A 144,179-nucleotide genomic window follows, 5' to 3' on the forward strand; every position below is an offset into this window, starting at 1 on the left:
TGGGTATACATTTACATGAACACACGTGTATCAGGACAGTGCAAAGCCTGTGTGAGCCTTTAGCCAGCACTGCTCAGTGAGATGAGAGCACAGATTTGGCAGGACTGTGCATAGCCAGTCCATCACCTGCTTTTTAAGCAAACCCAGGGCATTACTGCCCCAGCGTGGTGGATCGTGCTCTTGCAAGTGCCTTGAAAATTGCAGGTCTAGAATTCACTGAATTTTTTTCTCACTTTGATCCTTAAAGCTTTACCACATTGATACAAATTCAAACAGAGATTTGTTTTCATTTTCACTTCAGTTTCCCTGAACCTCAAATAATAGGGGTGCTATTAGACTAGGCAGCTCCAAAAGAGACATAACGTGCTTTTTGTTTAAGAAACCATACACAAAAAAATGCACTGCAAGTTAATATAATCACTTCAACACAGATTGTTTAGAACATTTGTTGGAAGTGGTGCATTCCTTGTGGTTTCCTTTGGTTTGGTCGACCAGCTTGCTCATGCCTGGAGAGACCTCATGGCCTCATGGGCGCATTAGCTCCACTCACAATGCATTTTCCCATATAATCCAAAGCAAGTTCACTGAGAGCCTCTGGCCATCATTGCTGCCCTTAGATGGCTGCAATTCTTGCACCTGTATAGCTGATAAGGCCTTACTGTATCTGATTTATAGGCTTTCAGAGCAATCTAACTGTCCTGAGTGAGCCATATGAAGTCAAATGACAGTACTGTTGGCACTACAACAGTGACCTCAGTCAGGTCCATATGCACTTTAGCTAGGAATAATCTTGAACCAATTTTGAAGGTATGGGCTCAGTCAGCCTCCATGTCTGGCTTTTTCTTAACACTTTCATCCAACCCATTTCAGGTGTCAGGTTTCAGCTGGCGTTAAGGCCTGGTGATCATGCTTGCCAGGCAGGTCACAGGCACAATGCCAGGGAGATGGAGCTCATGACTGCAGAAGTAGAGAGAGCCACCAGAGCATCAGGGGCTCACGAGTTTTATTTATTGTGATGCCCAGCCAGAATATCCATTGCATTCAACTACTATTACAGCCTGAGGGTGCAGGTAAAATATGAATGGGGATATAGGGTTGGAATTTTATAGGGCTGCAACCTGCTGAAGGGGATTTATCTATATTACAGTTGTTTACAGTCGTTTGTAGTGCTGAAGATAACTTCTCCCAGCAGAAACTGGGCTTTAAAGGTCTGTTTGTAATACTCAAATCCTTTTATAATGTAAACAAGAAATAAGAGTGAGAACAGTGGTTCTGACTTCCAGAATTTGGTTTGCTTAGACAAGTGCATTTCTTTTGTGTTTCTTCCTGGTTTTGTAGAAAGATTTCTGAAAACCTGATGCAGTAAATTCAATTATCCATACCTTAATAAATATACTGCACAAAGATAGGTAGTTTATATTGTAATCATTACTGAATCAATTCATCTATTTCCTAATTATTAATTCAAACCTCTGTCCACAGTATAGAGTTTATGTTTGCCAAGGCACTGCTCTGGGACAGTATAGTTTTCAAGCTCACTTGGAAGTATTACTAAGAAAAATATTAAGAAAAAAGGTGGAAGGGATGTGGAAATACTGTTGGAAAATAAAATGTTGTTAAAATATTTGCTTTATTGGAAAGAGGATGATACTTCACGTATTTACATTGCCAGTTAAGACATTTACAGGGGTGGACTTAGCAGACGGTAGAGTTTAATGGGACTACTGCAGACAGTGAGTGTGCAGCAAGAGGGAATGTAGTTCTCACAAACTGAAGAAAATGTTGTTGATATACTTCTGGGCTATAGCAAACCTTCTCTTTGATGCAGACAGTAGTTATATTTATTTTGCATAGCACTACCAAAAAAAAAAAAAAGTGTTCTTGCAACTCAACAAGAGTTGAAAGCTATGTTGAAAGTTGCCAGTGTTTTCTTTTCCTGTTGTCCACAGGGGGACACCCCCTACCAGTGGGCGGCTTTTTGTCAAGGAAGTAATTATGTGTTTAACTCTCCTGACATGTCTCGCAGACCATAAACCTCAGGAGTTGCTAGAAGCTGTTTTTCACACATCACTGCTACTTCAGTTCTATTGGAACTATTAGATTTTGGTTTACACTTTGTGGGCCTAGAAACTATCAATAGTCACTGAACTTTCTCATTAGAGATTCCAGGCTGGTTCTTGCTGGGCTCTGGGAGCCTACCCACAGTCCTGCAGGGACTTCACTGTAACTCAATCCCCATTGTTACAGCTCCCTCTTGTTCCCCCTTTTCTACCAAGTCACCTGAACTAAGAAACACCTGAGGTTTCATTTGAAGATTAACTTCTCCAGGCTGTTTTCACCTTTGCTATTAGACAGAATTTACTTTAGACAAGCAACTACAGGTCTGTATCACACAGAAAAGGGTGCACACTGATATTTTTCAGACCCATTATAAAGTTAATTAAAATTGTTTAGGTGTACAGCAAGGAAAATTCACTCTAAGTCACTGAAATGGATTAATTTGAGAGTCTGCAAGTCTGGAGTAACAGCTCTTCTACAATGTATCCTGTAAATGCAAACACAATTTACCTGTCAAAAATTCCAGGTTCTCTTTGCTATAGTCTATTAAGAAAGATGGATATCTAATACCATCTGTCATCTTCTGATCTGCATCCTGGGATCTGCAGGTACACAGACAGCTTTACCTTTTGCTGCATCAACTGATGGCATTCATTGTGCATAGAGGAATTCCAGGATGACAAACTCTTGGCTAGGAGCTATTGGCTATGCTAGAACACCACCATAAAGTTTATAGACATTGAAAATGATGACTTGAAATATATTTATTTTAGTTAAAGTTGAATTCCTGCCTAAACCAACTATGTAAACCAATAAACCTAAAAATAAATGGGTAACCATAATAATTTACTATTCAAAAGAAGTGTTAGATGAAAGGAAGGGATAAGTAAGCAGAAACACTTTATTGGGAGGCATGTATACATTGCAGTTCCTAAGACTGCTTCCAAATTTTTCAAGGTTTTTTTTTTTCCAGAAGAACTAGAATTATTTGTACCAGAGCTACTGTGGTACACTGACTGCTGTTCTGCAGCTCAGGTACTCATCTCTGCATAAACTCAACCAAAAGAAACACATGCATTTGAAGTAATTTTAAGCAAGCCTGACAACAGGAGCATCTGTTAAAACAAATTTCCATTCTTTTCAATTATGTGTAACTTTATTGGCCTATCAAGCTCCTAAGGTAACCCCTAAGGACCATGGCATGCCACCACCCTATGAGATTATGTTGAAGCAGAGAGGTGAGGATACCTCACTGGGATAATCAACATGGATCCTATTCCCAAAACAATCTCGTTCATATTAAATTTTGGCTGGTGATTAGAAAATTCACCTGCATTACATAAAAATATCTCAGTGTTTGCCTAATGCAACAATTGAATTTGAGGTTTAATGAATAATAATTCTGCAAGCTGTTAAATCTACTGGAACTACTGGGTTTTATAATCTAAAGACAAGTGTATGGGGGTTCATTTGTAATATTCACAATTATCTAAAATCTGAGTCTTACAAAAGTACTCTGTTTGAAGCTGTGAAAACTTCTGCAGAGAAGAGCACTTGGCATATTTTTATGTGCAATTGCCAGCAATTCTTGTTAGCTCACCACTCCATGGAGACCTCATTGCTGACACAATAAGGGATTTACATTTTCTCAAGATCTTGAACTACAATAGCTTGGGCCAAGGTTGTGCCTCCATTTAAAGCAAATATATGCCTCTGAAACAACATTCAGAGTTTTCAGAGACTAGGAGGGGAGCCTAGATGGCTTACTGTAATGTGTGCTGTGGATATTTAATCAGAAGGGACAAAATTTGCAGACATGTGGAACATTCATGAGTGAATACAGGCTAACTTGCAACATTAGAAGACCCATAGGCACTTTGGGAATGATTTTGTCTTTATTTCTTTCCAAACTGATACTGAGAAATATTTCTTGGTATTGCCAAAAAAATGGTTTTTAACGCTTTTGATGGTACTGGTCAGTGGCCTCATGTAAGGTAAGAGAGAAGCCTCTGCTGAAGGATTACAGCCACTGATATTGTTGTACCAGACAGTTTAGTTTCCTCAAATAAAGTGTCATGTCCACTTCAGAGGGAAGTAACTCACAGAATTCTAAAATTACGCTGACAGACTGAAGCACGAAGTCATTTCTAGAAGAAACATTTTCTTTTGAGAAACAGAATCAACATGTCAGGAGAGACCATATGTGCTCTAGCACAGCTACATAAAGTAGTCTTGAATCTTTTACTGCCAACATGATTTGATAGCAACCTGATATTGTACCTCATCTTCAGTTCACCAGAAAGATTTGCCCATGCTGTATGTATTTAAAAAAATTCACTGTGTCACTGATATTTCTCCATTCAAAAGTGAGGATGTTGTGACCCAGCTGCAGAGCCTCAGTTTACCATTAAGAGATGGGGGGGACTGAATAAATTGGGCTACAGACAGGACAGACTCAGTGAATGTCTCAACTAGAACTTTTAGAAAAGCAGTTCTAAAGAACAAACCCATAGCAGTGCCTTTTGCAGTGAAGACTCATGAAATCCCATGGGTTTTCTCTATTGAAGTTGATTACATCATTTGAGTTCAGGTAAAGTTACACAAAATCTTCATTGAAAACAATAAAATACTCTCTTTGAGAAAGAACTGAAGTTTTCTCTTCATTACTTCATCAAATTACTTATTTGAGCATGTTGACATCAATTAGTTTAATTTTCTCCTGGAATAAATGAAGAAGCTGAATAACTGAGACTTGAGCTGGTTTAACAAGGGCCATACAAAAATACATTTATTTATATTTGAGAGTAAGTAGGTTTTGCCTACTAACAAAAAGGTTTCTGACTGTTTGTCTATTTATGCCCTTCGTCCCTTGCAAACTTACTAAAATATGCTTGTTTATAAAGCAGAATTAAATATCAGAATAGTATAAAAGTGTTCATCTATAAAAGGGCATAAAAATATTGCTATTAACATTGATAATTATTTATCTGATGCATTTTACTTTGCATACAATATGAACTGATCTTCTTCAATTATTTTGATTGGAGTTCCATTGATTAAAGGAGCAAAGTGTAAATGTCAAGAAGCTAAATCACAGAGTATTCAAAAGCTTAAAACAAAACCAAATACTACTAAAATAGTAGCATTTTCTCCTTGGACAGAGAAAGCACTGAAAATTTGTACTTCTTCATCTCTACTGCACTGTCATATAGTGACAAGACGGTGACAAGAACAGAAAGAGGAACAGGAAACTTGGCTTCTTTGCAAAAATTGAAACAAGAGTGTAACTGAAATATTTTGAGGTACTCATGGTAACCAGGGAACAGGAGAACAAATGAAATATTTTGAGGTTACTCATAAACCAGGGAAGAACAGTGCATGGGTTTCCCTGGCCTTCTAAGAGCATGGAGCTTAAGGTACACACCTCAGCCTTGATTAACTTCTCTTTTGATATGAGCTTCTGAAGCACAAGTAGTTTTCCAAGCACAAACTTTGTGAATTCTATTTTCCACAAGCCAAATTAAAATTTAAGCAGGAACATAAGTACTTAGATAGATTATTCACACCAGGCAGTTTCTAACAAATTTTAAAAAGCATTAAATATTTACATGAAAAACTAGCAATTTACACTATAAGAACAATTTCTTCTGTTCTGCAAATAAGTACAGTTTCAGATTATGTGGTTTGTAATGTATTAATTATAATGTTCAGATAGAAATTTCAAGCCTGAGGGAAATCTCTAAGAAGCAAATGCAAGATTTTGTTGTACTAAACTGCATTTTGGGACACAGAAGTCATGAGAACATGTTCTTAGTAAATTACACGATACAGCTGCTATAGCTGAAGTACTGCCAGGATCAAGCTATGTATTTTAAGCTTTGAAAACATATTATTGAAAATATATGCTCACCCCAATGTACTAAAACATGAGATATAAACTTCTCTTTATCATAAAGGTCCTGGTTTCTCAACAAGAATTTAGTTGCCATGTGCTCTGTAACAGAGTTTTTCTCATGTTAGATTTGGTTAATGTGTAGTCTTGTTTATGCTGACCCACAGCAATACTAATGAAGAAGGAAAAATGAAATATTGGTGCAGAGTAAAGAAGAACCCTACTCATCCATCATCCCTGGGGGACGGGCTAGATTCTTGGAAGGCAAGTTAGATCCTGCCCCTCTCAGTGACTGTTCTCATCTGTTCAAGCCCTTCCAATGAGATGATCATTTGTGATGGCTCATGGCCTTGCAGTGTTCATGAGCTGCAGTGCTGATTTCTGACAAGCTGGGACCTCTCACATTTCAATGGAAATGTTGCTAACAGCTACAGTGGCTTCTTCAGAGTAACAGGAGATAAATGGTCACTTCTACTATATGACTCCTCTGGGATACTTGACTCTACCTTAAGATGGCACAAAATCATACCTTTGACCATTTCTATTCACTGAATACAAAGAAAGACTAGACAAGCTCAGTTGCATAAGTCTTCACGGCTGTCATCTAAAATCAGATTAATCTGTAGGTGCCACTTCTAAAACCAGTAGAATTCATTGGCTTGGCCTATCAGTGCTCTAAAATATGGTGTAATGCAGCAGATTTTACCTGGAATGTCAGAACTTTCATTTGAAATCCTGTAGCTTGTTCTCAGCATCTGTCACTGTAAATCTTGGGTACCTTAGGCTTGCATTGCATGATTGGTCTCTAATAAAATTTCCAGTCCTCCATGATGTATAAAGCTTTTTCTCAATATTTAAATGTGAATCTGTTCCATCCAGAACAGTGTGAGAAAACCTTGGATGGACATTGATTTGGGGCTTTTCTTACTTCATTATCTTGTCTTCAGAAGTTCTCAAGTCCTTCCATACCTTTTAGTGAAATACATTTGGGTGAACAGAAAGGAGATTCTCCAAGGCATGATGAAATCTACTGACAATATTTCATAATTCAAGTTTAAGAAATAGGGGGAAAAAACATATATAAAGGCAATACTTCATAGTAGGTCTGGTTTAGATGTGGAAGCTGCTACAGAATTGCTGAGCTCAAGTAATTAACAAGGTTTAAAGAAAAAATGAAGTAGGTAGCAAGACTATCTTGTTATCCTGATAATTCACAAAAAAATCTGGAAATGCTTTCTCATCAAATTACTGTTTTATTAGAAACCAAAAGGAGAACTACGTAAGGTGAAAATTATCTGTTACTGCAGATGTTCTGAAACATCTAGCATCAGACACAGTCACAGGAGACAAAATACTTGGCCTTGAGTCTAATTAAGTATGAAAAGACTTCTTTTAAATGCTTTTTTAATATTAGTGTTGTTAGGAAATGAAAGTTTTTTACCGTATCAGTCTTCCCAGCAAGAGCAGCCAAAGTTTTCCAGTGAACTACCAAAATATTCATACAATGGATCACAAAGGCACTTTTAGTCTGGTACATTTAATTTTTTTTTAATCAGGATAATATATTTGGTATTGTGCTCATTTTTAATACTACATTGCTTGTCACACTACATTTGGCAATAGACCTCTTCAAATATATTTAACAAATTGTTCCATGAGTAATAACTACATATAAAATAGCTTCAATGATTAAAAAAATCCGTATGTATTTTCTTCATGAAATACAATATATACATTACGATCTTATAGTTTTAAGGTACATCAAATTTTTGGGTTTAAACAAATTCACAGTGTACATTTTACCTCTGTAATAAAAATCTTCACTTTAAAAGTGCCTGGATCTCAAACTGTGTATATGTATTTCCTCTCTCTGGGTTTATGGAGAGTGAGGGTTAACCATCAACGAGCACTACAGCAGATCCAAATTATGTATTCCAATGACCAAAAATTAAGATTTCTGATTACTGAAAGTGAACACTGACTGTCCCTCTGATCCCGATCAACAGATTTTCTGAAGAGCTTCTCTCAGATGGAAGATGTGCTTTGAGCAGCATGGCCTCTAACATAGCCCTTCAGTGGAGCTGAATGAACTGCCCACTATTTCAGAAAACCAGGTCCAAAATACTCAGGTGGAACTTCAATTTAGAGGGCAGTCCTGGCCAAGTGAGATGGCCAGGAACCATCCAGGAGCCAAAACGCAGTGAAGTTACCATCATGCTGCCTTCCAGCCTAAGGTCACACCAGTTGCCTGTGCTCTACTACCTTTGAATCCTCACTTTCCTCCTTCTCCCTCAGAGGAAGAAGACTTAGGAGTTTCTAAACCCTGAGTTCATTACACCTGAGGCCCACAGGACACACATTGCTCCCCATACTCCATTTGTGGCTAAATTTCCGTGCCAAGCACTTCCTCCAAAGCATGACAAACGCTCACGGGGCAAGCTGACCTCAGTCCCCTACCTCCACCTGTCTCCAAGTGATTTCAAAACCCATTTAATATATGGGTTTTTTCCCCTGAAAATACACAGTGATTCCATCAACAATTTTAAAAAACGAACTATCAATAAATCCATCTGGAAACTAATCTAGACCAAATAAAATAATCTCCAGCCTAAAAGGGAAAGGCAGAAACATTCTAATACATTCCACAGTAAGTAAGTTTCACAAAGCTAATTTTAAAGCAATTACTGACAAGCCTTTTTAAGTCTTGTTTCATACAAGTCTTTTACAGGTGTGTCATACACCTTGATGCCATGTTATAATTTTTCACAGCCCTTTCACTAATCTCAAAAAAGCCTTAAAGAGAAGCAGAGATGCCCAATGTAATGTGTGTTTATAACACTTCCAGAATTAGTGACTGTCCAAAGAGAGAAACAAATTACTGTATTAAGCAAGGGAAAAATTACATGGAATTTTTCCTGTTTATATCTGGAAAGTCAGAAACCAGCTGACTGTCCTGCATGGACATTGTTACACAACAAACAGCCAGACAGAGCATGGGATAGCTCATCTGCAATTTAACAGAAAGAGACTTTTAACTATTGCAGTGGGCAGGGTGAAAGTGTTGTTGGAGCTTTCCTTACCACAAGGAGTGAAGATTCTTCATTAAAAGAGTTCTAAAGAATACAGCACAAGAGCTGAGCTGTGACCGGTGGAAAAAAGGACGAGGGATGCAAATCCACAGAAGATGAGATTTCACGATTTTTTGCACCCAGATTATTTTGTTTGCTATCCATACGTCTAAAGAATATTTAATCATTTAAACAGGTTTAACATAGAGAAACATGGTCTCCCATGTATGACATTCCCAGAATTCAAAGAGAGTTTTGCACCACATTTTAGTATCTTCCACCTCAGATAAAAATGTTGCATTCAAACCCCTAATCTGTAGTTTGAGAGGTTCAGTTCAAGACATAAAAGCTGGAGAACTTGGGAATCCTGAAACAGACTGGAACATTAAGGGTTAATTATTTTGGACTAAAGAAGGTTTTCTTCCAGCCTCATAAATAGCTTTTTGTAGGTGAAAAATATTTCTTTCTTAATGCACTGACTCCCATTGGAACCTAGGCATCTCGCAGGATAGTCCAGTGCTGACAGGGATCAGTACGGGAAAGTACAACAGAGTGCTCTGAGTGTCCTGATATCTACCTCTACATGGAAATGTTCATAAGTTTATTTTAATATCCTACACATTCTTAAGAAAGGCAGTTAGTTTTTTTTTCTTTTTTTTTTTTGCTAGTTGGGAATGCTGGAAAAATTAAATAGCTTTTGATATATGTATGTATATAAAAGCCTGGATTTTTCTCTTTTGCTTCACTAAAATATATGTAAGAATGCTTACAAAATGAAATTTGCAAAAAATAAACAGTTAATATAGGAAAGTTTAGATCTATGCTTTCAATCTTTTGTGACTGAACTTATCAAGATTCCACTGGAATTCTAGCCAGTAAATTGAGTACTTAAATTTTCTCAGATCAACTATCCTTCAGCAGGTAAAGAATAAATATCTTTACTGAAGTGACATGGCCTCCCTACTGTAGACCTAGAGGATTTGCCACTGTGTTTTTTCAATGAAGAATTGGAATGATTTAATTTCTGAATATTTTTAAGAAATGTGAGCTAGACTTGAGGAAAACAGAAATATGGCTATAAGTGAATTGTTAACATTCTGTTGCATATCTTATTTCGGTTATCTCTTGCTTTCTTCTTCCTTAGAGTCAAGTGACAGTTTTTCTCCAAGTTTCCTTATAAGTTCTGCCAGATCTTCAGAATTCTGAGATTTTTCTTCAAGGAGTTCATACCGGAGACTTGAGATGTCCTGTTTAATTTCCTTCAATTCACCTGTAACACATTTTAAAAGATCACAATATTAAGAAACAAAAGAAAAAAACAGCATATCCAAATATCTCACAATTATGGTTTTTTCCAGTATTTCTTTGTTGAAACAGAAAAAGTAGATATTCTGCTGCCCATTGGTGAATCATAGGATAGTCTGAGTTGGAAGGGACCCACAATGACCATTGAGTCCAGCTTTAAGTGAATGGCCCAGACAGGGATTAAACCCAAAACCTTAATGTTATTAGCATCATGCTCTGACCAGCTGACCTAACCTCAGTGGAATTGTGTCTTGGGGATAGGAATATGAAGATACAGTTCAGGAATCAAACAAATCTGAAGGCAAAAGTGTGAGAGACCATGAGTTCACAAAAGTCACATATCTATTTGATGGAAGATGCTGTTCTGCTGCAGGAGAGATCACTGAATCATTTGGGTTGGAAAAGACCTCTAAAATCACTGAATCCAATCATTAATCCAGCACTGCCCAGCCCACCAGATCTTTAAGGAACTAGATAATCTTTAAGGGCCCTTCCAAACCAAATGATTCAATGATTATATTATTACTAGATGTAGCAACACATTTTAATGCTTGTCAGATCAGTGATAGTTTCTGATGGGAGAGAAGACACAGAAATCCCATCTTTCAATAGTATGTTAATTTTACCTCTTGCACTTGTAAACATGTGAAGTGGATTAAGTATTTTGGAAATATAAAATGTTTGACGCTGGCGCAAACCAGGACAATAATCACTTTCTTTGATGAAACATACAATTTATCAACATACTCACCTTCATTGACTTCATCACTTTCCTTATCTATCTGAGCTTTCAACACATATCTTTTAATAAGACGCTTCATTATTTTCTGCAGAGAAAAAAGAAAGAAAGGAAAAAGGAGTTGGATTAGTATTGTTATGACATTTCAAAGTAAGAGCTCTTGTCCTGATTTCAGCTGGGACAGAGTTCATTTTCCTCTTCGTAGCTGGTACAGTGTGAGTTTTGGGTTTAGTATGAGAATAGTGTTGATAACACATTAGTGTTTTAGTTGTTGCTGAGCAGTGATTACCCAAAGGCAAGGACTTTTCAATGCCTCATGCTCTGCTGCTGAACAGGTGCATAGGAAGCTGGGAGGGAGAATGGTTGGGACAGCTAAACCAAGCTGGCCAGAGGAATATTTCATACCACAGAGTATCATGCTCAGTATAGAAACTGGGGGAGGCTTGGCCTAGAAGGGTGATCACTGCTCCTCTGTCTCTCCTTTTCATTACTACTGCTACTACTATTTTTTTTTTTTTTGCTTTATTTAAATTAATGAAGTATTATTATCTCAACTCACAAGTTTTACCTCCTATGATTCTCCTCCTCATCCCATGCTCTTGGAAAGGGCAGTGTGGGGGCAGTGAGTAAGCAACTGTGTGGTACTTAGTTGACAGATGGGGTTAAATTATGACAACTCTTTTACCTTCTGTTGCATTCAGATACTACAGTGTAGAACTTGACGGGTAAAAGAAATTGTATGTAAAAATCTCTGCTTTCATCTACAGGTGATATTTAACCTTTATGATTCTGCATATACTTTAAAGTTAGAGAACTAAACACAATCTTATGAATGGTATAATTCATAAGCCTTAACCTACTACTGGAGCCTGTAAGAACTATTAATACAGTTGCATCTTTGTCCTCCAAGTAGATGAAGCCATCTGGCCTTTATTGCTACCCAAAGATGATAATGATCCTGCTTAGCAGTACTAGTTGCTAAACCCTTTTGTTGTTAGTTTATTTGAACCTATTTTGATATATTTGCTAAGTTATGTTTTCCCAGTGTAGGGCTTGCTTAGAGAAAATGGGATCCAAAATTCTAAGTAATTTAAGTGTCTCAGCTGGGACTCATCTAACCAAAGACCGATATTTTCTAAGGTAAATATACATATCTGTCATCTTTATTTCCTTCTATGGATAAAATGAGCAAACCTGAGAGAACAGTTCATCTGAGACAACTAAAACTGATCAAATAGCTCATACCACGAGAATGACCAACCTCTCTGCTAATAATAAGGGGAATCTAGGCCAACAAATTCATTGTAAATTTTACCTTTCCAGGAGAAAATGAATTTTGGCCCTGATTCCCCAACAGTTCAAATTACTTAAAGAAGAACAAGGTATCCAAGTATGTTTTAGGATTTGTATTTCTTGCCTTTGGGTTTAATGTTTTCATAGGATATAGTTCATGACAACACAATACTTTTCCATTTTAAGATATAAAACATTCATAGATTTATATGTCTGCTTTTGTCTCCACAATAATAGAGCTGACCAGAGCTGGTTTTGAGGTGAGTCATCCCAGATTAGTGGTCCCAGGCCATCACTACAGTCACCCTTGAAGGTCAGCAGCTGTACTGTTTATTATAATAATCCAAGAATGTTTCAAATACAAAGCCACACTACATGTTTATGGGGTAGATTTTTAATCTTAGTACCTATCCCTGCATCATAATGAAATTGGCTGTGAAAAAGTGAGGGAGTTTCTGGAACAGAATCCTGTAGACACTGCATAACATAAAAGTGGAGTGGAGCTAGCCTGCCCAAGGGAAAATCTCTATTTCTGTCTTGTGGTCAATAAAGAATACTCATTTTCTGTACTCTTTTTAATTCAATTTATCTTTTTATATTGCCCAGGCAGATCTTGCTTCTTCCTTTCTACCCACTTTGTAGTATTACAAGAAGGAAAGAAGCAGTCTCTGGACTAGAACAGCACAAAGGCTCATTGCAGTTGTTTAGGAGGCAAAGGAAAAGCAGACTTCATTGATAGGATAAAGGCTGACAGATACTTGCAGTGCTTGAGGTATTTGTATGTAGAGGTGTGCCACAATAAGCTGATCTGCTTCAGCAAATGGAATGGGAAGATTTTGGGTTTATTTTTGGATTTCTCAATTCACATTGTGCAGTTGAGGACTCAACTCTAAAATTAAAAACATTTTTCTAAAGCACATAAATACATTGCACTATAAGGGTACCATTTAAGAAACAAAGAGGAGAGAAAAAAACCCTCAAAATTGTACTGCAAATACCTAAACCATTTCATTTTTTTCTGATATATACAAGGTCTGTGTATTTATTCTTGACTCATGTTGCTTAGTATAAATTCAAAACTGCCCTCATGCCATCAGTCTGCCAGTTCTACTTCTTGATTTTATTTAAAAATAAACTGTTTTTTACCTGATATTGTCTTGGAGGATTGTTTAAACTGTTTAAGTGGATTTCATCTGAGCTTCTTATACTTGATTGCTTCCTCTGACCAAGCTGAAACAGAAACATTATTATAGTACAAAATAAATAGAAGATCAATATGTATATCTCATGTATATATCTTGTGACAGAAAACCTAAGGTTTTCAGCACAAAATGGTGAACTGGGACTCAAGCTGAATGACTGGGCTGCAGTAAGTGAACAGAAACTGCAAAAACAAATGGTATTACTTTAGATAAAGAGCGGGGCCAGTTCAACAAGTAACAGTGCAAGAAATATAAATATTGATGGATGTGGATGACGAATAAGTGGGACTGTCACTAAAAATTCAGTTCTCTGAAATTATACCTGGTCTAACAAAAAAATACTGTTTCAAAGGACAGAACTATCAGTGAAGTGTATCAGATCCTGTGGGGTCGTTCTGTGTTTCCATTGAATTTCTCTATGTTGTGTCCAAATATATCGAGCACCTACTGCTAAGCAGACTGGGGCACTTCGAAGCCTGTTAAATACTCTGTGGGATATGCTGGGATATCATTTGTTGGGGGCAAAAAAGGGGCAGGATTCAATGCTTACACCGCTGTACACTGGGAATAATTTAAATACTATTAGATTTTGTTTAGGATTCCATAGAATCACAGAATGGTTTGTATTGGAAGGGACATCTAAAAACAGGTAGTGCAATGCCCCTGCCATAGGAAGGGACACCTTCTATTAGATCAGGCTTGTATTTTGATACAAAAATTTATTATATCCATTGGTAAAATATATTCATTAGCAATTAATATAAAGTGTACACTAAATTAGGGCATTGTTTTGTTCTTTAGAAAGATTCACAAATCTATTTGCCCATACTTTTAAAAAAAATATATTTGTCTATTCAGACTATGTTTATTTGACTAAGCAAAAGTAATCATAAAAGATAAATAGCATAAACATATAAAACAATATTTCTCTTATATATTAATCTACATGTGGATGTAAATTAACTATGTCTAAAAAGGGCAAGTCACTATTTTTTCGTGCTTGAATAAAGCCACTTCAGATAGTTTGAATATATATTAGAAAATATAATATTATCAAAATGTTTTAACTTAAACTAGGTATCTGATTTATAATAAAAAAATAATGGCTAGTGAGTTTACACAATCACTATGTAATCACTATGTTTTCCAGGATTTTAGAATTAGTTATACTCTATCTTGGGACTCATCTATAATACTGAGTTAAAAAAGGAAAACAATCTTCCTGCTATTTCAGCTCCTGGATTTCTCATGCACCATTTTTGGAAATAATATAGTAGAATAAGAGTAAGACCATGCTTCCTCTGCAGCAGCAGAGGGAAGTTGCCTTGGGTATTTACTATGTATTTTATTACATATTTTAAAAGGAATGTGTCATTCTGGTTACCAGTTTCAAACTTATGTTACATTGTTTCACCTCAAAAGTTAATCCGCTGCTCAATTACAGTTTGATTTTCACTTGAAATAGCAAAATTGGTAATATGTGGTGAGATGAGTTATGACACTGCAAACTTGTAAAACCAGGCTCACTGTAGTGCCTTTATCTTAATCTTCACCCTCTAGCACATTTTTTAAGATAATAATGTACTTTTAGTTAGCTACAGAGTGAACCTTGAAAGCTGCCAGGTAAATCATAAGTGTGTAACTTCATTAGATCTTCCTACGTGGAAGGACACAAGATCCACTGCAAATTGCTGAATGACCACTTGGTGGCAGAGACTGCCAAGATTTCATTATAACATCTAATAACATTTTTAAACTCTCTTTAAGATCTCTTTAAATTCTCTTTAAGCTTCCTGCCTATGGCTTTTTTCTTTCTCCAAAATTAGTACTAGAGTACACTCAGGCAGTCACATTGGTGACTGACCTAGAATCTGTATTTTTAAGCTAACATTTATTGAATATGGGTAACCAGAGGGGAAATGATGTAAACTAAATAAAACAAAGATATAAATCCCAACCAAAATAACTCTTCTTCTAGAGTGTGGGGTGAAATACGAAATATGGATCACTGCTCTTTGAAAACACTTTCATCTTTAAACTTGCCTCTCATTTCATTATTATCTTATATTACTTAAAATACAATGCAATCAGAATAGTAATTAAATGATTGTAGCTGTTTTCTTTAGCACTTTATTGATGTCTTAAATCAGAAGCTGCTGTCAACTTGCAATTCCAAAAAATTGTACTTGGGTCAAAAAGGAGGGTTTCCAGAAAGTGACTCAGTTTGCGCTCCTATAACCAGACGTCACTTGTGAAAATTTCAGAAATACTGTTTTACAATAGGAAAGTTAAAGTTAACATATTTTTCTTGTTTGAGTGAGGGCTTAAAGCTACTTCAATAAATAGTTGTCCCTTACTTCTTTTCTGAAGGGTCATGTTTAATGAACAAAATTAAAATATATTATCTCTCACTGCTGATTTTTAGCTCAGGAAGATGAACAAGTTCTGTGACACTTGAACAATAAATTTTCTCAATCCCAAGGCAATTTTAAAATTTAAAACAGTGGTCAAAGTAGTTTGTTTTTTTTTTTTAAACTCTCCTTTTCCTTCATTTCTTTAGTCCTTTTCATTGGTTTGAGTTTCTTACTCACTTGAAGTTTAAAATGCCAATTTTAGCCCGAAACAAGAAATCTATGGATTTTAATAAGCAGCCTGAAAAAAAACATCTTCACAGTATTTAGTATTGTATTTAGATATGTCTCAGGAAATTAATTTCTGGTGTACTATACTTTGAACACAGCTATATAAATTACTTGCTGTTTAGCACTGACAGCATCTGGCTTCGTTTTCTGCTAGCAATAATCAGGGCAGAGCTGGATCTAGGAGTAGTATTTCCTTCCTTCCCACCCTAATCCTTGTCTTCCCACACACTCTGAAGCTGCTGCTGTTTTTGCACTGAGAAGATGCAGGCTCTGCAGCAGAACAACCCACAGGCTGGGTCTGAATCAGTAAACTCCAGTGTGTGTTAACATTATTGGGCACTGCAATGCAATGTCCTCCATCAGTAAACTTTTACTGTCCTGCCAGGTAGGACTCACACCAGAACAACCTTCTATCTTCCTAGGCACAGTTTGGCAACTGGAATGGTTTGGAGACAAGAGGTTTCCTACTTTGTGAGATAAACTACCTGAATTGGCCTCAATACTCAGATAAGCTACCCATGTTATACTAGCACAAACACAGCCATCAAGTCTTAGGTGTGGTCTTGCCAAATCTTTCCTCATCTTTCCACAGCTCATTTTATTTATAGTAGCTCCCTGCACAGGTAGATCCTTGCTCAGCAGTCTTAGCAGCATCAACTTGCTCAGCACTAAGTGAATCAAAAGTCAAAATCCCAAAAGCCTGACAGTGCCTTTGAGAAGATGCTATGACAGCCACAACAATAATGAATTGTCAACACTGGACCAAAAGGTAACACAAAACCACTTTAGCTACTTCTTGGAAGTGCACAGGATGGCAATATCTAATAGATCCAGATAAATTCAGCATGTAGCAGCCCAAAAGGTAAGTAAAAATGTAATCATCTGCCAGTATCTGCTGCAAAACCTGAGAAATTAATAAATACGACTCAGACGCTTTATGTTTTTCAATGTAAAAGCTTTTTTTTCTTAATTTGATTAGCAGTTTTATAGCTGCTTTGGCTGGGGAGTAAGCACATTTCATTTAGGATTAGTTATACTAAAATCTTCACTGAGTGTAAAGCATTAATATTTGAAGACTTAAAATTAATTCAGGGTTAGGAAAAAATCTGATAAACAATGTTTGCATTCCTACAGCTCTCTTTCAGAGGGACTGCTGTAAAAGCTGACAAACCTGCTACTGCTTTATGTAGAACTGGTAATTATTACACTTTGCACCTTCCTAGAAACATGCTAGAAAATATGAATTGCTAGGTTTGAATGGAATGATAAAAATACATCTTCTTTCCTTAGTCTGTATAATTGAGACTTATAAGAGTACCTGTTTTATGGGAACATAAATTTCATGCTAAAATGTCATTAATACAAGCTTGTAACCTACTTACATGCTTTTCAAATTCACAGAGTGAGTGAATTAGGAAAAGAAACATTTGTTGTTTTCCACCACCACTCAATTTTAAGTTTATATGCATCTCCTCAAATGCTCAATATTTTAGTGATGGCTTTATTACTCACAGAGGTTTTAAAATCAGGTTGCATCAAGCAGCTTGAAGAAAAGTTTTGCAAATGTCAGATTCATTAAAAACCTGAGCAAATGCACTTGTCGTTTCTGTTAGGTCCTAAATATATTAGAATTAGATTTTCCAAATAAAATGAAGTGAGATCTGTGAAACACTAGAAAAATTACTGGTGATAGAGATGAGACACTTGAACTTAATAACAATTTTGACTTTGATGACAATGTTTGTAATACCTATATTTGTTTTCATAAACTGTATAAACTTACCCAGAGGCAGAGGATTTTTCCCTAAAGTCAATATTTTCCTTCTGGGATTGTAAGCATTTTTTCTCTTTTACTCTTCAACTATTAAGTGTGAAAAATGTGCTGGTCACACTGGTGACAGAGAACTGACAGATGCATGTAAATGCTTTACTGGTCCCCAGTCTAATGACTCTTGACTACAAATTCAAGAACTCTCAACCTTGAACAGGCCTCTGCTCACACCACAGCCCATATTAACAAAGATCCTTGCACACTTAAATTTCCATTGAAAAAAAATTTTTTAGCCACCATGACAAATCCTTTCCCTTTTTTTTTTTTTTCTGTATGTTAGCATATGCTCATTGGTCTACTCACTACATCTGATCAGCTGCCTTGCACAACTTTTCTTCCCTAACACGTTACAATAGTGCTAGAATAGTGCCAGTTTTTACATTTCCAATACCACCTAACATTCCATGTTTTTCTAAAGCAATTGAAATGATCTATACCAAGACAGTACAGGAAAAATATACTGACTACAAACTAAGCAAGTCCAATGAATCAACTCAAGTGCTTTTTACTAAAGCTGTGTAAGTAAAGCATGTAGCAAAATATTCTACAATAAAAGCAAGGGGCATTTTCAGTGGAAACAGAGACAGGCCACCAAGGGGGGACTTTGGAAACTGCCCAGGCATGTGAGGATGGTGTTAGGAAAGACAAAGCTTGCCTTAGATTGACATTTGCAAGGGCAATAAGAAAAATTGCTACAACAGCAATGTAAAGCAGAACAAGGAAAATGCAAGCCTATTGCTCAGTGGGGAAAGGGATTTAAGTGACAGTTGGATGAAGGTAAGAATGAGGGACTTGATGCTTTTTTGGCCTCGGGCTTCATCAACCATCTCTCAGGCCTCTGTGCTTAGTGAAGTAATTTGAGGAGACAAGAAGAACTTGACCCAGGCAAGTCCAGAGTACATCTCAGGGAGCAGATGCACCCCTTGTAAATATGCTATCATCTCTGAAAGACCACAGGTATTGGGAGAGTCCCCAAAAGCTGGGGAAAGGCAAATGTCAGATCCATCTTCAAAAAAAGTGAAAATTTTGATCCGAGCAACCCTGGGCCACTCAACCTCCCTTCAGTAACTGGCAAAATAATGGAATGAAAAATGAAACTTCTTGGAGCACATGCAAGAACAGATGGTGACTGGAAAAAGCAGGTGTGTATTTATGAAAAGTAAAATCTGTCTGACTATCTAGATGGCATTCTGAGATAAAATGACTTGCAGATAAGAGGAAAGCAGGAGATGTCATTTGACCTGAACTTCACCAGGGTTTTTGACTATTCTGTTCTATTCTATTCTATTCTATTCTATTCTATTCTATTCTATTCTATTCTATTCTATTCTATTCTATTCCATTCCATTCCATTCCATTCCATTCCATTCCATTCTCCCACATTAGTGACTGACTTCAGTATTAATTAAGTATGTTTGGAAATTAATGAATAAAGTTAAAAATTTGCTTTATCTTCTAAAATTATCAGTCAGTTTATACAAGAAAAAATTACCTTGTTCATCTCTGCATCTTCCTGAAAGCTTTTCTTTTGGCACAAAAATGGTTTAGAAATACATTTTTTAATTCTGATTAGGAGATAGAGCAAAGATTTTGGGCTTGGCACTAAATTGAAGGGTACTGGAAGAGTTCTCCCTTCTTCAAAGTAAGAAAACCAAAGTTTAGCCCTTGCAAATTTCCATTCTACATCAGCATCATCCTATAAAACAGAAACATAGTAGTTAAGACACTGTTAATACCACTTTGACTATTGAAGATGCTCTAGCTGAACTTTATGTGTGTTTTAAGTGTAATTGGATGAAGTAAATCACAAACAGATCAAGATGTATGAAAATCAAAATTTCAATGAATGGAACTGTTCTTATTAATCCATTTAAAATAATGCAATTGCAGAAGAACAGAATGGATTTAATTTAAATATTGTTTATTCCAGAGTGAGTGCTAATAGTCTGCAATACAGGATCACAATGACAGACTCTATTACTAGTCTATAGACTATTACTTTAAACATGGAGTTAAAAAAGATGAGGTGATTCTTACCTAATTCCTTCAATTTTCTGAAATATATGATTAAACCAGATATACGACCATCACCATGGTTTATGTTTATCATTTATGATCATCAAAACACTCACTTTATTTCCCCCTGTAAAGTTTAAGAGGGTTTTCTGCAGGAAGGACTGACATCAGGTCAAGGTCATGATTCAATATTGCTGTACCTCTTTTCAGAAGCTGTTTTGTCCAGTAACTGTATTTTTAATGCTCCAAACCTGATATATTTGCCCTGTGGCCTCCTGATCCAGAAGAATGTGAGCATTCCTAGAGAACGTGTTGCTCTTGCTCAAGGTTGACAAAGCCCCAGTCAGAGCCCAGAATGTGGGACCAAAGTGGAGTCAAACCTGAGTTTAATGCTTTGGCAAGAGCATCCCCATGGAAAGTCTGGGATGGCCCAGCTCCTGGAGATCTGCTTACTTTTTTCCTAAACAGTGATAATGATTTAACCTTCTCTTTTCCATGGAATGCAAAAGCTCATGTTGGATTTCAGTAGCCCTGCTGATTACTTGGCCAAGTAAAGTTTTGTTCACTGCAGAGGTCTAGAGCAACACTTGCTTCAATGAAAGAAGAACACAGGATGCTGGAGACCTGCCTGCAAGGTCAAGGCACAGGTAAGAGAACATCCTTGCAGCAAGAAGGACACTTCTCAAGTAATTACTTCTCAAGTAAATGAAGCAAATGAAAGATCACAAAGTCACACCATGCAGCCCATACTCTTCAGGAACATAACACAGTTCACCAGTAGTTTCTTATTCCAGTCTGGTTCTTACTATTGCAAGCACATGCAGACAAGTAATTGCCAGGTATCTTATAATAAAAATGAACAGTGTAATTAATATTTTCTTCTAAAATATTCCAAAAGCTTATGTGATACTTGTCTTAAATCAGATGTCAACAAGAAAATTTTCCAGGAGCCTGAGACAATTAGTTGAAACAGTAAATAGGGTGATATTTCATCATAAATGGACTTTTTACCTCAATTTCCTGGAATGAACTGTTGATCATTGCGATTAGCATGTTCAGTAAGACGATGACCATGGTAACATTATAGACTCCATAAAGAACATAACCAATATTTTCAATAAATTTGTGTTTATAATTGATAACAACAGATTTAACTTCTGAGAGTCCAAATATAGCCCAGAACAATGTTTTGAAACTTTCTTCAACACTAAAAGGAGAAATTGGACACATGCATATGTTACTGAAGAAAAGCTGTATATTCTTATTGTAGAAATTGCCAGTTATCATTTTTATACAGTGTACAAATTTTTCCATTATCATAATGTTGAACTCCACCTCAGTGCATAAAAGCAGACTGTCTAATTCCATGGGTACATGCTGTTTCCTAACACAAGATTCCTAACACTTAGGACTAACAATAAAATAATCTGATTCAGATCAGATGTTTTTAGGAATCATATATCCATCCTCAAAAGAATATTAAAATTATTCACTTGTTAAATAATTTAATCTACATGCTACAAGCTTGCTGTTAATATGAAAATAAATTTAAAAAGTAATTAACCTGTAAATACTTTATTTAAATTGCACCAATAGTTTACTTACTGGGAATTATTTCACCATTAATATGACAAATATTCCAAAACTATGAAGAAGACAGGATATCTGATGGCAAATCATCAATTTCCAAAAAAAATTACTCTTATGGACCATAATCTTCCAGCTGAGTTTTTACTATTCCACAATTCCAGGTAAAGTCACAGTGTGGAAATAGTGATTTTTTTTTTAGGTTAGTTAATCTAAATGCATGTTATTTCCCCTGATCAGTTTATAAATAAACATAAGTCCAAATCTCTGAGGCACTTTTTCCTATTTATCTCCATCTGTTTGAAGACTTGTTTTCTCTTGCTTTGATAAAGAGATCTCAGTTCCCCACATCCAAAAATATAGTAGCATTGCAAAGAACATTTAGTATTTTACAGAATTATTGCTAAGAAAAAAAAAGGTTACAATTTAATCAATTGTACTTACGTTGTGAATGCTTCATTTTGTTTTGCCCCCAGATAGTAGGAATAGAGATTAAACATGCCTATCATGAAAGCCACAAACACCATGATAAATATCACCATAAACTTGAAGATGTCTTTCACGGTTCTCCCAAGTGATATCTGCAGTGGTCCAAAGCTTTCATTAGCTGGTAAGATGTAGGCTATCCGTGAGAAACTTAACACCACTGCAATTGCATACAGCCCTTCAGAAATTATCTGAGGATCAGACGGATCCCAGTTTATTCTGGCTGGAAACAAAAGATGAGAATTCCTGTCAGTATAACATGTGCTTATGTATAGGAGGCCTTTTTGGACCACCTGCTGCCAGTACTCTGCCTAATGTAGCCCAGGATACCACTGGCCTTCTTTGCTGCACAAGCCCATTGCTGGCTCATGTTCAACCTGGTGTCCATCAAGTTACGTTTGCTAACCTATGAAAAAAACTGGCATTAAATACTCACTATTACTATCATCCATACACAGAAGCTCTTCAAGCAGACTTCAGTGTACCTGCATACATGAAAAAATGCCTTAACTAGTTGCTTTTAGGATTCACGTGAAATTCATAACTTTCCAGGCAAATTTATAAGACCACAACTTAGTGTGTTTCAGAATATATACATTTTAATTGCTATGCTTTTCTGCAGTCTCGATAATGCAGAAATGCAACCTTATCAGAAATAGTATCTGAAGCACAGAATAGAGATGGAAATTGATATAATTCAGTATCTAGAGAAAAATATCTAATAATGGTAAGAGAGATGTAGTGGTGTTGAGTGAACACAAGTCAACAGTGCTTTTCTTTTTTTTCTCGTTTGGGCAAAATACCTTCTAGGACTTCCCAAATATACCACACAAATTTCTTAACATTTTATCTCTTACTGGTAAAGAAAGTGGATTGGGAAATATTAAAGAAATATAATAGAGTCTCTGAGCAAATAATATATAAAGGATACATTGGCTTTGCTGGCAAAGTAGGTTTAAGAACTTCCTTCATCTCATTGCACAGTTCTCTCCCTGCAGTACAGTACATTCCATTCAAAGCTACACCACCACAAACTGGTTGCAGGACAGTATTGTGTAACTGAACAGACTAAAATTATCTATAAAAAGGGTGGGTGACAGTGAATTTATTTTGGTATTAGTTCATTTTGGTGCTGTCTAGAACAGTCTACAAAAAGATGTACAAACACAGCCAGGGGAACTATGATCCAATAGTGGAATTATAGAATCTGCTGAGTCAGAAGGGACCCTTGAGGATCATTGAGTCCAGCTCCTGGTCCTGCACAGCACTGTCCCCAGGAGTCACACCATGTGCCTGAGAGCATTGTCCAAATGCTTCTTGATCTCAGACAGGCTGGTGCTGTGACCACTTCCCTGGAGAGCCTGTTCCAGTGCCCAACCACCCTCTGGGTGAAGAACCTTTTCCTGATATCCAACCTAAACCTCCCCTGACACAACTTCAGCCCATTCCCTTCGGTCCTGTCACTGGTGACCACAGAGCAAAGATCAGTGCCTGCCCCTCTTCTTCCCCTCACAAGGAAGCTGTAACTGCAGTGAGGTCTCCCCCCCCAAGCTGAACAGAGCAAGTGACCTCAGCTGCTTCTCATATGAGTTCCCCTCAAGGCCCTTCACCATCCTCATTGCCCTCCTTTGGACACTCTCTAATACTTTGATGTCTTTTTTATATTGTGGCACCCAGAACTGCCCCCAGCACTGGAGGTGAGGCCGCCCCAGTGCAGAGCAGAGCAGGACAATCCCCTCCCTTGCCCGGCTGGCCATGCTGTGCCTGATGCCCCCCAGGACAGGCTTGGTCCTCTTGGCTGCCAAGGCACTGCTGGCTGATGTTCAACTTGCTGTAAGGATAAGAAAGAAGCAGTGGGAATTTCTTCAGTACTACATTGTGAAATTATGGTATTGGAGACTTATTAAAAGAAAATCAGTTTGTTTCGGCCCAATAAGTGTGCAATCAACTCACCCAAGGTGTAGTATTTTATGTTGGGCTCCAGTGTTGGACTTGTCAGATCTTTCATATTTGCATCAACGATGTTCTGAGCTCTGGATGCATGCCAAAATGCCATAAACCTTGCTATAAATGATGCTGCAAAAATTGCTAACATTCCAAAATCAAGCATATTCCATAACTCAAACAGGTATTCCTTTGGACCTTGAGACCAAATTTCTTTACATTCAGACCATATCATACCTGTGTAAGACAGAACAGAGAAAATAGTGTGTTGTTTATTCTTCATGCTCGTTTTATATTTTTATTATATATAGGACATGCTCTTGGTTTCAGTCAAACTCAAAACTATTTTGATCAGTGGGAGTTCAAAATTAAATCCTTGGACCTGCAAATTCATATACATTCTGAGACTTCTTTCTCATCTGAGTAATAATAACAATCTTTCAGACTGCTTTTTCCTGTAAAACTACAAAAGCTTTCCACGAGGAAATGGGGAAATGGGATATGAGTGTTACCATCTGTTACAGACACAGGACGAGACGAGAAGAGCAGAAATGCTCTGGCAAGAACATATAGTGGTGTTAGAGCTAAAGCATAACTCAAAATTTCTTACTTGCCATTACCCTGGGTACAGTCTCTCTTATATATGTGACAAATGATCATGAAAGTAAGTCTCAGACCTAATCCTTCTTCAATAGGACAAAGGTATCTTTTTGATTCCTAACTACTGTCCCTTAGTAATAAAATGAAAGTACATTATCAGCTTATGACAGCTTTTTTTATTGTGAAAATCCTTTTTTCTTTTCAAGGTAAAAATGATGTAATTATGAAGTACAATTTTAAAGAGTTAATAACTGAATGGAATAATGTCACTAATTTTTACACTTATCAAATTGAAAGCACTTTTCAGGTAAGGACAATAATAATGTCAATTACAGTAGCTAAATTCAATGTCACATCTGTATGCATGAATCAATTTTTCATAAACTGTCTTATGCATGACACTGATACAAAAATAAATTAAATTAGGAAAGTAGAACTTCAAATTGGGAATTTATTATTTACTTCTTTATTATCAGATGAAAATATTGATGTTTATAGACTTTGGAAATCTAAGGGCTATATTATTCCTAAAATACTAAATTATAATAATTTGTAAATAGTTTTACAATGTAATAAGTAAATACTGCCAAGGTCTTTTAAAGCTATAAGAATCAGTTGGTATACAAATTTCAATCACAGTCAGCTCTAAAAAGCAAAATACTTTATAGCGCATAAGCTCTTGAATTGAGAGCTTGAATTTAGCTTTCACTTTTTACTGACTTAACTAACAACCAGAACCCAGATGCTTAAAATATTTGGGCATCTAAACCCTACTGGACTCAAAGGAAGTAGACTTGTAAGTAAAAATCTGACCGCTAAAATATTTTGGAAGGTCTGCGCTCAAGTTCTGATGCTGAAGAGTTCTACATCACCAAGCTGAATGGGTCAGCTCAGAGTACTGCTCATAGCATTTCATTCCTGTTTTGGGATGGAAAAATCTACCACCAAATCTTCAGGGACCTATATTCTTCTCTTTTGTCACTAATATATTCAGCTAAGCACTATTAGTTCTGCAGGCATGCTTGCAAAATAAGAGAATAAGAGACAATTGGACAAAAAATATTGGCTCATCAGGTAAAAAATCTTTCCTCTTGGAAGCTCACACTGGGACTCATCCACCCCAAAAACTGGTAGACACTTTGCGCTGATATTTGTAAAACTGAATTAATTAATATTAAGTTAATATAGATTTCACCTAAGTACTTAGTCTGCATGTTTGTGATCAACACATGAATCCTGCTGCCATCCAATAAAAAACACAAGGCCCATGTGGGAAGGCAGACAGTTGAATAGACTCCCTTCGTTGCAATTTTTACACAAAATATTAAAAGGAAAGGATTCAGTTGGGTTCAGCTTCACTTGTAATTATAGCAAGACAAATTGAAGCAAAATTTTTTACCTACTACCCAAGAAATAATAAGCATCTCCATCCATGAGAAACAGGATGTTTTCATCCTAAAAAGCTGTTTTACATTGTCTGTTGTTTCATTAGGTCGGAGTTTGGTGCCGTCAAACCTGTCAGCTGCATTCATGACAAGCAGACCAAGAAAAATGGTGAAAGAGGCTGCATGGGCTACAAACTTCATAAATGGTCCACGCATTATCCTCCCCAGCTGCAACAGAGATTAACAAACACAAGGATATAGCACTGACTGATTCCAAATAAAATGTTTATAAAAAGAGTAGTAACACAGATAATCATATATTTCAATAATACAAAGAAACAAATATTTGAAAATGTTTGTATACTATGATGCCCTGTTCATAGTCATCTTTAGAAGTTTCTACTGATTTGTTATTTTCAGAGGAATAATCCTTCAGTTTCACTGTTAGGATATTGGCAATAGATTAACAGTGAAACTGAAATGAAAAAATATAAAATATACATTTTAACTCAGTGATTTGAAAGAATACTTTAATTATTTTGTGGCATCCATGTCTATTCTAGATAATCAAGAGAAAAATCTATTAAAGTTGTTGAATTTCTTAATACTAGCCAGCTTCACTCTGAGGCAAGACAGAAAATAAGATTTTGACACACTTACTAAAAGCATTATCACTATGAGTGAATTATGAAGAAAAAATCCCCTTTCCTGACTGATGTGATACTCAATTTAGCACAGTTTTCCCAACTTATTTTCTTTTTTTAAAAAAGTCGTGACATCTCAAAAGGGTATATTTGTAGTTCTGTAGAGTTTTAATTTCCTCCTAACTTGTACAAAGGAAAAGTTCTCAGCTTTGTAATGACTATGAACAACTTAAAAAATGGTTTAGTGCAACACTTTAAAACCTGAAAGTTCCATACAAACTCACATGAAGCTGAACTTTTAGCAATTCTTTATTTTTGAGAGTGCCTGTATTAATATTGAAAGTCTTAGCTTGTCCACCAAGTTGGCAGCAGCAGAAAAGTACTTTTTAATTTTAGACTGACTGCATTTGTATATGACAAATAAATCACTGAAAAAGGAAAATAACAAGTAGGTAAGTCACTGCTACAGCAGAAAATCAATCACTAAAATGTGTTGTTTCTCAAGGCGTTTTAAGAGAAAACTAATCATAAACCCCTAGTCATAAAACCAAAAAGTGAAAATAATGCAAGTATTTTTATTGTCTAGATTGAAAGACATGAAAAAAATATGGCAAAACATAAAAGGCTACAGAGTTCAACCTGCTAGAATTGTGGATCTCATACTGCAACATTTTGAACAATCCTTATAGGAGGCCATTTGTCCTTCTAACATACTTTCAAGGGAAATTTTCCATTGGTTCCACTCAACAGGGATACTGGCCAACTGAAACAGGGATTCAACACAAAGCTCAGTGAAGTCAGAAATTGCAACCCATCTTTATTGGAAAGGTTTTCCATACTACTTATAAACCAAACCGGATATATTGGCAGCACCTAATACCAGACAGAGCATTGCAAGTGAATGCAGGTTAGGTTGTGTAACTGCTTTGAAGACCTCACAAAACATGATGAATACTAGCACTGTCTTGACTTTTATAGAGTTATTTTTGATAATGAAAATTTCCTTTGAGGCAATTCAAAGGAATCAACCCACAGCTTGAGCTTAGTTTACTTCTGAATCAATGGAAAATGAGTATACTCTGCTAAGGCAAGAACAAAATGAAAAACTGTTTGACTGGTTTATAAAGCAGAATTTCCTCAAGGCAACACTTGCTCAACCATTGTAACTTAGTTTACTTCATATTGCAATTAACAGAACAAATTTACCTGTCTTAATTACGTATGCCTGAACATGCAACCTTGCAGCCATTCCATTATAACTTGGCTCTAAAAAAACATGTTTCTGAAGTAATATATAAGTGTGGCTTTGTCATACAGGAATTTATGTGCTGGAGGATTTATTAGGAGGCCCTGACAAGGCTTCCCAGGCTGACCTTACTGCAAGGAGCAATCCAATAGGCCATGGAGAGGAAGGGCAATCCGACCGCAACTGCGAGGACAACCAGAAACTTCACTGCCATCGTCTGCTGCCGCAAACCCGACAAATTCTCGTACCAAATAGAGAGGAGTTGCTGCTGGCAGTTTGGATGTGCTACAAACTAATAAAAAAGAAAGAGCACATAAACGATACTGCTATCAGAATAACTTTGTTAAAATACAGCTACAGGAAAAGCTGGAATATATAATAATATAAGAATGCTGGAATAGTGAAAATGCAGCTTAAATTCAAAGGAGCATTAACAGGGGCATAAGAAAAACTATTTTGATAAGCCAAATCTCCCAGTAAACAGGCATGTTGCCATCAGCAATAAATACTTCAACTTAGAAACTTGTTTATTAACACAAAGTTCCATCACAAACTATTAATTTAATCTCAGGCCCATTTATCTGGGCAAACTCTATATGTTTCTGACATTTATAATTTTAATTCTACTGCTTCAGAAATTCCAGTACTTTGAGTCTTTTGTTCTGCAACATAATCTTCATTTAGAAAAGAAAAATATATCCTATTTGCACATGTTAACACAGAAAATATCATTTTTTTCAGCTGGCTTGAGAAAACAGCGGTCACATTTGCAGAAAATCAGATGAGTATTATTTATAACTTGGTTCTGGAACCATTTGGACAAACTGCAAAACTGAGAAGTCTGTCCTATAAGAGTCTTTGTGTCCTCTGGACAGTATAAGAAGCATCTTACAAAGATAGATGTTTAAAAAGAGTAGATTATTGTGCACTGTACATTTTAAAATCCAAATCTATAAATAAAATAAAAATTTATTTGAATGTAGTATTTTTTTTCTAAATTCTTTCTCTATACCTAAAAGATGGCTGGCTGAAGGTATAAGAAATGTCTTTATTGAGATAAGAGAAAGTGTTGCAAGAAAGTTCACATTTGCAGAAGCAGTCAGACTCAAACAGTAAGAAGGACCTAAGCTCAATGTAACCTGTTCTTTTCAACAGCTGTTTCAGCTCTCTTTAGTGACTGTAGCTTGGCAAGTGTTTTGCAGGTTTGTGTTCATATACTGGTTCAGCCAAAATTTTTTTTTTTTCTTTTCTTCCCTTCATGAACACATAAATACACCTCATATATAAATTTTTTGTGTGTCCTCCAGGGATGTGAACTCAATTTCTGTAAAAATTTAGGGAAACGTGCTTTTGAAATATACTTTTTATCTGTGTCTTCTTGATCTTTGGTCATACAAACTTCACTACACAAATCCTTTGTCCCTGGTTGACACAAGTCACTTAGAATTTTACAACCTATCTTATCCAAGACAAGTTTCCTGGGAAATTCCAATGTTTATGCAGCTACAAACTCAGCTGGTTTCATTGAGCACTATTCAGAAGGAGAGCAGAGTATTAAACTGTCAGTAGAAATGAAAGCAAGCCAAAGAAGAGCCAATAATTCCTGTAGTTGGCACTGCCTAAAGATTGCTTTCTCCTGAACTAAGAACCACAGTACTGATATTCCTAGGTTGTGTCTCTGATCCTTCTGTACAGACACAAACACAGTTTCTGTGAGACATGCAATTTCTTCAGGTTTTCTCAAATTCCTGAGCAAGACACAACAGCCTGACAAAAATCTGTATCAATACTTACTATGTAGTGCACTGGGACTGAGGTAGTATTTTCTAGCTTTTATTAAATCTTACATTTTCCCAGGCTTCAAAAATAGTGCAAAATTTTCCCACCTTTTTTCTTTAAAAAACAGATTTAAAATAAAAATATGTATCAAAAACTTTTGCACATAGCTACACATTGGTTTAGAGTCATTTGCTCTCATGCTCGTTGTGACCTTAAATATCTGATTCTTGTTTATATTGCAAGGGAGGATTCTTTAGATTGTGAAACCACTGTGCCCAAAGGGCCCAAACATTCATTCCAGTGTCACAGGCTACCAAAACATAAAATTTAACAATAGCATAATTTTATACCACCATCATGACATGCTTACTTTTTTAACTTCATACTTGATGGCGAGTTTTAAGCGGCTGAGGCTGGGTCGACCGTGCTCTCCATTATTATGGCTCATCTCTACGTCACCATTCAGAATAGCTTCCACTTCTTCTGTATTTCTGCACAAATCAAGCAGTCCGACTACAAAATCTTTGCATTGCATAGACAGTTTCTTGTAATCATTCTAGAAAACAGAATCACGAAGAAAAAGTCTTGGTGTTTAGATACAACATGAGAGAAGCAATTCTGCATTCCAGCTACACCTCTGTGAATGTGAATAGCTTCTTTGCATCTGGTTGTGCTTTTTTAATGCTTTTTTTCATGCTTTTCCCCCGAATGTTCAAGGAATGGGATTCATCTCACCTTGGTCGTCTTCCAGATCTACATTATCAATTTTCACACCTGAGCCACTCCTCTAGACATGTTTTAGAGGAAATTTAAGATTAAAAAACAAAACCAAAACACTTTCAGAAACATTTTATGACACATTTTAATGACCAGTTCAAGTTGAGATGTATAGCACAGGGGAAATTTTTCTATTCACTGTTGCAGAAGTCTAGAAAAGACGTAGAAAATTGCACTGTGGAGATTTAAATTGGCCAAGATGAGCATCCTATGCAGAATACATCTAAAGAAATTCCCAACCTTCTTCAGAATTGCATAGATATACTGAAATTTATAAAGCCTAGAATTATTTTTGTAAACTTTGTCTTTTCCCTTTTCCAACATCTATTCTAGCTTGCAAACACAAGGTTTGATTGCTGTTCTCCAGCAACACTGCTAGCAGTGGCACAGCTTGTGTGGTGATACCACATCTCTGACTGCAGCTCTGCTCTAGCTCAAGGACTTCTCAAGAGACTTCATCACATGGGCCAAAATATTGCTCTGCAATATTCTCCAACCTTCAGTTGCTTATTGCTGTAACTAGCAAGTGTTCTCCTTGAGCGCTGTTTTCCAAAAGACATAAGTCAAAACAGAAAATGGTATTTTGATCATTGCAATCTGTAGTTCATTAACCACTCCTTACATGCGGCTGTGTTTGGGTCATAACAGTTGGATATAGCTGAGAATTAGGTATAGATGTGTATCTAAAGCTAAAAAAAATCTCACTAGAGATTTAGTCACATATGTGTCAACAACGTCTGCTATTTTTGTGTTTTCTGCTCATTTTAATGTCTTAAAAAGATGAAATTACTGTAGAATTTTTCCTAAACAAAAGAATGGAAGAAGCCTCCCACCACCTCACAGCGCACAGGACTGCTCATGTAGTCTCTGTGGCATGTTTAAAGTAATTTTCTACAAACACTTTTATTACACAGACACATTTTCCCCTCTTCCAGTCTGTTCTTCAGGGTACTTCCCCTTCTTCCACTCTTAGTCTTGAGTTAGCCCCTTCTCTTTAAATACTTCCTTCATGCTAACTGCCATTTAATGCATCCAATACTTCATCCTAGAAGAGAATGAGCACACAAGATACCCTAATTTCTTTGCTGAGGGTGTACTTCATGCATCTTTGTGCTTTATTACCCACAACACTACAATAACAGTTTATTACTTGGATATATTAAAGGATTGCATCCAAGTTTTACACTTCACTTTGCTTAGATGGATGCAAACATTCACAGACAAATATTTGCAGACATCTACCTAAAACTGCTAGTGATTTATTTTTTTAATACTATAACATAAACAAGGTAACTCAGATCTCTCATAAGAGTAAAAGGCACTTCAATGCCATTTATCTACAAAGACAACAGAAGCTAAATACTAAAACTAATATTTTCCTGTCATTCTGAATAATTTATTATTGCATTATTTGTTTTCTTTCCATTCAGATGAATAACAGGAGAGGTTAACCAAAATCCTGACTTCTGGCACTACAGAAAGACAGAAAAGAAAGACATTTTTTGAGAGTAATATTTCACCTTCTGTTTGGCTTTCATTTTTGTGCAGAAGCTAAGATTCACTATTCAGTATTTTTAACACATTAATTTTCTCTTCCAAATGAAAGGAAAATTAGCCATTTTAAATTCACAGACAAAGGAGAAACATAGAGGCAAGTACCCACCCTTGTATGATTGAGTACTAACTCTTCCAAACTGATATTTGACCCTTGAATACCAGTATAAAAACCTTTCAATAAACATAAAAACAATATAATTTGGCCTTCATAAGAACTTAGGAAGCATTGTAATATATTAGTATGCATATTTTTTCTGGTAGAAGACAGGTACATGCATCCACACTCTTCATCTGTATTTTCCAGCTCAAGCGACTGACACCTGACATGGAGTTTCAAAACACTGTATGAGGAGACCATTACTCTACAGGAGAATTATTCTTTCTGAATTTAGGTTTGTACACAGTACCACAGTATATATTAGCACCCCTTAAATTCATCCATAAAATCCATCAGTTTATTTTCTCATTTGCAAATACAATAGAACATTTCCCCTTTCCATGGAATACTGCCACAGCTGTGACCAGTGGTGGTAGCCGAGATGAAAAGTTCTCAGCAGTCAGGTTATGGCAAATGAGCTTTGGGAAATTGAGCATTTCCCATCACTTCCTCCACCTCAGCCATGGCACAGGTAAAGTCAGCTGAAGGCAGAACAAAACTGAAATGACAGCAAAAATGACCGATACACTCTTCAATGTTTCTCTGTCACACACACAAATAAAGTTCCCCCTCCCTGAGTCTCACATGTCTCCTACAATTTATATGAGTCAAGGGAATGGGGCAATTTGTTTAGCTTAACTTATTTTCAAAAATGGACAAAGGCATGGATAATGAGCTCTTCTTTACTGCATGTTGTAAACTTAGTGATTAAAAAAAAAAAACATTCCTGACAAACTGTAGATGGTAGTTAGAAATTAAATTACAGTTGGAGGCTTGTGACAACATTGGCTCAGGGCTCCTCAGCAGTTTAGGAAAAACAAATGGTGCCAAATTTCACAACACCAAGGATGAGGGAGCAGTACTAGCTGCTCCCGCCTGCAGAAGGGAGGTGATGATTTGGGGCAAGCACTGTGGGGGATGAGGAACTAAGGGAACAATGCTGGTGGCAGAGAGGTGAGAGTGGCAATTCTGAGAGGAGTCACCTGCCCTTAATGTGGCAGACTGTCTTGGGGTGCCAAGTAAAGGAGCAAGCAGGCTCTTGTCACTCTGAAAACCTCAGCTGACCATGCCCTGCTTTAACTCTGACCATGCACATGAGACCACAGCTAGGAGACCAGGAGAGCATCACTACAGCTGTATCTCCCAGAGCAAAGACTCTTTTATCACACAGTCCCCTGTGACCAGTCATAGGCTCCTGCTGCCACCCAGACTGTGCCTGAGATGAGAACGCTCTCAGGATGCAGGATGACACTGAACCCCATGGATGAGATGGAGCAGTGCTCCAGACAATGTCCTGGCTCTGCTCAGTGAACTGTAGAGGACAAGATCAGAAATATGGATACTGCTATACTAGAAATTAGGATTTCAAAGTGGGATGTAATGTTGAATTTAGGTGTCACAGTAGGTAGCTAAATACATTATTTCCCTCTCAAAGGTGGCCCTTACGCCTTCAGTGCTTCACTCCTTCTCTAACAAGTGATGTTACTTTTTCTTTAGGAAAGCTGACAACTGTGGTGGTTTGCTATTTTACAGTTGGTTCTTCTGTAGTAGGTTTTAATATTCCTTGTTATAAGTTTGTAGTGGTTCAGTCTCTGTACCCCATTTGGCTTCCCTAATGGTTGAGTCCTGAGATGTTTACCACAGTTTTCCTCACCAAAATGTATGTCAATCCACATGTCAGTCCACCTGTATATCCTCCCTTGTTCCTTGTCTCACCCTTGTCTGTCAAAGATAGCGCACTCCTTTGGTTCTAGAGTGTTCCCTGTCTTTCACCCCTTCCTCAGGGCAGAATTGGGTTGTGGGGCTTGCTCCCTCCCCATGTTGGCTTCTACTGGGGAGCTTTTACCCTGCACCCCTCCTCTAATACCCTCCTATTGGTCAAAGGTTGTGTCCTCCCCGTGTTCTCCCCATCTCTATAAAAGTAGCCCCTTCAGGTTCAGATTGGGTTCACTTGCTCTGCCCCACTTTGAGATTAAATCTTTGGAGGTTTAGACAAGTGCCCCTCCCATATTCCTTTGCCTCGGTTTCCTCGTGCCCTGTGCCTCTGCTGTGCTACTCACGCCGCAGCAATCACCGCCACCCGCAACAGTCTTGGCAGAGGCTCGGGGGCGGCTGCTCGCATGTCTGCCCTGTGGCCACAAGCGGGACAGCGAGCCGGCCACCTCCATCCCGTGACCACTGAGAGCCAGGCGCAGACAACAGCTGTAGTGAAGACTGGGGTTCCATTTCTGTAATGGTGGTTGTATAAATGAAAAAAAATAAACAAACAAAATAATCCCAGAAAATTAGATTTTGAGATAGTAAATTGAGTTTTACTTCTCATCAGAAAAGCAAATTCGGATGATCTTATTAGGGGGATTTCTTCATAGCAAACAGTAATATATCTATGTTTAACTTGAAAACACATTTTCCATTTCATCCCTTTAAACAACAAACCAGTCAGTTGCCATTATAGTTGCAGTGGACTTTATAATAAATGCTAATCTTATCCATTTTGAGCAGCACTGGACCACAACTGTCCTTCTCAACACTTCAGGCTGCATCTCTGCAGGACAACATTTGTCATATATCATTACATCTTTATGTATATAGTAAAGATATTAGCTCTTAGGTGGGTAAACCATTGAGATGAACACTATCTCCAAAAATAAAAATATTCTATATAATATCAAACTTTGTAAAGCTGCACACTAAGCCATGTCCTGCACATGCATTGAGGCAATCCCAAGTGCAAGCACGGGCTGGGCAGAGAATGGATCAAGAAAAACCATGGGAAGTAGGACTGGGAGTGTTGTGGATGAAAAACTCAACGCGAGCCAGTGATGTGAGACCGCAGCCTAAAGAGTCAGCTGTGTCCTGGGCTGCATCCAAAGCAGTGTAGGCAGCAGGGCCAGGGAGGGGATTCTGCCCCTCTGCTCTGCTCTGCTGAGACCCCATCTGCAGGGCTGTGTCTAGCTCTGGAGTCCCCAGGATAAGAAAGAGGTTGATTTGTTGGAGCAAGTCCAAAGTAGGCCAACAAAGACAATCAGAGGGCTGGAGCACCCCTCCCATGCAGACAGGCTTAGAGAGCTGAGGCTGTTCAGCCTAGAGAAGATGAGGCTCCAGCAAGACCTTATACAACCTTCCAGTACCTAAAGGGGCTCCAAGAGAGCTGAAAGGGACTTCAGAAAAAGGCCTGGTGGGACAGGACCAGAGCCAATGTCCTGAAGCTGAAGGAGCATAGGCTTAGACTATTTATTAGGAAAAAAATATTTACTTTAAGAGTGGTAAGTCACTGGAATAGGTTGTCCTTAGAGGACTATCCATCCCTGGAGATGTTCAAGACCAGGTTAGATGGGGGTCTGAGTAACCTGGTCCAATGGAAGGTTCCCTGCCCTGGCAGTAGGTTTGGAACTAAACGATCTTTAAGGTCACTTACAGCCTAAACCATTCTGCAGTTCTATGACACAAAACTAAATTAAATAGTCTTCAGAAAATCCTGAAGAATTACTTAGGAAGCTTGAATTAGCTAATTATTTGGTACAGAAATATTTCTACGCTGTGCTTTACACATCTGTCCAGTTATTCTTCCTTCAGAAGTAATCCACTTTTTTCTGATTTTACTCCTAATAAAGTATTTTTCTCCAAAACACTCTTAAATACTGCAACACTTTTAATACCTGCAACAAAATGCAAAAGGCATGTAATGCTGGATGACACTACTGCATAGTTTGTAGAAAGAAAGGGGTTTATTCCAGAGAATAATGGTTTCCCCTGACTGTGGCATTTCCTATTTTGTATGAATCACAGTTTCATGGCCAGTGTTCTTTCTAATATTAGAAGAGAGAAGCAATTTACAGGACAGTCATAAAACAACCAGCATCACAGTTTAGCACTGATCCTTCCTATTGCCTCTGAGGAAGACCTGGAAAATACCTGTGTCACTGGCTGCTGTAGGCAACCACTTGAAAGTTTCCCTGCTACAATACCCTATCAGCACTATAAAATAGGTGACCTAAAATGGTGTGTTACCAGAAAGCTCAGTTTTAATTTAGGTAAGATTTGAAATACTTTAAATGGCTCAGGCTAACCCTAGGTGGAGCTAAAGATTTGCCATGTCCAGCTAACCTATGCACTAAAAATATACTTGTTTTGATTACACTAACACATGTAAAGCATTTTTACCAAACCCACACTTTTATGCAGTGACCACATCCTCCAAATAATTGTAACAAACTCCTGAAATAAAGCCAGAGTAACAATTTTTTAGATTAATTGCTGCAAGCAGGGATATAAGCTTGCAGGAGTGAAAACAAGCCCAGACTCAGTAAAGCTGACAGCCTCTATTTCTTGTAACGTTTACACACTTGTACTGCCTCCACTGAACCTAAGGCAAGTATTTTGCAGTCAAGTCTCTGGCCTGTCTAGATATTGTAAATATCACTGCTTATCAATAGTGTAAATGTCAGCTCTCATAAATTCAGTTATAAATGTACTCCACAGTCTTTAATATTTATCCAGAACCACCACATGGTTTTAGTATCTATAAAAACATTCCCAAAAGACCTTATGTTGCCAGCTGCCCACTCTCCAAATTATTGGAGAGTTAAATTTCCACGTTGCCTTGTGCTTGTGCTGCTCAGTGCTCCTGTTCCACTCCACTCTATCCAAAGAGCATGCATATTCCCAGCAGAGCCTGGATGATAAATGCCCAGCAGTATGGAGCTGCTTTGTCTCTCATCTCCTGTTTCTGCTGAGGGACAGCATCCAAAATTCTGTTAAAATTCTCTGTACAACACTGCACTAGAAGTGAAGCTCTCATTTTACAGAGAACAACTGAGACAAAAGAAGAACTGGAAAAACAGAAATCACCAAAGAAGGACCTCCTCATGGCACTTCAGAGTTGGCTACAAAAGCATGTTCTGTGACCCAGTCTACTTAGGTTCTCACCTGTGTGCTCCATTCCCTGCCTGGTGGTGCCATGAACAGGTACTGTGCTCCCATTCATCTCACTGATTGTGTTCTGCAGCATACATTTGAAGGGCACCTCTTGCTGGCTGCTCCAGATGATGAGTTTATTTATCTTTATAATAATCTTAGCTTGTGCCACTCCAACTGTGGTGAAGGGATCTATACAGTTCCTACAAATCAGACATGCCGTTTATCTCAATATAGCTGTGAACTTAACAGGCTGCACTTTGGTTTATGAAAAACGGTTTAGCTCTGTTCTAAATTTACTCTGCTTTAAGTTAATCAAGTCCTTTTGTTGCTGTTGATCAGCAGCTGCTAAAGAGAAAGAAGTATGTGGTTTCAATACTCTTCACTGAGCTGTAGATGAAATCAGTGGATGAAATCTCAGTCAGTCCACTGAGGTCCTAAAGGTTTGTGCCAGGGCCTTCATGGGGCAGACATTCATTCTCTGCAATAATCTCAAATGGTCCTCCCAGTATTTTGGGTTTTTTCTTTCCTTCCCTCCAATTTCAGCAGTTCAGCTGCTGTTCTTAAGATCACCTTGTACATTTCTCTTTCTTATTTTCCCTCTCCTATAAATATTCCAGCTTCTTATAATAGACTGGTGCCACCTATGAGCACAAGTCCAGGGGAATTCATTCAGAACTACAGCACCTCAGCTCAGGTTGGCTGAGTAGAGACAGGTTCACAGTTTTGTGAACTGTACCACTGCTGAGATTATTGTTACATATTGATCATGATAATTTCAAACACTTGCTAACACAATGTTGGAAATTATTCTGTTAGAGCTTTGGAAGGATGTTGATCTCCTGCTAGTGAAGTCTATATATTGTCACAGGAACACCTGCTTTCAACAGGGTGTCATGAGGCAAACCCACACTAGGTGATTTTAGCTAACCCAGGTCATAAATAACATTGGCAATGTTTGCACAAGGCCTGACTTTGCATTTACTGACAGATAAAACCTTACATTCTTACTGCCTTAACTCATGCTTCAAGAGTCTATAGAGACTGGGTCTCAACTATTAATATTTTTTTTCAAAAACATGCATTTATGAAATACCAAAATTTCTATGTAACATTGAAAAAGCCTTTTAACTCTACACAGTTTACATATAACTAAGCACAAATAAGTAAGAGAGAGGAAGAAGTGATCAGAAATACCAGAAAAGCACATTAAAAAGGAGGACATTTATTTAGAATCCTCCTCATGAAGGAATGCAATACACTGTAAGTATGAAAGCTTCAAGTCCAAATACAAGAAACTAAAGAGAATGCATGAGGGTTTAATAGAATTATGCACCTTGTCTGTCAGAAGTGACTAAAATGTACTTTAGTCTCCTCTTTCCCCTGCCCTAAACCAGCTTCAGCCATGGGTTTGAAGGCCTCCTTCACTCTCCTGCCGGACAGGAAGTAAAAAATTAGTTCATTGGCACATTCTACATAAGCAGCATGAATTACAATTGGCACACGGCAATAAGATATTCACAAATATTTAAATCTTCCATTCATAATAAACTGTATCTTTTTCCACATTATTTTGCTGATTTATGAAGGATAAAGTTTGCAGTTCTGTGTCTGCCAGAATCAGTGTCCCTCTACTCACCTTGAACTCTTTTTCAATGTTTGCAAGCACAGCCAGCTCATTGCTGAGCTCTAAGGCCGTCATGACAGGGTCTTCACTGGACAAAGACAGGTAAGCAGGGCTGGCCAGACCTTTGTAGGCATTGATCCTGGACCTAGAATGGCTGAAAGAGTCATGCTTTTGTTTCTGATTGCACTCACTGCACTTGCAGAAGTAGTCGTGTGGCCTATCGATCCGAGCTCCTTTCCGCAGCAGGGTGTGCACGATCTCATACTCGTGGCAGTGAGCAGCCAGAATGATGGGTGTGACGTCGTGGGAAAACCGCGTGCCATCTTCGTCGTACGCGTAGAAGTCATCGTGCTGCAGCTCCGACTGGCTGGGACTCAGAGCCAGCCTCTTGCCTTCGGCAAACGCGGGATGGCTCAGGATGGCTTCCACTATCCGAACGTAGCCCTTGCTAATGGCCAAAAGCAAGGCATCCCCGACCCGGGCCAGGTTCTCCTTCTTCAGCAGCAGCTCTGTGATCTCCAGGTGCTCATTGGCCACTGCCAGCTGCAAGGCATTCTGTCCCATGTAGTCCACGCAGTTGACATTGAGCGAGGGACATTCTTCCAGCATTTTGCGAACCACCGGAATATTTCCATACTCGGCGGCATCCAGGAAGCGCTCCTCCTCCAGGGAAAGGCTCGTGGAGTGGTCATTGAACATGTAGGCGGGCCCCCGGCTGGCCTGCCTCCTGCCCTTCTCCCGCAGAATGGTCTGTCGCCGCAGGGCCAGTCTGTTCTCGTTGCCCCGGCTGTGTGCACACAGAGAAATTGTTAGTTCTTCCTTATGCAAGGGCATATCCATTTTGAGTAATAATTAATAAAAATATTCTAGTCCTTTATCTGGTGTGTATTTTGGATTCAGCAGGGACACCAGAAACCCTGCTCTCGATGCATTTTATAACCACTGTTACTACAGAACTCGAGAATTTGTAGCCAGCTACATTTTATTTCAACAAGAAGGAAAAGCTGTCATCAACCATCATCTAAAACTACACATTTTTTCTTTATTTTGTCCTCCCAGCTCAGAGTGAGAATAAGCCACACTGTGAAAGGAGTCAACAGTCATGGGATGAGAAATGAGAGATTGCTCAGGACCGTAGAGCACACAACGATGGAAACTCTCTAAACTCCCTTCTGCTTCACAAATGCAGTCAGGCTGACTTCACCTGCTCTTATTCTCTCTACTTCAGCCACCATCTAACTTATATTTTGGTTCTGGTTTCTCCTGACCACCCTGCTGATGTTTTTTTGACATCTATAACTGAATGTTCAGGCATTAACTGAATCTGGACAAGACAAAAGCACATCAAATATATTGTATGACATCTCTTACATCCCATCTCTGTCATTCGTTTCATTATTGCAGTTCATAATCTTGATATGCTATTTATTCCTTCACTTAGGGGCTTGCCAACAAATCCTGCTAATTCTTGATTCATGATAGCTCTGAAATGTTGTCCAGTTTGCTACTACTGAAATCCTCAGCCATTTCCAACCATAATTATTAAATACCTTATTAATAATTATTTAGTCATTATTAGAAAGTGAACATATCAAACTTATGTTTTCTGAGAAATGGTACAAAATATGCTACATTCTCTTTAAAAAGAAGAAAGTCTAATTCACTAATTCAATCTTATTTCAGCCAATTAAGATTCCAATCTTCAATAGAAATTAAATTGCAAATAATTTTCTCTTCTAGAATTACTCTGCTAAACTACTTAATATTCCTCAAAACTACATCTTTTTTCTTTATTGAATAGTAGCTTAATTATTCTTTACATACATATGCCCAAACACACTTCACTACAGTCAGTATTTCCCACAAAAAATAACCATGAGCAATATTTTATTCATTAAATACTAATGAATATGAATTTAAATGTCAGTAAAAAAAATCAGTTCTTTGTGATTCAAAATTTCTTCACAAAAAGTAACATTACAAGGTATTATTTATTCTAGGTAGTTTAGATTTAGCTTTAGTATAAATTTCCTTTCTACATCTTGCCTTCTCTTTTCTAGAGATACAGTATTCTGCAGCATTAGAAATACTTGAAATTGCCAAAGTCTTAAATATAAAAGGCCCATTTTTCTGCAAGATAATAATAGGTATGGAATGAGGAATATATCACAAATGACAACAGTAACTATTAATTATAATTATTAGTTTCATTATTTGATATTTTAATAAATAATTTTTCAGAATTGCTAGTAGGGAAGCACAAAATATTTAAATCAAGCAAAGAAATGTTTAGTTTTATGTTTAAATTCATTTCGAAAGCAAACTTTTTTCCTAGTGATAAAAGTGAATCCTATGAACTGTGAAATGTAGCTCTGAAAAAAAGCTATATGAGCTTTATTTTATATTTATCCTAGTTTTCCTGTGTATGTGTTGAATTTTGTAAGCTTGCTGTATTTTCACAGTTCAGTGACATCACATTTGTAGAAAGCCTGAAAAGCAGTGCAAAGTTTATATACATTTTCTATTAATTTGTTCTTTTGTACCAGAGAAGGTCCTTAGCAGTGTGAGGGCTTACCTACATTTAAGGTAGACTGACTTGGGCTTCAATTTAACCAACCAGACACAGAGTCCTGAGACCTGCCATCCAAGGGTGCAGAGGGAGAAATCATGGTACAGTTGCTCTCTACCATCTTTTAAGTGCACCAGGTTTTCCAACTTTCTTAGCTCCACATTGGCTTCTCAGTTTTGAGTAAACTGATTATTTAACTGCAGTAGTTCCCTATCTCATTTCCTAGCTATCTTGAACTGCTTCTTTCTTCTGTGCAGCAACCAATTACAGTTAAACATAATTTAAATAATTTATACTGAAGTTATTTCACAGAAGGACAGAATCATATAGGTTGGAATAGACCTCCTAGATCATCAAGTCCAACCTCTGACTGATCACTACCTTGTGAGCCTGACCAAAGCACTAAGTATCAAGCACCAAGTAGCTGCACCACCTCCCTGGGCAGTCCTTTCCGATGCTTAACAAGCCTTTCCATGAAGAAATTCTTCCTGATGTCCAACTTGAACCTCCTCTGAACAGATTATAAACAGATAATAAATTCAACGCACAAAAAATCGGAACATATTTTTTAAACTTTTTCCAAATAATAAAGATGTGTTCAGTGTAGATTCAAATCTTAGTTAAATTGTCAATAACAACATCATTGATATAAAATGTGTATCTTTATGTGTCCTGCAAAACCAACCTAGTATAAAATTATTTTGCTAGTATTTGATCCTTGAACAAGGAAACAAGCCCTTCAACAGAATCCTGGTCATCACTTTTTCCCAAGACACATCAGCTTCAGCAGTCTGGGGTGATTAACTGACCCAGAATATTGCTTATGGGGACAGATCTTACTGTTTAAAACTGAGGCAAAGGAAATATTGAGTACCTCAGCCTCACTTGGGTCCTTTGTCACTGGTCCACCAGCATAATCAGTCTGAGGTGGTGAACTGACACAGCACACAGTCAAAAACTGCTGTTCATTAAACACTTCCCCTTCCATTTTTCAAATAAGGGAAATAGATTCTATTTCTATTCTAACAATACATTCAATATGATTTATCAAAGCAAAGAGTAATCATTGCAGTGAAGAATATTTCGAATTAGCATCGTTGTATAGTACCACTTCCTCTTTCCTAGCCTGCATTTAGAAGAAAATCATTGCTTAAATGGGATATTAAATACATGCATTCCTTATACAGTAGCTCATCAACTGAATTAGAACATATTATAGAATGAAAAGGAATATATTTTTATTGTTTGCTGGCCTGTATCACATGTCTGATGCAGACCTCTAGAATCTCAATGTAATCAATTTTTTCCTACATCAATGCATTTCATATGTATGAAATGAATGTCCTGGTTTGTCCATTTGCAACTACAGTTAATTAAATTTAAGGATCTGTCATTAAAACTGGCTCTTGCAGCACAAGGCTACAAGTATGTTTAATTGCAACACAAGAAGCTGAATTTTCTGTTTTATTATTTCTGCTTAACTAGATAGAGAAGCAAACATTACTTCAGGAGTTTAGAAAAGTGTAAGACACTTGATTGCCTCCAAGCGCAGGGAAAGGTATTTGATGATCCAGAAGAGTATGTTCAGTCTTGTTTTATTCTGATGTTCTTACATTTATTTTACACTCACTAAGGTCCTTCCAGTTCATTTTTTTTTAAATAGATGCCCATGTCACAGTACTGGCCACATAAATCTTAAGGCCACTTGAAACCTCATCCTTCTCAGACTATAACTGTTGGTTGCAAGACACTGTCAATGTACTTTGGGGAGCTGCAGTCTAAAGTACCATACTCATTACTCCTTAGTACTGAAGAGCCAGTATCGTCAAGGCTGGAATATTGTCATCATTTTGGAAATCATATTACAGGAAGGAGTTCTACAAAATTAGAAATTAAATGCAAGAGAGCAACAAAGGTCACACAGCCTCTACCATATCTGCCACTAGAAGCATAGTAAGATTGAGTTTGTGAATTATACAGGATGGTACTCTACTCATCTCACTTCCACCCTAGGATCAGTAGAATTCTAGTATAAATTAGCCATTTTTATCTTCTCCGTAGATAAAGGAGAGAGATTTCTCCTACCTACTTTATAAGCGGAGAACCTATATTTTTCCACTGTTTCAAAGAGAATCCCAGCAGATTAGATGAGAGGCCTCCTTTAATGCATAGAATTTAACAGGAATATAGACCCAGGTGGATGATGGAGTAAAGTCCCTTACAAGTACAGATATCACCTCAAAAAATTCCCATTAAAATATCAGACTCTGTCTTGAAGGAAATTGCTGTCTTGCTGAAATTTTCTTGTCTGTCACTAATCACACAGAAAGACTAATCTTGAATTTGACTTTTCTAGTACTCAGAAACATTAACCTGATTTTCAGTCTAAATTTGAAAATCACCAATTGAGATCTTTTTTACTCAAACTAAGTAGCACTTTCCCCTGACAGCAGTTACCTGCAAAACACGAACTCATAGCAATCATTTCCCCTCTCAGCCTTCATCTTGCTGAGTGAAATTAAGCTCATTTTCTGCTACATCCATGCAGATATATCTGCCACAGATCTGCCACAGAACAAAACCCTTCTTGAGTACAGCTTCCTAAACTTAAAAATACAGCAATCCCTTGTGTCAGTGTTTGTAGTAAAATGATTAGACACCTTTTTTTGGTGCAGTACATCTTTGGCTATCTCTCAGATGCATTTACATCAAAAAAAAATCACTTAGGCACTATCGATTCTCCTGTGAGGCAGAATTCTGCCTTTGCTGACTTTCCTTAATCAGGTCTCAGACAACGAGTCTCAGATTTATGAACTGAAAGAACCGTGCTGAAAGATTTGATTTTGACCCTCAACCCCCTTTGAGGACATGAACTGTCATTACAAAGAGTTGTGATGCTGGGAAAGTTTGGGCATGGGAAACAACTGTGAGTATCCACAGCATTAGAATCCATAGTAAAATGTTTTGTAGGAGATTCTGCAATATCTGATAGAAGTTGAACAAGCTGATATAGTGACAGGTTAGAGTCCTCATCTTCCTTTACTCATTTAAAAGAGCTTATAATACTTTAACATCACATTATAAGAATAATCTGTTAATGCATTTAAACTTGAGGCTTGGCTTTCCTTCAAAATTTTTAACCTTTAGAAGAAGACTGACATCTCAAGAAATTGGAACATATAAACTCAAAAAATCCAACTTTGCTACTATCTTCAGGACCATGCTTTAGTAAAAGAGTACATTGAGGTCCCTGACCTGCATATATGAATATAAAACCAGACAAAAAGCATGCTGTTCTCATGAAAAGAAAATAAATGTGTACATATGTAAACTGCCAGCAATGCAAATCTACAGGCTGGAAATGGCAAGGAGAAAAGGAGGCTGACACTATTGGCAGCATGTTAAAGAAAAAAAATGTCATAGACACAAATGCTCGCGGAGCAAACTAAGTGGAGAAAGTTGTGCTGACATTTTGAAAATTGTCCAATCACTGTGACAACAGTATCCACAGTTTGTTCAAAGTCAAGTACACAGCTGAAACAAGGTTGAAACCATCAATAATCACTTCTGAACCAACTCTGTGGGGAAGCTTCCAGAAAACTTTGAACGCCATGAGCTTATTTTTACAAACAGAAGAAAAAAGCTAAACTAAATCAAGAATTTTCAAATTTAATTCTCTTATGCTATTGGTAAACTGTCAATAATAAATAATTAGCTAGGAGATCAGATAGGAAGTAATATCAAACAAGATCATCAGCGCCAAACACCCAATAATAAATTAGCTTGAAACTATCTAATTATTTGAATTTGGATGTTCTGTTCTTCCACTGCCCTTGATCATACTTCTATATAAAAAATAAAGCAACATATGTAGCATATAACATAATATTATCTATAATCTGCCAAACATTTTATAAAATTATATGTTGATATACATAAAATAATATCAGCATATATAAAATTAAATAATATAAACTCCATCTAACTAGAGATAGGATGGGAGCTTAGACAGACACGTGGTGTGAACCTCTATATGATACCATGCTAAGGGACAGAAAATGACAGGCTGTGGAAAGTAAGATTAAATTGAAATTCTAAATGTAATGACAGAAAACATCTTGAAACAAATATCAGAAATATCTGAAAAAGGATGGGTTCTCCATCCTTTGGCATGAAGATCCAAGATTCCTCCATAACCCTTAGAAGGTTATGGTAAAGGTGGTGAATTATAAATGAGCTGGGGCGGAAAAACACTGTACATAACAAGCCAAAATCATCTGTGGACATAAACAATAAAGATTACAAATAATCACTGACAGTAACTGTCTTAGAAGTAAGAAAACCCCATAATGAACAACCCTTAAATATTTCATTTTGTAGCAGATGAAAGGTACAAGTAAGAGTATTTTCACTCTTGTGGGGTTTTTATCAGAAGATGTACATCTAACACACAGTATGAAATATATAGTCTTCAAGACTTTTATTTGAAATTTTGGTGAAAACTGATTTGCCTTCTGAAACTGTCCCGGAGGTCTTTCTGAGACCTGGACTGTCAAAGCTTTCTTTACAGAATGCTGAGAAGTGTTTTCTTCAATCTGATTGATTATGTTGTGCAAATGCTTTTGCACAGAAGCAGTTAAACACAATTATGTTTTAGAGCGTGTTTCATCAGTCACAGTTGGTGAACCTGGAAGGGTAATAGTCTGACAAACACTTTCTTCACGAAATAACAAAAGGTTTTTCTCTCTCTCCTGAAAAGTAGTTTAGTGGCTATCTAATGGATGATGGAGAGAAAGCACCCAACATAAGGCAAACAACCATTTCCCAGGCTCCTTATTTCACTTGTCATTCATTAATTTTTACCATTAGCTGAGTAAAAAAAAACAGTGGCTTATTGATGAAGTAGTTTCCAACCACTGAAATGGGAATGACAAGTAAATAGAAGCATTTAGGAAAATGATTGGGAAAACAGTGTAAACTCTGTAAACAGAATAAAAAATGGCCTAAGGAGAAAAAGTAACCTGGCAAACTGTAACCGAGTCAGCTTGCAGATTTCTCAGGAACAACACACAAAAGGTTATAGCACTCAGACTGCTTGAAGCTTTTAAAGAGGGGTGTGAGATTTAAATTCTTTCCCAAGAGAAAAAGAGAGAAGAGAGTGCTTTACCAGCCCAGAGGCTTTTATACATCACAATTGCAAAGCAAAGCAAACAGATTCACTGAATATTCTGAATTGGAAGGAACCCACAAGGATTATCGAGTCCAGCTCTGATGTAAACAGCCCATATGAGGAATAAACCCACAACCTTGGTGTTACTGCACCATGCTCTGATCCCCCAACTGAGCTAACCTCAGGGTCAGCCTAGGATGGTAAGGCAAAGCAGATGACATGAAGAAATGGGTGGAGGCTGCTTAGTATGGAGTGTCAAAAATAGCATCCTTTTCTTTCAGGATTACTATCATTTTAAGCTTTAAAAAACTTCCATGGATCTGGATTTTGTAGGTCTGAAGATTGAGATGTACCCGAGCACATTCATAATTTCATTCTGGCTGCTGAAAACATTTGACAATAAACTTTAAATAAAAATTTTAAAGCCTAATTTTTAGGCTTTACTGAAAAACTGAATTCCAACTTTCCAGCAGTTGATCTTGCTCAGAATGGTGTCTAGCATTGTCTGCAAAACTAATTCCTCTCTATGTAACACCTGCTTAAACATTTTTCTTCAACTGTAAAAAAATGTTGAATGGATTCACCCTTTAAAATGCAGTTTAATTAAAGTGTAATTGCCTGTTTTCACAGCTTATTTGATCAATGTACAACCTCAACTCTGAGGTTGTAGATAGGAAATATTTGTTTTTCTGCACTGTTTCTTGCAGAATGTGGCAAAGAATACTGGTGTGTGCCCACCAGATGGAACATTTTATTAAGCTTGGCACTTGATAACACCACTGTTCTCCTCTACCAGCATCTAATAAAAAATATAAGATTCCACATTCCCTACATGTTTTCAGGAAGTTCCTCTTGGTGCCTACTATATAACTTAGTTACATCCTCTGCCCTTCTGGAGACAGACCATCCAAAGTTCACTTGTTTAAGAATAGTAAAACAAAGATCAAAGAGTCTTAATAATTCAAATTAAAGCTAGTATTTTATCTTCTGGACTGGGGATAAATAGGAAAATTAGAAGACATGAAATATAAAGTATGACTTTAGCATAGTTTTATCAGCTGGTTACTTTGCTAGTTTGTGGGTTCTATATGAATACCTGAAGTACATCACATTCTTCACTGTCACGTGTTTATAGAGGTATTCCACTTGCATATGCCAAGGGATATGTTAAATTCTGCATTCCTACAGTCTTACGCATCACCATTTTGAGATGAAGTAAATAATTCATTTCTAAGGTTTCTATATGGCTTTGTATTTGGGGCTCAAACAATTTATATAGGTCTATCTGAGCTTGCATGTTTTGTAAAATGTAATATCTTGTGCCTTGTTCACTTCCCAGTAACCTGGCAATGCCTAACTTTGTCACTGCTGCTGACGCTCCTTGTTGAGGTTCCTTCTCTTAGCCCTGAAACCACCTCCCCTTTCAGAAATTCAGTTTTCTGGTCAAGTGTTTTCTGCCCATTTCAAGCCATGCCTTTTGCAGAGCTGTCAGTACTGTACAGTGCAGCTCCCTGCCAGCAGGCTGCTGTGCCCAGCAGCTCTGGTGAGTTATGGCTTTCATTACTCACCTCGCTGCGAGATGACTGTCAGGAAGACCACTATAGACAGTGAGTGCCAGGTGCCTGCTTGCCTCAAGCAAGCTTCTCTTCTCCACTATCACTGGCCTTTCTGTCTTAATAAGCCATTAAAGTTAACAATTTAAGAATTCCAGGCCTGACTTTCTCTAAGATGGCAATTTAAGAACCATCTGTTTACCTAGATAGGAGCCCCCTGAAAAAGTACATCCAGTTCATATTAGAGTCACTGAAGTTTCCATAACTCTCTTCTCATTATTAGTATCATAAGACTACTCTCGATGACTTGTCGACTAAATCACTGAAGCTAACAGGCCATGGTTTTGTAAAATGAGGCTAAAACTTTGTTCAGTTAGAAGGATCACAATCGATATAGTGGCTGTAACACAAACACAGCTGTCTGCCTATGATAAACATGCCTCTATAAACAGAACATTATTACATTAGCAGTGAAATAGCAGACATCAACACCATAGCCCTTGTTACTTTCACAGAGTTCCTTAGGAATGAAGTGACAAGAAATCAAATAAAAGCAAAATCCACTTCTCTTATATCTCATGGAACACTGTACTACCGTGTAGCACGTGCTTTAGTGCTGTGTCCCATTGGTTATAAATAATAGCACTTTATTAAATAGAGTGTGGATACTTGTACCAATGCTAAAACTGGATACAAACAAAGCAAACTTCTATGATATACAAACCACTTGATGTTGGCTCTCAACTTTTGGAAGTGCTGAGATTCTTAAAGAGAAAATATATTTTAAACAATAAACTAAAGACACGGTTCAGTGTTTTATTTCTCCAAATCTTGTTACATAAAATGTTGATCCCATAGAGATAGAGGGACAAATTTAATTTCTTTTTTTTTTAATTTCAAAAGGATAAAGCCTTATTTCTATTCAACTAAACAGGTTAATTCCTGTACTGTCATATTTTATAAAGTGCAGCAGTTTTGCTAACTGCTTCATAAATTAGGTCAGGATGCTGTTTCATGAGCATTCTTGCAGAAACACTCCAAACCCTCTGCTGTGCTTTGGCTCCTCATGGCGACTGTTGTCCCATGTCATTCAGTGTCCTGACAGACATGCTGGGATATCTCCAGGCTGACCCCAAGCAAGGAGCTATCTAAATGAAAATTAACATTTCTGAAATAAGCAAACTTCTCCCCACACCTCTCCAGAAAAATGCTTACTCTATGCCCAGATCTCCAACCCAGATTATCACACAGATGCAGACCCTTGTGCTGTCTCCTGGTGGGAGGCGGTGTGAGGACATGAATCAGCAGCAGGAAGTGAGGACAGAAGGAGATTTGATTCTAATACCAGTTTGTATCACAAAGATTACTGTCAACAGTAGTCACTTAGACACAACTGTGTATTTTCCTTTGTATTTTCCTTTTGTTGAACCACTTACTGTGAGCTCTTATTCAAAATAGTCTATGATGAAAAATAAAGGGGATTTTTTTAAACCTGCATTTTGTCTTCACTCACTAAGTGATTTATCTATGATGATGACAGATGATTTAGAAGACAGGGGAAAAGCAGAATAGAAATTTTCATGTGGATTTTCTCTATCAAGCTCTGGGTTGTACTTTCCCATTTCACAACCACATAAAGAGAACCTGGGCATATTAATCATATTTAGACCAGTGATAGTGGTCCTACAGCTGAAAAAAAATGGAAAATGCAAACCTTCATCACTAGTTTTAGTGAATCCTAAACAGAAAACAGGTTGAAACCTATGAGTCCAGAAGGGCAGGTTATTTTCTCAGCATTTAATATTCTCCTGTCCACTCACTGTCTACAATTCACAAATAGGATGCCTGCAGTTGGCATCCTGCTCTGATTCCCTGCCCCAAGGACTGCTCATGCACAGCTCTCTTGCTTACATTTCTGAGTCATCACAAGGCCACTAATGAAGAGCTACAGAGGATCCCAGAGACTGGCTGGGAGATGATGAAGATGAGAGACCCATTTACACACACACCCCCTCTATCTAGAGAACATATGCCAATGCACTGACAGAGCAATACATTCAAACCTATTTGGAGACACAACATCACCCTTTTATAGTGTGCATTTTCCTTCTGCCATGTCTTCTTCAATTTTGACCACAAATAGGCATGTTTTTAAGTAGCACTTGGAGGAAGAACTGAGGAGAGCTGCCTGTCCTCCTTTCTTTTGTATTTATTTTTTTTAGGAACAAGTACAAGCAGAGCCCGTAACTTATCCCTACAAAAGAAACTGAAGAAAAGGGAGCAGGAAGTAAATTAGCAGATTACTGATCCAAAGCAAGGCAAAGGAGGTGCTCTGTCATACTGTGCAGTTAGTATGTGCAACGTGTCATGCAATGCTACAGGTGATAAAAGCTAACAACAGGCTCAAGGGGCAACTAGACAAATTCAGCCAACAAAAATCCACTGCTGGGATTGAATTGCCTCTTTTATATATATTTATATTTAGACACAGAATCATGTGTGTACCAAATAATATATATAATTGCATATAGTTTCGTACCTGAACAGGTTTTCTTGAACCATTCCCATGTCTGTAGGTGTTTGCATAGCCTACAGCACATTCCAAAAGCTTCTGTTATAATCTATTCCAGTCTCAATAGTTTTAATATTTGTATCACATAGGTGTTGTAAAATTTTAGCTGAATAAAAAAAACATTTTATGGACATTTTGTTATGTAAACTTCAGTATGGATAAAGATTATTAAATTAGGCAACAGGAAGGTACATCTATATACTAGAGACAAAATTACATTTGTGTTGCTCCTCTGAGTAAAGCCACAATTTATCAGAGAGACATGGAATCTGATTTAGTACAGTGGTAATTTAGAGTTAATGGATTCATGTTTATAAAAATCACTTCACACCTAAGAGAAAGAAATAGACTCAAGAGGTTAATGTAAATAAATTTAAGGAATCGAAACTGTCCTGAGCTGTAGTCTTTCCTGAGAATTTAAAGAACTCAAACATTCAGATAGCTGATCTTGATTTAAGTTCCTCTATAATAAATACCAATGTTTGAAATCAAACAACAGCTTTAAAAGACACTAACATCTGTGTACAATGTACCAGAAAGATGGGGGAATCAACCACTAACTGATTAGCTCTGTAGCAGCCCATTCTTCTCAGCCATTCCAGGGCTGAAATGTGAAAGTTCAATGGCACGAGCTCTCAATGCTGCTGCAAGAGCCTAGAAATTCTCCAGCAACACTGGTGGATTCTACTGGTGCCATATACCATCCTCTAAATCTCGCTCCTCTTGCCTTTGCAAAGTCATATACTACTATGGCTCACAGCTAGAGAACAACACCACTGATGTAAGCCTCATGGCTCTGATGATCAGCTTCTTCCTGCATGAGTAATCAGCTGTAAAAAACACAGCCGAGGAAAACTTCCCCCTGTGTTCTCCCAACCTAGTTTGAAACTCGAGTTCTTTAAAGTACCTGACGGCACAGTCAGAACCTTTATCTAATAGCTCCCCTCATCTGAATAGTTCACACCATAATGTATGAAACATACTTTGCATAGCATCTCTTGACCTTTAGAGGGGAAAAAACACTAGATAAAAATACATGGGGTTTCAGTTTAACAGGATTTAATTCCATTTAATAGTGCTTCACTACTTGTGAAGTTTAATACTGATGGGACCAAGTGATTTTGAAATAAAGGCGGGAAACCTCAGATACCTAATTTAGGAGAAGTGAGCAGTTCATACTTCATGAAACTATGGTTTCAGGCTGTCTGCAGTCAGGGAAGTGACACTATCCACAGTCACTAGTTCATATTCCCAAAGTGAAGAGTAATGGCTAGAGAGGTAGGGCCCTTAAGTACATTTACACATTTAGGATCTCCAGCAAAATCCCAGCTGTGTAACTGCAGGGGCTGTAACTCCAGATGGACACAGCTGAACACTGTGGGTAGGTGCAGTATGTGAAAGACTGCCTAAATCTGTGAAAAAATGAGTAAACCAAACATAGCAGCTTTTATTCTGTTCTGCTTGCTAGAATGGGCAGATCAGTAGAGACATCACGGAGGTACAAGAAAGATTCTGGTTGAATTTTGTTGAACAAAAAAGTAGAAAACAGAAAGAAAACTCAAGCAATACTGGGGAAGGGTATATTTAAGTCATGTCTCAGATATGAAGCAATGTCCTATTACAGTCCTGAGGCATTAGCCTTCTGATAGCAGTGGAGTTGCTATCAGAGGACGTTTAAAAATTAATTTCACTTCAGCTCATAATGTTGTCACATTCAGGAAGACATTTCAAAAGCAGAGAAACTCCACACACTTGCTAGCATTGCTATTCTTCAGTTTAACTGTGCCCTTTTACCACAGCCATTTCCATTCTGCTAGGTTTTTTTTAATAAACTGAATGCTGCTTACTGACATATGTGTTAATTAACCTCATTTGTGAAACGCTCCTCCCCAAGCACTTTAACGCCTTCATTTATTTTTAAACCAACACTTATTAAGAGACAATATTGTCATCTACTTTATCCATATTCAAAACCTGCCAGAGGATATTAATAAATTGCTTGTAAATAATAATATTCGATGAAATTAATATACTATAAAAAAACCTGAGAAACACCACAACATTCTTCCCAATACTTTGGGTTCTAGTTTCATGTGTAAAATTAAAGGTATTTAAGGCACTGATGGGCTGCACGTCACATGGTTTAAACCTAGAAAATAGCTGTTAGTAACTATCAACTGAACCAGATCAGGCAGAAAAGGCATCCTACTTAGAAATTCTTCAGGGAATACATACAGTGAAAATGTTGCACAAACATTGCAGGGAGATACACCAGATTCCAGCAGACAGATAATTACCTAGTCAGGTAATAAGGGCTCAAAACCCCTTGCCTTGTAATTGTAAGAATAAATGTAGAGGTTTTACTCCTAAAATACAACAATCCAAAACAGATTAAATTTTCCAAAAAATCAAAAGCTCATCTACCATTTCTATTTCTGATTCTTAAAATTCAGAGGGTATGTTTACTTTCCCAGAAAACATGGTACAATTTTTTTTTTCAGGAGGTAGGACAGCATTTGTCTCTCCTGTCTGTGCTATTACTACTCTTCAACTTTCTTTTACCTCTGAGACATAAAGAAGCCCAGCAGTATAATAAAATCTCCCTTGTGACAGAAATAGGCTGCTGAATTACTCCAGCCTTAGCTCCCTTCCATTAGGAAAAGATTCATCTCTGGCTCTTTCTTGGTTACTGGAAGTTGGCCAATATCCTATTTCATCTTTCACTCAACACCATTTTACCACAGCTCATAATGTCCAGCAAGGAATCTTGTCAAGTGATTTTAGAAAACATACAGCATATCACTTATGTCATGCAACATTTTTATGGTGCTTAGAAAGGACTTTGGAAAATTAACAAGGCATGCTTCCTTGTTTTCAAATCTTCCTGCTATTGATAGATAAATAATTTCTTTTCAAGGATTCTCCAACTCCTCGAACCATAGAAACTTCAGAGGGTTCACATAACAAGCAAATAATTAAATTAAAACATTATTGTTAAACATAGTGTAGATACCTATTTTTCCACAAACCATTTTAGAACCCAGAAATAGAATGGAGGACAGTCACTGAAGTACAAGAATTGGAAATAACACAGGAAATAACACAGCTATATGTCCTGTCATACACAGCTTGGATTCACTTTCCACTTGCAAGAATGCTGAATTTCCATTCACACATTTTACAGCAAACAGTGCTAAATCTGTACAAAGAGCAGGTACTCTTCTAGGGCTCTTTTTTTTTTTGACTGAGTTTTCAGAGATCACTGATGATGCAGAGGAATCAGAATATGACAGGTCCCTAGTTGGATTTTCCTGATGCAAATTCCTGATTTTTTCCAGAATATACTCCACAAACATGCAACTGTTATTGATGTAGAGATGAAGCAGATATATGGAAACTGAAGGGAATGAGATTGAAATTGCCTCTGGAAGGAAAAGGTGTGCTGGAATACTTCAGGCTGTGCAAGCTTCAACTGTACTTGATAACAACTGTTGTCTATCTCCAGCTCTGTTCTGCTTAGGAGATTTGTCTTGCATCTCACAAAAAAAAAAAAGTCTCTCAATGCAAACAATGAATCTACCCAAAATCTATCTAAATCTTGATCTTCCAGGAATAAATAAAAACAGTGAACTTATGCTGTGGCCAGTTTTGATGAAAATAAATTCTCAACTTCGGAAAAAAAATGTACCAGACTGGGATGAAGTAAGGTAATTATGTTCACACAAGCTGTTATCAAAACAGGGTTTCAAACATTTAGTAACCTGTTAAGGAGAGCAGTTTGTGCAATGCTTTAATTCCCTCTGATAAAGAATTTTAAGTAAATATATTGGGCTGTTTTAGAAGGTATCCAATCAACCTATTCACTGCTTTTTCAACATTAATCAAGCTGGTAAATAATCCAGGGTCACCCTGAACTGCTTTTTCTGCCAGTGAGCAGAGAAAGTGATGTATCCCAAAGTCCAGTCCTCAGTTCATTATGCCAATAATCAAGATCTCCTCACAGGCAACCTGCACACTGGCCAAAGGAAACCTTTCTACAGAGACGCCTGGTATTTCCGTACATAGGACAAGCAACAGGAAATGATCTCTGGTCTGAAAACCAAAGTGAGAGCATTCCAGTGCTTAGTACTAAAGGCAAAACAATAATCAAATTATCTCATTTGCAGAAGCAGAAATAATTCTGATCACCTAAAAATGTGCAGAATTTAGCTCAAAGAAGTTTGTGTCCGGTATAACTGTTACCCTTGCCTTACCCTTACCCTTGCCACAAGTCTCATTGCTGCTCGATTCTAGAGTGGTAGCTTTGGTTGGAAACACAGACAAAACTAAATTTCCTCATTCACATTTCATTTATATTATATAAAATTTCCCACTGTCTTCTTTCTGTGTGACCTAAATAAAAAATTCTTGTAAGTAAAGAATGAGCTTTTCTTTTTTTTTTTCTAAAAATACTTTGCATTTTACCTATAAATAAGTAATAGTGATATGAAGCATCTGGGCCAAGTTCACTGTAGAAAAATTAGGTCAGCTATCCAAAAAAGTGAACATATTCATTTAATGCTACCTCTAGTTTCAGAATGGATTAATTTCTTACTGAAGCACCTTTTGTGCCTCCTTAAATGCCTGGCACTAGCAGTTGTTAAAAATTCTATGAAAAATATAGTGGATTATCTCAGTCTTTCTTTTTGAGATCTGCATTTTGGATATGGTGTTTTCTGTTTCTTAGTCATGAAAAATACTACTGGGAGAAAGGGACAGGCATTATGGGAGTCTGAGAAGAATTATGTAGAAGAGAACAGACTTCTCTTACCCATTACAAGAAAATTTAAACCAACAGTTAAAGAATTCAGAGAAAATTAAAAATAGCTTCAAAACTGAATAAAAGGAAAAGATGAAATAAAGTAGAAACAGTGGAAACAGATGTAAAGAGCTGACTATTCAATATTCCTTATAAAAATCACTCAATTTTACCTATATCCTGATTAAAGCATTTTGTATATATGACAGTGCCCCAGAATTACACACAAATACAAAACCTAAGGACTTCTCCCTTTGTCTGCATCATCAAACGTAACAGTCAGGGTCTAGCTCTTCAGTGCTCCTTTGCATAACTTTTCAAATATAATGCAATTTCTAGAGCAATCACAACAGATTCAGAATACGAAACTGAGCAATACTGAGCAATAACGAACTTGTTGAAAGGATGCTAAATTTATTGTAAATTTATTAGAGAAGAAAAACAATGCCACAACAGAGAACATGTATTTCCTTTAACTTTTGCTGATTCTGGGGCATAATTTCTCAAGTTTTTGACTAATTTCCATTAATAAAAGAAGATAAGCAAACATTAAAATAGTTTTAAATTTGTTAAAATCAGAAACAGGCAATCAAAATAAATATTATCAAATATCAAACAATAGCACTGAAACATCATCAACAATATGAATCTCAATGGTACATTTTTTCTTAGAGAAAAGAAAACCTGAATGAACTGTGAGAATCTCCTGAATAGGATTAGCTGAACTGGCTCATAAAAAATTGGTTGAATAACTTAAAAGGGCTGTGTTATAATAACACAGCTCTATCAGGACGTCCTGCTGACAGGAAAGAATATAATGCAAGAAACCTGATTCATAAACCTGCTTCTCATGCTGGCACCTGGGTTATTTAAGGCACTTTAAAAAATGAAAATACGGCAGTCAGTTGATCCAAAAGGGAAAAAAATGTTCTTTAAATAGGAAACAGCATGAGAAAACTAAAGGTAAAGTTAACAACCAGGAATTCAGGTTGGGAAATTACTCAAGAACACAAACTCTGTTTCTTTTACACTATCTTGAACATTTCTCTCAAATACTAAAGTCCATGGGTGTCAGAGGCAGCCTGAATTTGGATCATACACACTCCAGAAAAATGCACTGCCCGCCCCTTTCTGGCTGCATGTCGCCTCTCCTTCTGCATCATAAAATCAGCAGATCCTAGTTGAGGCTTTAGTCTGGCATAACAGGATTGCACCAGTTCTACTCCCAGCTGTACTGCTACTATTCAGGGTCTGTGTGGCAGGGAAAAAGAAAAAGAACCAACAAAAAATCAGAAAAACAAACCCAAACCTAAAAGCAGTGAAATGGCAGCTGGTGAAGCATTTTGATTACTATTTTCACATGAAATTATGGACAGCATCAATAATGTATTAAGGAAACAGTCTGAACATGTTGCTGTCTTACACTGCCAAAATTCATGTTACCTAGTAGCCAGGAAATGTTTCTTATTTTAAGTTCCACAGAAATACTGAAAACCTGCAAGTAGACCTCCCATCTGAGTTAATGTTTCATTGAAGTAAAAAGAAAGTAAATTCCAAGTAAGAAACTTACAGATGTCACTACGTGGAATACTGAACATCCATAACCTACTTGGCTTTATATCTGCTGGCTGATTCTGTTTCCCTAAAAAAGGCAACAATTCAAGCCGAGTCCTATTCCCTCAAAACAGCAGAAACTCAAATCCAAAACCTGATGACAACAAAGGAAAACATTCCCCTAGATGTTAATTCATTTGGAATAAGACCAAAGGATGAAGCAGCTTATTTTCTAGGAAAACTTGTTTTTCAGTTGTTCTGAAATTCATTAGTGAGGAAGTGAAAGGTTTTAGTGACTTCAGGCATGGAGCAAATCCCAACTATTAACTTGGGATTCTCTGCAGGGCAATCAGTGCAAAGTTTAAAAGAGGTCTCAAGTGCTTTGCTTATCGTCAAAAGGACACATTTGAATCTTGATCTTCAAGGTCAGAAGCTAATTGTTAAATTGTCATTTGTGTGCCTTTAAAAGAAAAACAACTGCTTATGTCTTATGTTTGGTGTCAGTGGCCCCGAGATGTAACCATTAATTTCTATCTGCTTTTGTTTCTGGAAAGAATATAATTGTGTCACCAGATCCCTGAGCACTATGGCTTTTTGCAAAAGCAAAACTACTAAAACCTGAATAATAAATATAATAAAATAGATCTGGAATAAAACACCACCTTTTACAGTAGCCATTGGAATGTCTAGGGTGTTTTTGTGTTGAATACTGTCAGAAACTAAATAATGCCCCCAAATAACCTGTTTTGCTAGGATTAAAGAAGTATGTCCTAAATGCTGCCCTTGGTAAAGAACTAATAAATGTCCTGTGTTTTGTGAAACATCACTTTTTGTGTTCTATTTCCCGAGCTTTTGAAATTGCTTTTGTGACAAGAAGCCACAGCTCTTTGCATGAGTTACCCATATCTGGTTATGACTGTGTACATCAAAACAGCCTTTGAGACTATGCCAGAATAAAACCTCACATGCATTTCATGTGTCCAGAATTCAATGAGGTGACATGAGTTATTTGAAAATACTATGCAAAACTAAATAAATAGCACTCATCTCATGAGAAAGGCTTTGCCCTTAGGATTGTTTACTGATGTAGCTCCTAATTCTTCTAATCCTTATTTTTCTGGCTACTGCACAGACACCCAGGAAGCCTCAGAAGAACTTAGAGGAGTCTTGAGCTCTACCTTTATGAGGACCATCTGTCATAATAACATTTTTTCAAAGATGATAAACCGACAATCAAACATAGTAATTAACTATCACAGCTGTCTGTGGGTTCCCTATACATGCCCTGTCACTTCAATCAATTTTATGGCAAGGCTAAATATGTATGAAAATGCAGGGTTCATATGGTCATTAATGACCTTGCCCCTCTGTAGGTTTCATTTGGAGAGGTTTCAGAGAACATTCTCTCATAACAATGTTTTGTCATCTCAATTTTCAAAGTAACAAGCCAATTTGTGGCTTAGCTCATAAAGGGACACTTTTAGACAGGTTAAATGAGCAAGGAAGGGATGTGTATGCATTTGTGGATAATAGGGTTTGAAGGAATCAGGATATAAAAACTAATGTTTAAGGTACAATTGTTACCAGTGCTGAAGTCCAGACACTGGGCCGTAACTTGCAAGAAATATCAAAATATGCCATCAAATTCAAGACACAGATTTAACAGAGCTTGGTATGGTTAAGTTTATAAGTTTAATTTCTAAATCAATGTTTCTATGTTTTACTTTGTTTTTAATCACAACTCAGAGAACAAGAAGTTCCTTACCACCTCTTATTTTGACTTGTATTCCTAAATGCTTCTTTGACAGAGTTAGTAAACTAATCACTTTCCTTTAAATGGCTGCAGAATTTTTTGCAGGACTGCTTGAATGCCAGCAACTCTATCTAGAAGCACCAAATCAGACTGATTTTCATACTGTCGCACAGAAGATTTGAACACACCTGAGCAGAAAACCCCAGGCATTTCTAAATACTCCCTAAATATGACTCAGAACACTGACTCACTCACATTTCTACTGCTAATGAGATCTGGAGGAACTCTTCTGTCAAGCAGTCTCTCTCCGGCTGTGTACAGTTTACCTCACTACACAAGATCTTCCTGACTTTAGCCACACAAGTAACCCACCAGTAAGAAACACAATGTATGTCAGAATGGTCTATTTTCCTTTTAAAAAATTTAAACATGAGTCACTCAGCACAGCAGAAAATAATCTGATGCTTTTAATGGGGTATACTCATGTTGACACCAGAACTGACTTGGGAAATGAGATACTATCTAATCATATCCATTATGTGTGACACAATCAGACACGATTGATTTGACTAAATATAGATGCACACAATGCAGACATCTGCAACTGAACTCGGCATCCCGAACCCTCCACACTGCTGATGGACAGAAATAAGCCTTTCCATAGCATGACTCACTGCCCCAAGTAAATGTCTAAACTGAACTGCACATTAGAAGTGCCTATTTATCTCCACTTTTTGTAAAAGAGCTAAGCATGTCTAGTTGAGATGTAGATACCTACATATACATCACTAAAATTATCTGAGACTATTAAGATTTTTTCATGCTCTGAATCAGGTCTACACTAACTGGTCCAAGAAAAGTATTACCTTCATCCCCAAACCTTATCTTGCCAACATCCTTAAATCGTTGCCTGTAAATTAAAGCATGCCATTTTTTTCAAACTCTGCCACTTTGTAAAGCAGAATGCAGGGAATTTAGCTAGAAGTTGTACCAGAAATTAGATTTAAAGCATAGATCTGAGAGATTTATGTAAGAACTGATGCCCTCTTGAAAACACACTTTTCTGATATTCAATCTAAGCTCTTGCAAAAGGTCAAATAATACTGTGAAAATTCCCCAGGCAGTTGCATTTTCACCATGGCAGCATAAGCTAGATAAAGCCAAACATCTCCTTGAATCTGATCCAAATGTTACTGACTTGTGTGGGAACTGGTCTGGACCTTTAATGTTCAAAAAGGATCAGAAAAGTCCTGTAATGAGATGAAATAATGCTATCTGTTTGGAAGAGATGAATCATTATTAAAATATGCCACCATCTTACTTTAGTTAGCACAATGTATGAGAACATCAGTCTTTGAAAAACTAAACAAGTGAACAAACATCCATGAAAAATGTACAGGGATAAAACTCTTACTTGATCAAAGATAATATAAAGCTCTGTTGCTCACTTTAATGAGGCTGGGATTTTACTGTATGACTTGGCTGTATGTCACGTATATCAAAATGAAAACTCTTAAAAAATGTATTCTGCTTTGCTGCAGAATGTAAAATATTAGTCAACCTATGTAAATACAAACAAATTTTGCATAACGTATTTTTTGTGTGTACTTGAGTTGAACCCTGTAATTAAGATATAAATGTTCACATGTGGAATCCCAGATAGAGAGGATGAAGCTCATTCATTTCCCTGGCTTTCAGCACACCACTGTTTTGTTCATTCACTCTTCTTGATGACATATGCTAAGTGCCATGAGTTGTTGGATCACAGGAAAGGCTCGTAAGCTGCCTCTGGCACACTGGGTCCTCAAAGGTTTCAAATTCCTGCAATAGAAATAATTTCCCAAGAAAATATAGACTCCTCCCTTTAATGCAGGAAATGAATCAAAATAATTGTTCTATGCTCAGAACAGGACACATCATGTATGGTTATAGAGAAAGAGAGGTGCAAGTGCTTTCTGCTGCTTGCTCCGTTGTCCTGGTCCTGTCCCTGTCCATATTGAGGACCTGTCTGGAGCATGCTACGATTGCCTTTCAGCCAGTAGATTAATTTCTTTCTTTGGAATGCTCAAGACATGGGAAGGAAAGCTGAAGAAAATTATGAGTTAGAGTATATGTGGAACACACATATGCAAACTGGTGTATCTGCACCAAAAAGTGAACTGGTGCTGAACAGCCCTTGACCCTTTATTAAACCCTGTTATTTACAAAAACATGGTGGCAGCATTCAGACTAGCTAATGGAAATTTTCCATGGCCTGGGTTAACTCCTGAGTGGTGCGTGGGAATATTTGGGAATGCTAGTTGGCTTATCCCAAAAACATACCAGGGACCATTCTAATAATTTAGCCATACAGAGTGAGATCTGCTGCCCAGGAACATTCCCTGGCACTTACTCATTTACTAGTACAGACATAGCCTAGGGACTAGAAATTGAGCAGAAACTTGTTGTGTGAGATGCTGTCCAGACACATAAGAAAGTGGTACTTTTGTGACCAACAGGTCTACAAGTGACAAAATTATAAGTTTTCAGTTCAGTTCCTAGTAGTTACTGATTCCATTTACAGGTGTTGGTGGGCACATTCAAAAAGTTGGAAAAGGCACATTGGGTCCTGAAAGAAAAATGTGTAGCGAGCAGATGCCTAAGAATAACCCTAATAAAGCTCCTGTGTTTCCAAAACAAATAATAAACCTTGAATATCCCAGGAAACATGGCTAGCTGAATGACAAGATTTCCCTTCCCCCATCTATTTCCAAGGACAGGGGATGTAACAAAACAGAGAAGAAACTAATATAGTGTAGTTATTCATGAATTTAAGAGGAGAGGAAGGCAAAAAAGCCTAAGGTCTTGCATCCATTACAAACGTATGACACTCTTAAAACCTAAAAAACCCTTTGTACAAAAAGCAGCAGCTTTTCTTTCCAGCTTTCCTTAACTCCTTTTTAAAAGTGCTTCAGACTTATGTCAATTAAAAAAAAAACGAGCCATCTGTTTTCTCTGGACATGCTGTCTGCGATGTAAAAATGTAAATATGTACAATTAGAAGACATTTGGGACGGATCTGCACTAATGTTTATGTGAATCCGAAACAGGAGGGAGTTTGAAGAATGGAAAACTAAAACAATTTAAAGAAACTGACATTTCAGCCCATGATATCTCTAGGACTACAATTGTTTTATGCTACATCAATTTATAGAAAATGAAACAAAGTGAGGAAAAGTAATTCAAAATTGATGGAATAGCAATTTCATTATAATTAATGGCCTTATCAGGATCCTCTGGGTCTTTTGAATCCTTCTATGTAGATAACTTGCAATCTTTCACCTGTTTGTGATGGTAAGTGCTGAGATAAGTGGAAAAATAGAGCAGTGGGAAGAAACAAAGACTTTCAAAAGTGTTCTGAAATATGAAATCAAAATAAAACTGAAATAAATATTTTAGTGGAAGCAAAAGATTGCAATCAATATGTTATTGATAAGCAACAGTGTAGTATCTTAATTACACTTAAGGCAATGGTAGAAATAGAATAAATCATACACTTGCAATCAGTGCAAGATTTTCCTTTTCCCTCATGCAGCAGAAAAGTCAAATGGAAGTTCCTGGGCAAATACACTAATGGACATAAGAATTACACCCTGACATCTGAATAACCCCTGCCTTCAGGCAAGGGTTCATTCTTTCTAAGCTGGCCTGACGTGAACCTCCACCAAGTGCAAAGCTGAGTAATCACAGCTAAACCACAAGTTCAGCCTGAGCCATCTGCCTTCCCACCGTGTGCATAACCCAAATGCTGCACCATACCAATGGCATTTACGAGCTAAGATCAAGTTCAGGCGAAGCTGGCATCCCCCTGTGCAGGACTGTGAATACATATCCATGTAGTTGTTCCCTATGGGAACAGCAAGCTATTTACATAATCCAAATGAAATGCCTGATTTTTTGGACAGCCAGAAACATTAGGTGCATATATGCTGATAGTATATGTGGAATTAAAATCAGGATGCCAAGTAATTTCCTATGAACACAGAGCAAGAGGCTACTAATAATTTTGAAGTTAGATTCTTGAAGTTCAACTAAGTATGACATTTTTAGTTAGGCAAGGATCTTTCCTCCAGTTATAACAGCACAAAGTAGATTTGAATCTGTTATACAGAAGTATAAATCCTTGTATCCTGTCACCATAGAATCTCATTGGTGTTATGTAATCCAGGGAATGATTTTGAGAATTTCTCAAGAAACCTATCTTCACTTTTCAGATCTGAATTTATTGAAGGAGTAAAAGATTCCTAATATTCTCATTGCCCTGTTTTCAGAATTTATTGGAATGCTGCTTGTTCTTAGGTTACCAAGAAACATCAGACATATTTACCCAAATACAGCCTCATGAAACAGAAATTATTTATATGAAAAGAGAAATCTCAAACAACTTTATGTTGGAAATTCTTTATAATTATCTGCTGAAATCAGAGTTCTAAGATAGTCAGTCACAAATACCTATGAAAATTATAAACTAAATCAAACTACTTTTGAAATCTGTGGTTGGAGCTAAAGAAAACTCTTTAAAATTGAATCAAAGTATTTCATAAAACATTTGAAAATCTCTTCTACAGGGTATGAAAGAGGAATTTATGTGACTTATCTGGAGGCAATATTGATAAAATGTGAGGAGCTTTTAAAGAAACCATTATTCATCTAGTGAGTTTTTCTGCTCTTCAGGATGAATTAAACTTTAGGCTGATGAGTCTTTTTGCTATAACTATTTGTAGACTTTTACAATGTCCTTTCTCCACCTGTTTTTAATATGGGAAAAGCACATATCAGACACAACAGTAAGAAAGCAATCTGTGTTTAACAACAAAAATTCCTGTAAGAAACTTTTGCATAGCATAAAGAAACATTTATCAAACTTATATGCATCTTGACCTGCGGCTGATACCTCTTTCAGTCATGAACTGGCTCCTACTGAAATCCTCAGGAAATCTCATTCCATGATTACTGGCATATAAACATTTTTATTTTTCACAAACCAATATTCCTACATAGTTAGTGCACCCAAACTCTCATTAGCAATGTATCAGGACTCTGGGATTACAAAGATAATGAAGAAGCTGTGACAACATACACAGTGGGAGTGTGCTGCAGAGACAGAGCTATTAGAAAGTGTCCAAAGGAGGGCCATGAGGATGCTGAAGGGGCTACTGGTGAAGCCGTATGAGGAGCTGCTGAGGTCTGTTCAGCCTGCAGGAGACTGAGGCAAGACCTCATTGCTGTTAAAACTTCCTTGTGAGGGGAAGAGGAGGTCTGCTCTGCTCTCTGGTGACCAGTGACAGGACCCAAGGCAATGGCCTGAATCTGTATCAGGGGAGGTTTAGATTGAATATTAGCAATGGGTTTTTCACTTAGAGGGTGGTTGGGCACTGGAACAGGGTCTTCAGGGAAGTGGTCACAGCACCAGCCTGGCAGAGTTCAGAAAGTGTTTGGACAACGCTCTCAGGTACATGGTGTCACTCTTGGGGATGTCCTGTGCAGGGCCAGGAGTTGAACTCAATAGTCTTTGTGGGCCCCTTCCAAGTCAGCATATTCTGTGAATCTGCACAAAACAGCCTACAGCTACCATGCTGGTAAGAAACTGAAGCTATTGAGTCCATAGGACTCCTGCAGTGTCTCATCACTCTGGGATTTTGAGAAACAACTGACTGCAGCACTGGAGTAAACGGGGGCCAGCAGAGACACCACCCACAGTACCCAGGTACTACTTGTCTCCAGCACCATTGACTGATGATGAGATTGGGATTCTGCAAGAGCCACATTTGATCTGTCCCAACTGAAAAGCTCCAGTTCAGTACAAGTGTCAGGACTTGTATGGATATCTCCATCCAGAAGGAGACGCCCATCACTGCAGAATTACATCAATACACAGATTTAAATTCTGCCACTACAAACGCAAAACATTCATAATTAGTGTCAGTAAATTGATAAGAAGTACTATCTAGAGGAGTTCATGGAAGTAAAACATCCAGTAGAAACACTGCAAGCAGTAAAATAAAAATTAAAAAACATTAAAAAAACCCCTATACACTGTGAGTAACTTTTCAATTAAATACTATCATACAATAAATTTGTAAGTGTTGCTCTAGCCAATTTCTCCTTTTTGCTACTATGACACATTTTTATTTTATTAGAAACATTTGAGAACACATTGACACCTCTATTGTATAACTATAAATATACTGCCTTCCAGTGCATTGTCAGAGAAGATTCTTTTCAGTTGTTACATTGTGGCTATAATATGCAGCTAGATTAAACTGTCATAGAAGATTTATTTATTAGGATCAAGTCCAAACTCTGCTTTGAAAAAATTGCAGAGTTATACGGCTCCCTCCCAACCTGCATATGAGAGGTTCTTTAGTATAAAGCCACATGGAGACAGGCTGGGGCATGGGGAAGATGGAAATGGGGAAAGGATACTGTGATCCCAGAAGCTTCCAGGTATGTGTTAGGTGCAGGGCTTTGGAAGTGTGCACAGACAGGTTTAATCAAAGAGCATCAGCTAGATCAAGAGCTCCAGGCTTTCCTTCTAGAATCAGCAGGAAGTGGACTTTTGGAGCAAGGAAAACCAATATAGCAGGTGGGGGCAGAGGGGGGGTCTTAAGAGACCACTTGTCTCTTAGTATCAGTGAACTCTCTACTTAAAATTTTCCCATGTCAGGACTGGCTGAGTGCTTGGGGGAACACATACAGACACACACTTAAATTTCTCTATAATTTGTTCTGTATCTCTCCCCTTTTTAGAGCTAATGAAAGTCTTCTTTTACAGAACAAAGAAACGTGTTCTTTAAATTGGCACTAGCTGGTAGAGCGTTTTTCACAATTTAGTCAACTGTTTGCATGACACGCCTGTGAGGCTAATCCTCAGCACTGGTTAAAATGAATGCTTCACTACAGCCACTGTGCTCAGTTCCAGTAAACTCTCCCACTGTTGAGAACAGGGTGGCTGCATTAAAATTAACATTTGGAAACATGTCCAGGAACACTTTCAATTCTTAAACTGTGAAGGGAATTGTTTGTGACACTGTATATGGGTTAGGCAAAAAGCAGGACAGGGGACTTTCCAACTTGTTACTCACAAACTAAAAATTGGTTATAAAATACAAAGGTCATCAACAGCTTTGTCATCAGGAACTGTGAGGTTTTACAGCTCAAAAGCCTGAAAGAAGGCAGCAAGACAAATAACAACAATTAAGAGTCTTGGTCTTCAGGAGAGCAAACATAACCTTGTTTAGAAAGCTGCTCAGCAGCATCCTGTGGGAAGGCAAAAATTCAAGGAGGACTTGTTAGTTTTCAGGACACCTTACTCAAAAGTATGAAAACAGTCCTTTGTGATACACCAAAAAAGCATTGTAGGACGCCAGTATGGATGAGCAACAATGTCCTGACTCAGCACAGATGTAAAAAGGAAGCACAGGGATGGTGGAAAGAAGGCGGAAAGTATTCGATCCAATACAAAGATACTGTCAAACCACATAGGGATGGAGCTAGGTAAACCAAAGTCTGGGCAAAGTTACAATTAGCAAAGGAAATGAAAAGCAACTCTAAAGGTTTCTAAAAAAACCAAATAGTAAAAAAGGACGGCTGAAGAGAAGATAGGTCCATTACTCAGTGTGGCAGTGAACCTAATGGAATGAGTAAGCCTGAAGAGGTTGATTTTCTTTGCCTTGATGGGCAAAGTTTGTCAAGTCTGTGAGCCAAGTATCAGAGTGCAGGGGAGTAAGACATTATTTTACCAGAAGATTAAGTTGGACCAATTGGATACACATAAGTACAACTGATTACATCAGACACATGTGAAGTTGCTGACGGACCTTGCCAATACCACTGCAAGATTGTCATCTACTATCTTTCAGAGGTTTTGGCAATTGAGAAAGGTTCCTGATTCTTGATATGCAGAAAAAGGCAAATGTTGCACCCATTTTCAAAAAAGGCTTTCCCCAGAGGTAATCTGTGCACAGCTGTGGGTGAATCAGCCCAATCTCAGTATCTCAGGAAGTCTGTGGTAAATTCTCCCAGAAGATATTTCCCAGACATGAAGGATAACAAGGTGGAAAAGGCAGCATCAATTTACTAAACAGCAAATCACACCTGACAACTGGTCTTCCTTCCATGACAACATGTTGGGCTCCCTGCACCTAGCTAGAGCTATGGCATCACTAACCTTGATTTTAGCAAGGCCTTCAATATGACCCCACAGTAGGACAGACAAATTGACACAGTATGGTTTGGTGAGGAACAGGATAATGTGAGCGCAAAAATGCCAGGGCATTTGGGCTCAAGGGGTAGTGACAAGCACTACAAAGCCCAGCTACAGCTGGTTATGAGTGCATCCCTTCCGGAACAACACTAGCGTTAAATACCATTTAATGTGTGACATGGATGACAAGGTAGAGCACATCTTTGGGAAGATGGTGGGAGCATCGACACCCTGGAAGGCAGGGCTAATGCTCAAAGGTTAGACCACAGAAATAGGCCAAATATAACATTATAAATTTCATCAAAGGCAGCTTTAAAGTCTATGTCCAAGACAGATTAAACCAATGCAGCAAGCTGGAGAACAACTGGAGAATATGCAGCGTTCCACAAAAGATCTGGAGGTCCTCAAGGTAAAGAAGACTCAGCAATGTACCCCTCTGGCAAGGACAATCAACCCTGAACAGTGCTGTATCTGTAAACAGCACTAGCAGCAGGGAAGTCATCCTTACTCTTTACTGGGCACTGTTGAGACTCTGTTGGGCACATCTGGAGTACTGTATCCAATTCTGGACTCACATGACAAAAGTAAGTTATGGACATAACAGGGCAAGGCCAGCAAGTGCTCAAGAGTGCTGGAGCTCAAGAAGTGAAAGAAGAGATTGAGGAAATTGTTCTTAGCCATCTTGAAGGAAAGAAAGCTGACGTAAAGATCTTACTGCTTTCTACAGAGACCTGCTGGAAGGATATAGATAACTGAACCAGACTCATCTCAGTGGAAGGACAAGATGCAATAAGCAGAAGTTGCAACACAGGAAATTCAGATTTGGTTTAAAGAAAAAATGCTCCCCTGTGGCACAGACTGACAGAATAATTTGCGGAGTCTTCACTGCTGGAGACTGAAATTGTTCAAACTCAGCTGAACAATACCATGTGCAACATGAACTAGCTGGTCCTTCTCTGAGCAGGGGTTTAATCAAAATGACCTTAACATGTTCTTTTCAGCCCACACTGTTCTGTGATTTGGTGACTCTATGATCAATTTAATACCATCGAAAACTGCATTCCAGCATCCACCATTATAGTGGTAGTCTCCCTTTCCACACAGAAAATGAATAACTAAGTATAATTTGGAAGCAGAGAAACATAAGAAACAGGAACTGTTTCTGAGAGGCAATGTTACAACTGACTGAATATAGACCAAACCATCACCAGCAAGGTGTGATATGGGGTAATAAATCATTAAAAGTCAAGAAAAGAGCTCTTGGAAAGAAATGGAAGGAACTGGATTGCTTCTTCTTGATCTGAGAGGATCTCTACTATACAAAAAAAAATCCAGATACATAATGCTTCAAAGACAAAAGAAAAATTATTTTCTTGAACTAGGCAAGGAGTTACATCACGAAAAACTGTAGAAGTTAAACATTTGGAAACCAGAATTCAACCCCTTATTTCCTTCCACCAAAGCAATTTCTTCAATTACAACAATATTTCCTCACTTAACAAATAAATTCCTATATGACATTATATCAAATGCATTATTGAGTCCTGGTACATTAACTCTTCTTGTCCTTCTTATTAATATACAATTAATCTTGCAGTAGCTAGCAGTGTGATATGCTCCATTTTGTCTTATTATTCTTTTCTTCAATTTTCTGTCTCAAGATTTGTATTCTGTTCTTGAAATGGGGCTGGTATATGTACCATTCATTAGTCACAAAATATCACCCCTACTTGATAAAGCTATTAAAAACTGAAATGGCAAAGAAAAGATTGTTTGCCTTTGGAATGGAAAGTTTCTGATAGGCCTTGAAAAATGTATTTTAATATTTTCTATATTCCTTTTATAACACATTTTGAATCAACTCTACAAACATGAAATTTCATTTTAAGAGACAGACTTCTAATTCTTTCTCTGAGCATCTATCTGACTGAAACGTAGCTTATTTTTTACCATTAATATTTCATACATTTCTAGTTACTGGCCATATTTAGGATGCTCAAGCTTGTTTGAAAGTGAAAGGGCTTCTAAATTTTAAGGACTCCAGCTGGTGATCTACACAACCCTTTGACATTTCAATACCCACATGAGAATGTGTTACACAGTATTTCTATTGTGAATTATTCTGTCAAGTACGATGATGCCTTCAGGCTCTAAATGGGAATTTTGGTCATTGAAATGTACATTTTAGAGTAAAGAAAGCATAGGTAATAATCTGCTTCACTAAACTCACCCTAGGATATGGAAGTCACAGTACCCATTTGCCCTGAGTTGGAAACCTACACCTACTGTAGAAAAACAAGTCATGTCCTCTATCTGGTTCAGAAAGTCCCAAAATCAAAACTTGATCAACTCACAGTACAGAACTCCCTAATGAAAGCTCGTAGCCTGGAAGTGTACTATATATCTTGAGATGTAACTTTAAAATTGAGAATGTTTTAGTGTTTTTCAGGCTTGAAGGCCACCATTAACTTTCCTTGAAGTTATTACACTTGTAACTGGAAACATACAGCTAAATTAGTACTGAGTTGCTGACAGACTAGTGCTTTTTCAGCAGGATTAATTTTGAAAGAATGCACATAAAAAAATTCTGCCACAATCATACACGGGCAACTTTATCAAACCTTGAAGCTCACATTAGGAAATTCATTTGAAAGTCACAAAATCAGAGATCTTTTAAATCCAGTGTCAGATAAAAATAATCAAAGACATTTATTTTCACAGTCCATGCAGTAAGTTCCTCATTCTGTAAGTAGTGTTACAATATGAACATCCATAATCAGAAAAATTAATCTTAATAATCTTAAAATAGATTTACTATTTGGAGGGCTTTGCATGTATGAAAAAATGGCTTTTTTAAGTTCATCATAAGTTAGTCTTCAAATAAAATATATCTCAGTGTTGTCCATAAACATGCTCCCTTCCCACAGTCAATGCCATAAATAAGGGTGATTTCAAGATGGTGCATGCTGTTACAAAACCACTTCTCTTTTCCCAGTTATGTTGACATGCATAAATGCCCATTATTCCCATTTTATTTATCTGTGTCTCAATTGCGTTTATGACATCATCTGTGCCATGATTCCAAAGAATTGTTTTTGTAAATGATAGGATCTCCAAAGATAAACATAAAGAGGCCTGAACTGTCATTAAAGAATGTGGATGACAATAAACTTATTTTTTGTAGATTTGCAAATTAGAAATCATCCAGTCATCCACTTAACTACTAAAAATGCAAATTTTTAAGGTTCTCAAATCAAAACACAACACCTCTCGCAAGACACATACAAAAGGCAGTTTAATCGGTAAGAATGTAAGTTTTCCAGGTAATGGAGAATCCACACAGCCCTTCAAGCCTGCACAAGGAAAAGCCAACCAGTAAATATCTGGAGAAGTGCAGGAAACAGAGCACAATTTTTATAACTAGAAATGACAGTGTTAAATAAATCCAGCAATACCCAGTCAAACACAGTTCACCTTCAATAAACAAACTGCAGAGATGTGAGATGGATAAACTAAGCTGAAACTTACAAGTTTCAAGGCTACTGCAGGAGAGCTATACAACAACAGCACTTGTTCTCCCACGCTGACTGTCATCTGTAAGAATATCTGAAGTTCTGTCAGTAGATACTTCAACAATTTGTCTAAAGCCAAGATACACTCTATCTTTTTAAAGACTTTCTCAGATATATCCAGGTTTTAGTGTATAAGTACTGCAATTTGCTCTTTAAAATTAATTCAGTGGCTGATTTATTTTCCATGTAGTCATCAGGCCTTATTCTCAATTTCTTGCTCTTCAACCAGACACAAAACTTTGTGATTCTCTGCACTGACTCTACTGTGAGTTAACACCACTACTCAGTGCTGACATGTTTAAATTATGTCAGGTAGCAAGAAGAAAGCATCAGTGTTAAATTAATTCTCATTCTAATACTTTACAGTCAATAAAACTTCTTAGGAGATAAAAGTCCTACTGCTCATCTATGCCAAATCATCTGCCAATCTTCATTTATGCAAATCAACTTTTGGTTTTAACCCCTTTAAATCTGCAAAACTGACAAGTGCATTAATGCCTTATAACATGCCTTATAAAATCCACACACAGAAACAGATTAGCTCAATAAAATTATAATAGTTCTATGCCTACCCATCCTTCTATTAAATCATATAAACACTGTTAACTAATGTTAAACGCCAGAACTAAATTTTTATGCCTTTCAAAATTTCTCACTCATATTATTATCAACTCGATTAAATGACTCATTAGTATTCAATCAAATACTAGAGAAAATTTAATTTATTGCTTCCAAATGAAATAAAACAAAAAAATAATTAAAAAAACATTTAGAAGCACAAAATGCCAGAATCATGTTTAGGAGTGTGATACAATACACACACTAGGAAAACTAAATGAATTGGTTTAGTATATTTCAAAGTCTATTTTTTTAAGGTCATTAAAATGAACATACTACATATGTGAAACTAGAAAAAATATTTTTGTAGAAGTAAAATATTAAAGTGAGTTTTTTCCACTTCCTTTTATGCAACTAAAGTGTAAGTTCATAAAAGTAGTTTGTTGCTTTTCACTTTAGTTGCCTTAAAACCATTGAGACTTAATCACAGGGTAAAGTGCTTTCTGAATTGGAGGGGTCTTAAGATTGAATACACATAGGTAGGCTTAGATAATTTACATTTTCATATTACTTCCACTGCTCCCTACATACCTTTTGTGTACAGATTAATTCAAAAGCTTAAGGAACTGCAATTTAAGCACAGAAAATCTAATTTGTCAAAACAAACTAATAGCTATCAAGTGCCTTGTAGTCCTCTCATTTTCAAGCTACTAACAATGTTTCTTTCATGCATTCTTGTCATAAGTTAATGACTACTCTGCTTGAATAGAGCCCCTGTACTCAGACATAGCCCCAGAAGAAGCAGCAGCTTCTGTAACACTGCTTGCCTGCTTCCCACATCTGGGATTTTACCTCCCTGGACACAAAACTAGATAATACAGTTCTCTGTGTAGTAGCCAGCCACCCCACAAGGCTGGCTACTTCAGCCATCTCTTTTATGTACCTATGGGACAGAGGCATGGTCCTGTCTTCTCCCTGACCCTCTCTGCACCTTTGGGTAAGCCTACTGAAGGATATAGCCAGCAGGGCCATGCATTTCCTTAGCTCAAAAGCTGCAAGGCCCCTTAGGGGCCTTAATCCCATATGATGGGGAAGGAGAAGGAATTGCCTTTATGCAATTTATATCATGTAAGGTCCAGAGACCATCCACTCACAGAACTTTCAGCAGAGTAGGATGAACACTACAATATAGTGAGAGGACAACAACACAAGCTTGTGCTGTCATTGTCAAGAGCTCTGCTGAGCTCCCTCTACTTTGATCATTTAATGACAGAGGGTAATTTACTTTAATTCCATTTAATGCCGTCTATTTTCAAAAAGGAGAAAAAGGGGAACCTATATGAGCATGTGTATATGTTATATACACATATTTCTATAAAAGGAAGGAAAACAAACATTTATCACATAGTACAAGATAATAGAGCTCATCCTAGACACTGAATGTATCTAAATCCAGCTGCAATACAGCAATCCAGGAACTGCATTGAGGTTTCAAGCACAAGGTGAAACACTGAAAAGAATTCAGACCAAACTCACAATGTCTTGTTTTATTTGTCTTCCTCTTCTAACATGAGTCAGACACAATTTTCACCATTAGCTTTAGCACAGTTTACCTTACAGTTGTAGTTCCAGGCAACAGGGTATGGTATCAGCAAAAAAGGTCAGAGAAAAACAAAAATCATCTTGAACAGGAGACCTGGTAATTATTAGAAAAAGAATGATAAAAGTAATGTAAAATACCTTAAAAAGACAGCTCTTCAGGTAGCTGCTTCCTCTGCTACTTGGTCAGAGAAATGCTGCTGAAGGTAACAAGTTTAAATACATCACTTTGACTTTGTTTTTATAAAGCTTTATTAATTTTGGCTAGTCATATTTTTTTTATTGCTTGTTCTAAACCAAGACTACTGGGCATCCTTTACGAAAAACATGCACAAGAGCCTCAGTAGAATTGTTCTTATCCTCTGTAGCCCAGTGTTTACAAAAAAAACCCCATCAAGTTGCAAAGTACAAATCCTACACAAGAAACAATGTGGCAACTAAGATTACTCCAATATTTCCACATGTAATGCAAGTAAAGATAGAAACGAGTGGAACAAAATGAAAAAAAATTGTTAACTGAATGAGGGGAAACACACCTACGTGGTTTAACCATAAAGTCTACAGTGAATGACACAAATCAGTGAGTCTGTAACAGGGCAGATCAACATGCCCTCTAGTCAGTACTGAACCAGCACTCCAACACAGGAATAAATTATGCTTTAATCAGATTAGTCAGCTTCTGAGTTGTAATCAAAAATTGAGTATTTCTTTTATCCTCAGAAGATCTATTCAGTCTGTATTTCCTTCTTGTAAATCTGACTACTAATATCAAATGTAGCTGAAATCTGAGAAAATCTGCAAATATGAAATATAACAGCCCTGAGATCTCATCAAATTCCTAGGTAGAATCTCCACATGCAGTATTTTTCATTGTGAAATACTATTCAGAGCATATTCTTTTTTTATTTCAGATACTATTCCTTTTTATAAATACAATCTCTTTCAATATATTCTCCTTTGTGTATCTCTCATTAATCTCAACCTGTCATAGGTGAGAGCTCTGAACTGAGGAAAATTGCCAATAAAATAAGGATGGGAGAAAAATATGGATTTAAACATCATGGATTCTCCATGCTGAATATATGTCTCATGATTGCAGGAGAACTAGAAGAATTTATAAGTGCATGCAATTGTGAATAAATGGAACTGGATATGAAATAAAAGCCATGTAAACAATTGATTAGGAAAATGACAACCAGCAACCTCTTGACTACTCAGAGTACAGGAAAAAAAGTACTAAAGATCTTTTAAATGTCTGAATAGAAAATAGCACTAATACATCTATTGGAATTGGATGAGCCATTGGGGTTTAGTGACAGAGCTGCTTCCTTCTCCAGAAGCAGCATGTACGTTTTCTGCTTGGCACCTGAGGAAGAAGGAACAGTAAGTTGTTTCTGCTTTGAAAAAAAAGCAGAAGAGAGTATAACTATACTAAGAGAGTAAGTAACTTAGAGATATTTGTGTTTCAAATAACATAGATATGCAACAGTATAGCAAATAAAATTGAGAAAAAAGTAATGATTAAGATTATCCCAGCAGTCACATTTGACTTATTCAAAAACTTAATATGTTTATCCATTTGTTCTTCCATTATATTCTGTATAAAATAAAATGTGTCCATCACCTAATGTGAATCTAGGTCTGACCTCGTGTTTCTACAAAATTAAAATTTCACTGAGAAACTGCATTTGCAACTCAACCAATGATGAAAGGCTGATACTAACTTTAACAACTTCAGAGAGAACACTAGATCTAAGCAAACTTTCCCTACCTAGATAAAATAAAGATTTGTAGAATTATACAATGTTCATGTCCAGGAGACCATTTTTTTAACAGCTCTGTTTGTGGGAAAATAATGAAATGTGCCTATCAATGCTCTTCCTAAATCTATGTTAAGAATAAGCCATTTTCATCATGTAAAAGTGATGTACTTCTAATTAAAGAATCCATGCAGTGTCGTTAAATTTACCTTAACACACACACAATAAAAATTGCAGCAGTATAACTGCAGCATGAAGAAGTGTTCCTGCAACTGAACACCATATTGCCTTTGATCTCACAGAACAGTCACATGACAATGTCATTAGCTGTTGCTGCTCCCCAGTTTCGTAATAATAATAGAATAGCATAGGGAGGGTTTTACAGTCACTTGACAAAGACTGTTATTATAGCTAAAATCAAGAAGTTTGCTTTCACAGGGGGAAGATAAAGTTTCAAAATATACAGAGAAAACCTTGATACTTTTATCTTCAAGAAAAAGAAAAACATAAGGAAGAGACACAAGAAGAGTTCTGTTTTGCTAATATTTTTCTGGCAGGTAGCTGCTGTGGATTGAGATTTCTGTTCTTCCTGAGTTGAAACTGGTCTTCCAACTTGGTCTTTGCCACCCCACAAACCTACCGTATTGCTAAATAATTCATTACAGTGAAATATAGATATGAGAAATCTTCCTAAAAGGTATTTATTCAAACTGACACATTGATTCAAACTGAAAGAATTTGGAGCACTGACCTTCGGGTACAGTGGTAAATACAAATCAAAACCAGTTCTCATATGGTCCTACTTATTATCAAATTATACTGGATTTGTAATATGCTCCAGAGAAGAACTGTAATTTAATTAAAACTTTTCTTAGTTAAATAGTGTTAAGTGATAAAGAATGATGATTCTAACATCCAGAGAATCGAGTGAATCAAAGCAGAATAACAATGTACAGCATTTTTTAGCATCAAATTGCATGGGCACTAGCAGAGTTAAGACCCATACAGTAGTAGCTTGTTGGGATGGAAGGAAACTCTCTTCCTGGAAAAATAAACTACACCAGGAGAAATAAGAATCAAAGTGGCCTTTTCATTTATTTGGTGCTGTATGCAGGTTCTGGGGAAAAAAAAAAATCATCAGGAATTCTTTTTGCTTGTCTAACTGCCTAACTTTACTTACCAGATTTTAACCAAACACATTAAAATTAAGGGGAGAAGGGGAGGCTATGTTACCTGAATCCAAACTTTTATATTGTAGAAGAGAAAGCATTTGTATGGCTGCTTTGTAACTGATCTGGAATGTACAGCTTTGCATCAGTTCCACAGCACAATTAGCTACATTTTCCTAGAGAAGGGAGACAGAACTGTAGTTTTGGTCACAATAGCTTTGCCTGGGCTGGTCTCTTGAGAGAACATCATGAGCTGAACACCAACAAGCAGATACACTCTGAGTGCTGCCCAGGGAGTCAAGTCACGTATGCAGAGCGGGAAAGAGTTCAGCAGAGCTGAAACTGTCCCCTCTACAGCCATCCCAGAGGATGTTAAGCAGTTAATATTGGATCAACCCATGTATGATTTATGGTGGCTTCAACAAACCAAATGCAAACATTCTTATTTCAGCCATATTGAAACACTTTTGATCAAAAAGCCAATGGAGAGTACTTCTGAGAACAGCGCTGTCAAGACTTACTTGGAAAAAAAAGAATGAAAGTGATTTTTTAAAACATGAAAACAGATACAAAACCAATAACATTCCACATGAACAGGAGTTTCAGATTTACTCAGCTTTCATTTTTACATAGGACTTGGGAAAATGGGAACATAGCCTTCAACTATATTCTCTATTGGAAAAATGAAATTGTTCTTTTTTTGCCAAGCATAAAAGATGACATCCCAGAAGAAGGGAAGGGGGAGGAAATAAATGCAAAAGACACACTTTCAGAGTTTTATTTACAATTTTTATTTACTTAGGAACTGGATTTTTTTCCTCATGATCCTTCTGTAAGTGTTATGCCACATACTCTCTGGAGCAGCAGTAAGTGCAGCAGCAAGTGCAAAAGTGTGAGGAACAGAGAGTCATGCTCTCATGCTGCAATAATTTCTGGGATATAAAGTTAGTCTAGTTGACATATCATTTCTCTAGATGCTGCACATGAAAAGTGTAATGAAAAAAGTTTTACCATCCTTCTCCCCCACTCTACAATTCCTGTGCATGAGAATATGCAGCAGCTTCATCTGTTTTTGCTGCTTTCTGGAAATTACCTTGAATTTTTAGGAAGATGCTAATTGATGACTGGAGACAGGTGGGAAAAAAAGGCAGTCTTATTTTGTACATCCATAACTTTTTCAATTCCTTTTAAACATCCCCTCCAGTTACATAGTTTTTAGCACCTTGCCTTTCTTTTTTTTTTTTTTTTTTTTTTTTTTTTTTTTTGGTAAGGTATATTCTCAGAATGAGTACTTTCAAGAATATAGAAGAGTACTAGATGTTTTCTTGGTTTTTTTCTGCCTTTTGTCTTGGGCTCAGGGGTTACCAAGCAGAGTGAGAGGTAAGGTGATCCTATCAATCACTGACTCTTCAACCAAGACAGTGACACCTGTTAGTATATCTGAACATATTCCACTAATGACCCATTGCCTATACTCAGGACAAATGTTATGATTACAGAAACATGAGAACCAGCCCAAGGAGCATAACAAAAAGCTGTGCCTACCTGAACAAACAGGAAGTATAACATGATCTCACAGTTGGAATTATCTTGACTGCTTGCTATCATGACATAGCAGAGCAGTACAACCCCACAGACACAGAGGCAGGATCCCAACCCTGCACCACACACAAAAAGAGCCACCTCATGCCCCTTACCAGCAGCAGCCTGCTGCTGAGTCTGGATGAGAGCTTGCACAGATGGGCATACTTCCATTTTCAGATGGCATTTGGAGCTACAAATCTTGTTCCATACTTCTTACAATAAAGAGCACTCAGCTGTACCGTGCCACTGCTGAGGGACTGTCTGGTTGGAAATTCATAATTGGGGCAACACTCCCCCTCTGCCAATACAATATTGATAGATTCAGAAGAATTATTCCAGACACATAAATTATTTAGAAATTACATCTCACTCAACAAAAGACATTTTTGTGGTTGAATATGTCATGTAATTCTGATTCCCCAAAACTCTCCTCAGGTCTCTAAGTAGATACAGGAACTGGACCACATAAACCTGCAGTGATCCTATTTTCCCTCCTCCTCAGTGTCTACTTCCATGCTTTTTCTGACCCTCTGGAGATATCAAGACCTGTATGCAGGCATTAGCCTTGCTGCCTCTGTAAATCCCTGCCTAGGTTATTTTTTTAAGTTTCTCTTTCTGTTATGCATTAAATGCAGTTTCTGTTTCTAGGACGGAAGTGGCTGTGGGGTAAGAAATCCCAGTGTATATTTTATATATCAACTTGTTAGGTAAGATCATTATTATTTTATCATACAAAGAAGTTCTGAAATTTCACTTGCTGTTTACCTACAAATGTGCTCACATCAGATGTTGCTAAATGATTAAATAGCTTTCTGACTTAAACTTCTAAAATTCTTTTTTGAAGAGATGTAGGAAAAATTAACTTCAGCTTTGTAGCATATTCAGCATTCATTCTACAGACCTGGAGATACTGTTATTGATGACTTTTGTGTTAGAAGTGCTCTACAAAATGTTTCAAGTAATCTAAACTGTATCTTCAGAAACTTAAGTCCCTCTCCCCTCCTAATTTTTAGTCGTTTAACTTGTTGCATAGATGTCAGTTCAAGATATTGCTATTTTTGCTCCAACATAACTGCCATGTTGTTGCAACTCCAGTCTTCCCTGGGCAGCAAGAGGTTGTTACTGCCTCCCAGCCTCGCTGACATCCAAGGGACTTGAACAGCCCAAGTTTTCTAGAGCTTTTGATATTGTGTGGTTTAGTTTTTAAGATCCTGAGATGAGAACATCTCCCATTGAGAGGTTATACAAAATACCCAGTATCCTTGAAAAGTCTCATTCCATGCCCACTACTTGAAAATTAAGTAATATCAACTAAGTTTTGTAAGTGTTACTGCACTTCGAATATATTTTTATCAAGGGTTGTTGCAGATTTTAGCTCAGAATTCTACACTTAGAAGAGAGAAAACAAATTTGTGTCTTGTATGGGGAGAAGTACTATTCTAAGACTCACTTGAAACACACAAGATTCACTCTAAGACTCACAAGAGCAGCAGTCTTCAAAAAACTGCCCCAAGTAATTAATAGGAAACTTGTTCTTAAATGGAGAGGAATATAAAATCTACAGAGAGGAAGAGTCATTGCTGCCTCCCTACAGCCTGCCTTTTGCATCTGATTTGTCAAGATAACTAGGAAATCCACTCACCAGTAGAGCAAGATGATCCTTTGCAAAGCCTGAATGAACCCTGTGAGCATCCATGCTACTCTATGTGCTCCTACAGGACAGAGGAAAGCAAGAGACAAGCAGTGGAGGTGGCACAGGCAGATCCTGGAGCATTCACAATTCTCCTTCAGGGCTAAGAGAAGCTTGAGGGTTCTCAGAAGATAGGATTTCTCTTTGAATAAGCACCACTAGTATAGCACACATGTAACTTTCAAAAACTCCCCCCCACATATCCCCCAATAAAGCTCTATAACTGTTTAATTACCATTTCAAAAGCTTTTTGTAGGTAATATACTTGGATCATCGTTTCTCTGGAATTAACTGTAAATTAATAAAACCAGATGGAAAAAAATCCAAATAAACATAACTTCAACTCACAGACAACACAACAACCTTAGCAAATGAAGATAAAAAACTAGAAATTCCTAGTGCACGTTTCTTTCAACAAAAAAAAAATTATAAGACTTGAAAATTGAAAGTAATTTTAAGTTATCTTATGGAAGAAAAGCATATAACTAAAGATTAATATAGAGGAATTAAAATCAGTACAGAAAATCAATTACTACATTGAAAAGCAGAAAGGAAAATTGGTTTTCAATTTTCTATCATGAAAAACAGTTGCTTAGGAATAATTCTCATAGAAGTTTACTGTGGGCTATTACTACTTGGCAGGCCTAGGATATGTACACAGAGTAGGAGTAACTAAAGTTTATCAGTCTGGCCTGGCTAGCTGCTCCAAATAAGGGGGAAAATCATGACTAGAAAAGCTGAAACATGTTGATGGCAGGCAAACATCTTACAGGAGGAAAATAAAACACAAATCACCCCTCAAAGATAAGGGAATCTTCCCCTTTGAAAAGCTGCTAAGCAGTCAGTCATCAGTCCCAAAATGAGCCAATGTGCACAATAGGAGAAACCCAGGCTGGGCCAGGAGGAAAATCAGCAAAACCAAGTGTTCCTCTGAACTAACACCAGTACTGACAGAAGATGACAGGAGGCAACAGACCAGCTCTGAATCCACCCCTTCAGTCTGCTGGGCACTCACCTAGTTAAGCTGATGATGACGTGCAGACAGGGATAGGACAGGAGGGACTGGCTTTAAACTAAAACAGGAGAGATTTGATTATCTGTGAGGAAGAAATTTCTTTACTCAGAGGGTACTGAGAGAACTGGAACAGGTTGCCCAGAGAGGTTGTGGATGCCCCATCCCTGGAAGTATCCAAGGCCAGGGTGGATGGAGCTGTGAGCAAGTTGATCTAATGGGTAGCATCCCTGCCCATAGCAGGGGTGTTGGGATCAGACAATCTGTAAGGTCTCCCCCATACCAAACCCTTCTTTGATTTTGTATCACAGCACAAAGTTTTATGAAATTCTCCAGTCTGAATAGTCGGCAAAATTGTTAGTGCTGCAGCAGCACCAGGCCTTGTGGTCTGTATTCTGTTTTCTACAGATCAGCCACAATCCTTTGGTTTATGATCCTTCCTTCTACCTGCATGAAAGGCCTCAGATGTTAAATACTATTTTAAATATTTAATTCTTTGTTCTCTTCACTAAGGTAAATACTGACATCAAACCCAGTGTTTAATCAAGTTCTAAGACCAAAATGAACTCCAGTCATGCTCTTCTGAGCTAGCATCATCTGAGCTTACAACCACAATATTGATATTTTATTCATATGAGTAATTTTTTTTTAACAAAAGGGAATTACATTCAACTCTTTAGAAAACAAGTTATCTATTTCCCACACAGCTTTGAGAAAGCACCTAAAAATGACAATACTTGATATGCCATTATTTCACTTTCTCAGGGTTCTTGTAGTAAACCTCACATTTTATTCTTAATGCCAAAGCTTGCCTTTTGGGCTTTTTTTTTCCAATATTGACAAAAATTTATTCAAACATATCAGACTAGGGGTTACAATAGAGCTGTGCTGACAAATGCACTATTGGCAGGAAAAAGTGTAGTTGGACAGGAATGGATATAGAAAATGAGCCCAGACCTTAGTCATCCTCACATTATATTCCATACATTTTATTTCACTAAAAATAGTATACTTGATTGTGTATGTCAGTGCTAAACAAATAATAACCTTTCTACTTCAAGACAAAAATGTTAATCCATTCCAAAGAACACTGCCTGTCATTTAATTACCATTAAGCTTTTTGTCCACATTTAATTATCAAAACTTCTATTTAAATGCTGCTTGTCAACACAAATCCTTTAAGCCGCCCATTGAGTAGACTCAACAGGAGTGTGCAAGTGGCTACACCCACAAGTAAGTGCACAAACCTGTATATAAGGCTCACTGTAGCCACTTCTAGTTTAAGACCTTCTGCTGAGGCATTGCTTGCACTGCACAACAGCCTGAGGTATGACACCAAGTTACAAAGAATTTGATGAACACTGTTTAACTGCCAAACTCTTTTGTTCATGTTTGCAGAGCTGGAAAGTCTAACACAGCCTGATGACGCAGACCCACCACGCCAAAACGCCTTTACTTGGGATACTAATAGTGGCAGGACTTCTTCAAGTAGCCAGTTATTATAACCTTCAGCTTCTGTGGTGGCAAATGCTGCTGGGAGCATGTTTGACAAACAGGATGCTGGTTATTAACATTTACATTGAAAAGTATGCCATACACATCCCACACATTTCTGAATCACTACTCCACCTTCCTCACGCAAATTTAACAAATTACTTATATTTTCATGGAAATCTTACAGTTTTATAAAATTACGTCCCCCAGGGAGGTGACTTTCATTTGTTTGGTGACTAAATGAGAGTTAGGGTATAAATAAACTTGCAGATATATTGCAATGGCTCAAGAAAAATTATTATGAAATATTAGCATAGGAAACTGGGTATTGTAGCTGACTAAAGAACTTCACAGTTAAATTAGTGAGTGTACACAGCGAACACAAGAGTGCCTAAAAATTAAACCCAAGAAATCCCACAAGCCTTCACAAAAAATGAACACATACAGGGAAAAAAGCCTACCTAATACGAAACAAATACAGATATGTCAGATGTTGAAAATGAAGCACTCTCTTCTACCTACTTGCAGGATACACAAAGTGAACTAAAAGCTGGGGGGCTTGATAAGAATGTTGCTGTCCTTTTACTCAAGACCTTAGGGACTACATTTAGTCACCCAGAATGTGAAAGACTCAGACACAATTTTTTTTTTTCCAGTGCCCAGTATGAAGTAGATCCATCAGACCTAAATCAGATGATTTGTGCATTTTTTCCATACAATGGGCTATAAAAAGAAATTAACTCCCCTCCATACCAACTCTTCTACCTTTTTGATCTCAACAGGACTATTGCAACATATTTTCAGAAGACAAAGCATCTCATCAAAGAGGCTGACAATCTGAAACACAGCTGCCACATTGTACAGTACTCCCTGAAGAGATAATGTCTAATGAAGAGTCTGGAAAATAATTTTACAGGTCATTTCAAGCAAGACAATTGAGACGAGAGATAAAAATTACATTATGTTAATGGCAGAAACTGTTATATTGAAGGCAGGAAAGAAATCATTAAACATGTTGTTTAACAAAGAATAGGTTTTTAAGTATGGACTAGGATTGGTAGCTTTGAGAAACACTTAGCTGGAAAACCACAAAAGTTGAGGAATAGTCTATGTCTCAAGGCAGTTATGCACATCAGAACCCTTTCCCCGCCCTGAAAATTTGTGTACCTCATTTACTTTACAACTGACATTTTAATACACAATTATCCCTCCTCACATCTCTAAGAAAACATTTAATTTTCACAATGCAAAATATTGCAAAGTATAAATAAGCAGTATAACCAGATGTCTGACTGAATTAGTGTCTTCTTACTAGTTTTGTATACTGACAATCTGTCCTTCACTAACATTTATTCAGCAGGGAAGTTTACATACAAGTGCTATCACTTCCAAATCCTACTGCACATCAGCGCCCAGACTTGGGGTTAGACATTAAAATGCACTTTCCATTCTGTTTCCATCAAAACTGGGCTATTTGCCAATGAAATACTTGCACAGGAGGGACAAATCCCAACATATACACATTTTTGCATTCCAGGAGTCAATCTTCTGACATGTATATTGCAGTGTATTTCTTGATACATAAGGGGCAGGATTCAATGACCAGATGGAAGAGCACTACTAGAAAGAAAATGTTTACTTGCATATAATTTCTAACACATCTTAGAAGGCTTAAGTCTTAAAAAGTAAGACTTTGGAGTAAGGAAGTAAGTCATCTTCTGGAAATAATTTATTTACAAATTTTACAGATTGCCCAACTTTTGGGTTTCCTGCTTAAGGTTCTGAATTCGAAAGAAAAGCAGGATTTTTTCAGTACCAAATTCCATTCGAATTTTGTTTTGCATCATACCACATATAAAGGTAAAAGACTTCCATCCACTGCCAAAAGACTGTGTGACCCTACTTGGCACAGTTGATGAGCTCAAGGTACCTCTTTGAATTTTTTTTGCAGTAAGGGTACCTGGGATACAATAAAGCTGTTCTCCAGAAAGAGGAGCTAAAATACAGGAAATAGATCTCTGTAAATGGTTTGGGTTTTTAGTATCATCCAGAAACTACAGCACTTAACAGCAGTTACAGAACAACACATGAAAAGCATGTTCTACAAACAATGTGCACACTAGCATCAGCACCAAATCACCACTTGAGAAAAACTATTCCTTAGTATCAAGCTACTTTTCAAGCAATAGTCACATGCCATATTATACCAGTGTTACCCTCTCAGTACTATTTAAAAGGAGGTAAAACTCAGCTTTTTTTGGACATCAGCTGTACTCTGCATTACTGATCTCCATTTATCACCATAATAACATCAGGAAATACCACTAATTTGAGGATTAAAAAAAAAAAAAAAAAAAAAGTAGAGAAAAGTATTCTTACTGCATGATGAAGAGTACAAGATCATATGCTACACATGGCCCAACTTATTATTTATTAAATTCTTGGCCATATGAAGGCCTCTAGCAAAACTAATGACTTTTGATTGAAGAGGCATATCTACAAAATGTACCTGAAATGTGATATAGCTGGAAGTTAGGCAGAAAAATTCAAAAACTTGCTTGGTAATCACTGTACCCTGGAGGAGCCTATTCACTCACTGCATTCATTCCTGCCAGCCAAAGAAGTCCTGGCAGTGGCCACAGGTAGACATTGCCTACGGATCTCTGAAGTGACTCTTTTCCACATCCAGAGAAACCCCAAAGAACAATTTTTCCATGCCTCACATGCATGTCAAAAACAAGCCCTTGATAGCTTCCTGTGCTTAGTGCTACCCTTGTCCTACAAAGCAACTAGATTAGGATGCAGGCTTTCCTTATGGCCACTGTGAGGTGATGAGAGGCAGTCTCCACACTGAGAGAGTGCTGGGCCAAGAGCTGCTAGCACAGGCACTTTTTTCACCTCATTCTTGAAGGGAAATTATCAGCACCCCACAGACTTGCAGATTTAGTTTGAAGAGATGTTTTGAAACACTTGCACAAGCTCTATCCTCTCACATCTGCATAACCACTCTGAGTGGATAGCAAAAGAGCTCCAGAATTGCCATATTAGTTCAAAGCTTTAGTCCACTAGTGAGAACCAATCTGAACTAAACATCACAAGACTTTTTTTTTTCTGAAAGGATTCATTAGATAGATGCATTCATATATCTTGAGACAGGGTTTAAGTCCAATGTGCAGTAATGTATGCTGTTACAGCTACATGAGCATAGTGAATTAGTGATCCACAAAGACACTGGAGAATAGCAATACAGCAGTAAATTTTGAAAACTCTGGTTGTTCTTAGCTGAGTTGATAAATATTCAAACACTGTAAGTGTTCCCAGTTTCATTGTTGTTATTCTTTTCCTATATCCAGGTAGCTGTCAAGTGGCTGGTAGGTGGCTCACAGATAAAATAGCAAATATTAGGAGAGCCTGATAACTGTAATTTACCATTTAAGCAATACAATATAATTTGGAAAAAGGAAAGTACACATCTTCTGGCAATCATCTGAGATTTTAGGATTCATCTTGCATTGCTTAATACCCATTTTCCCCCTCTGATGGGTAGCTTCTCCTCAGAAGTATTAACAAGTGGTAGTTACAGTAGTCATGCTGGCAGCACATAACCAAAGGGACACTGCCAACACTGAACGCCAATCGACGTGGATGTTAAGTTGTGATTCCTGGAACCTTTGTAATTTATGTTTACATAATTCAGCTTTTATTGCATATGTTCTTACATTCTGCTTTAAATGATAACTACTTGCCAAAACTCACATAATGAAATTACACAACGCTATATGGCTTTGACAAAAATAATGATAGGAGGATGGGGTTTTTTTGCAATTATTTTACAGTAATGAAAGGAGGACGGTTTTATGCACACACCTGCAATATGCGCTCTCTCGGTGGGAGCAACCGATCTCAGGACTTAAAATTTCTGTAATTACATTAAACCCATTAGACACCATCAGTTCTGTGTACAGCCGACGTCTCTTCCCCTGCTCTACACAGCTGAGCCCAAGCCACCCTTCGCCTCCTTGCCAGCGGGAAGGTACCACGGTGTGCTCAGAGGAGACCTGCCAGCACGGGCACGGCGGTGCCCACGCCTCTCCTCCACCTTTCCAAACACAGCTATCCCGCTCCTGCCCCGGAGAGGGCGCGGGAAGCTGGCAGGTCCCCACGCGGCTGCCCACGAGCGGTCCCGGCCCCGCGCCCTGACCCCCGCCCGCTGCCCCTGTCCCGCCACCGCCTCCCCCGCGCCGGGACGGAGCGACCCCCGGCCCGGCCGGCGGCTCTCTACTTACACGGGGTAGAAGGCGTAGGGCGGCAGGGCGCTCTCCTCGCACAGCTCCGCGTCCAGCAGCAGGTAGTCCTGGCTGTCGTTCCGCCGGGCCCCCGGCGCCGGGGAGCTGCCCTTCCGCGGGGCGTAGGGCTGCGCCTGGCTCATGCTGTCCCGCGGCCGAGGTGCGGGGCGGCGCAGCGGCTCCCTCGGGGCGCGCCGGCAGCGGCGCGGAGGCGCCGGCGCTCGGGAGCGCTCTGGGCTCTCCCCGGCAGCGCCGCGGCCCCGCTCGCTCCGCGCCCCGGCAGCGAGGGGCTCCCGGCAGCCGGAGCCGCCGCCCGCCGTGCCGCGGGCGAGGCGCAGCTCGGAGCGGGGGCAGCAAAGTTTGCGGCGCGTCAGCCGGCGCGGCTGTCCCCGGCCGGAGGGAAGGGGCGGGAGGTGGGAGGGCGGCGGGCTCCGCTCGCCTCCCCTGGGGCTTCGGTGCCCCCTGCGCGCCTCCCCCGCCGGCGCCGCCGCCCGCAGCGCCCCGAACCCGCGGAGCTGCGGTCCGCGGCACCGTCCCGGCTGCGCTGGCGGGGACCCGCAGCGCTGCCCCGGGCAGGGGCCATGTCCCACTGACAGCCTCGCCGAGACCGTGCCCGCCTCCCGCCGCTTCTCCCAGGGCACGGCCCACGGTGGTCTGAAATGAAAGCCGCCGACGCACCCGTGGGAATTCGGCAGGACCGGCAGCGCGGCTGGCGGTGGCTGCCCGCGGCTGGGGAACAGAATGGGATTTACTTGCTTGGATTTACTCTGTGGCTTGGTATGACGGCCGGCGCTGCACTTGTGTCCTCGTGTAAGTGGCCGAGGAAGAGCATCAATGAAAATGAATGCTAATCCAGTACACCCAGAAAATCTGCAACTTTAAGTCTTCCCCATGAAGTGGAAAATTTCCTTGGAAATTCTACTTCCTTTTCAGGCTCTTCGCCTCTTTCGTCTCTGAAACATCCTCTTATAAACGCTGTTCACCTGTTTCAGAGAAGAGACAATTTTTATTCACCTCTAATAACTTCAGTTAAGAGCAGAGGCAAAATATCAAATACCATAGTAAAAAAAAAAAAAAGCAAAACAAAACAAAACACCACAATATTGTGGATGTGACAGCCTAGTCAGAGAGCGAGAAAACAAGAAAAGTTTTCTCACAGTGGACTTGTGAGATTTTGGGGAGTTGTAGAGAAATGGTGATAGCTTATTATTGTAAACACCTGCAGGTGGTGTTTTTCTATTTTTTGTTTTTCTGTTCTTTTCAAGGATTGTTTGTGAGAAAAATGTTTTTGTTAATTAGCCAATCAGGTAGAATGTGTCGAGGCAGTCTATAAAGAGGAGAGTTTTTCGCATTAAAGTTGCAGTTGTGCAAACCAGCCTTCTTGGAGTCTGTGCCACTTTCTTACTCAACAGTGACACAATATTTTTGCAGTAATAACACTTAAGCAAAACTCAGTCCACTTATATTTCTCAGTTCTGTTTCACTGGTAGCATTTTGTTTGATGATACTTTGCAAATAAGTAATTACAAACTTCTTTAGGAAAAATGTAAGGCACTGAAGAATTAATATCTGATCTTTAGGTATCTTCCACATTATACATAGTACTTACTATTTCATAAGGGGATATTTAGAATTAAATGTTGTAAATGTATAATTAAAACATTAGTACATCCAAATAAAATCACTCCTTCATTCCTGGCCATGTCCATATATTGAATTTTGTTTGTGTTGGAATAGCACACAGCCCTGTACTCTGTAGGCATGCACACCTTCCGCTGATTTAGTGATGTGCTGAGAAAATAACTAGGCAAGCCCCAGGACAGTCATTTGCAAAGCAGGCTGACACTGCCCAGGCTCTCCAGCAGCCCTAGCCAGCCCTTGGTTTCAGTGGCTGCCTGGGCCACTGGGACTCATCTCACCTACTGAAACTGCCAGAGGAAGAGCTGTGTAAAGAGACCTGCAGCTCATTTATGTGGTCTTTAGAGGAGGTGCAGAAATACCTGCAGTCAAATTTCTGAAATTTCTTTTGTCCTCTTAGTTATGGCTCTCAAAATTACACTCTAATGAGTTTTAGAAATCTTCCCCTCTTTGCAAACCATTTTTTTTCTGTTAAAGGATATTTTATTTCAAATAGGAAGTTTAGTACCAATGATACCATGTGTATTTTATAATTCTCATGCTGCTTCTTCTTTCATATTACTATAAAAACAGACAATACAAAATTATGTGCAGGCTTTGCATTTGAGAAATATGTTGTTGATAATATCTCACATTTTTATTGAAAGAAAATTGTTGTCTAGAATTCTTTGTGATGGAATTTTGATGTGTTCCACTACTCTTGTGCGTAACCATTTAATTTCATTTGTTCTACTCTGTTATGAAGAGACAGTACTTCTCCACTTAGTGCTTTTTGTATATTCCCCAAATGTTTGCAGTTACTTTTTATTTCAAGTAGTCTATTTGATATTAGGCTGTTATTTCAAATGTTTTCTTCCAAGTACCTTTTTTTTTTCCTTTTCTTCCCTCTGTTCTTATTTTTTCCTCCCCTCTGGTATATTTTCTTCTTTCTAGAAGTGAATACCATCCTGCTTTGTTGATGGTTTATCAGATCCTTTGATTTCAGAACCTGCACAGCCACTTTCTCTATTTCATTCTGCTGCTTCCTTCAGTCTTGTGTTTACTGATTGAATGCCTCTAGATTATTTCCCATCTTCCACATTATACCTGTGCATCTCTCTCAGCTTCCAGGTCATTTTCTCAGTTGCTGCCCTTCCTAGATGCCAACTTTCCTTGGTCTTCCTTCTTATTTCAGCCTCATAAGTTCTGGTATTCTCCGAGGCACTCTTACTTTCTCACCAATCCCAACACTTTGGCAAATCCAGAAGCCACACTCAATAGGTGTTATTGAGGATACAGTGATGAGACAGCTGTGTGATTTTCCAGAAACATTGGGCAGATAAATTATAGAAACAAAAAATGTTCAATGCCCTTGAAAGAAAAAAAGAAAAAAAAACATGCTTAGTTGAAATTATGAATTTTTTCAAACTGATTTTTATTTTAAAAAGACATCTTCCAACATACAGTAGCAACTGCCTTGTCTCCATTGCCTGGTTACTGGGTGAAAACATGCAGCACTATGGGAGTGGGTCATACTTCTACTAGAGGTCAGATAAGCACAGATGTTCTGAAATCTGTGGGTTTTCCAAGAGTCACAATATGATGGCAACACTGGCTAAAGGCGGTGTGTCCTTTTGATGCATTTATGTTGGAATGGTTCAGGATATGGGAGTGGACTTGCATTTTTTCTTTTTTTTTTTAGGCCAGGGATGATAATCCATTCTGTAACTATCTGAAAGCTAAGTTAAAGAGAATTACTTTGGATGCCAAAATGCTGAAATGAAGAAGCAAGGTGTGGTCCTTTCCTTCTGTGAGAGAGAAGAAAAGAAATTCTTAGCAGAGAGTATAACTATTCATTACACTTTGTGCAAGTCTTTCCAACACCAAATGAAATTTATATATTATTCTGGCTTTCCTAATGGCTTGGTATTTCTGTTGCAAAGATGAACATATGCTATTTTTAATGACTTAGCCATTATTGATATTTATGCAGTCCTCTATTAGACATTTAAATTGCAAATTGAATTACAATGAAATTGCTGTTCTGGAGAAAGTTATCAGATCTTCACTTTAGTATTTCCCATAAATATGTGTGTCCATCTATATGTAAAATCAGAGTGAATACTGAACTAGAAAAACAGCAGTTTTTCCTGAGTCTTTATGGGGTTTATGTGGCATGGTTTTGGTAGTGGGAGGCCTACAGAGGTGAGTTCTGTGAGAAGCTGCCAGAAGCTTCTCCCATGTCAGATGATGTCAGTGCTAGCCAGCTCGAAGACAGACCCACTGCTGGCCAAGGCTGAGACATTAGCAATGGTGGGAGCACCTCTGTGACAAAGGATTTAAGAATGGGGGAAAATTTCTGCACAAGAACATTTGCAGCCAGAGAAAGGAGTGAGAGTATGTGAGAGAAACAGCCCTGCAGACCCCAGGGTTAGTGCAGAAGGAGGGGCAGGAGGTGCTCCAGGCAGGCACTGAAGCAGAGATTCCCCTGCAGCCCATGGTACAGCCCATAGTGAGGCAGCTGTGCCCCTGCAGCCCATGGAGGTTCATGGTAGAGCAGAGATCCACCTGCAGCCCATGGAGGAGCCCATGCTGGAGTGCCCAAAGGAGGGTGTGACCCCATGGGAAGCATGTGCTGGAGCAGGTTGACAGGACTTGTGGTCCCCTGGAATAAAGAGCCCATCCTGGAGCAGCTTTGCTGGCAGGACTTATGAGCATCTGGGAACTTATGCTGGAACAGCCTGTTCCTGAAGGACTGCATCTCTGGAAGTGACCCACATTGCAGCAAGGGAGTGTAAAGACTCCTCCCCTTGAGGAGGAAGGAACAGCACAACATGGCTGCTACTTCCATTACCTGTCCCCCTGTGCCACTGAGGGAAAGATGTTTTTCAGATTTTATTTCTCATTATCCTATTTTGATTTGATTGGTAAAAAAATTAAATTGATTTTGCCCAATTTGAGACTGGTTTGCCTGTGACAATAATTGGTGAGTGATCTTTCCTTGTTCGTCTCTTGACCCTTTCTCTTGAGCCTTTCCTTATATTGTCCCTTCTGTGTCCAGTTGAGGAAGGGAGTGATAGAACAACTTTCGTGGGCATCCAACCAGGGTTAAACCACCCCTGAGATTATATCTGACTTGTACACATATTAACCTTTCATTCTTTAGAAGTAAAAAATATCTAACCTTGACCACAAAAAAAAAAAAAAAATTGCAGCATTTACATGCTTAATATCTCCCTTGTGCCTTTTTTGTACATAATCAGAAAATACATCTGTCCTCTCAGATAAAAAGAACTGATGCATTAATGTGAAATGTAAGTGTAGCTTAGAGTTGATTTAATTGGTTTTATTACAGACAGCAAGTTACAAACTATTCCATCATCATTCACTCAATCAAGTCTAGTGACTGAGATATTTCACTCTCAAAGATGAAAAACAAAAGCTGAAAGCTTCTGTTCCCTGTACAAGGGAAAGCATGAGAGATGGAATGAGCTTGCCTAATGAGTGACAGGAACAATGCTTAATGCACTTCGAAGTCACTTGGGTGCCATGGCAATGAAAGCTGCAAAAGATGCCATGGAGATCAGCACAGTACCATGATTCAGCCTCACTGCATAACTTACAAAAAGATTATCTAGTGGAATGTATATAGGTGTAATTGTATTGCTAACTTGTAGATTAATCTAAACCTCTTCAGGAACAAGAGAAAGTGACAACATCAACCTGTACTTCCAAGGAAATTTTCAAGGATTCATACAGTGGTGTTTAATTGCTCACATTTAACCAAAGTCTTGTCGTGTGTGCTGGCTGGAATGCACTAACAAGGGTACTCCAGCACATGCCACAGTCAGTTTCCTGGCTTTCTGTTCTGCCATGGGAATACTATCAAAACCACAGTTGAATAAACCAGGAAATGTACAACTGTGCAATGGCTAAGCAGTGTCACTGCTGTGGGTGTGAGTATCACTTGGAAAGAGCAGAAGAATGCTATACAGCCTAGAGGTGTGAAGGATGTGTAACCTGCCTGATGGAATTCTTTTCTGCTCTATAGTACAGAACTCAGGACTGGCTTTTAGAAAGCTTGAAAATGGAACCATTACTACTTAGGAATTTTGTTCGTTCTCTGCATAAGATAAATGGAATAACCATTGTCAATTACTGATTCTAATCCCAGCTGCCTTCTGCATTCGCTTAAATGTGAATGAGGGCAGAATCATGTTGTGCCAACCAGAAACTTCCCCATTTCTAGAATTCTTCCTTTGTATAGTCTCTTCTGGCCACAATCCAATCTGCTGTTTCACATTCAGATTAGATATTAGAAAGCAATTCTTCACTACAAGGATAGTGAGGCCCTGGAATAGGTTGTCCAGAGAAGCTGTGGGTGCCCTATCCCTGGAGATGTTGAAGGCCAGATAGGATCTGACCTTGAGCAACCTGGTCTAGTGCAAGGTGTCCCTGCCCCTGCAGGGGGATTGGAACAACATGATCTTTAAAGTCCCTTCCAATCCAAACTGTTTTATGATTCTGTGGCTTGGCTCTCATCCCTTTTGTTCACATGGAATGCTGCCAGGATGTATGTATGAAACTGAAGTGCACATTTTAATCACTCAGTCAGAAATCACAGAGGAACCTTTTTTCTTCAAAGGAGAGCTTGATGAGGAGTTAGGCTTAGCTGGCTAGTGAGCCAGATGAGAGCAGTAGGACTGGATCACAGAAACACATTCAAAAGCTGTTCAAAATTTCTTGGCTAAGAACACTCTTGGGTGTTTATGGGCCAGAGATACTGAAGGATTTTTGAACTGCAAGAGAATAGGGAGAGAAGTAAGGTCTGCAATGAGGAAGAATTAATTTAAGGATCGACATTTATACTCAGGACTCAAGTTTGTGGGGATACAGAGATTTCTGTGAGCATCATTATTGCTGGACTGCTAGGGATGATCCTACTCCCATCACTTAAACATGTATACACACACAATGCCCCCTCCCTTACAAGATCCCACTTAGCCTTTATCTTTTTCAGAAACATACAGTTCTTCTCTATGTGCCTTCACACAAGATCTGTTAGGCTACATTTGTCTTGTTTTACATGGTATAATTAATTATTGTCAAATAATTTTAAAATTTTGAAACGTACTAACAAACATCACTTGTGCTATATCTACACTGTGAAAGTCAGTCCAATTGAAACACTGTCACTAAACCCATTGCAGTTTCATTGCATATAATTTTGTGGGTTTTGAATAAACACTGTGTTTCCAACCCAGTAGTCTGAGGCATATTGCTCAGAGATAAAGAACTCTACTAGTCGTCAAGCCCCTATTCCCATTACAGATAATAAGATACTCCTTCACTATTTTGAGTAGGAGGATATTTGAAGTCAAAACTAGATGGAATTAACTAAAAAATGTATTTTTATTTTCCAAGGAAGCGGAAAGGTTTTTAACCTTCTAATCAAGGTGTATATGGAAAGAGAAATTGGACCAGAGATCATGTATGCCTTGAAATGAAAGACTAATTTGACAGAAATCAATAGACTTACAGGATAAGTGAGATCAAGATTACATTTTTTCCCTTTTATACCTTCTTTCATTACAGAAAAACATAAAATATTTTCAACTTGTCATTTTAATGACTAACCTAAGTGCTTTTCAACGTCCATTCTATGTTCAAGCAAGGCACTATATTGACTTTTGCGTCCTGCCTGAGTGGTTCAAAGCATCTCTACTTGTCATCTAAATTTGTCACAACAGCAAGAATGTGATACATTGAAGCCTTCTGATTCTTTACAGAATCATGTGGTTCTTATCTTGGAGATTTAATATTTAGACCTGCAAATGTGTAAAGAGTAAACAAGTATCATAAAGAGTGACAAATACATCACAGCTCCAACAAAATTAGGTTGTTAAACATTCAAACAACTATTCCTGGTATTTAACTTTTGCCTGCAAAGTGTGTTTGAATAACAAGTGGTTTAGCTTGACATGATCATATACAGGCACAGCAATGGTGTGGTTAATAATTTGAAAAACATTCTATTTGCTTTTTATTTTAAGTTCTTTACAAGTTGAGGGTGTGAAGCTTCTAGTAATGAGAAGATAATTTTTTGGTTTATTTCTTTTTCTGGTGCATACTAGAAATCTCAAGTTAGCGTTTTCAACAGTAAGGTTTGTTACTGTGTCATATTAAGAGATGACATCAGTGTTTACTTTAGTTCTCAAATCAGTTGTGCTTATTGATGATACTTGTATAAATTTATCAGTTATCTGCCCAGCATAACACTAGGAAATTTCTACCTCCTTTAAGAAACATACAAAACCACAAAAAGTGTGAAAAATATGTTGAAAGGAGACCAACAGATCTGTTAAATTGAAAACAGAGTAACTGCAGTGAGTACCTCCTGAACATCTCACTGCTATGTCAGCTTTGTCATTTAGGGATCCTGACATGATGGATATTAGTGCCACCATTCTGCCTTCAAGGTGAAACTTATAATTATTGATATGACACTGATTTTATCCTTCTGTATTTAAAATTATTAATCACAACAGTTTATCTGTCAAAAATCTTTTCTAAGTTACGCACAAATGATATCTTATTTATGTTTTCTCTGAATTACATATGTGCAGCCTATTCCTTTATAGTAAATCAGTTTCTACCCTAAGTTTCTTTTTAACAAAGCTCTAAGTAATAAAATAATCCTGTCTGGATTTATATTCTATTTATTTTGCCATGTGTATATGCTACACCATCTAATTCAGTGACTTCAGTAGTAGAGAGCTTTAATACTTCTCAGCATTCATATCTTGAAGGGTTCCCTCCTTTTAAAGCATAAGTCACTGATTTTTTTTCCCCTTGTAATTCTAAGGTCTGAGAGCATCAATCTTACAGAAAAAAAACATGATGTGGGATTGATTAGCATCAATACTGCTCTTTGAACTCAGACATGTCCTTTTATTTGTTCGTTGCTGCTATACCTCTGACAGCTATCAGAGATTTCCCTGCTGGCTCCTGCAGGCAGGCCTGTGGTAAACTCTGTAGCTCTTGCCACCCTGACTTCTCTGTGTTCTTGCTGCAGGCCTGAGTTGTTTGTTTGGAAATTGGGAAAAGAACATTGTGTTGCATGAAGGGTTGGAAGTGACCTCTCAAACAGCTCCATTATGTGGTGCATGACAGCCTTCCCCTCTGAGTGATTCTCTGGTTTCTCTACATTCATGCCTACCACCATTTGTCATTCATATATTTTTAGATTAGTAATGGTTTGTTTGAATAACTGTTTTAAGAAAAAAGTCCTGTCTGTAATCACACATCAACAACTATATGTGACCAAGATTGTTCAAGAAAAGATAGTCACTATCTTTTACTTATTGTTACCATTTTCCTTTTTTTTTTTTTTTTTTGAAGGTCCACCAAGCATTCATTAAGAGAAAATAAACAATAAAATGGGGACAATTGTTTGCTTATTGTAACTTTAGGAAAAACACATAAACAGATTTCTGGATGAAGTTTATATACCTTAATTGTTGAATTCTGTGAACTAAATTGCAAGATATAATCTGTAATACATATATAACAGAAGTATACATATATATAGAGAAAGAAAACAGGGCTGATACAGAAAATGTACGACAACTCAATCTGTTACATAGTGAGTTTGTTACAAACAATTTGACAAGCTCTACCCAGCATTCTTGGTAAAATAAAGTCTTTATAAATATATCCTCCATGTATATGTCCTCTATTCTACAGTTTGAGCTATGGTGGCATCTTTCAGGACGTGCTTTGACAATCAGTTCTACCCATTGTGACTTCAGACCTGAATGAACAGTCACTCTGTATCCAGCCACCAGACGGGACAGTTGGGTATTAATGACATGAAAATCTTCTATGCTCCATATTACAGTTCACACACTGACGCCAAATGCAATTTCAGTTTCATAAACTACAGTAAAGGAAGTTAAATTGCTAACATACATTGCAAGATGCTTATTCATTGTGTCTGGCTATGCCATCACAGTGTCAAAAAATACTTCTTGCTGTTGTTGATTTAGTAATTCACAGGTGCCCCATGGTTGGCTACACCAGATTGCATAACATTTGCCTGCCCCTTTTGCATCATGGCACTTCAGGAATGATGCTCACTACTTCCAGTTTGTGAAATTTCTTTGATCCAGACCATTCTGATAGCATGGAAGGATTTAGCTAACAGCATAAAAAGCAAACAAGAACACAAAAACAGTCCATGGAAACCTGCAAGTAATATATTCATCAAACACAGCATCATGTAAGTTGAATCAATTTCAATCTAGAAAAGTTAAAATATGAAACACGCCCGCCTGCAGTTTCTCTAAAGAAAACTTTCCTTCTGATGGACTTTAAAAAATGCACTGCAATGTTCATCTGCCTAACTTGCTACTAAATTTTTTTGCAGAAAAAGCAAAGTGATAGTGGCTGGGAATAAAAGAGGGAAAATATGTTTGGAGGCAGAGATACATCATCCTTGGGCTTTTAAGAATACCATATGGAGTGGAAACAATTTTCACTTATCTTTAGATGCTTCTTTTTTGGCTAATTGTCTATCCAGTTTTTCCCTAGTAATCTTTAGGGAAGCCTAGATAATCATCCCAGTAGATGTTCTTACGTTGCAAATGTGCAAAAGCCAAGCAAAATTAATTCTAATCCACAGTTCAGCATTCACCTGTTACCTTTTAGGCTCCCCCACAATAGTCAACCCATTAAATTTAAACCATGTTGTAGTAATAGATGCATGAACATCCCATGAAATCATAAGAAACAAAATTGTGAAAAATATTAAACAGGAATATGTTTCCAGACTCCTATTTTGCAAATGGCAGCAATGAGATAGTATTTGCATTTCATGCCATGACCACTTAACCCTCCAAAGAAAAGAAAAAGTCAATTCTAGGATTTAGTAGAGACCTTTTAACATAAAGTTAGTCCACCAAAGGAGTGGGATGAGGCTGTGGCATGAGGACAGGCAGAATAGCTCTAAAGAACATTATTTTACCCTTCTGATTAAAAATATTTATTAAAAATTGGAGAAAATCTACATCTTTAGAAAGATTTGGTTTGGGTTTTTTTTTTCCATGATCATATGACAACTGTTATGTTGTAGGAAATTTTTCCAAAATACTGATCTCTTACATTTGATAGCAGTAAATTGAAGTCTGGTTCTTACTTTTGTTCGGGCCCTGTAAAGTATCTGCCTGTCTGGTGCATTTGTAAATAATGCTAGCAAAGAAATCAAATGTGATGATGAAAGCATTGAATCTTTATGCTCATATCCTTTTCAGTGAAGGTTCTTCTTTTATCCCCTGAGAGCAGATATACCACGTGGAATGAGATTTGGTAAAGTATCAGTATGCACAAATGCCTCAAAAGGAATCTAGGTATTCAGTTCATTCCTGGGAAGTAGGATTAATGAGGAATGAATAAATATGAATGTAAAAAGCAAGATTGTATTGCAAGTTAAGTCTTATGGACATGGTCAATGTTTAAAGATTACTGATGATCAGTACATTGGAGAAATTCTCCCAGAGAAAATTTGTCAGGGGAAAAAATAATATATTTTTGAAGTATATGAAATAATTTTGAATAAAGCAGGCCTACTGAGAGTTGAGCTAGGGTTATTTACTTAGTACTTCCAGGTAAAGTTTAACAGATTTTTGATTGTTTAGTCAGCAGGTCTCTGTTTTCTTCACCAAGATGAAGTAGATAAATAACTTGCAGGTGCAAAACATCCTTGTCTCAGACTTCACAGTTCTCAGATTCTCACCAGTCTGCTGATTCCTCAGAGCTTAAGAAAACAGACTGCAAAAAATACCTTAACTGTATGCAAACTACAGCAGTGATCTACTGCACACATGAGTCATGTGGAGCACAGTTTGTTCTGTGCAGTTCACCTTGATTCTGAGATGGTTTTTTTACAGAATTAGATGTTACTGAGATTTTACTCCAAAGGAAGTATATCTGCAGTAAAAAACTATGCAAACGTCCTGCACTCATTCTGTTGTAGTCCATGCCACCTATATGGATCCAGAATTGTATGATGTATTTTTAATCTTGTCTGAGTCCTCTAAACTACATAATGGATGAATCTCCTCATAGAAAAATCTTCCTCATTGATATAAAGAGATAAACCACTGTAGTTTCATGGCATCTTTGAAAATATGGCTAAGAGAACATTCTGCTGGCCTCTACAGGATCCTTCTGGTAGATCACATTTATGTGACACAAAAATTTATAACAAGGACAGAGCAAAAACTTACCCAAAATATATAGTATCCACAAAACTATCCATATTGTGTCACATAGGTCACGCCCTTAGTTTTACTTCATAATATTGATTAATAATAAAAATAAATTAATACAAAAAGGGATTAGTTTTATTCTGTCAAAGCAATTTTCATCTTTAGGAATCAATTCAAAGAAACAATCAAAAAGAAAGGATATTGAAGAATTTAAAAATATGTAAATGCTGAATCTTATCCAAGATACACAAGCTAACCTGCATATTTTTAATTGTATTCTGATTTGATACATTTCTCAGACAAAACTCTTCTCTGCAATATTCAGCAGATGCAGTGTCCATAAAATCATCAGTTATTACTTGACAGGGTTTTTTGTCTTGGAAAGAAATTAAATCCCCAAATGATAAACAGTCATTCTTTGTCACTTTAAGATGTATCCTCTTGATTATTTTTTTATTACTTTATTTTGATTTTAGTAATTACATTTGAAAACCTAAAACCAGAATTAAGTACTTTAAACACTCTCAGAGTTAAATGATTTGGGAAGCCAAATAATTTTTTTTCCCAATTAATTAAGCACTGGAGCAATTTCATCTTCCCAGAGAGTTGACAATTAGTATAAACTGTTTGAGTTACAACAAAGAAAAAAATTATTGGTGTCAGCCTCCTCAGTACATATTCCACCAGAAAACAAACTATTGAGATGAAATTGTAATCCCTCTGGAATCCATGGAAGTCATGTCATCAATGGACTACAACAAAACCAAGAGTTTATCCTGCATATTAGCAGGATTGGTACAAGCTTTAAGTAAATCCCAGCTGTATGGATGCTAGATAAGCATTATCATTAATATGTAGCAATCATATGTATCATTAATATTTAGTAATAATACCAAAAACTCTCCTAGAACCAAGAGCCAGCCCAGTGGAATTCCATTTTATTGATTTGGCCTTGCTTAAAGGGATTTGTTGAAAATTACCTTTAAAATTATCATTGCATGAATTACATTATCTGTGCTTGCAATGTACTAGTCATGAATGTTTGATGAATGCTTTTAGAATCATCAGTTATAGATCCAGTCACCAAATTCAGAAGAACTAATGGGTTGCTATACCATAGTATTTTATAACTAGTAAATCCTGAAGATCCTGCAGAATTTTTTAGGCCTCTGTAGGTGTTGGGGTTTAGGAATGGTATACTCAAATTTAGTGCCCCCACTGAGACCACTCCAAACCATGCACTGCTCATTCACTCCGTCCCAACCCACCCCTTCCCTGTGGTGGGCTGGAGAGGAGAACTGCAGGCAAAAAAGGCAAAGATCATGGGCTGAGACAAGAACAATTTCCTGGAAACAACAATGAGATAAGAAAAACAACAGTAACAGCAACAGTACTAATGACAGAGGGTACAAGAGGGAGACAAAAAATTCATATGAAAACTCTTAGAAAATACCTGGCTGTTCCCTCTGCCATCCTCCTGCACTGATCCATAAGGGAGCCCTTATCTCATGCCTGGAAAATGGAAATGGAAAATATATTGTTATCACATAACCTCTGGGTCCTGGCCATGCCTCTCCTGCCTGCTGCCAAAATTATCCACATCCTGTCTGTAACCAGGACAGTGGGCATCCTCGTCCTCTGTGGTTGCATTGTGTACATTTTTGGAGATAAATACATGATCTCAGAGGACTGAAGTTTTTTGGAATTGCTCTTCAAATCCCATAATAATCTTCAGTATCCACTTTCTGTGCTAAGGTACCGGCAGTGGACAAATATTCGTAAGTTACTGTGGCTACAAGACTTTTTTTGAAAGTGTATGTTGTTCCACTGGAAAGGAACATGTAAGCTGTGAGACTGGAGGTAAGATATCTGCAAAAATGGATCCTCAGTTTCTGTCCTCTTCATTGTGTCTTTTCTGAAGCACTGGTATTTCTAAGAAGTGTGAAGGTTTCCAAGGCCACAGTAGCATTCTAAAGAGCATTTTTCAGGCAACAGCTTACTTCAGAAGTGCATTTTCATTGGAGAAAATAACTTATTGTGACTTAACTGATTTATTTAAGAAATTCTTGGATGAAACTCCCATGGAACTGTTTCAGAACTACAAGACTGCTGTTATTCATCTCTAAGTGTTGTATATTGTAAATAGCTCTTTGGAATCTTGAGTCAAAGAATCTGCTCGCCTTCTTCACTTATCAGCTCTTGGTACCATGTTACTTGCATGAGGGTTCTCGGTGAAAAAAGCTTCTAGTACTCTGAGTTGCAAAAACAGAAATGGAAATAATAATACACTTCACATTCCTCTTGGGAATAATGCTTAAAATAATTCTCAATCTTTAATGTTAAAATTAATTTTGACTTCAAGAAGAATAGGAATTGGTTCTAATTAAAAGGGGGAGGGGGAAAGCAGTAGACCCCCAGCTTAGACACAGTACTTCTGGGAAGTTCCCTGTGCCTGTATCCTCTTGTTATCCACTGAAGCAGCGATGAAAAGGCCTTTCCAAAACCTTTCAACAGGACTCTGGAAGAGACTATTTTTTTTCAGGTAGGTTAAAATTAGCACTAAATTCCACTCACTTATGAAGTGTTGTGTTCAAAATGAGAATACTTCTTCAAAAGTAGTTGCATTTCTTGCAACTGAGAGGAGCTGAGATGCTCTTTTGTCAGATTAAAATCAGAAGAGCTGAATCTCCAGTTGTGGAATTGAGAAGTCTTAAACTTGGCCTTTTGATAATCAGTCATAATAGATTTGGAAAATCTATATAGTTTATCTGTAATAAACACAATTATACAGTTTTGTTTAAAATCATATTTTAAGCAACATCCAATTCTGTCCTGGTGAGAACAGGCAGCAGCTGCTCAAGGACAGAAGTATAAATTTTGAAACAGAGAGATATTGCTACATTGCATAGGATGTAAGAGGGAAATATAAGAATACTACACAAAGTAATAGATATCTCTGACAACTGGGTAGTCCTCAATTCATAGGTTCAAAAATCTACTTTTAACAAAACTAGCAAATATTTATTTTCCTAAACTATTGACTTTCATTCTGATTAAAACAAAACTGTAATAATTTAGTCCAGAACTACTTTCTGGGGAACGGAGGGTGCAGCAATCTCTTAGATTAACACCTGCTGGTATCATCAATGCTCTTGTGCCAGAGCTGTGATGCTGCATAGCTAACCCCAACCTACCAGCCTAAGGCAGGAGAGGACCTGATTTAATGGTGAAATGTAGTGGTGGTGCTGAACTGATGGTTGGGCTTGATCTCAAAGGTCTTCCAAATTTAACCATTCTGTGATTCTAAACCTAGAGTTGCTGTGATCCCATAACTCCACTGCGGTACATACATACATAATTCAGCAAGGTGTTGTGTGGAGTCACCTTTTCCTGATTTATTTTCTTTATATTTTAATCTTAATCCTACTGCCACTGTAGTCACTGTTCCTTTCCTAGTCTCCTGCTGCTCCTTACTTATGCTACTCCCTACTTCATGCAGCAGATTTTGATGTAATATTTTTTTACTAGGCTTTTGGATGTTACTACTGGTGTATAGTAGAGACAGAACCCATCCAACAGTCCATGATATATTGAATTTAAATAAGGCAATCTAAGTACTTGATTATTATCCATTAGCAGATAGCATACGATGCAATCTCTTTCTGAAGATACCACACGGTATTAAGCAGTTATTATGCACTCCTTCTTTATGAGTCTGTTCCAGTGGTTCTTTTCACAGTGACTGAGTGCTGCATCACAGTTTACATATGCAAATTAAAGCTGCCATATTAAACCCTTAATTCTTAATTACCATTAGAGTATTAGAACAATGGCCTGGCCAAACTTTCATTTCCCAGCCAAATTCTTAGATCTGGGAAGTTTTAAAAACTTTTTTCTCCTCTCTTCATCATCAAGCCCCAAACAGAAGATGTTGATTTTCACCTGAATCATCTTCAGCTACTGCAAAATCCTCACAGAATGCTCAACAAAGTTTCCACTAGTTTCCACTAGAAGTTTCCTGTAAGAGTCTGGGCAGAACGAAGGCTGAGCAAAGATCTTTGAGTTTGTCTCAGAGGATTTAGAACCTCCTGTGTAACACACAAATTTTATTGTGCATGGCTTTGTATTTTTAAACCTGAATAATTCAACCTGTGTTAAATAATTAATTTGGGGGAATTAGCATTTCAGAGATCCCTTGTATTAAAAAAGTCAAATCTAGTGTGCTGCTATGTTTATCATGTACAATTGCTCACTTGATTTTATATCCATGTTTTTATATTTTACAGTCTCATTCTCAGACAGTATAAATAATAAAACTAGCCACGGCCCTACACTTTTTATTTTGATATCTGATAAAATGCACTACCACTGGACTCACTCCACAGTTTCTATAGGGTTCAATATGTATTTTTTCTATCGTGTCATGTCAACACTTACACATTACTTTAGCTAAGGACTTTGAATTTTACATGAACCTCAGTTAATTAATGAAACTTTGAAGCAACTTTGAGAGACAAGAATGAATCATGGGTAAATGAAGACACAGGAGATTTTTGATTTTCTGAATTTCAGTACAGGTGAGAAGAAGAACAGAAGGATGAAGGATGAAGAATGAAGAACAGAACTGCAGCCCATGGAGGAGGCCATGCCAGAGCAGGTTGATGCTCAAAGGAGGTTTCAGGACCCTGCCTGAAAATTGTATTTAATTACCCCTTCAAAGCCATTCAGACTGTTACACACAAGCACTTTGCTGGTGCCATGCAGTCCAGTCGATATGTGTGCATTTAAGTCCTTCTTTAGGCAAGCAATTAAAATATCTGAATAAAACTGCTTGCTTAGAATTAAATCAGCTAAATTCAGGAGACCTACTCTTGTTAGCAATTAATTTCTGTGTGTTTTCCAACTAAAATCAAATGCTCTTAAAACAAAACTAAAAAATCATGCCGAAGCCATTCAAAATTAACTCATTTACCACTCAACTAATCAGCATCTCTTTCATCTTCTTAGTGTTGAAGAATAGCACAAATTTAGCTTTGGGAAATGAGACTCTAAGCATATTAGACCCATATTTGTCAGAATTGATCCCACTAAAATGGTGAAATATTGAATCCGATTCTGTGGTTCATATTCTGCTTTATTTCACGATCAGATCACTGTGCAGCAGGAATCCCCTATATGAATAAGGTCTGAAAGAAAGAAGGAATAACAAGCCAACATTTTTATCTTTGCTTAATTTTGACCTCTACATACACCTGTGGGGACATCCAGGTCCACCATGAATCCAGGGCTCTGGGTATTTTGAAGTCGTTAATCTACAGAGAGCTTGGAGACAATTCCTTATTCTTGCTCACGGAATTAGAGCCAAAAAGCTCAGAAAGGTTGAGCTACTACTTTCCCTCCATCTTAGCCCAGAGATGGAGGGAAAACCTGTAGGAAATTCATCTCAACAAAACTGTATATTTAATTTGTTCCTCTTCTGTGTTCCTTCCTAGGAGTGAATAGCAGGAACACATGACACTTAGACTAGTACTCTTTCAAAATTTTCTCACTGATAGGTATCAGTGCATTCAGTAGCCCACTTTTTTAAAACAGAAACATAGCTCATCTGATATTTTGTATGTGATTTGCACTAACCAAATATCTGATTTAGAGAAAAGATAACTTTTTCAGTTGGGCTGTTTGATATTGCAAGGTGAATGGTTTGTAAAATTCCCATAGCATTTCACAATAATACTGTGTAATTAGAATTCTAAAATCTTATCTTTCTAAAGGTTGTTTCTAAAGGCACATAGACTCTTTAAAAATTGTCTTCGAGATTATGAAGTCTTGCTACTACTAACCCTCCACCCTGAGTCTAATATGTTAACAAAAATCATAGATTGGTTTAAGATCTCTATGGAACCTTCTTCTTGCCAAGCTGAACAACCCCAACTGTCTCAGCCTTTCCTCATAGCAGAGGTGTTCCATCCCTCTGATCATTTTTGTGGCCCTTTTCTGGACTCACTCCAACAGGTTCCCTGTCCTCCCTGTGCTGGGACCCCAGAGCTGATGCAGCGCTGCAGGTGGGGCCTGAGCACAGCAGAGGGGCAGAATCCCCTCCCTGGCCCTGCTGCCCACACTGCTTTGGATGCAGCCCAGGGTACAGATGGATTTTCTGAAGCTGAATTATGTTTAAATGCAGCACAATGAGCAGTAGTCAGCACCATTGAATGGGGTTTTGAGGGGGCTGAAATGGTTTTAAAAGTCCTAGGTCAGTCTCCTACAAGAAATAGAAGGTAATAGACTTTAGAAGTCCATATGTGCAGAGTGCTGCTGAGCATGCCTAAGACATTTGCTGTTCAGAACATAGATGTCACCAAAATTTTTGTGTGTACTATTTCAGATGCCTTTACAGGGGTTGACTTGAAATTGATTCAAGTCTCCAATCTAGAAATCCAAATTTCTCTACAGTCCATCTCAAGCAGGATAGTAAGCAATTTCAATGCGGACTAGATTCTCACATCAACTAACAATCCTGATTCATTACATCCATTTTTAAATTAAATAAATTAGCTAATCTAGCTGGTGAAAGAAGAATAAACCAGCAGTTAACTTCAATGTTTTGGATAAAAGATAATTTTATTTGAGATGTAACACTGCAGGCACTACTTTTTTTTTTTGTTTCACTCACATATGGTGGGGGTTGGTGCTCACAGTGTATGTTCTCATACCTCACAGTGTATGTTCTGGTTGTTTTATTTCAAGTATTCATACTATAATTGGATAATACTAACAGTGTGTACTGGGTTTGGCTGTTAATGGTGGAATTAATTTTTTCCTATCAGCCTGAATGATGCTGTGTTTTGGATTTGTGATTAAAACACTGTTGATAGCACACCAGTGCTTTGGCTATTGCTAAGTAGTGCTAGCATAGCAACAATACTTCCTTTTTTTTTCCCATTCTGCTGCAACAGCTAGTAGGCTGGAGGTGGGCAAGAAGCTGGAAGGGGAGACAGCTGGGACAACGGAGTGCAGTTGCCCAAAGGGATATTCCAGGCTATGTAACATGTTCAGCAATAAACCTGAGGGAAGGGGGCTTCGTGGGAGGTAGCCATTGCTTGGAGACTCATGGGTCATTGCTCTGCTACTGGTCATCTTGATGCCTACATCACTCACGTTTTGTTTGTCTGCCTTTTCATCTTTCCATCACTCACTAAACTGTCATTGTCTTGACCCATGAATTTTTTTTGCTTTTGCTCTTCCTACTCTCTCTCCTCTACAGTTAAAGGTGAAAACTCAGTGAGCAGCTGGGTAGGGCTTAGCTGTGGCCAGAGTGAGTCCACCACACACCAGTACATTATCAGAATCTCACAATGCTGCAGACAGAAGAAACTGATTTCTGAAGATAAAAGATAGGAAAGAAATAATAGAAATATAGGGATCTATCAAAATGTCAACCCATCTTATCTATGTAATCAGAAGGCGTGAGTTTATGTGAATGGGATTTGAAAAACATAAAATCAGGTATAAAGATTAAATAAGACCAGACCAATATGGAAACTAATAACACATAGGTCATAATATCAGTCATAATAGGAGCAAAGATTGGTGCATTTTCTCAATAAGTAGTCCATTATCTTCTGAAAGAAAAGCAAATATGACAATTGTCTTGTGTAAAGTGTGACAATTGACTTGTAGTCAGTAAACTAGGAAGCTGCAGATTGCAAATATCCTGTTTTCTTGAAGTAATGATGCAAGGTCTGCACACATCATTCTCCCTCATCCTGCTTTCTTCAGAAGAGTGTAGGAGTCTCTACTAGAACAGATGAAGCAATGAGCACTTTGCAGAAAACAATGTGCAGTGGGACTTAGTTGCAAAGTCCAAAATCTGTCCAAAATCTTAGTGTAAGACCTTCTTCAGTAAAATCTACAGCAATATCCCTTTCAGGAGAGGTGACCACCTTAGTCTGAATGACACATTTTTTATCTTTTTGTAGTCTTCAAAATGGCAGTAGGTGTAATTAAAAATAAATTCAAACTCAAGAGCAGAGATCTGATCTCATTAGAGTTTCTCAAGTCCATAATGCCTTTACTGACTAGATGAGGTGGTTTTCTTGAGAAGGACTCTCCTATTCCAAGTGCACATACAACATTGCTGCCTCTAAAATACTTCTAGATCACTGCATTTTTAAAGGAACAAGCATGTTGAGAAAGTTCTTCTGTACAGCAATGTCCTTTCCCTGTCACACAGAAGGCAATTTGAATGCTGTGCTCTGGGTGCTCTGTACGCTTAGCAGCACTGAAAACAGGTCTTTAAACACAAGATACTTTAGAGATTTCTCAGTTCTGATTGTGAAGAGACTGAAGGGAGCCTCTGAGCTTTGTCCATGTGTTTATATGAGTGTCCATGCACACAAGCACATGGACGTTTGCAGACTTAGCTAACCACTACCAATTCCTTGGTGCTTAGCAGGACACTGTACATTTGTTTATGTTTTATTAAAGGAATTTTAAATGCTCATTTTGCTAAGAAAGAGCCTCCCAATAGTGCATATTAAAACTTCATTAAAGTGTTTATGCCTTCTCCTTTGGATGTCCTAGGAGCAGCAGTCAGTGGTTATGACTGCTCTGTTCCAGTGGTTTTTCATGGCTCTTTTCCTCACCTGTCGATTCTGTTGTTGACTCAGCAACTTGCACAAATCAGATAGTTGAAGCTGGATTAAGTGAATCCCAACAAAAGACAGATAATAGCAATCTTTCCCTGGCTGGATTATACTACTGGGTATAATACTACCTTTTAAAGGGGGAATTAAAGAAGGACTCATTTGTCTTCTAATGGTATGTACCTTAATGCTCCCTTACCATCTCCCCCACACCAGCCTCTGGCAAGAAGGGCTGCACAGGGTCTTTACAGGAGCAGAATCAGAGAACTCCCTTACTTGGCTGAGGCAGCACCTCTGCCCTGGTTTTTCAGCATACAGACTTTTGAAAGATGCACCAACATGACTCCATCAATTCAAGCACTGAGTGATAAGAACACATTTGTTGCCACTGATTTTATGCAACAATTCAGCTTTCTGATGACAAGATTACACAAAAGTCTGATTTAACGAACTATTCGTTAACATTCCTTGTTTGTCCAATTGATGAAGCATTCAGTGCCTCAGAACACTTTTCAGCAGATTTCTTGAAACTCTTTCATGCTCTGAGCGTTTTTGCAGATCTGCTACATTTCTAATGTTTATAGTTCTGCAACATGGGTTAGCATTTTTGATGTTATGAAAAACTTTTATTGAGGGAAAAAAAAGTCAGAAATTTACTCTTCATAATTGGTTACAAATTTTAATATTATTTTACACAAGACAACCATCCTTCAGGATTAGGTGAGACTTGCATATCATTATGTAAATTCAGAGATGCAAAATATGCAATCCATGTAAATCTGATTTTGGCTTGTCTTTGGCATTTAAGGGGAGGAAAGATTTCTGGTAAGGCCACAGTAAAACTTTTATGTACAACATTGCAGTTATTCCTATGGGAAAAAAAATAATAAAATTTGAAAAATAATTAATTTTTTTAAAAAGAAAAACTAATGTGAAAAATTCATCTGACTTGATCTGTGCTCTACTCAATATCCACTTTAAAGAGAGGATTACAAGAAAATATTACTAATTATGTCAAGTATTTATGAGGTCCAGATTATCTACTGTCTATAACCAAGAATGGAGAAAGAGCAAAGTGCCATGACTTACACATGATTTAGTAGGAATGTCTCTGGCAGACCTACTCCTCATCCTTCTGGTTGCATGGTGCCTTGGAGGAGTAACAGGCTATGCTTATATTTCAGTTAATCATGTGGTATTTTTGAAAATCTGAATGTAATAGTCTTTTTTTGAAAATCTGAATGTGATTTTTTTTAATAAAAAACTCACCCAAATGAGAAGTTTCACAAGCTGACAAAGGCTTCATTATGCTTGAATTTTTTTTTTCTAGTACTTTGTAAAATGTTTTTTCATCTGACAATTTAAAACACATCCCACAGATAGAATTGTGCAGGCCATAATACACATTAAGTGAACAGAGACTTTAAACATAGTATTTGCCTGTAAAGGAAAAGACCAGCAACTGAGATATATAAATCAAACTGTTGATCATGGAAATTCTACAGTGAAAGATAAAACTAACAAGAATAGAGAAATGTATGAGGCTGCTTCTATGCATCACCAGCCTCTGTTTCCTTGAAAACCTAGATAATAAACCATCTTTTTATAGAGTAAGATGAAAGGCTGTTGTGTTGGGCACTTTATGAGCCAAACTAATTAGGCATTTGCTGCAATCCAAATCATACATTGCAGAATACCATAAAATAAGGAAGATTTATAATATAAAAATATGGAGGACATTAGTAAAAATTAGGTGTAAACCAATTGCTGTTTGCTGTTTGTTTTTGGCTGATTTCCCAGAGCCATACCTTAGAAAAACAAATTTGATGAAGTGCACTTGAAGTTTTATCTGCATAAATTTCTATTTATTTATTCTAATTAGGGTTCCTACAGAAAAGGAACACAAATGTCTCTGTGCTAGACCAATCCCCAGAAAAATAATGCAGAATCCCATTTGGGCTATTTCTGTGGCCCAGAGTGAGTGTCTTAATTTCCAGGGATTTCAGGAATTGCACCTGCAAACCCAGAGATATTTGTAATAATTTATTCTGGAAATGTAATACCAAAATTCTGGATTATTTTCCTTGACTGGATTTTATAAACAGAGTATGATATAATGTTTAAAAAGGATTAGAGACAGAAGTTTTTATCCTCAGTGTTGGTATGTGCACTGTAAAATGTACAAGTCACTTAAAATGTACAGTTGTATGAATAATGCCTCTTTAGCTCATGTTCAAATGAAGAGAAGTGAAACTGAAAAAAACCCAACAGCTGAAATAAAGTTGGAATGAAGTGGAAATATTTTAACACTATTTTAAAACTCAGGGAAGCTTTATTTCAGGTTAAACACAGATGTTTCACTCTTCCAAGAACACGTGATTTGTATTCTATTTATTTGAAGAAGTTGCCCTGTTCTACAGAGTATGGCAATCCCACCCTACCAGAGAGGGTGAGCTGAGCTGAGAGAGCTGGGAATGTCCACTTTGTGCCTCTGGCAGTGATACTTCCTTCAAACATTCTGGCAAAGACCTAAGGAAGCAGTTGCACAGAGAAAAAATTACTTCAGGCTTGAAACAGGATAATATGAGAACAGGACGAGATGACTATTCAGAATTTAATAATTAATGCTTTCCTGATTGTTAGCAAAATCAAATTAAATGATTGTCATTTCTGCCTGCAATGCTTCAGAGCTGAGCCACAAGTCTGCTTTACAGGATCTGACAGGTCACTGGACACCACTGAACATTTACAGTTTTGAAATGTGTCTGGATTTTCTTGTTCAAATGTAAACAAACAAAGGTATGAATCCAGTTGTAAGCATGAGACAACTGTAATATTTTAAAGGCAAATGAAACTGCAAGTCATGCAAATGTTTTGCCAAAGCAATTGTGGGTATATTACCATGGTAATCATTCTTCCTTGTGCACTCCTTAATTTAATGTGTTTTAATTCCATGTGAGGAAAAATATTACATGTTTTTTATCCATTTTAACAATAGATGGGAAGTGTTTATTTTTGATTTCTTACCTATACATGCTTTTCCTATACTGGTTGCACATTTGCTGTAGCCTTGCTCTCCTCAAAACAAGAATATTTACTAAAATTGCTGCTATAAACTGAGGAAGTGTTACAGTATCTCAGATTAGATATTCTGAACAAATCTCTGCATTTCCACAGCTCTATTTGAAAAAGTTGACTGAAGAAAAACCAGAAACCTTGATGATAGAACATAATCTAGAACATAACCTAGAAACTGCATAGCATAAGTATCCCATAAATTAAAAGATCTTTTAGGAGAAAAATATGAATGAGGATCTCAAATCCCATTTGGACTTTCCATAGGAAAATCACCTACTCATCAGCTGAGCTAAGTTGAATTAATTCTGGGTCCAAGGAGACCATGCCAGGATGGGAACACAGCTTCCAGCTTCCCACTAACATACTTAATGTTAGCTCAAGCTGCCTTGTAGCATTGCTATACACAAAGTTTCTAAAGCTTTATTCTAAAGCCTCAGTAAAGATCCATGTATTTTTGCATTCAGTTGTATTAAAACAAAACTGTAGTATTAAAAAGTGGTTTGTGTTCTCCTTTGTCCACAGCCATTTCAAGTGAAGGTAGTTGAAACACTCCAACTCTTGAGTGAGTTACTGAGAGAAGTTAATAAACCTGTGACTATGAGTGGCATCAGCAGCCACTCAACACTTCCTCAACACACCTTGTGTCTCAAAAAGCAGCTAAGTTGCTGCTGGAGTGATGAGTCCTGTGACTGAGACATACATTGAGGAGCCAAAGTGAATCCTGGGTTGTGCTTTTCATGTAGGGGTTAATTTCCACCATCAAAATGGAGATTTGAAATATATAACTTCAGGCTTTCCATGTAGCTTTTCACTATTTGAGGAATAATCCATTGCAAAATCCTAAAGACTTTGTTATCTCAGATATTTGTTCTCATCTATTCCTAACCTTTCTCTCATCAAACAGTGGGAGGAATCTTATGGGATTAAATTCTCTGCCGTTACAGCAAGGGCACTACATTAAAAGGTTGCTAGGGCATCAGCACACAATGATTTGGCCTTTTTGTCATTTCTAATAGGCTTAATGAAAATGGCAACATTCGCCCTCCTTACTTGAGGCATTTAACTTTGTGCCTAAGGTGGGAGCCCATGTAGGAGTGGAGGAGGCTCCCAGCATGGCTGTTCTCAATTGCTCTCCAAAGCCTGCCTTCACTGCAAAGGGGCTCTGAGGTCCCAGCCCATGCACACAAGTCAAAGGTCTAAAATTATCCCCTGGCTCTGTTATAGCAAATTTTCCTGCACTTCACAGGACCAGGCTGTGTGGGACACTGTGATTAGAACAGCACCACACAAAGGTGTTCAAAACTGTCACTCACAGAAAATTCTGCTGCCTTGGTAAAATATAATGACCTCTAAATGACGTGTAATTCAGTTTGTGGAGGATTGTAATTAGCGATAAACCAAAGCTGAAAGATTGTGTAGGTGAATTGCAGTTTATAGAATTATAGGGCTGCTCTTTCTGCCATTTAGTTCTGTAGGCTCTGAGCCATGGAGCTGTTGCAGCTCCACTCCTCACACCCCACTGAGCAGGGCAGAAACTGAAACTTACTCTGTCTCCCATTGGGAATTGCTGCTCAGCAAGTACAAAACCCAGGAGAATATCATAACCCAAGAATAAGTTCAAGCTAGGATGTTTCCAGGGGAAAAAGAGGCCTGAATTCACTTGGGTGCAAGAGGGAATTAAATGTGAGGATGCAACATTCTGAGCAAGTGCTAAGATACTGCTGAAAAACAGCAGCATAAGACTAGAGATTCAGTTTTAAAAGAGGAACCTGTTCCTGCTTCTTCTTCAGAAAGACAGAAGAGGTGCTATCCCTGATGTAGGATTCAGAGGTGAGAGTCTCAAGTGGAAAGAAGCCCTTATCTGCCACCCTGCATGAGGCATCTCAGCCCTGGACAGAAATGGCATTTATCATCTATCCTGTTTTAAGTGTTTCTCCACAGCCTGACCTTGGCTGGCTTCCCAGCCAGTGCTCTGCTTCAGCTGCTTTCATGCTTTGGGGCATCACTCTTCCTTCCCAGGCACTTGGTGAAGACATCAAGCATATAGGCAGGGACAGGGCATTTCAGTGCAGCAGTGAGGCACTCGAACATCTGATTGTACCAGCACTAGAAAAATTAAATGTCCTACTATTTCTCCATCTCATCAAGGAGAACACCTGTGAAAGACAGTGCATTAAACACTGTGAGATGCTCAGAAACCATAATGATTAGGGGCTGTGGAAGTGGCAGACCCTGTGATTTAGGAGCATCTGAACTGGCCTCTGCCTGAAGTTACTGTAGCAGTGATTTTCTGTGTCAATGCTTAGCACCCTAGAATTCACATTAGAGATAAAAGAACAGAGAATACCATGGCAGTTTTCTTCTCCTAGATGTTTAATGTTTTTCAATATATGTACATGTCACCCCAAAAAAATTTTTTTTTTTTTTTTTTTTTAGTTCATCAGTTGTTTTTCACTAGGTCTTAGTTTCATTTACAGCCTTCCAAACATGGTTCTGTGTCATAGAAGTGTTACAAAATGAAAGCAAATGTTTCCCTGTTTGGGAAAAAATAGTGTTATGTAACTGACAATTATTTCTCAGGCATAAGGCACAGGGACCTATTAACTTTTTCATTGGAGTAAAAGTGTCCATCATTTTGATGCATAATCAGAGATATATACTGGGGATCTATGGAGAGCATGAATTCCTATTACTGAAACCCTGGCCTTTTCTCAAGCTGTGAAATGCTTTTGTGAAAGAACACTGTTATTATGAATATATGCACTCGAATTGTAAATTCTCAGGGTGTAATCTCAGACTTGGGTATGCAAATGTGAGATAGTGATACAAGAATACACACGACTTCATTGCTTGAATAAACTGATGTTAAAAGTAGTGATTTACTTTTCATGGTATTTTTGTCTCTTAGCAACCTCAATTGTTTTCATCATAGCACATTTATGTTTGACTTATTCATTAACTTACAGTACTTGAAAATGGTTATTACTATAATCTTTTGGGTTATGAATGTTCTTTTAGGCTACAAGCTAATAACAAGAGAGGCAGCCACTTTATCTTTTAAAAGTGTTTAAATGTTATCAGATGAAATAATTCTCTTATTGGAGTATTAGCAGGGCTACCTGTATTAACAGGATAACTTGAGAGACATCTTTTCTGGATAATTTAGTCTCAGACCTCAGGCATGTATAAATTAAAACATATTCTAAACTTTCACATATAGTTTATGCATCGTCTATGGATCTGAATTACATATTTTGACCAAATGTGTTTCTTGGTTCTATTTATTGGCCAAGGCTACTGACTACTTCTCTGCTTTGATTTTCTATTAAAGTTCTTTTCACTGGGGGATTTTTTATTAACTTACTTCAAGAAGATTAACCTTACATAGCCTAATAGTTGTTACAGTTTTATAGGAAGCTTAGTTATTAAACTTCTTATGGGATGTTATAGTAATCTCCATGACAAAAATTGCAAGAGGGGGAAAAAGAAAAGAGAGTGCTTACATGGATTCAAGTTTATATTGGTGTTCTTTTCAAAGGATGTAGGCTCAGATGATATCCATGAAAATGTACCAAAAATATAGGAACCGTTATATATGTTTCCCAATATTTCTTCTTTCCTTACTTTGAAAACACTTCCTTCTTCTTAAGTATGTAAATTATTAAAATCATGCAACACTAACATTTCAACATACAGCTATAATACTTTCCTAATTATTGTCTTGGAACAAGTATTGCTCTATAGCATCCAAACCATGAATAGAACAATTAATAAACGTGATCTTTACTGAAGGAGAGGAACTGAAATGAAACTTGACAATTAGGAGAGAGATCTAATAGTCTAAATTGAATAAGGGTGGAAGGTGAGTCACTGGTCTTTATAATCATGACAGAAAAAATACAGTTCTGGACTGCAGCAGTCAAACAGAAGTACTGATAACTGAGATAACTGAGTCACTTTAGGCAATAAATTGAAGTACCTGAGACACCAGTATGAGGAATATGTATTTGGTAATAAACCATGCCTGACCTACAAATGGCAATGGGAAACTCAATAAAACATCATTTCACATTGCACTTGTCACAGATGTTTGGGCCTCTGAAGTACTCCCTGGGATTCGTACCTGTTTAGGTTCATTGATCAGTAATGGAAAGGGAGAGAATAGAGCCCAAGAGAAGAACATGTCTCTCCAACTTGGCATTTAAGATGTTGTGAAACTGTTTCTTTAGGTCTACAACTTCACAGGAAGTCCATTCTATTCCCATGCAACAAGAAATTTTACTTTCTTCAAAATAAAACTTTCCTCTAAAAGCAAAGAAACAAACCATTTTTGGCTATACTTAAATGAAACTACAACTTTTCAGTGGCATTCCCCATGCTATTAGGAAGTGAAAGTATTTAAAACTCATGAATGCTACTTTGATGTTTCCTTTAATAAATGGAAATATGCCAACATTAACTGATGTATGTCTGGTGCTTCATTAGCTGGTTATAGATGCACTTTACAGAGAGTTTTGCAAGAGCATGTGAAAGAGAATACAAATCTTCTAAGCTTTCCCACAAATTGATTTTACAAATGCCAGTAGTGTCCACCACACACCCATACTTGTCCAACACAAACTGACTGTTCATGTGCACACCCAAATGAAGACTGGCCTCATCAAGATATCTGTCTTTCCCTTTGTCAAGTCTTTTCACACAAAAAATATGAAACATGGTGAATTTACATGGTTATGTTTCACATATAATTTCTTGGAAGGAGGTTAAAAAAATCCACAGTATAGACTGTTCTACACTTAGATAGATTCTGATGTCTGGCATTCCAAATCACTCTTATTTAGGTGTTTTCCAGAGGAAGAGAGGAAGGCCAGCCTGTTTTGGCTATTTTAGGCCTTTGATGACACATCTTCCAAGGTCAGAAATATTTTTTGTTGCCAGAGAACCTCATGCTTGCTGTACATAAGACCAGTGATGTGGAAGAAAAAGACAGGCAGTGCCCATATTCTGTGAACATATTATTTCATGTATTTGAACGTTGGCTTTGAAACAGCTGCTACACTCCCTCCTGGTTTTCAAACCTACTAAAGCATCATCCTGCTAAAGGTAACCTGGCTACAGTTAGCCTGTGAAAATTACATTCTTTGTTCCAATATATTTTTCTTTTGTTTTTCCAGAGATAGACCAAATCTGCATATGACTCCTGTTGTTTCTGGGGAACACATTCTTCTCCATAAGGATCACTTTATAATTTTGAGAAGGTTGAAAATGGAAAATATGGTATACAACAAAAAAAGTCTGTAAAAGTATTGTTTGCAAGATGAACCTAATCTCTCAAATGAACAATGAAATTTGGTCACCACATATTTTACAGAGCTATCACAAACGTATAGTGCTTTAACTGAAGGACTTCCAGAAGAAGAGATACACAGCCTGGTGAGAGGAAAAGCTCTACAATTCTCTCTACAAAGCTTACAGATCTTCACAACTTGGCTGTTGGCTTTTACTGATTTAATTTGAATTGCCATAGCTTTTAACTTATTATTCATGACGACAGTTTTGTGGTCATACCTTACAGCAACAAGAATAAAAGATTACTGTGGTGGACACTTTATAAAAAGAAATCTAGAAGACTGTGTAAGGATGCTGAAATCAAGAAGGTGAACAGAAGGAAGGCTGAAGACAGAGATGCCAAGAGGGAAAGAAACATCTACTTATTTCTGCAGAAAATCCTCTAAATGTTTAAAGATCTGTTTGGTAATTCCCACATCTACTTCTACCAGCTGATGTTACTCGCTGATTTATCTTCACTACAAACCCCCAATCAGACAAAACCCCAGTTTAAAAAAAGCACCAAAAAAAAAAAACAACACTCCCCCAAAAAACAACCAGCCACCTCCATCAAAACAAAATAAAAACAAACCCCACAAAAAACCAACAAAATTCCACCACACTCTGATAGAAGAGGGTGAATGGAGAAAGGATTCCCCAAACCTGAAAAAGTCTCCCTTGTGCAGTCGTTTGTTTGAGGAAATATAGACGTAATTGCATTTTAATTCGACATAATCTTATTGGAACAGGGAATAGTGAATTTAACATATTAAATAAATAAAATCAAACTACTTTCTAATTACCTTCTTACAATCTCAGTAAGGAATTTGCAGTTAGATTAGGGTGTTTCAGGCAATTACATTAAAGACTTCCTAATTCAGCCTAATTCAGAAAGGATTCCAGCTGTCACTTGAAAAGCAATATTGCCCTTGCAGTCCAAAATGCAACATTCTCCTGGTTTCCTTTAGTCTTTTTTTTTTTTTTTTTTTGTTTTTTTTTTTTTTGTTTTTTTTTTTGTTGTTGTTGTTGTTGTTCTTTTGGTTTGGTGGGGTTTTTTGGTTTTGTTGTTTGGGTTTCTTGTTATTGTTGGGGTTTGTTTTGTTTTGTTTTGTTTTGTTTTAAGAATAATGGAGTCTGGAAGGAAGTGTTAGATCCTATAGCAGTACTTCCTAAAGCATGTTTCAACTCACAGAACATGGCAGAAAAAGTAAGTGAACACCACCAGCCATCACTATTGCTGCACGTGCTCCGTGTCCTGATAGAAGCTACAGACAGACAGGATATGGTAAAATGCAAGTAATGTTTTCACACATTCTTTTTTCATTCTAAAACTACAGCTTAAAATGGGCAGAGTAGAGGGGGAGCATGCCTGATAAATGTCATCTTAAGATACTTAGAACTGGCTAAAGCAGCATCAGAGGAGTGCCTGCCCTATTTGAGAAGCTGTGGAGAATAGAGAAAGAAGGCAAACACAGCACCTTTCCTTTAAAAAAAGAGTCAAGCATTTACAAACTAATCCACTTAGTTTACCATAGAAATTCTGCTAAAAATAAATAACTAAGGTCTCAAATGAAGACATACTAAAACAAACTTGTTATGAACAAATACTCTCAATCCAGCACAGCTTTTTCCATGACTGCATGACAGGCAGAAGCCCTTGTTTTGGCACAAGCCATTTGTGCACTTGTCAAGTATTGCATAGAATTTGATAGTCAAAACAATGGATTAGGCTTCACTTTTCTAAAACATGATACAACTACCATAGGCTGGATATAGCATTAGTTAGAAAGCCTCATTCAGATAATAATCTTTTGTTAATTATCAAAATGGAAGGTTGAACTATTCAGTAGGGATGTAGTGATAGTAGTGATAGCACAAGGGGTGATGGCTATAAACAAGGAGAGAGTAGATTTAGATAATAGGAAGGAATTCTTTCTTTTGAGAGGTGTGAGGCACTGGCACAGGCTGTCGAGAGAAGCTGTGGGTGCTCCATTCCCAAAAGTGTTCGAGGCCAGGTTAAAATGGGGCTTTGAGCAGCCTGATCTCATGGAAGGTGTCCCTGCCCATGGTAGGAGGGTTGGAGCTGGATGACCTTTAAGGTCCATTCCAGCTCAAACCATTCTGAGACTCTATGACATACACTGGATTCAGTACTCTTCAATTACCTCCAGTACCACCTGGAAGACTGAACAGAAAGTATGTGCTATTAAATTTGCAGCTAACAGGAGGCTCAGAAAAAAGAACTGTCTTGGAAAGAGAATTGCAATACAAAATGAATTCTTGTGGAAGGTTCTGTAAAACAAGGACAAAATTCAACAGGAGTAAGTACTATGTATTTATCTCAGGATATTGAATTTTACAAGTGTCTAGGGAAACAATTAATTAGAAATATTTTCCTAGAAACTCTAGGGACATCACAAGCTGGAAATCAGTTATGATGACCATCTTAATTGTTAAAAACGTGTGTATGTGTATTAGAATATAGCCTGCAAGACACAAGAAGCAGTCCTTACTCTCTGCACCATACTGGTAAATGTTTTGCTCTAATACTTTTTTGGAAATTTGGAAAGTGCACTCTAAGGAAAACCACTTAAACATTAGGGATAGTTCAGAGAAGAAACTGATAAATATTTTATATAAAAGAAAAGAAAAAAAAATGCTTTTCATTTTCATGCCTATTGATTCCAGTAGCAGAAGGCTAGAAAAGTTCCTGTTAGGCTGGAAAGATTCATATTAGATAGTAGGAAAACTTTGCTAATTATATGGCTCTAGACCTCTACTCTGCTTGGGAAATTGGGTTGGAATAACTGATTATGATATGGAGCTGTGTCTCTTTACACACTTCCATGAAACATATTATATTGTCAATTTTGAAGTAAATAAAAATGTTTATACTATTTTAAATCAGGTGGCACTAATATCTGGAGAAATTTGCTTTTTAGTATACTCACAATTGTAAATAAATTTATGATGATCTTACCAGTTGCTGTTCTATCATAATAAGCTTTTATGACAGCTCTTTTTAGACTCGTAAAGTTCATATTTTGATAAATGTATTTCATAACTACCTAAATTCACTGAAACTGGCAAATTCAGTTAATTCCCATCTTGGTCATTACTTATAGCAAATTGTAACTAAGACTAATTTACAGATTGAATTACAGGAATTAGTCGAAAGCTGTTCATTTCAGCTGTCCGAAGAGCATTGAAAACACCCAGATTTCCTACCAAAAACTCAAAGTGAGTGAAGTGATGCAACAGATTCATGTGTAGCCCCAGTAAGTGCAAAAAAACATGTTATGGTATAAAAGGGGAGCTTTAACTGAATGAGTAGCAATAGTGTAGCTTACGATAAATTCTGAAGTACCAGAGAGCAACATACAGATTTCACAAAAGGACAATTACTACCACTGTGCCAGCTCCTATGGGGAAAATTCTAATTAGCATTGTGAGACCAAAAGAAAAAAAAATTAGATCTAAACTACAGTTTTCATACAGAGACAGAACCATAAAGAAAAATATGTTAAAAAATGTGTAAAAATCATTCTTCCTCCAGTAAATCACTTGAATTTAATTTGTATATAAGTACAATATTCTTACATGAAGATCTGAGTAATTTTCATTACCTAAATTGAAAGCACAGATGTTTTGCTTAGTTTTTGCTTATTTGTGAACTCACATCACTGGGTCTTGCTTTGGAGATTAGGAGAATCTTTTTTAAACCAACACAGGCAAGACTGTGAAGAGGGCCAGGTAGCTCAGCTGAAAATGAGGCTTCCTGGATTGGAAATATTTGTAATATTTTATTCTCAGAGGTCAAGAGACCTCATGAGATTCTGTTGCATCATCTGTATTCCCAGTGCTGTGCTTCCTTGTAGTCACCTTCATCAGTGAGGTGTATGTCTGGGTTCAAAAATATTATCTAGATCAAGACAGTAACTTTTTTTTTACTTATTATTTTTCACAAACTTTCTTTTTGCTAGGACTTTTATTGATATTGTTTCATACGTGCTACATTAAAACAATGCCTAATAGTTTACAATTTATAATTAAAATTGAATCTGTAGTCTGACAGACCAATATTAGCTCTTTAGTAGAAAGATTAGTTTAATTAAGAATGAATGTCATTCTTTCACTGTGCCAAATGCTCTAAGCTGGTAATTTTTAACACCTGGATTTTTCATTGAAATAACTGCAGGTATGCCATCTAACCAATTCAAGATATTTTTATCACAAATGAAATTATGTTCTTAATATGTTAAGCTCATTATTTAATCATCCTGATGAAACTGCATTCATCAGCAGAGTAGCATTTAAGTACTGCCATGACTTCAGCAAGAGCACATCCATGATGCAGAAGAAATCATTCAGTTGGCATTAACAGGATTTATGTGCAGCATAACAGAATGTGCAGCAGTGGCAGCACATTCCCTTTGCTGGGAGGAGAGAGCTGTGACATCAGCGGTGGACAGTTGTTCCCTCCGTGCCAGCCAGTGTCCAGCTGGGCCTCAGGGACAGCCAGGACCAACCTCTCACTGGGGACACCTCTGCAGGCACCACTTTCCTCCTCAGCTCTGACTCTCTTCTGTCTCCCTCCAACAGAGACCACGTGCTTATTTAGGGATTGGGGCAAGAAGACATGCAGAGACAACATGAGGTGAAGAGAGATGGGTAACATGTTTTGCATGTTCCTTCACAGGCACCAGGAAGCATGAGTCTAGGTTAATTTTTTAAATTTATTTTTGGGAGAGGGTTATCATTCATACAAGTTTCCCCAGCCTCTTTTGCTCCAGTCATCCAACTTTTGAGATATTAAATGCTCTTGACCCCTTCTATGGCACAGTTGCTTATATAAGGCAGGACCAAAACATGGGCTTTCTTCACAGAATTTTTTAAATCTGCACATGAGATTTACATATTCTTTTTAAGATGTTAGAGAAAAGTATTCAAGTTCTCTGTCCTGTAGCTCTTAAACAGAATACCAGTACTGGCTGACATACCAAGATCAAATATTTTATGTCACACTAACAACCAGAATTTTTCTACGAGGTAGCTAGGGAAACCAGAGCTCCCATTTTGCCCCAAGTTCTTTCCCTAACACTGTGATCTGATGCTAGAGGCAGAAGTACTTTCTCTCATCATGGATACCTAATACCATCTGAGGTGCTCTAGTGATACCAAATAAATTTCACAAAGGACTGGCACCCACTAGCAATCCATACTTCACTGGTACAGCCAATGGAAGTTCAGCAAAATCAGCCATTGACCTACAATGGCATTAAACACTCACAAATAGGCAAACATGTACTGCCCAGTCTATAGCTCCTCTGGGCAGTGGAGACATTCATGTGAAATACAAAACTGGAGAGGGCTAAACACTTATATAGCAGTAATCAACTTAAGTTTTGAATCTCCATGGACTCTACTAGAAGTTTGGACAACTGCTTAAGCAAATATTTACCCACGTCTTAAATGAGGTATTTATTTGCATCCTGAATCCCATCATCCATGGCTTGGATTGTTCTAGGGCCATGGCAGCATTTCTAGAGTTTTGACCTGGAGTTATTGAGCTTTTCAGCTTTAATCTGTACAGGTTTGTGTCCTGGCTGTTGGACTGTCCTCAGACAGTTTATTGCCCTTCCAGTGACTGCACTGTAAACAAAACTGAGAGCTTCACCTTCATCTAACCCACCTTTTTCCTCAGCATTGTTACAGAACAGGTTCTTTCCCAGCTGGTATTTACCTGGATAATCACATCCTCTCTTGTATAATCACATCCTCTGTTGTAAGACCAGTGTCACACAGCCCAGATTTTAGCTGTTTTACTTCTTTGTTGTACTAATATCATTGTTTCTGGCACAGCTTTTTCTTCTTCACCTTTCTTTATCCAAATCAGAATTTGTAAATATTGTGTGTGCTTTTGGGCTGCCTGTTTGTTTTTTGCTGCAGTGTCACCTTTTGTGTCTAGCCCTAATTCTTTTGAATTAAGGGCACTACCTCAGTCCTTCAGTCCTTGCTGTGCACACTGCTGTCATTTGCAAAGCCCAGACAAATAAAATAATGTTGCTAATATCACCTCCTGAAAAAACACTAAGTTCTGGAGCTTGATATGGCAAATATATGCTGGCTCTGAGCCATTTTTCACCTTGGATCATTTTTCTTCTATTTCATGTTGTGCCTCTGTCATGGCTACAGTATCAGAGCCCTCTCCATTCTTAATCAGCTTCAGCCTGAATGGAGATGTGAGGGTATCTTAATTTTCTTGGCAAACCCAAATGACTCTGAAAGGTTAACTCTATTTCCTAGTCTAAGTCTGTACATCTGCCTCTTCTGTTGGCATCCAAAACAAATTTAATTATGTAACAAGTATAAGTGTCCTGATCACTGAGTGCTGTTAAAAAATAATCATAAAATCCACCACCAGAAGCATAGCTGCCCTCAGACTTCGTGCTTTCATGCTGCAACCCACCAGTTGCAGATTCAATGATGTGTGAGTAAATCTCCACATTTCATAAGTGTCAGAGCTAGAAGAGCTCTTATCCTCACCAGTCTCTCTCTCTCTCAGGGTGATGTTTTTATCATCATAAAACTGACTCCATATTATTTCTTATTGAGCAATTTCAGACAGGCATTTCACTGCAGGAGCATGATTCATTTCCATCTAAAATAATGTATCCTGTACATATTTCATGATGTTTTATTGCAAAAAAATTCCATGCTGTTGATTTCACAAAGTACAGACAATTGCTTAGAAGTTTTATTGTGGGAGGGGTGCCCACCCTGTGAAGTAAAGCACAAGTATCATCCTGATTATATTCCTTTCGAGCTGATAACAGTAATTTCACCTATCAGTGACTACATATCAGTTAATAGAAGATTTTAACCTATTTATCCATTTAAAAGCTGTCTTCTGATTAGTTTCTGCAAAGGTGTTTGCCACTGTCCCCTGCCAATACACCAAACTCCTAATTTTGATCCCCTGATGAGGGCTAGAGGATGTGTCCTTTCCTCGTGTCTCCCATTTAGAATGCAAGCTCTGGTGTGCTGCCCCCTCTTTGAAAAAAGCACCTCCACAGTGAGGCATCATGTTGCCAATTTGTGCAGTGAGTGCAGGAGGCAATAATTTGCCACAAGACAATCCACAGTGAAGTCTCATTAAAATATATTTCTCATATTTATTACATAATATAGTGACAGAGATTAAAAATCCCATTTAAAATGCCTTTGGGTATTTTAATTGGTCTAGGGCAGATGATGCAGCCCTAAGGTAACTATATTAGGGTTAGAAAAGCAATTCACTATCATCAAATTCAGTTATTTTCCTTCTTCCTCTGTTATTTACAGAACATTTTACATTTTTGTAGACAATCCAGAACAAACCTGAAAAAACAGTGGATTTTTTTAAAATGTGTGCTGTAAAAATCATGTTCTAGGCACAGCTGCACTATTTTCTAATATTTTCTTAGTAAGAAATGAGGCTATGATGAACACCCATTAACCAACTCTTAGCCCAACATTTTTTCCTTTCTTCTTTACTGCAGAAATTCAGGTTTTTCTTGTCCATACATAAATTTCATTTCTAGCTGAGATACATGACACTGTAACAGCTTCCTTAGGGCTGATGTCCATTTGAAAGATTAAAAGGCTTCTGGTTCTTTTCTGGGGCGTTTTAGAAGTCTGTTCTTAAGAAAAATTACTGTTTCCTATGTGAGAGCAGCATCTTAGTGCTTCAGACATCTGCAGGAAACCTTGCTTTGCATCTATTGCACATGCTTTATGGACCATTCAAGGAATAATTTAATCAAATGTGAAAAAAATTTACTACAGTCCTATTCAGCATTCAAGTTTGATTTTGGTCCGTAACAGCAGACTGAAACATGCCTCTCTGCCCTGAGCTGAACCATATATACATTTAAATACACACATATACAAAGCCACTTCACAACTTTCCCATGTACATGTGTATAGTTGATGACTTCAGAGCATATGCATGAGCAGTTCTTTGCTCTAGTCTTTGAAATATTTAGCACTAAACACTTTTAGTGATGCAAGGACAAGGGCTGTTTTTAATTCATCTTTTTTTTTCCCCTCCAAACAATCTAAGAAGAAAAAAAGTATCATCTCTCTTCAAAACTGAAATATTTACGGGTAATTTGGAACAGCATATTTTCTTTGACAATTTTTAATCAAATGCTGTATAAATTATGATACAGATGCTAAAAATTACATATTGCTTGCTGTCAATGAAAATTATGTATGACACACTATGGAGTTGGTCTATTAAACTTTTCAGAGAATATGTTTACTTCAAATCATCTGAAGTAGATTTGAAGAAGACCTCCTGAATCATTTAGGCTACAGAATGCACTGCCATATAACCCCCATCATAAATTTATTATTGAGTTTCACCTAAAAGTAAGTTCATATTTCACTCCTCTCCTCACTGCTCCAGAATTACTTTTGTGGCCATGTTTAAAAAAGACCTTTATGATTTTTAGCCAAAATTTAATTTTTACTACCTTATTTTTATCTGGTTTTATACATCTGTTCACCTTAATCTCTCCCCTTGCAGCATGTCCCTTGGAGGTATTTGTAAACAGGGGACACTTTTTCCTGGATGTTTCCTGTGTAAGGAACCATTTTTCCTTTAATACTCACACAACACATAGACAAACATGCAATGATTTGCTACTGATTTTCCAACAAGTCTCAGAACTTTTGTATAAAAAAAAATCTCTAAGTATCTAATGTAATATATGGGTTTCTAAAGTTCAGGGAAAAAATCTGGTATTGCTTTCAACACTGTGGTTTCCTAGCCTTTACTGTTACTAGGCTCACAATAAAGAAAGATGGATAAATTCTCTCATCCATACATAAGCCCTATAATATTGGTCCCCTTTTTTATTGACATGGTTTAATCCCTCCCATGGTTACTCCATTTCATCCTTGCCTCAGAGTTATCTGCAAGCACCATCTGAAATTGTCTTGGAAAACAGCCTCGCAGCCCTGAACAGCTTGCACCTGGGCATTCTCTAATCTTTTTCCACCACTTCACCAGCAAGTGCATTTTGAATTGCAGCAGCTGGCTCAGAGAAGAGTCACCAGAAGCAAAAGATTAACAGCTCATACATTAAAAAGTAGCTTAGCCAATATATGTAATGAGGATGTTACGGTGATTTACTCTCATCGAATAGAGCCTCTATCTTAGTCCATTTAAGCAGATATTTAATGTGGATTCTCTGGAGGCCAATCCCTGGCTGCTCTGTGGTGTCAGGTTTAGTTGAATAAGAGCTTCTGGATTCAGGTACTCTCTTAGCACATGGAGTGAAATGGAAATGAAAGTTCTTTTCACCCCACAATTATATAGTGTTTTTGTTTCCTACTGCCTCCCAGATTAATATTGTATCTAGTATTTCCAGAAAACCCATTGCCTCCTTGCTGCCACCAAGTATTTACAAAATTGTCTGAAATATCTCTAGTCTGCTCCAGAAAGCTAGAGAAATTTATTTAAGCATACTATGTTATAACAGCACCTAGATCTTAATTTATTTTCACTGAGAGAAATATAAAATATTATCATTGATTCACAGAATGGTTTGGGTTGGGAGGGTCCTTAAACATAACCCAGTTTCTGCCCTGCCATGGGCAGGGACACCTTTCACTAGACTGCTGAAAGGCCCATCCAACCTTGAACACTTCCAATACATACTGATTTTTTAAATTCTTTTCTTATAGTCTCTCTCAGATTTATCATGGGGAAACTTTTCCTTGTGTATTTCCACCCTGTAATTTACTGTACTGATGCCTACTTCTAGCTGAGAAGCACAAGAAAGCTAGAGTCCAGCTTGAGTATCTAATTTTCTGACATTACTCCTTCTCTAGAAATGTAATTTATATTCTATGAGAAAGCATCAAGGAATTCCAGATGTTCAGAAATCTGAAATCAAATCCTATAAGACACAACTGATTCTTTATCTGTTTATCTTTCATGCAAAATAGTTTCAAATTATACATTTTATCATTATGTTTATTTACTGTTTACTATTAGGTACAATAATTTACTTTTCACTGATTAAAATCTTGGTTTTTCAAATGTTTGCTTGGAGTTTAATCAGCAAGTAAATTTCCAGAAATAGTTTGTGATTTTTCTGTCAATGCAAAACAAATTTCACTGCTGTTATGGCAGCATTTTCTGTATTCTTTTTTGCATGGTGCTAAACTTAGCTCTATTACTGAAGTACAGAAATTGCACATTACTTGAGATTTCAGGAATTTCTTTACAGCACCATGAGCAGCTGTTAGAAACTCCTTTAAGAACACTCACCTGAGTCACTGAAGTTTCCTCTGCAGCTGTGTGTGCTGTTATGTGCACAGCTGGGCTCAGGAAGGATTCAACCTCTTGTCCCAGGGACTCGGGATGTCCATCAGCTCCGCTAAATTGGAATCAGATGAGAGGCAGCACTTGAGGTAAGAACTGATTTCTAAACAAGGTTATAGAGAAGGAATATGCTCTAGAATTAGGGTTCATTATATCAAATTGTTGAGCAGAGGCTAACACTCAGTTTCCATCTCCTAAAAATGTGATTTCTTAGCATGTCTCTTTCTATATACTAATCTAATGATGAATTTTGTTTTTTGTTTTTTTTTTTTTTGTTTTTTTTTTTGTTTTTTTTTTTTTTGTTTGTTTGTTTGGTTTTTTTTTGCTTTTTGTTTGTTTAGGGTTTTTTTTGTTTTGTTGTTGGGTTTCTTTTGTTTTGTTGTTTTTTGGGGTTGTTTGCAACTCCAAAAGATAGTGGTATTCTAGTTTTTTCTTTGGGGAAATTGCACACAGCATGCAAGCATACAAAATTCAGGCACTTGACATGAAACTTGACATCTTAAGGATCATCTGTCTAGCAGAGTTACTAACATAACTACAATTTATGTGTAAGCTGCTGTGTCTGTCAGCCAAGTGTTAGGAACTGGATACAGCCTACCAAAATAGAGGCACCACTTAGAAGTCCTTCACTCTCTTTCACTAAAAAATAAACATGATAGTCATTGGAGTGGCATGCCAAAAGCAAAGCTGCATTTTTCAGAGGTAGAGAAGTTTTAGCCAACACATACCCATGGGTTTGCAGTTGTGTCACCAATGGCTTCAAGACCAGTTTAAAGTTTTAAAACTCTCTGGCTGCTTAGGAGGTGCTACCACTGCAGTTCACATGCTTGATCCAGTCAGAAATTTGACTGAACTCTCTATTCTTCTTTTTTTTTTTTTTTCTTTCTTTTTAATTTTTTTCTTTCTGTTCTGTGAGTTTTTTTTTGTTCACTGTTTTTAATGAACAGGAACAAATCTCAAAAGGTCTAGATCTATTAATTTATGAAGCTCACAGTTCCAAGAAGTAAATCCATCACTGTTTTCTTATATTATTTATGATCAAAGCCCAGGCTGAAGTAATGATAAGCAGCATCACTGCAGTGCATTCTGAACACTAATTCCAAAAAGTGATGAAATTAGCTTTTTGTGACAGTATTTGAAAGCAGCCCTCCTGGAGCCTGACTTTTGCAGTGCATTTGGATCTCAAATTTACAATTTACAGTGTAAATTAAATTTATTTTTATAAGCTTAGTGGAAAAGATAAAAAAAGAAGCAAACATGGAAAACAAGGGCTCAACCCTTTTGGTACAGACTAGTCTAACAAGCGACTCACTGATTCATTGATTAATTCATGAGGTTTTTAACTCACAAGTTCTCTAATTTACAACGTGGAACTTGTACCTTGTGCACCTATACGCAAGTTAGTGGCTGACAGTGAGAGAGCTCATTCTCAGTCCTCTGCACACCAGTTATGCCCTTTATCACACCGAGCACAAAAGGCTCAGCAGTCCAGCTGCTGCTGGATCGGCTTCCAAAACATTTTGGGTAAGGTGACATAACTTTGAGCTTGGAATTTGGTCTTGCAAGGGACAGCAAGCTGCAGGTGCCAGTGGCAACATGATGACCTTTAGCCCTCTCTGGCCATGGTGTCCTGCCTAAATGTTGTCCTTGCTTTGACCTAATGGCACTACTCCCAGCACACATCAAGCTTTAGCATGAGCTGGATAGTAGGCCAAATCTAGCAGAAACTGAGCAGTCCCAGATAACTCATTTTCCCATTACAAGAACATTAGAGCCTTTGGCGATTAAGTGACTTATTTGGTTAAAATTCCTTCCATTTAAATCCCAGGTGTGTAGGACATTGTCTTTTCTTTCTTTTATACACTCTTGCATTGCCAAACTCTACATGGAAGTGAGATATTTGATTGCAAATATGGCCTCACATATTTGTTATTGTCTGAGAAGGGATAGAGATGCTATTTGCACACAGAATGTTTTCCAGAATACATTAGCTCTCTTACTCATTGAGAGCTGCAGAACACCAAAAGGACTATTTTCTTTCAGTAAGATCAGGGGGATTACAGAACTGTCACTGTGGCCTCTATATATTCTATAATATTTTCCCTTGCTTCAGATATAAATAATAAATTTACATAATAAATGGGGAAAAGCCCAAATGTTTTCATCAAGCTGATATACCAGGATTGATACTAAACAGCTTAGTACTTACAAATATTAGAAAGTCAACTGCACCCACAAGAATAAAAAAAAAAAATTACAGGACACTATAACCGCTCCCTCAAATGTTTTACAATGAAATGAAATTTAGTCACTAGCTGCAAATGAAGACAGACTTTATAGTCAAGCACAATATACTAGTGAGAACAGAAAGTCGAAACTTGCTCTGTCCCAGTTCTGTCTCCCACTGAACAGACACATGCCTTAGGCTTACGTGCCTTGTATCTGCTCACATACACACTTGCCAGAGCTTGGCTTTCATCCTGTACACAAAATAATTCAACATCAGCCTCAGGTTTGTCCCTGTACCTTTCTGCAAGCACCCTTAACTTTAACTCCTTTTCAAGCTACCTTCTGTGCTCTTTCTGTGTCACTTTCCAAATTACAACTTCCTTGGAATTTCTTTTCTGTACATCTTTTTTATATTTTAAACACATTATTCAAAGTCATATTTTGCCCTGTATCACATGTTCTGCCTTCTTACTGCCTAAACTTCAGGCAAACAGGAGTTCAGTTAGAAGGGATGACAAATGGTTGTCTCAATCATCACACATTATGGAAAGGGAGTGGTCTAACAGACACTAAACTGGATTTGAAGTTTTACAAATGGGTTGAGCAGCTCTAACAGCTATTACCAAAATGTAAGGCCTGCTTCCTCTTCCCTTTCTTTCTTCTCCCTTTCCACTCCAGCTCTCCTGAATTCACATCCCAGCCCCTCCCTTGAAACCACTCTAGTCGCCATCAGGATGAACCAATTCTGCTTACTAAATCATCAAAGAACAAACCCATCAGAAAGAAATGTGTAATTTTCTGCCAGTTTAAGGAGCTGAATCAGCTCATCACAAAACCTGATGTGTGCCAGTGCCAAGCAAGGGAAGTATGGTCAAGAGAGGACAAAGTAGTGGGACTGCATCTTTTGGCAGATCCAGGCTGCAAAATCTCTTCTGTGCTAAAATTGCTTACTCAAAGTAGTTCTGCATCAGAAGAGGTGTAATATTGGTTTTGGTTCATTCATCATCTCCAGACCAGCTTTGCTATCAGCCATAAGGTCAGCACTTAAAAAGTAAATAGAAGCACTACTTCAAATACAGTCACTCTATTTTCAACTTTGCAGAAGTTCCTAGTATCAAAATATCATGCAATAGTTCCACCAAAACTGGTGCTTAAGAGCTATTCAGATTTCCCACTAAAGTTAGTGGGAAGCCTGTTTTTCTTTATATAGCTTGATCATACTGGGAGAAATTACAAGATTAAGGTTTATGGCTTAGATTTTCTGCTATCTTTGTCAGAAAGTAAATATTTAAACAGAGTGTCCACTAACTTTGTAGAAGCACAGAAAATCTCTGTCATATGAAGATGGGCAATTACTAAAGCCAGAAAGTAGTTTTCTGTCACTTGAAGCATAAGCCTCACTACATAACTAGCAAATAAAGTTAATAACTGAAATTAACTGCTTAATTTTTATTTTAAAGATAATTTTATCACCCATTAATCACAGTTACATCCCTTACTAAAAACCCTTAAATGTTAACAACGGCTGACAAATATTAAGGTAGATTAAGCTGATCTCTAAATGAAGAGAAGAATCCACAACCCACCCTTTACCCTTCCAGGTGCCTGGCAGTCACTCTATGGGAGGCTTGCTGTCTGAGTGCTTTCTCCAATCCTGATTTAGAAAGGCAAAAAGTCTTACAGTTCTGCAATGATACGACTGTGATGAAAGTAGAAATAAAATTCAACCTGAAAAAAATAAGAGCCATTTTTACCACAAGGTTAGGCATCAGTCAGGCTGTCAAGGAGGTTGCCTCTGTGTCCTGATGTGATCCTCTACAGCTGTGCTCAAGGTGCAAATCACTGAGCCTCCCAGCCTTCTCTGCCGGAAATTGCACAGCTTGGTGTTGCTGATGTTACCAAGCATGGGTGCAAGATGGCACATGGCAGAGGGAATGCAGGAGAAGGGGGAAGCTGGGAAATGAGAAACAAAACTTCTGACACCTGTTAGATTCCAGCCACTCAATGACTTATTGTGTGCCAGCACTTAAAGCAATTTCTTAACAATCAGGGTTCTCCCTAAATAAATAGGAAATCATGTTGAAGTTTTTATATAAACAATTCATGTTGAAAATTGCAAAGTAGTATTTTTTGTAAAGTCCTTGAGATCATGAAATGTGTATTGCATTCCCATATTATTTTATCAGACATCTTGAAACACCATTAAGAATCTTCTGAAAGGTCACATGAAATAAAGATTCGGATTTAGACTCTTCTCAGGAAGTATTATAAAATTATGGTGTTCTCTCTCATGAAAGTTATTTCAGTATAGCACATTATAAAATCATAAGTGAAAGAAATTATTATTTCCTCTTGAAAATATGCTAACTTTTTTTACTGCTGAATAGTTAATAGTTTAATCCAATTGTTTTAGTAGTTGCTAAATGACCTCAGTAACTTACAAAATTTAATTGCAGCTGCTTTTTTAGAAAATTAATTTTGAATGTGAAAGTTCTTGACAAACAGGCTTTTGGAGCTATTACAATTTCATCACCAAAGCAGACTAACATAGTAACTGTAGGTCTCAGTTATGCCAAGTATGAAGATAACTGATGAGAAATATCTTTATTCTTGTTAAGAAAAAATTACAAGGTTGTGTAATTGTGAAGGTTGTACCTTCATGTTTTGAAATTGACTAAAAGGTTATGTTGATATTGACAGATAATTTTTCACAATAAAAAAAAAATAAAACGCAGAAAACATAAAATTTCAGACCTAAACTAAGCCATAAAGTTTATTTCTAATTGAGTTCTATGTCTTAAAAGAAATTTAGAGATAAATTTTCAAACTTGGCTGAATATTATAGCTATGTTACATAAATTTTAAGCTAAAAAAAAGTGCTGGAGGAACTAGTGTATTACTTCATCTGTTAGCTTGTAAAAATTGTATTTCAAATTTTTTTTTATTTTATTAGATGTGAGGAAGGTGACAACTGAGCTCAAACAAAAATTAGCCAACTATTAAATGACTAGATTTTGGCCCATAATGATCGCTGCCATCACAGGTGATAACAGCAGTATTCTAACCATCGATTAGCACTCTTCCCTAGTACCTGTGTCAATTATTCTTAGGATTTTACTGAAAGTTTCATACGAGCAAAGAATCTTGGGCAGATCAATTAGCAGAAAAAATTTGAGTTTCTAGGTTTTTCCTCAACAGCAGCTACCTTGACAATCTGAGCTCAGCTCAGTTACCTAAACACAAGTTCTGTGCTATTTGAGACACCACAATTTTCTGAGACAGCCTTACAGAGCAGGCTGGTATTACACAAGGCCTGTCAGAACAGAGTCCTTCACCAATGGTTTCTGGAGGTCAAGTAGAAGGTCATCTCAGATATCTCTGGCCAGGTGTTGCAGCCTACATGAGCTATATGCTGCTGAGATCATGCTAGAAAATTTAAGGTTAGGTCAGACATATCTGCATCAGGAGCAGTCACTAAGAGAATGACAGAATCAGAGGAAAAGAGGATCCAGATAACCTTGAGAAAAATACCAGTAGTTTAGGAGACCACTGCATTTCCTGAAATTTCACAACTAGAGAGGTTGTGCCCATGGAATTTTGACTGATGCAATACAAAAATGATAAACTGTCTTTCCTGGCACAGAGAATGTCCAGAAATAGATCCAGTGATCCATCATCTCTTTTAGCCTTCCTCTAATACTTTGTCCTTTAAAGACATTATTTACTGACACATATTGTCCAGGGTTTGTTCTGAATCAATTTCAATAAGCTTTAATTAAAACTGAGCTGATTCTATAAAGGCTGTGGATAGTATTAAAGATTGAAACGCTGATTTAGTGAAGCTCATTGATTGCCTTTGGATTGCCTTTGAATCCATAGTTCATGGATTCAATGAACTGAGGGCAATTCATAAAAATTAATAGGAGTGACCTTGCCTGCAGGCAAGCAATTTGTTATAGAGCCCATAATAGTTTGAGTTCAACAGTAACCGCTAGAGAGGTTCTCACACCATCCTTGACATGGTCTTTGTTCTCCACCTTTTAAATGGATGACAGTGATTCATCTTCTTATTTAGCCAACTGTCTGAAAGCCTTGGAGATACATAATAGTGCCTGTGGAGAGAGCCATATTTGACACTTCCAATTCTGGCACTAACAGCGCCTACAGGGTTTGAGAGTGGATTTTTGTATTTGTTTCCTAAATTGAACACAAGAAAAATATTTAGGGGAGATGCTGCAACTCTGGCATCTCTGAGCAGTGCGGTATTTCCCTGACAGGGGCTTGGACTCAGCTGTACAACTTGCTGAAGAAAGTAAATCAACTCAAGGCATACAGAAGGATTTAGCAGAATAAAACTTTTAATTTTTTTTAGAAGACCCTACATGCCCTGATGCAGATGCACTGAGCAGCATTTTAAAACAGTCAATTCCTCCTTACCACTTCCAAAAAACATGCACCAAGTCATGCTTTCTACTCACTACCATGAAATTTTCTCTATGAAACACTAATTAAATTTTCCTATACTTCCCAAATGACAAATCTTTAAAAGTCCAAACCTCTGCCTTCAAATAATCAAGTATCCTTCCTTTATCATCTCAAAGAGGTGAGCATTTGTCCCTCATTGCTGGCAAAGAAGTAGTGCCAGTGCAGGGAGGAACAGGAAGGTGTGTTCAGGTCACTCTGCCATTTTCAGCCAACACATTAAAGTTTACCCACGTGGCTGGGGATATCAAGTATTAATAGATCACAGTCATAGCCCAATTTGCTTAAATTCTTCCACATTTTCTCTAAAAAGAGTGGAAAATTGCTACTTTTTGAACCAGTTTTGCTGGCAGCAAACTGTCATGCTGTGAGGAGCTTGTGAAATTGCACTTGGGCTTCTAGATATGTCAGTCCTGGAGCTGAGCTTCCTGAAAAATGAGGGCTATGGGCTTGCTACAGCTGCTTCCTATCACGTGGAATAAGAACTTTTATTGATTTACAGCCTATATATGGGCATTTTATTTGATGATCAGGAGTTGTGGAAACTGAGGAAAGACTTGTCCATAAACTATTAGTACCAACCCCAATAATGTAGGACCAATAAAAGAAATTATAGCTTTCATTTAATCATTACTATTTAATTTCTTGTTTATTTTTTTATTGAATCAGCAGGTGCTTTTAACTGAGCCCATGTTTGACAGAGATGTAATTTGTTACATTTTAAAAATCTATTAGTCCAGAATAGAAATGTATTTTACCAATATCTGGATTTTTACTGAACCATCAATTCTGTGCTATTAAGCAAGTGACTCAAGACTTTGAGAATCTATTTGGTACCAGTCCTCATTGAGAGCATCAAAGAAAAGTTAGAAGGTTCTTATAGTACCTCTATGAGCCCTTTGATTCTCATTTGAGAATTAGCTCAAAAGAGTGATAAGTATGTCCAGCGGAGAATATAAACAATATTTTCTGAAAATAGGCCTTTTTGATTTTCTTCAAGTATTGGATTAAATTATTTTATTAATTCAAATAAAATTTAATAGTAGTCAATTTGAATTACTAGGAATCAATTTTCAATAACCTTGAGTAAACTTACTTAAAGAATTATTTAAACATGAGATTAAACAAAGGAATCCATAAAGTAATATAATGAAAGATGTATTTCTTTATTTTGTCATCATCTTCCACATTGCTGTCAACTTTGTTTAGTTTAGGCTGAGGCTTTTTTAATTGACTGTGACCAACACAAGTACAAATATGAAAAAAAAATAGGAGGGAAACTAAACTCTGTCTGCAAATGAAGGTCAAATTCATGACATCTGATCTCAAGAACACAAATTTCCCATTATCTCTAAAATTAAATACCACAAGCACTGTAATACTTGAAATTCATTAACTTATTTAGAAAATATTCAATTAACCACTTTTGCTTATGAAAAGAAAATTAATACCTGTGTAGTGATTAAGAAAAGCCCAGGTCTGATGCCAGTCCCTGCCCTGCCAACCTGAGGAACCCCAGGCTCCACATCTCCCCCACACCTACTTAAATGCTCTTTAAACTGGTTTTTAGTTTCATTAGCATCCAATAGCAATGACTGCTGAACAGTGTCAGTCATTTCATTTGAAGACAACTCAGCACTTAATAATGAAGATGAGTAACAGCCCAAAAAGAACATTCGCCCCTGATCTTTTCTACAGAATCATAATTATTTCAGAAAGCCACTGCAATTAAGAAATAATAATAAAAAAAATCCTGTTCCATTCAGCAAAAAAGCAAAGCAATTGTAACTACCAAATTTGACACGGAGGGAAAGCATCCAAATGAAGCATCATACTGACCTGCCCCAGCACCCAAGTGAGAATGTCCATCTTGTGTCATCATGAGTCATGTCAGGACCAGGTGTAACCAAGTGTGAGGGATTTGCAGCAGCAGCAATTGTTCAGAAGCAAGACATTCCCAATGACAATACTGAGAGAGGCCTCCAGTTTACTTTGTCAAAGGTTTGTAAGGAAAATTAATCTTAAAAACAGATTTCAATAAATTTGGGCAGTGAGTATCTACAGGGTCTCATTTTTTGGTGAGACCCCTATTTGGTCCAGATGTTCTCCCAGTCAAGATTATGGGCTTTCACAACTGGTATTAGCCTGATTTTGTACCTGTGGTAGACTTCATCAGATTTCAGCATAGGCTAAAATTGAGTTATTTTGTGAATCCTATTTATCTACAAACATTAAAGAGATGGAAAGAGTTTGCAACGACCCATGAAGACAGAAGCTAACTGAGATATTTTTTTTTCTAGTGTTCACATAGAGAATGCAGCACAGGTCAATCCCTGACAACATTTTCAGCTCACTTTAGAAAGACATCAGTCTTGCAGTTCATGCTGGAACATCCTCAGCACTGTCAGATGTTCATGGCTGCAGGGTTTGGGGTTGGGCATGCCTTTAATTCCAGAGGTATGAAATAATACCTTCTGTCAACTTGATGAGCATTATTCTCCCAAAGTTTAGTCTTCAACTCCACAAACCTCAGCAACAAGTACCACACAAATCTTTGACGTAAATTTGGGCAGCGGGTAGAGCTTGCTGCTTTTAATTCTCTTTAATCTTTGCTGAGCTGCTTTTCTTTAAATTGTACTACAGGTACTAAATTTCTCTCCCCAGCATTACAAGTTTGTTGGGTTTTGTGTTTGGGGCTTTTTTATTTAATTGTTTCTTCTTGCTTGAATGGTGGAAGATAATAGCTATCCTGTGGCTAGCTGGAACTGCCTCCCGAGAATGGATCAGATCACAGCTGCTGGACAGGTCTCTTTACTTTAAACTGGTTTGCTGTAATATTACAGAGAGCTGAAAGTCTTCCAAGCCAGGATTAATGTGCCATGGCTGTGGACTGAGCAGAGGGCAGAATTAATAACTCAGCATGAGCATAGCCACAGATTGAAGAGTTTGGGATTCCTGACTGCAGAGTACTGTCTTAAGCAGGTTTCAGGTACAGGCGAACAAAGAGAAGGTGCTGAGGAACAGACTGCAAAGCACTTGGAAAAGCCTGGGGATCCAAAGGCCATAAATGCCTTTGCTTAGTGCCTTGGTGATCCTGAAAGCACCGAAACTTGCTGCATACCCCTTACTTAATCACAAGGTCCTAATCTCTTGTTCTGTATCAGCACACTCTGAACTAAGCTTCTGGACTCTGAACTCCTGCCTGCTGTGGATCATTATCCAAAAACTAGGAGAAATAATGGTGCATCTTCTGGGACTTTTAACTGTTTCAGGTCCTCAAAAATCTAGTAATTGCTGCTTTTCTAAAAAAAAATGAATTCATGGGATTCATAACCTAATCACAAGTCCTTTCAATAGAGAATTTTGGGTCCTGTTTAGCCTAAAGGTTTCCACAACTTCAGATCTGTATTCTTTGAGAAGAGTACTAGTGTTAGCTACTAGTGATGCTTTGAGAATTTCTTCCTTTTCTCCATTACTCAAAAATATTTTTTCTTCCCTTTCTGAAAGAAAAGATTGTGTCATCTTGTGCTTTGCTCAACCAGTGAATTTTTATGTTTTTTGGGTTTGGTCTTTCTTTTTCTTTGCTTGTTTGGATTTGTTCTTATGGAAGTGAGGGCAGGATTAAAAAATGTGGAAGAATATAACAGAATTTGCTGCAAAAGGCAGGTAGTATCAGGAACTACGAGTTATGTAGGGACAGTGGTTTCTAATTAATGCAAATCTCTATAGTACAGGAAAGAAAAGATAAAATGGGAAAATGTAAGCAACAGAAAAGGTATCTTGCAGTGGAGGTAATCCAATCTTATTTCTATAAATGCTATCCTAATATTCTTTTTACAGTATTAACTATAACAGTGACAGAATTGCAAAGAGGAGATAAACTATGAGAAGAAACTGTCTTTAAGCACACCACTACACATAACATATAAACTTTGAATAGCACAGGTTTGTGTCCTGTTACATCTCAGACAGTATTGGCACCTCAACTATGGCAAAATCATCATGGCAACACTAAGGCAAGCCTTGGCCAATAAAAGCAGGGAGCAAAATAAGTCAGTTCATCTTTAAAGAACAATCACAAGCATGTTTAAAAATAGACCCTGAGCTCAATTATGAGTTTCAGCTGTCTAAAATGTCATTTCAATAGAATCAGATCTTGTCATTCTAACCCTGAGAGGCTGAGTATGCAGGTATTCTTCACAGGGCAATTCTAGTGCAGCATCCATCCTGCTTCAAATCTGACACAGAATGGAGAAAGAAATTGTGGATTACTGAAAAGAATGCCTTTGGGATCTAAGTCCCGACTCAGAATATTAGCTTCTCAGGAATGCCTAGAACCAGGCTGGAATCAGACTCCCTGTGCCTGTTCTTCCTTTGGCCTCATGACTTGGATCCATGAGGAACTGTAGGAAGCATTCCCAGTTCAACAACAGTGCTGGTGAGGACATTTTTTTAGAGGTGGAAGAGTGAGTGGAAACTATAGACAGGGAGTAAGTTTAAGGTGGTAGTGAGTGCTTTATCCACTAAATATTAAGTGCAAAAACATATATAAAACCTCTTCTTCCAGGAGTTGTACAGACTAGGTGACTGCATAAACCTGGATTATGATGTAAGCATAGCCTGCTCATCCTCCCAAGGAATATTTGCTCCCCTTTAGAACATCTCTGAGGAGCCAATGCAGGATACCTGAAGGTCTTCTTCCAGGCTAGGTAGATAAGTGCCTACAGGACTAGGCAATATTTGAAAGCTGAATGTCTATGTTGCTCTCTAGTTGAAATGCACACAGCTTTGATTTAGGTGCCTATGTCTCAAATTAGATGAGATTTTGACAGCCTGGCTTCTATCCAAAGTGAATTTAAAAAAAAAATTCCACTTGTTGATGTAAAAAGTGATGAAAAATGTTATCAATATAAAATTTCTGCAGTAGATTAAAACTAACTTATTTTTAAAGTATTTATAGATAAGCCTAAGATGATAAACAGGAATAGACAGGTAAATGATAAGTTAATGAAACACAGTTTCTTAATAATTCTTGGTCTCCCATGCCCAAAGGATTACAAACTCAGGAACAGTAGCAGGTAAAAGTAAATGAGGAGCCAGCAGACTCACGATTGCAGACTCACAAGACCTGGATTTGTCCCGTCATGCCACATAGGTATAATTAACCTTATAATTGCTTCTGAGAAATCTGTATGTGCTTATAGAATTATTCTCGATCTCTCTAACCTAAATTACACTTCTAAGACTTCTCAAAGCACACCACAAATTGTTTCATATTTTAGAATCTAAATTGTACTTCTGGTTAAGTGTAATGTGTTTATCCTTGAATAAAGGTTTGGTAGCTCTGAAAACAGCAATTTATAATTAGAGGTAAATACATGGACATAATGAGCAGGGAAGGAAGAAGTAGCTATTAGACCTAAATCTGTCTTCTCTCCAGACATCTTCACAGGAAATATTAAAGCTATTATTTCCAGTCTTGAAGATTTAGACTCCATCTGACAAAAACTTGGAATTTTCATTAATGTTAATGAAACTTATGCAGATGCATCAAGTGAAAAATAGTCAGTGAGCAATGAAAGCTGTAGTATAGCAAAAACAAATGACACCATATAGAGATGATTCAGCAAAGCCAATATTTAAATATTCCCAAAAATTACAGTAGCCTAATAAATTATAGGGATTCTAGCAACACTATTTACATAAAGATGCAACTGGACACAAATAGTTGGACAATTGTTTGGTCTGTCCTTTAACACCCATGTTTCCAGCTGTCCCCCTAAAGAAAAAATTTCCTTCTCTGAGTGTATACATTGCCCAGATTCCATAAGAAGAAAGCATCTATAAGACACTATTTCTCCCTTTCCCAAGAAAAAAATTCATTCCTCTGTCTGAGAATAAATATCTAAAGATAAATATATATTTTAATGGTCTATGTCTCTTTGCCTACTTTACATATATATATATACAGTGGATTTTTCTCTGTTAAAACAAATTTAACACTTTCAGCTATCTGAAAAGCTGGATCAGTGAACGCTTAACACAGGGTAGCTTTTTGGATCTTGGTCTCTTAAGTACTAAATTACCCCAGTTTTTGAGGCTGGATAGATTCTTTCTGAGTTATTAGTAATTCAAAGGCCTCAAGATTTCTCTGCATATTTCACAAAGAAGTCAATGACAAATTATACATAAAAAGGAACTATTCTGCATTCTGGTTGCTCTTTGTAGCAGCTAAAGTATCTACATCTACCAACACAGTATTTTTTATTTCTAAGTTAATTTTGCACATTCCTAATTGGGAAGAATGAAACCAAAACCAATCCTGTTTGTATGAACAAGACATACTTATTTTCTTTCTTTCTGCTTATTGTTTGAACTTTTCTGAAAAGCTGTGCTGTTCACTAGTGTTACCTCCTTATACTGCAAAGTCATAATGCTGAACTGAGTAGCCTGGAAGAAACTGATGTTTCAGGAAGGTGAATAAGGAACTGTAAAAACTGTGTCTTTGTGCCTGAGCTACATAAGGCTTTAAACTCTAATCTAATTAGCAATTAAACTGGTAGAATCCTAAATCTGTGTCCTGGGTCTCCTAATCTCATGTTTCAAAACTTACTTCTCCCCAAGGGCTGATATCTTATCTGTGTAGTAAAATGAGTGTGGGCTAGTTTAATTCAGGTAACTTCATTTTCCCTGATTTCTACATTAATCTTTGCAGATCTATTGAGTCCATGCTTAGGCTATGGATTGAGCCTAAAACATGTTTGATAGAGATGATGATATAAAATAACCCATAGCCTTCTCCCTCCTGTCTGCTGATTCCCACCGTGTGCCTGGCAAGGTCGTTAAGGAAAACCTTGAAAAATTTAAACAAACAAACAAATAAACAAACCACCAAAATCAAACAAACACTAGATTTGTTCATGGTCGGACTGGCAGAGCAGGCATACCTGCTGGTGTTGACACCCCAGGCAGTGACAGCAAGTAGGGAAGGGCAGCAAAAGAGAGTCCAGTAAGGCCAGTTGTGATGAACCATTTGTTCTGTAAACAGGGACACGATTTCCATTTGCCAGATGCTCATCCAGCCTTTCATAAATTGGCAAGTGACTGCGCAAACACTAAACAAAGAAAAAGTATTTGTAGAGGTTTAAATGATCTTTTAGTAGGTAACAGGCAGATGGACTCTGCCTACCCAAGGCAGTGAGTATGCTGGCAATTGCTGAAGACAGCTGGCTGGAAAGACGCGTACTTGACTCCTTTCCTGCTCTACACCAGCATAGGCTGCTTGATCACCTCTACATTAACTCTGCCTTTTGCACAGGAACAGCACCTGGCTACCATCAGGTTTGTTTGGAACACTAATAGTTTCATTGGGTAAATGATTAGTAGCATTCACCACAAACTGGAATTTCTTTTCTTTTTTAATTTTTTTTTTTTTTTTTTGCATGGAAATGCTGTCTTGGGTAATACATGTCTGAATTGCCATATAACATTTATCCAGCCATAACCAAGCCAAGCAAACATTTTCTGCATGAGGAAAGAAGGTTGACAGAGCAAACTGAGAGTATTTTGAGCTATAGTTAGTTCCTCAACTTTTGGGAAGTTTTTGAGACAATTGCTACAATTTGCAGTGCAATAGAGTACAGAGCATAATGTAATCACAGATTATTCTTTAATTTACTCAGTTCTCAGTGCATATGAGGATGAACAAGTTGAACATCTGGTTGTAGAGACATCTACCAATGAACTTAGAGCTGTATTTTAACTCGTGCAGCTGTCCTAGCCAGTCAGATTAAACACTTTTTTTACTCTGAATGTCTGCAACACATGTGTAAGAGTCTGTGGGAAAAAACTAAGTCTCACATAATTTGCAAGCTCTTTTTGTGAAGAAAACTTCCTCTCATAAAATATGTATTCATTCAAGCTAAAAATAGAGCTTTGTAAGTCATGTTCACATGACCTATGTACTAAGAATGTGCCTATAACATCAAAATAGTAAATGTACCAGAAGGACTGACAAAACAGTGATACCTGACTCTGGACTGACAAAAGGTTTTTGTTCCCTTGTGAGTTTTTTCAGTATTTTTCCCAAGGAGCCAAAACATCACATAGTTCTTTCTATCCTTGAAAATGTAATGTATTTCAAGTTGATCCAGGCTAAGTGCTTCTTGCTACCCCTCTACAAGTCAATGACCTTGCACAGTGTGTATGTCAGCAAATAATTTGGAGAACAAATATAGTATAATTAAATATAGTATAATTTATGCACCTTGGACCTTTGCACTGGTTTTGCACAGGAGGACAAGATGATGGAGCAATTATGAGAATGTTTCTCTCCCAGGCAGTGGAGGAATGGGTAACACAGCCCGACTACACTGACCTGAGGAAAATGAATCTTGCCTGCCACCATGATCTGGGACCTTTTTGTAGAACCAAATAGTACAGGATGAGTTTTACCCATTGCCTAATGCAATGATTTTTCCAGGGTTGTGTGGCTAAACATCTGGGAAACTATTCCTGAGGTACTTAAAACTGCTCTAATTTTCGGTCATTAAATTTTGTCTTTTTTAAATTGTGAACAAGAGACATGAACAAACCAATATTAGAAGTCTGGCAATCTAAATTTTCTTCACCATACCAATATGGAATTTCTTCAAACGGCAGGATGTTTACTTGAGCCTGGCTGCAGATGAGACACTTCATTAGGACACAGACATTTGACTAGACTGTCCTTACTACATTATTTTTATTAGTTATTGAAATTATTTCTGTTTATAAAATCAGCAGCCTCCAAAAATTGTCTGCTGTCCTGAGCTACCTTATTACCAATATATTATTTGTGCTTCAGTATGCATAAGTGGCTCCATATCATTAGTCATGATCCTACAGTTGTAAGATTTATATAGACCCTTAAAGGCAAAAATGAGTTCTTAAGGTGGTATTCTAAATCTAGGAAAGATATTAGTAACATACATAGTAGCAGGGACTGCCAGACAAAACATGTATGATTGACTGGATGTTCAAAAAATCTTAACAAAGAGGCAGCCAGACACCCTGTCAGCATGCAACCTCTTCATTTCTGAGACATTCCTGCTTGGTTTGGGCTCTTGTTACTCAGACACTTCATTGCTTTTCAAGCAGGATGTAGTCTTCAGTAATCAAGCTTTACACCTAAAATTCAAAGAGAGTGGAATTTTACTTGGGACTGGGGTAGTAATTTGTCAGCTTTGTTTAGTAAATGCCTCTTTTGTGTTTATGTCAGTGTAATTACATATCAAGAAAATGGAAATTTCCTTTTGTGGGCTACCATTGCTGTGTTAAAGATCCTTCAAAATCAGTATGACCTCTGCTCAGTACGTGCTGTTCTGGACTGCATGAGACTTGTGTTCCTGGGAAGTGGATTTTAATATCAACAAACAGGGAAGTTGTCACAAAGGCAAGAATCATGCAGCACGTGGCCTTATTTCAGGAAAATTAGTAACATCTGAGTTGCTGTATTTAGCTGCCTTGCTTTTGGGTACTAAACAGAGGACAGTGTGTTTAATTAACAAAGCCAATATTAATTTTCTATTTCCTATTTATTAAAAAGCAAGCTATTAATAGCCAAATGCAATTGACAAACACTCATATGATGCTGAGAAAACATCTGGAAATCCACCTGGATCATCGATGCAAGCAATGCTGTACATTTTATTAGTGCTTTTGAAATGCCAGTCAGATCCATGGGCACCCTCCTGGAAGTGTTTGGTAGCCTGAATTCTCTGTGGCCACAGGGATGGTCATGCCAATATCCAGGGCTGCACCCACTGCCAGCATGGAGGCAGTTCTCCTTGGGAGGCTGTATCACCTCTTAGAGGGACAGCTAACATTATATTTATAACACAGCTGAGAGAAGGGTTCTAGGATACCATATTTGAAATATTACATGACCTTTTACTACATTTCTTGCCAGTTTTGCTTCAAGACACATTAGACACTGCTGTGAAATATGCTCCAAAACAGAAAGAAAGCTAAGTCTTTTGAATCAAAGCTAACTAATTACTCTGATTCTCTGCTTTTTAAGTCTTTCTTGGATTTATGTTATTTGCCTGCTTACCCTGTTAACCATACATAACATGATTCCCTGTAATGCTGCACTTTTACAAAGCACTATCATAAATATTTTTTGTATCTTGTTTTCTGTCCTCGTTGTAATTTAAATCAGAAACACAGAAGTTCACTTTAATCTGAACCACTTATCTGAATTTTTTTTATCCTTAACTCTGCTGCTCACTAATAGTGTGTTCATCTTTGCAAGGTTCAAAACCATACATAAATTAGTGTAGAAAATTATGGAAACATAGAGAAAGGCAGGTAATTCTGTGGTAACCCAAATAAAATCCTTTATCAATTTTCTTCTCAAAAAAAAAAAAAAAAAACAAAAAAAAAAAACAAAAAAAAAAAAAACAAAAAAAAACCACACAAACATAACAAATAAAGACAAATCTACAGAATCTGAAAGGAAGGAAGATATTAATACATGAAATCATCGTCTAAAAGATTTTTAAACAGTAATTCTGTTCAGATTGATAGTGTCAGTTCTATCTTTTTTCTTGTTTGAAAGTCTCTTGTGTAGTAATAGTATCAGGGACATACTGAACAGGTTAAAAGGTAGTAATGAGGGAGTAAATATGAAATGAGAGAGAAACAGGGATGTGTGGGCAAACTCTCGGATATTGTAAGGTCCTTCAAGTGAAATCCAAGAGAGAAAGTATTACAAATCAGATTAGAAACTGTGGGCAAAGTGGGACTCATAGATGAAACACCTTAAAATGGATGAGTGGATGAGAAGGAAGGACACACCAGTGGTCAGATTTGGCAATGTGAGTGACTCTGCTTTATAAATACAGTGATGCATGGAAGACTCTTCATAAAGACAGCCCCATAGTCTCCCCAGGCACAGGAGAACAGAGAATGTTTCCAGGAACATATGCTTCACAATGATAAAAACTAATGTCTTAAATTAGTCAATTTCTTAATTTTAGTTATGATGCATAATCAAATATTTTGGTGGAAGAGGATAATGACTGTAAGAGATAACCCAGTTAGGAATGTCTGAAACAGAACTGTAACCATTCCTCATGGAATAAACCAATGGAAACAAACACTATATTACTGTTCCTCCATAAAATCACATGCATGTATGTTAGTGTGTATGTGTGTGATGAGGACAAGCAGAGTTTAAACATAAGTTGGTATCAGCTGGTACAAAGAAGAAAAATGTTTGAAGACTAAAAAAGCTGCTTGAGAGCCTTCACTATATGCAAAGGCATTCTTCTTTTGGAGTAACATTATTTTAACTCTCTTCATTACTTGACAAAATGATCATTGTTTTTAAGCATGCTGAATACTTGAAGTAATACCTGCAGTCATAAACAGTGAATCTCTGGCATAAGTCAAACCCCTGATATTTCAGACATTTCTAGCTAGTTATCTTTTACACTTACATTACTTTTGAGTAGAGTATTCATTGGCTCTCAATGAACACATCTCTCAAAATGTATTGTTAGCGGTTGCCAGTTAAAAATTACCTATATTTGTTGGATTAATTATTGTGGTGTCCTGGTTTAGGGCAAATTTTGGAGAAAACCTCTGAATTGGGATCCCTTTAGAAAGCAAATCCAATAGTAAATTCACCCCAGGACATGTGGTTACCAGCTGTAATTGGGAACATGCTTGTTCCTTTCTTCTGTAAAGCAAAGCTAAGTGCTCAGGCAATTGCTGATGGCTCTGGCTGTCAGGCAGATTGGGATCACTGTGAGAACAGCTTCTCAAATTTCATTTTGACCATTCCCTTTCCTGTTTTTTCTAATAAACAAGAGGAACAGAGGTAAGCAGAGCAAGTCACAGAAAAGTACACAAGAGTTTCTTCAAGACTTAAAAAAGTTTCTGTCTCAGTTTGATGTGAAAGTTCATGAGACTTACCAAAATATTTCAACCCTATTAATAGCCTTGGTTTAATATAGGCACAGAGCAAAACCACTGTGAAAACTTCCTGATATAAATCTATTAATGCACTTCAGGTTTAAGCTACAGAATTGCTTTTCCACTTCTAGAACCTCTTCCAAAGCCAAACCATATTAAGCAAAATTTAAAGTTTTCTATGTATGGTTCAGGGCAGTGCTGGATAAGATAAGCAAGCAATGAGAAGGTCTAAGATAGCAGCTAGTTCTCCATCAGGTTAGTGCCGTGGTGTTCACCAACTCACATGGGTGTAGTACTAGTGAGATTTTCCCCAACTTTGGGGGAAAGTGTCTATAGAGAGGTGTTTTCTCAAGCCCTGCCTTAGCTTTGGGAGCTGCAGATGGTGCTACTGAGCTATGAACTCTTCTGAAAATCAGGTTCTGAATGGAAGAATCAAAATACTTGAAAAAATTATCGGTCATCACCCATTGTACAGCTGTTTCAGGACTGATGTCACTCTTAATTTC

The 144,179-nt window shown here is 37.5% G+C and overlaps 1 protein-coding gene across 1 annotated transcript; it reads right to left on the minus strand.

Moving 5' to 3' along the window:
• Positions 1-7,251: 7,251 nt before the first annotated feature.
• Positions 7,252-85,833, minus strand: TRPC6 (transient receptor potential cation channel subfamily C member 6). The gene is made up of 12 exons (XM_053936411.1): positions 85,691-85,833; positions 38,765-39,539; positions 30,088-30,273; positions 28,066-28,230; positions 26,063-26,276; positions 24,073-24,300; positions 22,078-22,342; positions 21,058-21,253; positions 19,523-19,726; positions 13,502-13,585; positions 11,075-11,150; positions 7,252-10,288 (listed from the first exon to the last, which is right to left on the minus strand). Exons 1-12 carry the CDS (start codon positions 85,831-85,833, stop codon positions 10,137-10,139), a joined length of 2,688 nt encoding a protein of 895 aa, XP_053792386.1. The 3' UTR covers positions 7,252-10,136.
• Between the last annotated feature and the right edge of the window lie 58,346 nt (positions 85,834-144,179).

Source organism: Vidua chalybeata, chromosome 2 (assembly GCF_026979565.1).
Source record: "Vidua chalybeata isolate OUT-0048 chromosome 2, bVidCha1 merged haplotype, whole genome shotgun sequence".
In the NCBI taxonomy this organism is placed as follows: Eukaryota; Metazoa; Chordata; class Aves; order Passeriformes; family Viduidae; genus Vidua; species Vidua chalybeata.

Bases quoted from the DNA above. Each gene is read 5' to 3' on its own strand.
- TRPC6 (XM_053936411.1), bottom strand. From the start codon at position 85,833: ATGAGCCAGGCGCAGCCCTACGCCCCGCGGAAGGGCAGCTCCCCGGCG. The intron at 26,277-28,065 runs GTCAGCCTGGGA...TCTCTGTTGCAG, and splicing joins GGATTGCTCCTTGCAGTAAG to CTGGGGAGGATAATGCGTGG. The intron at 10,289-11,074 runs GTGAGTATGTTG...AATGTGTTACAG, and splicing joins AAGTGATGAAGTCAATGAAG to GTGAATTGAAGGAAATTAAA.